The sequence below is a fragment of the Ceratotherium simum genome, chromosome 35, assembly GCF_057802395.1.
Source record: "Ceratotherium simum simum isolate JZ-2026a chromosome 35, ASM5780239v1, whole genome shotgun sequence".
Lineage (NCBI taxonomy): Eukaryota > Metazoa > Chordata > Mammalia > Perissodactyla > Rhinocerotidae > Ceratotherium > Ceratotherium simum.
Window position 1 is genome coordinate 26622532 of NC_141934.1, and position 140769 is coordinate 26763300.

At 53.4% G+C, this 140769-nt stretch overlaps 1 protein-coding gene across 4 annotated transcripts; it reads left to right on the top strand.

Annotated features, from left to right (window-relative positions):
• Positions 1-809: 809 nt before the first annotated feature.
• AACS (acetoacetyl-CoA synthetase) lies at positions 810-65018 on the top strand. Of its 4 annotated transcripts, XM_004430073.3 has the most exons (18): positions 810-1035; positions 8749-8852; positions 10569-10689; positions 17082-17195; positions 23288-23385; positions 30237-30351; positions 30564-30645; positions 33818-33965; positions 39233-39313; positions 42934-43058; positions 47957-48021; positions 48155-48277; positions 51300-51413; positions 53277-53402; positions 59524-59593; positions 60125-60183; positions 60969-61171; positions 63737-65018. In XM_004430073.3, exons 1-18 carry the CDS (start codon positions 903-905, stop codon positions 63872-63874), a joined length of 2019 nt encoding a protein of 672 aa, XP_004430130.2. In that variant the 5' UTR covers positions 810-902; the 3' UTR covers positions 63875-65018. The 4 variants fall into 4 exon arrangements, with proteins under 4 accessions (XP_004430130.2, XP_087279585.1, XP_087279584.1 ...); XM_087423459.1 differs by lacking the exon at positions 60969-61171; XM_087423458.1 differs by lacking the exons at positions 59524-59593; positions 60125-60183; positions 60969-61171.
• The last annotated feature ends 75751 nt before the right edge of the window (positions 65019-140769 follow it).

The window sequence follows — 140769 nt, forward strand, 5'->3', positions numbered from 1 at the left end:
TTTTTCTCTGAAAGCCCCAGTAGACAGTTGTATGTCATAGTTGCACATCCTTCTAGTTGCTGTATGTGGGGCGCGGCCTCAGCATGGCTGGAGAAGCAGTGCGTTGGTGCACGCCTGGGATCCGAACCCGGGTCGCCAGCAGCGGAGCGCGCACTTAACCGCTAAGCCACCCGCCGGCCCCTGACAATCCTGTTTAAACGGAAATACTCCTCCCATGTTTTCTACCCCTCCCTGCTTTCTTTCTTTCCATAGTACTTAATACGTTTTATCATACGAATAATATTATACGTATCATTCTAAGCACATTAGGATACTCACTGGTACACTGTGTCTATTACCGTGTGCATTCCACTACGTATGACATATACGATGTATCTATTTGTTAATTGTCTGCTCTCCTCCCCACACCTGTCCGCCACCCTTATCGCCCGTTGCTAGAAGGGCAGGAATGTTGCCTTGTTCACTGCTGTACCCGCAAAGCCCCGCACGGTGCCGGGTCCCCAGCAGGCGCTCAGCAAACACCCGCAGGAAGAACAATCGATAACGACTGCAGGAGCGCCCGACCCAGCCGGCGCTGCTTTAACCCCTCCGCGCCCCACCGCGCCTGCGCAGCCCCACCCGCCCCTCGCGCGCGGGTTCGAGTCCTGGGCGGCGGGGCGCGGCGGCGAGCACTCCTTTGCGAGGCCGGCGCCCGCGGAGGGTTACACGCGGAGGGGGCGGGGCCTGCGAGGGGCGGGGCCCTGGTGGGCGGGGCTTCCCCCGGGCGTCCCGCGCGGGCAGCCGCGCCGGCTTCATTCGCGCCGCCCGCTCCCGGCCGACAGCCCGCGTCTCGCTGCCGCCGCCTCCGCCCGCCGCCCGGCGTCCTGCTCCCCGCCGCCCGCGCAGCCCCGGACCCCGCAGCCATGTCCAAGGAGCCGCGGCCCGGCCGGGGGGAGATCCTGGAGAGCCAGGTGGTGTGGGAGCCGGACAGCAAGAAGGACACGCAGATGGACCGCTTCCGGGCGGCCGTGGGCGCCGCCTGCGGCCTGGCGCTCGGTGAGTGTGGGCGCAGCCCCCCCGGGGGCTCCGGCCGCCGCCCGGGCCAGCGGCCCTGAAATCGGGCTCCCCTCGGGTCCGAGAGACCGCCTGGCAGAGGGGCCCTCCTCCTGGGGGCCGGGGTGCCCCTCTTCCCGGGCGCTGCCGTCAGGGCCCCTCCTGGTTGTTGGAACGGTCTTCTGGTCCGCTTTCCCTCTTCTGGGAGGCAAACTGGACGTGGGGGCCCCAATCCAGGGGGTGGGGCACCTTCTTACTGGGGGCTTTTGCCCCTTCTCTGTGCGGGGTGTCACCTCTGAGTTCAGGCTGCGGGCATCCTTACTGCAGCATGTCTCCCTGGGAGAGTTCCCCTCTTCCTGGGAGGGTCCCCCCTCTGGCCTTGGAGCTCCTGTGGACTGGGAGGTCCCTTGCTAGGCGTTCCTCCTTGTGAGGTGAGGTGCTCCCTGGGGTCTTGCTCTCCAGCCTGGGGAGCTTCCTCACGGTAGGGCCTCTCTGATTTTCAGCTCTTCCTCTCTGTGGGGGTCACTTGCCAGGCAATAGTGCCTTGTTCTGGCGGCCCCGGCTGACCCTGCTAGAAGGCCAGCACGGAATTCCCGGCACCCAGGAGGAGGATGGTCAGGGAGGAGCCTTCCTTTGGGATTGGGGCGGAACTCCTTCCCCTCATGTCAAGACTGCCAGCCCCAAACAGAACCTAGTCTAGGGCCCTCCTGCCAGCCACCGCCTGGCCCTCAGGAGCCCTCTGGCTGGCGTGGGCTGGGCAGAGCAGGCCCCTTTTCTGGGTGAGAAGCTCTTCCCATGCTTTCCCCCACCTCTAACTGGCTTGTCCACTACCTGCTGGAGCATCCCCCTCAGGGCTCTTCAACCCATTGTGGCCTTTTCCTCCCCTCCACACCCCCTCAGCTGGCTTTGGGGACTCCTGTATTTCTCTTGTTGACATCACCGTCCTCAGTCAGCCTCACGGAAATGGAGCGCCGGGTCACCTGCCTTGCAGGGACGTCCACCTCGCAGCACTGCCTTCTTCTGTCTCCCTCTTCCACCCCAGGGCCAGCACTCCTCCTGGCCCTCCTTCCTCTTCCCTGAACACTGGTTGGTTTTCCTGCTTCCTGCTTTTCCTCCGTCCCCTGTCGAGTGCATCCTGCTTGGTTTGCCAGAGCAAACTTGAAGCAGTCTGACTTTGTCACTCCTTGGCTCTCAGTGGCTCCTTGTTGACTCTGGAATTGCAAACGGTGCCATCTGGCAGCTTCCAGGCCTCCACAGCCTTCCACTGAGCTGCTTCCCTTGACTAACCCAGCTCTATCCTTCTCCCTCCCTCCTGCTCACTCAGAGTGGGCACCTTGGAGACAGGTGCGGTCTTATTACTCTCGGGGCCTGTCAGGTAGTAGTTGGTCAGTTAATGTGTGTTGGATTGGGAGAGAACAGACTTGATCCCCAAGAAGAGCCCCAAGGAACATTCTTCTGTTACCTTGCCACGATTCTGTCTCTTTCCTCTGCCAGCAGTAATGGTGCTTGTCCAGTCCTGATGCCTTATGTAATGCTCTCACATACGGGCAGCCCTGTAAGGGGGCTGACACTGATCTGTAATCTGACTCCCTGGATTTTAAACTGGCTCCCTCACCTCCTAGCTGTGTGATCAGGAAGAATTCCCTGGGGCTCTGCAGCCTCAGTTTGCTCATCTGGAGAATGGGCTTGTATCATCGAGAAGATCATTGTATCATAATGAGAGGACTTGGATCATGGGTGGGTGTGAGGGTGACAGGAGATGATCATGCCCAGCACTCACCTATACCCGGCCTGTGGGGGTTGCTGAGTAAACACCACTGAGCACTGGTAGCTCGCCGTCTGCCTGCTGACCTCTGCGTCTTTCGAGGCATGTGGACTGGTGGGCCCATGGGCCGGATGGCACCTGCAGACTTAGTTCAGCGGCTCACACACTGGGAGACTGCGTAGAACAAGCAAGATTTCCAACTTCTTTTGAAAACCCAAAGGCCTCTGATGCTGGGTCTGTGTTTCCACGTGACAGCAGTCGGCTGAGCTGAGCGGGGTTCCTCTCTTGGTCTGGGGGTCGTATAGAGCTTGGGTCTTGCCTTTTCCTCCTCTTGCACTCCTGATGGGTGACCCCACCTGCTCTCTCCTTTCCTTAGGCCCGGCCCTAGAGGTTTGAGGCTTTGCTTTAAGACCCAGCTCACACGCTGCCTTCTCTTTGGTTAGTCTCTTGGACAGTTTTCTCCTTCCGTCCACTCTCCAAGTGCATGTAACTTGGATTTTCATCTTGCCTTGCCTTTTCATTTATTTCTGGGCATTCTTATTGCCTAAAGACAATGCCCTGGAACTTGGATCCTCTGCGCCCCCAACAGTGGCTTGCGTGCGGCTGGTATACAGTATGGAGTGATGCTGTTGACTGGATGCACAGAGGGAAGGCACACATCCTCCAGGCCCCCTCAGCTTGGCTCCAGCTCTGAGGATGGATGGATGGATGGGGGGCGTTCCCCAGCCTGGCTGCCTCTCCGCAAGCCAGACCAACGTCCAAGGTCAGCGTGAGGTTTCTATGCCTGTGACTCAGCAAGGGCAGGGCCTCAGTGGAGTCACACATCCTCTTTCCACTCTCAGGGCCATGGGTTGGCTGGTTCTTGTCACTGCTCTGGCAGAGGTCACCTGAGGACTCCCTGCACACCCACAGAGACCTTGGGGTCCTCTGGACACAGCCCTCCTTGGGAGCAGCCTGTGGCTCCTGCCCAGCCTACGCGCCTGTGATGTGAGGCCTCTTGCGCAGGGCCCTGGGGGACGTGCTGTGTGTACCAGCCTGTGTAGTTAGGGGAGTGACCCCAGCTTTCACACGTGCTCTCTTGGAGGTCTGTGCTAGGGGTCTTTCTGTAGGCCACGAGCCCAGATCCCCTCTGTGTCCAGCACCTGGGATAGAGTTTGCCAGCAAATAGAGGGCTTGGTCTCCGCTCTCCAAGGGCTTGAGTGTAGTTGGGGGAGAAAGCTCCTGGAAAGATAGCGCTTCAGTTGAGTCGGTGCTGGGCACCCAGCGTAGGGCAGCGTGCTGTCGGCCCTCTGAGCACTGCGCTGTGCTGGCTCTGTCAGAGAAGGCGGTTTAAAGGGGCCGGCCACATCTTGAGCTGAGATTCGAAGGTGGAGGCTGGTCACAGTTCTCATAGGTGGAGAGGAGAGGCTGAAGTGGGAAGCAGGCTTGTGAACTCAGACGCCTACAGGGACCAGACAGGTGACAGAGATGTTGATAACAGTTATGACTTAGTGAGTTCTTTCCACATGCTGGCCCCACTTGGGCACTTTCCATGTATTAACTAACTTAATCCTTAGTAATTTGCCAAGTCGATGCTGCTTTTATCCCATTGCCCAGCTGAGAAAACGGAAGCTCAAAGTCTTGGTTGAGATCTCACCGCTGTAGGTGGTGGAGGCGTAGTCCGTTTCCAGAATCATCGCTCTTAACTACTGTGTTATGTTGCCTCTCACGTGTGGGCGAAGAGCCGGGCGGGGCAGCCGTTACCAGCGCTAGCTGATTGTCGCTGTGTGGTGTGACAGTGCGTTAGTTATCTGTTGCTGCGTTACAAATTACCCCAGGACTCAGCGACGTCAGACAACGATAAACATGCAGTATCGCTCAGTTTCTGGGGGTCAGGCGTGTGGGAGGGGCTTAGCCGGTGGTTCTGGCTCGGGGCCTCATGAGGCTGGCTACAGTCCAGTTGTCAGCTGGGACGGCATCATCTGAAGGTGTGACAGGGGCTGGAGGAGCCTTTCCAGGTGACGGGCTCACGTGGCAGCGAGTCAGTGCTGGTTGTGGGCGGGAGGCCTGTTTAGTGTCCTCAGGGCCTGGCCCCTGGCTTCTCGCAGAGCGAGTGATCCGAGGGAGCAGCGTGCAGAGGGAGTATCTCCTATGAACCCAGCCTCGCGAGTCATACTCAGTCATTCCCATGACATCCTGTTGGTTACACAGATCCGCCCTGCGAGGTATGGGGAGGGACAACACGGGGACGTGAATGCCAGGAGGTGAGAATCATTGGCTGGCTCCCACAGCCAGGTGCTCTCTTTCCTCAGGAGAAACCAGAAGTCTTGAATTGCCTTTGAAAATTGTGGTTTTAAGATGTTGGCAGCTAGTTCGGTTGAGTCTTTATGAACTCTGTGCAGACTGAACCAAACATGCCTGTGGTCGGTCGTCTTCTTTTCTGGATTGCAGCCTGTGAGCAGAAGCCTGAAGGGGGCTCTGCGCATCTGAAGAACCATATTCGCTGACTTGGCCGAGCTGGTGGCGGCGGCGGGGGCGGGGGGTAGTTTCTGCACAAAGCCCACCCATTGTCCGAGTCGTCTGGGGTCCCTGTGCTGTTGTGACTGCTCATTCCCCAGCTGGGCAGGCGGTTACATCTTCCTCTCTCGAGGATGCTGTTGGTCACGGACTTGGTGAGGGGCTTTCGGGGTCTCCAGCAGAGGCCAGGATTTCGGGCCTCTGCTCCGTCTCGTATCAGCTTGGAGGAGTTTTTGGTGCTGGAACTCCGCGATTTGTGAGGAGCGAGGTGAGTAAAGAAGGAGAAACAGGCTGTGGGAGAGAGGAGCCGAGGGGCCTGTTCGTCTAGTCCTGCTCCCCACAGGTGCATCGGAGCGCCTCTCCCAGAAACCGCCCGGGCCGGCGCCGCCCTCCTTCTGGACTCTGGACTGAGGACACAGCGTCTCCTGCTTCCTGGCACTGTCCAGTCCTGCATCCCTGTCTCGATGTCTTAGCGCCTCCTGCACCGTCAGGTGGCCAGTGTGTGTCCCACTCCTGCCCAACGTGAGGAGTGGGGAGAGTGGCTGACACATTCGGGCACTTTCCCCCTGCCATGCGCCGTTCTTCGTGCTTTCAGTGTTTCGCCTTGTTCAGTCCGCACAGTGACTCTGTGACAAGGACTGTTATCTTCCTTATGGAGAGAGAGACTGAGGCCCAGAGAAGAGGCCTTCCTCGTCTGAGGTCTTGCAGTTAGAGAGGCGGGATCTGAACCCGGCCAGGCGAGCTCGGAGCCTGTGCTCTTTCCGCACGTGCTCGATGGGTCCTCACCACAGCTGCTGCGTTTTTGTTTAATTGTGGTAACATTGGTTTATGACATTGTATAAATTTCAGGTGTACATCATTATGCTTCTATTTCTGCATAGATTACATCATGTTCACCACCCAAAGACTAATTACCATTCATCACCACGCACACGTGCCTAATCATCCCTTTCGCCCTCCTCCCTCCCCCCTTCCCCTCTGGTAACCACCAATCCAGTCTCTGTCCCTATGTGTTTGTTTATTGTTGTTATTATCTACTACTTAATGAAGGAAATCATACGGTATTTGACCTTCTCCCTCTGACTTATTTCACTTTGCATTATACCCGAAATGTCCATCCATGTTGTCACAAATGGCTGGATGTCATCGTTTCTTATGGCTGAGTAGTATTCCATTGTGTGTATATACCACATCTTCTTCATCCATTCGTCCCCTGATGGGCACGTAGGTTGCTCCCAAGTCTTGGCTGTTGTGAATAACGCTGCAGTGAACACAGGGGTGCATGTATCTTTACGCATTTGGTCAGCACAGCTTCTTAAAGGAGCAGCTGTTGTTATCCCCATTTGACAGATGACAATGCTGAGGCTGAGAGGTGAAGCAGCTTGCCCAAGGTCCTCGTCTAGAAAGTGGCAGAGCTGAGATTCTAATGCAGGTCATCCATCCTGGCCCTGGAGGCAGGGTTAGCTCTCCACTGTCACAGGAGGATCCAGGGCCAACAGTTTCCAGGTGACACACAAGGGAAACTGAGTCCTAGAGAGGCAAAGTGGCCTGTCTGAGGTCCCCAAGCTTGGTCTCTAGAGTCAGCGCTGGCCCCAGCTTTCCAGACACAGTGTCCCTGCATGCTTGGTTGACTTGGCCTGTGGCCCCTGGCTTGAGTATATGGGGTGGGGCGGGGGGGAGTGCTGGCATCACTGTTATGATTCAGATTCCCTTTCTTTGTTTCTTTCTTTCTTTTTGTGAGGAAGATCAGCCCTGAGCTAACATCCATGCTAATCCTCCTCTTTTTGCTGAGGAAGACCGGCACTGAGCTAACATCGATTGCCAATCCTCCTCCTTTTTTTTTTTTTCCCCCAAAGCCCCAGTAGATAGTTGTATGTCATAGTTGCACACCCTTCTAGTTGCTGTATGTGGGACGCGGCCTCAGCATGGCCGGAGAAGCCGTGCGTTGGTGCACGCCCGGATCCGGACCCGGGCTGCCAGTAGCGGAGCATGCGCACTTAACCACTAAGCCACGGGGCCGGCCCCTGGATTCCCTTTCTTTCTTAAGCCTGGAGCCCTAAGCTGCCATCTGTCTCCTCATCAAGGCTGTGCGACCTCTGGGCCAACTCTCCCCACTTCATCCGGGTTGATCGTTCTCCATCTCTGCCGTGCACCCGCTCACTCCAGCTCTCTTTACTTGGGCTCTGGGCTTCCTCCCATGTCCTAACCCTGCCCTCGCTGCCCGGGCCGGCCCCCTCCTTCCTCGGCCCACCTTGCTGCCTGGCTCCCAGCGATCACTCTCCTCTGGCTCCTGAGGCCAGCTTACCTGAGGACGACTATTGGATGCCACAGCGAGAAGAGACACAGCTAAAGGGCAGGGATCATTGTGTCTCTTCCTCTGTGTACCCTTCAGGGCTGGGAACAGCGAGGACAGTGAGAGAATTGAGCTCAGCCATTGAATTATGCCATTTTTTTCTGTGCTGTTGGTCGTCGTCCGGCTGTGATCCTGCTGTGACCTGGCTGTGATCGTATCCCTGGAGCCCAGCATGTGACTGTATAACCTGCTGACAATGTATTGTGATTAAAAAGGCCCAAAGAGGAGACAGGACTCTCCCAAGGTCCCAGGATTAGAACCTGGTGTGAAGAGCATGCTTCCGTTTGTGTGAAAGTCGGAGAGAGGAATGTATTTACTCACACATAAAATCTCTGGAAAGACACAAAGAAATCTCTTTAACTGGTTACCTCTGGGCAAGGAAAGTTAGATGGTTGTGGGGTAAGAGAGGGGGACTTTTTACTATATAACCTTTTATACTTCTGTAATTTTGAATCATGTGAATGCATTGCTTACTGAAAAATCAAAATAGATAATCCAAAAAACCCCTCACAACATTGTACTGGCAGGAGAAGTCCTCAACAGGCTTCCAGTTTTGAACTTCTGGGTTTTCAAATCTATCCAATGTAGGTTTCCTGAGTTTGGATGGTATAATAATAGCGAACTCTTACTATAGTTCTGATTATGTCCCAGGCCCTGTTCTAAGCGTTTTATACACGTGCTCATGTAAGTCCTCACAGTAGCCCTATGAAGGGGGGGTGCTATCAATTCTCTGCATTTTACAGATGGGGAAACTGAGACAGCATGCTTAAGTAGCCTGCCTGAGGTCGTGCGGCTAATAAATGGCCAAGCCAGGATTTGAACTGAGGCCCCTGGCTCCAGAGTCCCTGTTCTTTGGCATGCTGGTTAAGATACAGAATCACGCCTCGTCGCTCTTGTTCCTTTTGGGGCCTAGCAGTGCTGTGTTTGCTTCAGTAAAAATTCAGATACCGTGCCCCCACTGCCAAGACCATTTCTCCTCAGATGCCTTCGAACCCCTTTGTTACACCTGTAATTCCTTAGGTGTGTCCATTTTATTATTGAACTGCCGTGACTTTCCTTCCCAGTTTTATCTGAGCTATGTGCCATTTTATTTTATTTTTAGAAAATTATGATGACTTATACCACTGGTCAGTTGAGTCATATTCAGACTTCTGGGCAGAGTTCTGGAAATTCAGTGGAATTGTCTTCTCACGCATGTACGAAGAGGTAAGCAGAGATTTTGTTATTTGATTATCTTTTTATGGTTATGTTTCAAGGTGAAGTGTTAATTTTTGGGAATACTGAATCATATCTTTTAAAACCTCACATCAATGAGAAAAAGTCATTGCCCTAGAGAGTTGGCAGAGAATTGTGTTGGGGTCACGAACCCCATGGAGACTGCCACCTCTAGGCTCTCTGATGGGTGTGGACCCCAGGCCACATCCTGGGAACCTGAGCGATCCTAAGTAGTGGGGTATTGTTTTATATTTTTTAAATTGTGGTAAGATACTCGTAGCATGAAAATTACCATCATAACTACTTTAAAGTGTACAGGTCAGTGATATTATGTATGTTCACATTGCTTTTTTTTTTTTTTTTTTTGGTGAGGAAGATTGGCCCTGAGCTAACATCTGTGCCCATCTTCCTCTATTTTGTATGTGGGACGCCGCAACAGCATGGCTTGATGAGAAGTGTGTAGGTCCATGCCCGGGATCCAATCCTGCAATCCCCGGGCCACCAAAGCAGAGTGCACGAACTTAACCACTGTGCCCCCAGGGCCGGCCCCTCATATTGCTGTTTTTTAAACTATCAATAGTTTCATCATTTTTTTAACCTGGATTTTAGAGATTTTTTTCAACTCCTTACTCTGTAAATCAGTCAATATCTGAAGAAAGAGAGTCCTGTTATTCAGAATATAATTATTGTGTTTTGGTTTGATTATGGGGTGAACCATTCTGAAAGGTGCGTCTGTAGGCACTTGAAGAAGAGAGCCAAGGTTCCCGCCCCTGAGGGAAGAGGTGAGGGGGTCACACTCCCGGAACATTGTGTGTGGGGGCCAGTGGGCCCTGTAGCTGATCTCCTGGTTTTTAGCGTGTCTGGTCAGAGCCTGGGCGATGGGCAGGTGCCACAGCCCTCTTGTTTACTTTCTGTCTCCCGCATCTCTTGTAAGTAGGTGCTTAATAAATATTTGTTGAAAGAGTAAATTAGGGGGGACAGTGTTTCCCTTTGGTGTTAATTTCTTTTTTTTTTGCCTCTATTGAGGAATAATTGACAAATATAATTATATATATTTCAAGTGTACAATGTGGTGATGTGATGTACATACACTGTGGAATTAGCACAATCCATCACCTCACGTAATTAACTCTTTTTTTTTTTTTGTGGTGCGAATTTTTTTTCTTTCTTTTTTTTTTTTTTGTGAGGAAGATCAGCCCTGAGCTAACATCCATGCCAGTCCTCCTCTTTTTGCTGAGGAAGACCGGCCCTGAGCTAACATCTGTTGCCAATCCTCCTCCTTTTTTTTTCCCAAAGCCCCAGTAGATAGTTGTATGTCATAGTTGCACATCCTTCTAGTTGCCGTATGTGGGACGCGGCCTCAGCATGGCCGGAGAAGTGGTGCGTTGGTGCGCGCCCGGGATCCGAACCGGGGCCGCCGGTAGTGGAGCACACGCACTTAACCGATAAGCCACCGGGCCGGCCCCATGTGGTACGAATGTTTAAGATGCACTCTCAGCAGCTTTCAAGTACACGATACCATATTAGTGACTGTAGGGCATTCATTTCTATTTTCAGTTTCAAGCCTTAGGCTGGTTCAGACTAACGTCTGTGAAACGATTTAATGATGCTTTGGTCCAGTGAGTTAGCTGGCTTCTGGGAAGCGGAATCGCTGTCGTTTATTCATGCTGTCATGTGTGTGTCCTGGTTTGCTGTCATTCTCTACAGGTCGTGGACACATCGAAAGGGATAGCGGACGTCCCCGAGTGGTTCAAAGGCAGTCGTCTCAACTACGCAGAAAACCTTCTGCGGCACAGGGAGAACGACCGAGTTGCCCTTTATGTCGCAAGTGAGTCTGATAACTTGTCGGATTTTCCTCGGTCACTGTCCTAGATGCCACTTAGACGTGGGACCACGAGTTTGAACAGGCTCCGAAGCGTTCAGAAACTGCGCTCTATGATTTTCAAAGAATATCTTGGCACCTTTCTTCTTTTTTTTTTTCATTGTGGTAAAAAACACATAACATTAAATTTACCATCTTAACCATTTTTAAGTGTACAGTTCAGTAGTGTTAGGTTATTCACCTTGTTGTGCAGCAGATCTCTAGAACTTGCTCACCTTCCAACACCAAAATGCTGTGTCCACTAAACACTAATTTCCCCTTCTCCCCCCAGCCCTTGGTAACCGCCTTCTACTTTCTGCCTCTGGAATTGTGACTACTTTAGATACTGCATATGAGTGGATCATACAGTATTTGTCTTTTTGTGACTGGCCTGTTTCACTCAGCATAATGTCCTCAGGGTTCATCCATGTTGTAGCAGGTGACAGGATTTCCTCCTTCTTTAAGGCTACATAATATTACATTGTGTGGAGAGACCACATTTTGTTTATCCCTTCATCCGTCAGTGGACACTTGGGTTGCTTCCACCTCTTGGTTATTGTGAATAATGCTGCAAGGAACACAGGTGTGCAAATATCTCTTGGAGGTCCTGCTTTGAATTATTTCAGATATATACCCATTAGTGGGATTGCTAGATCATATGATACTTCTCTGTTTAATTTTTTGAGGACCCTCCATACTGTTCTGCAGTGGCTGCTCTTGGTGCCTTTCCACTGTAATTAAGATGTCTGTTGACTTGTTATTATCACTGGGAAGGGGAGGGGACAGTCGTGTGATCTTGTTTTATGGAGAAATTGAGACACCTGATATTAAGTAACTAGCCCGGAGTCACTGGGACAGTTAGTGATAGAACCACAGCTGGAATCTCCTCCCACGGGCTTCTCCTTTTAAAATAAAGTTTAAAGAGTTCCAATTTATGTACTAAGCAGCTTCCAGAAGAGTTGGTATAAAATGTTTTAAATACACTAGGAGTTTTCTTAGTAAGGAGATACTTGGGCTAGCCCCCTAATTAAATTAGGTTTTTGTAAAAGTAGCATTGAATTTATCTGGTGTTGGCAGGGTTTGAGGTATTCATATAAGTAAATTTTCCAGGTGACTGCTTTTCCCTGTGAGTATGAAGCTTTATTTGCCCATTTTAGACACAACTGTGGGGAAATAGGCTTAAATAGAGGAACCTTTTGTCTTCATGACTCAAGGTGTCCAGTGTTTGGACGCTGCCAGAATCAAATGCTCTCAGGAGCTAGTGAGGTATGTGGGATCGTTTGCCGCATCCTTTAGAAAAGGACCCAGGTTGCTGTGCTCTCTGCTGTCCTCTGCCTGGGTTTTGTCATGTTCCTGTCCCCTCCCTGGCTGCCTGCTCTCTCCTGGCAGGTGCCACCATCCTCGCCTCTAGCAACCCTGGTCTTCACCACAGTCGCTATTTTTAGTAGAAGTGGTGTGGGAAGTGAGATACTCATGCTTGTCCAAGTGGTGCCTGAACTAGGAGTAAATGGGGTCAGAGAGGATTTGAGAGTTTGAGTCCCAGTTCCACCCTCAGTAGCTGTGTGACCTTGGGCAAGTCACTTAACCTCTCTGGGTCTGTTTCTGCCTCTGTAAAGTGGAGAGGAGGATAATACCTACTTCAGGATTATTGTAGGGATTAAAGGAATGAATCTCTCTCTGTGTCTCTGTCTCTCTGTCTCTCTCACAGCTGTCCTCGGCGCAGAGGACATGTACTTAGTTCTCAGTCGAGGTTATACCTCGGAAATCCCTGTGCAGCTTTTAAAATCCTGGCTGTTCTGTTCCCAGTGTGAGAGCACATCTTCCAGGGGTGGGACCTAGGCTTGTGTATGTTTTTGAAGTGCAGAATTGCTTCTGATGCGCCTCCTGGTTGAGAAGAACAGAGCCCCATCTTTATGGAGGGTGTGGCTGCTCAGTGTTGTTTTGCCCCCTTCCTGGCTCCTAGCCCCGATGCAGTGTAGGCTGGGTGGACAGGTCGCGTCGGGAGGTGGCAGCAGTGCTGCGTCTCTCCTTGCCCTTTGAGGAGGTGTTTGCGCATCCACCCATCCATCCCTTCTTCCACTTGCTGCTCAGATCTGTCTCCAACGCCTCCCTGTGGTGGAGGTGCTGGGAACACAGCCTTGAACAGGACGGATGAGGTCCCTGCTCTCATGGGGCTGACCTAGCCGGGGAGACAATAAATAAGAAAACACATGTAATAAGATTCCGGGTGGCTCCAAACGCTTGGAAGAACAGCTAAAGCACCCTGATGGGAAGGAGATGATCGGGTGGGCTGCCGAGCTCTTTTAGACGGGGCTGCCGGGGAAGGCCTGTTTGGAGGAGGTGAGATTTAAGCAGAACTTGGGTAAGAAGGGGGAGTCATGCAGAGGTGGGGGAGAACACTGCAGGCAGAGGAAGCAGCAAGAGGGAAGGCCCTGAGCAGGAGTGAGCGCTGGGTGTGTGGGGACGTGAGAGAGGCCCTGTGGCCGGGAGAAGGGCAGGAGGTGGGGTCAGGGAGGCCTGCGGGGGCCAGGGCATGGAGGGCCTCGAGGGCCATGCCAGGAGTTCCGGGCTGTGTGGGAGGCAATGGGCCGCCCTCAGAGGATTTTGAGCAAAAAGGAGCCCTGTGATCCCATGGTGACCCCGGCTGCTGGGTGGAGAATGGGATAGATCGCATCCTGGGAAAGCAGAGTGTCTAATGTAGGAGTTTGCTCAGCACTCCATCTCTGGGTCCAGAGACTGTTTCTCTGACCTGTGGCAGTGATGGCTCCGATATAAAATTCTGGGGCTTGTGGAGGTGTCCTCAAGCTGTACCATGCTTTAGCAGAACCGTTAGATTGAGTCCTGGATTTATAAAAATAGATGAATGAGGGTTTCTTTAAATTCTTTAGGTATAATAAGACTTGGCTTACACCAGTATTTCAATAATGTGCCAGTTGTGTAAAGTGAGGTGTGCCCACAAGGTGGCACAGGTCACGGGTGGGACAGTGTAGGGGACTTGCAGGAGGTCGAGGTGGTGCAGTCTCTGGGAGGGGGAGAGCCGAAGGGGTTAGGAGATCTGTCTGTCTTCAATTGGGATATAATTCATGTAACGTAAAATCCACCCTTTTAAAGTGTACAATTCAGTGATTTCTAGCATACTCACAAGGTTGTGCAACGACCGTTTCTATCTAGTTCCAGAACATCTCTGTCACCCCAAAAGGAAACCCCATACCCTTTAGCAGCCACTCCCCATTCCTCCCTTAGCCCCTGGCAACCAGCAGTCTGCTTTCCTTCTCTATGGATTTGGCTGTTCTGGACGTTTCGTAGAAATGGAATCGTACAATATGTGGCCTTTTGTGTCTGGCTTCTTTCACTCAGCATCATGTTTTCCAGGTTCATCCATGGTGTAGCAGGTGTCAGTGCTTCATTCCTTTGTATGTCTGAGTAATACTGCACTGTGTGGATGGAACACATTTTGTTTCTCCATAACAGACTCTTAAAGGGCTGTCCTGCCCCCAGCACGGCCATGCCCTTGTAAACCTCCCTGGGCAGCGGCCTTCTTGGCATCTTCTGTCCTCCTGAAGGACTGGAATGCTGGCTCTCCTGTCTCTTTCCTTTTCCTGATCCTTTAGATGTGTGTGCGCGCTTTTACCGAGTCTGAGGCGCTGCGAGAGGTCCTGGTTTCTCCTACAGGAAACTGAGAAAGGTCAGATGAGAATCTTCTTTAAAAAACAAAACAAACCAAACTTAAAAACCAGTAATATTTCTGATTGCTTGTGGTGAAACCACTGGTCAAAGTGGCCACGAAAACCCTGTGAATAGCGGGGGAGCGTTGTCTGATACGGTGCCTGATGGGGAGAGGATGGCGCAGAAAGACTGGGGAGGGTTCTGCTCTGCACCAGGAGTCAGAATCGACTCTGCAGTGCTAACAACAAGGTTGGTAAAACCAGCCAGTCTTCCGGGTGGCTGGGTTTGGACTGAATTGGCTACGCACCTTCTTTCTCTCTCATAGGTGTGTATTGGCTAAACCTGGCCCCTTTTGCCTTAAGCCCAGCTCTGTCTCGAGCGTGGGTTGGGAGGTATGGTTATACTGCCGGGTCTGCTGTGTCCATTTCATCTTCTCTCTCCTGTCCTCTCTCCTCCCCACCCCCGCCATCCCCTCCGTTTTAAATATTGGAGCCCCTTGTTTTAATGAGCTCTCCCCTTGTATTTGCAGTGGGAATAGTGCCCTCAAGCCAAGGATCGAATTTAGTTTACAAACTGGATGTCTTTCTTAAGCCGCGTCCTAAATTGGCTCATTATTGGCTTGGGGACTCTAAAATAATTGTGTTCCATTTTCTGTGTGCTTTTCTGGTTTGTTCCTTCCTCCCCAGCTGTGTACAGGTGCTCATGGGGCTCTGCTTCGTGCTCACTCAGGCCTTCTTAGCCGAGCTCGTCCTTCCTACATTTAATTCCGGATTAGGTCACAAGGTGCCCACTAAAAAGAGAGTATGTGCATGTCGCCTTCATGCTCCAGTGAGTGAGGCAAAAACACTGGGCATTAGCGTCATCAGTGTTTAAGTTGTTAGAACAACCACCTGTATAGCACATTGGTCTTTGAACAGTGAGTTTCAGGTTACTGAGTATTTTTATAGGATGGAAAGTTATCTGGGTGGGAATATGGGAGAGGTAATGAAAAGGCTGCCCACCCAGGGAGGTGAGAAAAGAACCCTGGGTGGGCACATCTTCCTTTAAGTAAGTAGGAAGAGCCAGATTTATACCAGAGGGAAATCAGGGTGTTTATTCACTTTGGAAAACAGATACTTCATATTGTAGAGTTGAAAAACAGTTAGCAATCAGGAATAAAATATTTGTATCAAAGGTAGTGGTCAGAGGATTAATATCTTTCCTCTAGGGAGTACATTCAAACACTTTCTACACCTTCGCAGCATGGAGTCTTAGTTTTCTATTGCGTAACAGGTTGCAGAACCGTGGTTTAAAGCGGTAAACGCTTACAGTCTCATGGTTTCTGTGGGTGGCACGTTCAGAAGCAGCTTAGCTGGGTGGATCTGGCTTGGGGTCTCTCCTGAAGCTGCAGTGAGGACGTTGGCGGGGGCTGCATCCTCTGAAGGCTTGACGGAGGCTGGCGGATCCACGTCTGACACGGCGCACTCCCACGGCTGTTGGCAGGAGGCCTCAGTTTCTCACTGCACAGGCCTCTCCCTGGGTGCTTGAGCGTCCTCAAAACATGGCCCTGGTTCCCCCAGAGCGAGCCAGGTGGAAGCTGCAGTGTCTTTTGTGACCGAGACTCAGAGGTCACTGTCAGTTCTACGATAGCCTGTTGGTTTCCCAAGTCAGGCCCCTTCGTTGTGGGAGGACCCACGTGAGAACGTGAATACCAGGGCCAGGGGTCATTGGGGGCGTCATGGAGGCTGGCTAACCACACCGTCTTTTCCATTCTTACCAGTCCATTTAGGTGAAAGTCAGTTTTAACGTACATTTCTTTGATAGTTGGTGAGGTTGATCATTTTATTTTCTTACTCATATGTGTTTTTTTGCAATATCAAGGTTTTCTACAGTGAGCTTGCGTTGCCTTTATAATCTGGGGAAAAAAAGCATTATAAAACCGAGCCAAAGGTGGACTACTACTCAGCAATAAAAAGGAGTGAATTACTGATGTTGTGTGCACCGACTTGGATGACTCTTAGGGGCGTTGCATTGAGTGGAAAAAGCCAATCTCAAGGGCTATCTGCTATGTAATTCCATTTATGTAACGTTCTTGAAGTGAGATTATAGAGATGGAGAACAGATTAGTGATGCCGGGGATAGGGGTGATGGCGGCAGAGTGACTATAGAAGGTAGCAGGAGGGAGATGGTGGTGATGGAAATACCTGGATCCTGACCATGGTGGTGGTTACGGGAAATGCTGTGACATGACGGAGAACCACGCACACACATTGTGTCTGTGGCAGTCTCCTGGCTGTGACTTTGTACTGGAGTTATGCAAGATGGAACCAGTGGGGGAAACTGGGCGAAGGGTACGCGGGACTATCTTTGCAACTTCCTGGGAATCTATAATTATTTCAAAATGAAGTTAAAAAAATACCACAACCCCAATCAAAGGATTTTTTACTTAATAAAGGCATTCCTGATAGTAAAACAATCTTTAAATGGCAAATTCTGTGAGGGTATTTCAGAGGCTCACTTGCACATGGCCTTTCTTTTCCATGAAGTTGAGTCAACTTGTGTCTTGGTTTGCACTCTCTGCGTCTGTGTCATGTCTCCCGGGCACGTATTTCTAACCTGCATTTAAACAGGTGCGAGCTTTCGTCTGTGTCTGTGACTCGGAACCTTTCATTTTAGGATAAACCACGTACGGTCTGTCCTTTTTCTCTTCCCAGGGGAAGGCAGAGAGGAAATTGCGAAGGTGACTTTCGAAGAGTTGCGGCAACAAGTGGCTTTGTTTGCAGCCGCGTTGAGGAAAATGGGTGTGAAGAAAGGAGACCGGGTCGTCGGTGAGTATTTTTGGTGCTTGTCATGGTTTGGGGAGGAGACTCGGAAGGTTGGGACGACTTTTGAGTAAGTGGAGTTGTGTCGTGTTACTCAGAGCCTCGTAGGACTTCAGCTGTACGTGCGGGCCGAGAAAGAGACGAGGGAGGTCACTGCCAGTGCGGCCTGGTCCCCGGTCCCCCTGCCCCAGGGGCCTGTGAGCACTTCCTCCTGCCTAGTGGGAGCCCAGTGTTTACAGACATGTGGTTTTTTTTATCACACATGATCCTTAAACGCAAGCCAGAGAGTTCATCAGGTGCTTGATTCACCAGACAGCCACCCCTTCCAACCAGGGAGAAACTGGCTGCTGCGTTTTCTGGGAGGTGATCCATCTGCCTTCAGCGTGACACTTTCCTGAGGAATTTCCAAGGGTAATTTCACCCTCGGATTTTCGCCATTTGTGCTGACGTGGTTGTAGACTGATTCCCAGTCCCCAAAACCCGGCAGTGGGAGTGTCGTTAGTGGAGACACTCCTTTGGCTGATGTCCTCTTGTGCGCAGACCCCGGGGTTAGAGCCGTGAGGAGCATCAAAGGCCACCAGCCCCTCCCCCGAATTTCCCACATGGGAAACCGAGGCCCAGAGGAGAGAAGTAAACTAACCAGTTAATTTTTTTCATTTGAAAAGGATTTCATTTAAAATGGGTGTTGAGGGCCGGCCCCGTGGCTTAGCGGTTAGGTGCGTGCGCTCCGCTGCTGGTGGCCCGGGTTCGGATCCCAGACGCGCCGCTTCTCCGGCCATGCTGAGGCTGCGTCCCACATACAGCAACTAGAAGGATGTGCAACTATGACATACAACTATCTACTGGGGCTTTGGGGGGAAAATAAATAAATAAAATTATTAAAATGGGTGTTGAGTTAAATAATATGGACAATTTCAATATGAAAATTGTTAACTGAAAATTCACACGTGGAAATACTCAGCCTCTGAAAATAATAAATAAAAAATGTTACTTCATAGCAAGGCATGAAATTTCATAGCCAGAACACTTCATCAAAAATTTGTTAAACAAATGGGTTATAATTATTCAGTGCCAGGACATAGCTGATGGCATTTTGAAAGCCATTGGCCACTGGCCCGGATTTCCTGGCGTGGCTGGTCGCTTCTCTGCCACGTTGCCTCTCGGGGTCACCACCTGGACCCTCTCACGAGCAGTATCTCCCGCTCAGTCCTTCCCGACATGAGTTTGTTTCTTGGCGTCTGAGGGCGCCAGGCTCCCTGGAGTCGTGAGAGCTCATTTCAGTGCCTGGGCCGCTGACTGGCTGTGCGTTCAGACAAGGAGCATCATCTCCCTGGGCCTTGAGTCTCTTCATCTTTAAAAGGGGTGGCTGAGAGCTGGACGGGCTGGCCACTCCGTCTTCTGAACACTAGTGTTAGGCATCACTCTCCCTTCTTGTCTCCCCCAGCTCCTGGCCCCACTGTAGGTTTGTCTGTTCTGGACGTTTCCTAAAAATGGAATCATACAATGAATGTGTGGCCTTTTCTGTCGGCTTCTTTCTTAATGTTTTAAAGTTTGTTCGGTTGTTAGGTGTCAGTACGTCACTTCTTATGGCCCAGTGACACTCCATCGCGTGGATAGACCACGTTGGATTGTCCATTGTCAGTGGGTGGGCACTGGGTTGAGCTGCGTGTGGACGTGCTGAGTTGTGCTGCTGTGAGTGCCCTAGGGGCAGCTGAGAGGTCAGGGCTGGGCCTGGAGATGGGAGGCTCTCTTGGGCTCGTCTGGGGATGGTGGAAGCAGTGGTTGGGGCGTGTTTGTGAGGCCTTGTTCCCCCTGGCCACGGGGTCCCAGGGCTGCCCTCAGGGCTGTGGTCCTGTGGGGAGGCGGTCAGCTGAGCAGCCCTCTTCACCCCTGTGATGTGGGGTCCGCCCCAGAACTCAAGCCCACAGGAGGGACACCAGATCCTCGGACGGTTTCCAGGCTGGGGCTGGGAAACTGGTCTCCTAATTGGTGTCCCTTCTTCCCCGTCCCCAGCTGGGAGCCAGTGGTCCACGTGGCTCCTGCTAAGAACCCTGTCCTTAGCCCACTCAGAGCTCCCCTCGCGGGCCTGTCCCCTCCTCCCTGTGGTCCCGCCCCCCGGCCCCCCCTCACTCCCATCCTCCTCCCTGGGCTTTCTTTCTTTTTTTTTTTTGTGAGAAGGACTAGCCCTGAGCTAACGTCCGATGCCAGTCTTCCCCTTTTTTCTTGAGGAAGACTGGCCCTGGGCTAACATCCGTGCTCATCCTCCTCCACTTTATATGGGACGCCGCCACAGCATGGCTTAGTAAGCGGTGTGTCCGTTCACGCCCGGGATCCCAACCCGTGAACCCCGGGCCGAGAGTGCGTGCACTTAACCGCTGCGCCCCCGGGCCGGCCCTGGGTTTTCTTTGTAACCTGTTTCGTCGCCTGACCTGGTCTTATTTTCTCATTCTTTTTTTCAAAATTATTTTGTTGAGTCACATTGGTTTATAACATGGCATAAATTTCAGGTGTACATTATCATGTATCAATTTCTGTGTAGACTGCATCGCATTCACCACCAATAGTCTAGTTTTTATCTGTCACCATACATGTGTGCCCCTTTACCCTTCTGTCCTTCCCCCACCCCCTTCTCTTCTGCTAATCACCAGTCTGTTCTCCTTATCTGTGTGTTTGTGTATCTTCCACATATGGGTGAAATCATATGGTGGTTGTCTTTCTCTGTCTGACTTATTTCCGCTCAGCATAATACCCTCAGAGTCCATCCATGTTGTCGCAATGGCTGGATTTCATTGTTTCTTATGGCTGAGTAGTATTCCACTGTGTATATATACCACGCCTCCTCTATCCATTCGTTCCTTGATGGGCACCTAGGTTGCTTCCAAGTTTTGGCTATTATGAATAATGCTGCAGTGAACACAGGGGTGCACGTATCTTTACGCATTTGTATTTTCACGTTCTTTGATAAACACCCAGCAGTGGAATAGCTGGATCATATGGTAGTTCTATTGTTAATTTTTTGAGAAATCTCCATACTGTTTTCCACAGTGGTTGCACCAGTTTACATACCCATCAGCAGTGTATGCGAGTTCCCTTTTCTCCACATCCTTTTGTTTGCCTTTCTCTGACTACTACAGTGTGAGCTCTGTGAAAGCAGGAGAGGGAAGGGCAGTTCAGGCAGCAGAAACAACCTGTGCAAAGGCCCAGAGGCTGGTGAGAGCAGGGCATCTGCAGGGGGAACAGGACCTCCATGGGGCCCCGTGGGGCCGGGGCTGCGTGTGGAGTACAGAGGGTGAGGCTGTTTGGGGACCGTTGTTCCGGAAGGAGCCAGTGTGTGTTGGAGCCTTCTGACGCTGAACGAGGTGAATGCGAGGCCCAGCTCCTCCCCCTCCCTGAGCCCGGCCCTTCCTTTGGGGTGTCAGGTAGCGAGTCATGATTTCCTACCAAGAGCAACTCAGGTGCTTTTTTGATGATTTGTTTTTTCCTTCACTCTGGGAAGGGTTAAAGGGCTAAAGACCCGTATATGGACCTACTCTCTGCCCGGAGGCACTGTAGTTAATGTGGATGTGGGTGGATGTGTACGCAGGCGTGAGCAGGGGGAGATGAGATGGCGTGTCTTCCGTGCAGGCCTGGTGGTCAGGGCGCTGGAGCGGCCTCCCCGCCCCTGTGGTAACGGGAGCCGGGCCCCAGGACAGGCCTTGGGACCTCGGTGGTGGGCGTGGGCGCGCCTCCCCCCGGGGCGGGGGAGCGAGTGAGTGTCAGCTTGTTTGCACATAGGGCCGCGCAGGGCCGGGGAGCTGGCGGCCTCACTGTCTATAGACCAGGTCACCGGGCCCCCGTGTCTCCTTGGCAGATGAGGGAGCTGGGCGCGGAGTTGCCGCTCGCCGTGTGTTAGCTGACCGGAAAGGAAGCCGGTAGGAAGGGCCGTGCACCAAGTTTCCTCCCGTCTCAGTGCTCGATGGAAGGTTCTCCTGCGTCTCCCCGGGTTCACCCTGGGTCATCAAGGGCTCTGCTCAGAGGCCATCCCTGCCCGTCCTATGGAAAAACCCATCACCTCTCTCCCTGCCCCCTGCTTTATTTTCCATTGTCGTCCTTATCTCCCTCTTGAAGTCACAGGATTATTTGTGTGTGTGAGTGTGCACGTCTGTCTGTCTGTCCGCTAGTACTAGAGGACAGGGCATCGGTCTCTGCTCCCCACACATCTCAGTCTGCGGGGCCCCTGGCTCGTAGGTGTGTTGGGAATGTGTATGGGATGAGTGGAGGAGAGTGCCGGGCCGGTGATCAGAGCAGGCCTTTTTGTAGTTGAAACCTCACTTTTCTTGGATTCTACTTGGTCCAATTTAATCTGTAACCTTTTGAGGTCTAGAAAAGGAATTCAGAAGATTCTTCTACCCTCCAATTTTCTTCTTCCCTCAGTTTTTTAGAATCTCCTTTGGAAGCACACGTGTCTGAGAGGAGGGGAAATGGAGGACGGGGTGTCGGGGCTGATGGTCGGGACCCTCTCGGCTGTGCTTTCTCGGGGACACCTGGCCTTGGTGCCCTCGGCTCTTCACCATCAGCCTGGTGCTTGGTGACCTGCCCTCTCTAGCGTCTCAGTTTGACCGTAGTCACTGGGCCTGTGTGTTTCCCAGAGGGAGTGCTCGGGGGTGACTCCAGAGGAGGGTCCATGGGGTATGCTTGAAGGGAGCTGTTCACGGCTCGGGTGTCTGTGAAGTGGTCCCCGAGGCCAGCATCTCTTGGCTGCTCGTCACTCCCACCCTGCCCTGGGGCAGTGACGCTGCTGAGACACTTCACAGTCTTATCTCTGCAGCAAACTCAGCAGACGGGCCTGCCACCTGCCAGGTGCTCGGTGGAGCCCCGGGGGCTGAGTGAGCCATGCAGACCCCTGCCGCTCGGGACGCTTGTGGCCCAGCAGGAGAGACACAGTGAACCCAAAGAAATGGAAGTACCAACTGCTGTGGTCAGGTTGGCAGTGCAGAGCTGTGGGAGGGGCACGGAGAGAGCTGTCAGGGCGCCCTGGGTGCGGGGGGGGGGCCGGAGGGCTTTTGTGGCCACCTGGGGAGCCGTGCTCAGGGGAGGCATTTGGCCCTCCGCTTCTGCGCCCTGCTGCCTTGTGCACAAATGCTTTCCTCTGGAACATTTAGGACCATCTGTTTAGTTGATCATAGTCTCTCTGGCCATAAAGATTCTCTGCCGCTATTGTCATAAAAGGCCAGCCTCCGACTAGATGCAGGGCCTGAGCCCCTCCCTGCTCCCTTGCAGGCTTGTATGTCTCTTGACCCCCCTGCTCATCGTCTTCATTCCCCCTCCTGCCTTTCCCTCCCTCCCTCTTTCGGTCCATCCATCTGTCCATCCATCCATCTTGCCAGCCAGCAGGCCTGTATCTGAGGGCAGTGATATGCAGGGCATGTGAAAGGCATTTGGTAAATCAGGAATAAGACAGGCAGAGTCCCTGCCCTCACATGAGCACCAGATATTAAATAGCCAGTTACACAGGTGATGATTCACTCGCAGCTATGGCAAGTTTGGTGAAGGAGAAAGTTTGGTGCTTTGTGGGGGACTGGCCGGGGACCTGGGTTCATCAGGTGGCCTTGGAGAAGGCTTCTCTAAGAAAGTTGCACTTGTGTTAAGAGCTGAAGGGTGAGTCTGCACTGAATAGAGAAGACTGATGTGTGGAAAAGTGTTCAGGCAGAGCAGACAGCTTGTGCAAAGGCCCTGGGGCAGGAGTAGATTAGAACAACTGAAGAACTGAAAGAAAACTGCTGTGGCCGAGCCTAGAGGGAGGCAGAGCAGAGGGAGAAGGGGTCGGGGCGGGATCATGCTGGGCTGCGGGATCACTGATTAGATCGTGGAGATTGGGTTGGAGCAGTTGACCATGGGAAGTAGATGGGCTGGCAGTAGGCGATGGGCCGTCCAAAGAGAGATGTCGAGGCAGCTGGGGTGTGGTGGGGAGGGAAGGGGTGGGGTTGCCGGGCTTCTTGGGCACCTCACAGCCAGCTCTCTCCCGCCACTCCTGCCTGGGCTCTCGGTGGTTGCTTTTGGAAGTCCACTGCATCCTGTGGGCCCTGGACCCAAGGCTTTCCCCCGTGCCCCTCTTACAGGTTACCTGCCCAACAGCGCGCATGCCGTGGAGGCCATGCTGGCTGCGGCGAGCATCGGCGCCATCTGGAGCTCCACGTCCCCGGACTTCGGTGTGAACGTGAGTCGGGGTCCCTGCTGGAGGGGGCGCCTCTGCGCCCCGAGACTGCCGTGGAGGTGTGGCCGCTGCGGGGGAAACATTCCCGTGTGACTTCCGCAGGGAGGGGCTCTGCCCAGCTGACGTCTTGGGGAGGCGGCTTGCGGGGTGGAATTCCCAGGGGAGCTGTGCACCAGGGCCGGCAAGGCTGGAAGGAAGTGATGTCATGATGAGCCCCCCCCCGCCCGGTCTCCCCAGCCGATGACACGAGAATAACGGGGAAGAAGGAGCTGAACCTTGTTTTTAAATCTAAAAGCAGACGATTCTTCCCTCCTTTCTGGTCTTCCTACTGTCCCATCAGTGTGCATTGCCACGTTAGCGTGTCATACGTGACAGGCAGTGTCGTGGACCTAGCTGCAGATGCCCGGCCCCCACTCCCCACCAGGGACCTTCCTGGTCGCAGAGCCTTGGGGGTGAGGGTGCCTCAGGAGCCACAAGGACAGACCCCTGTTAGAGGACATGGCGAGTGTCCTCGTCCCTGACTGCTCTCGCAGGCGCCAGGCCGCTTCTGCTCTCAGCATGGCCCCTGCTCTGGGCACCGGTCACTGCAGCCCAGTGGCTAGAGGTGGCCTGACTTTGCTGGCCGTGAGCCGCTGGAGGAGTTATTTATCCTCGTGTGCAGGAGGGGCAGCGGGAAGAGAGAGGCTCGTGAAGGCGTGTAGAGGCAGGCGCCTCCTGCCGGGCTCCAGTCGCACTCTGCCACTCCCTGGCTCCGTGTCCTCGGTGCCCAGTGGAGGGAGCTTGTGGGGACCACGGGGTTAATACTCGTGCAGGGTTGGGGACAGCGCTGACCCACCCACCCAGCCACCCGCCCACGGAGGTCAGTCATGTTTTAGCTGCTGTCATGAGTTGGGAGGTGGGTGCTTTTTGAGTTAAATTGGAACTTGTAGCTTTTTGTAAGCCGGTCGTGAGGATGTTGGGAGAGCTGTGTGCGGCGTGGGGAGTGGGCGTGGGCTCCCGGGGCTGGAACGCAGCCCCCGCCTGACGACTCAGCAGAGGGCCGAGCTCCCAGGTTGGAGTTGGGTGGTGTGTCTGAGCCGCTGGGTGCGGCGTTGGGGGATTAGGGGAAGGCCAGTGTCCCGCCGCCTCCTGCTCGGCTGTAGCGTCAGCAGCCTTCGCCTGTTCTCACGGGTCCTGTGCAAAATGTGACCAGCGGGCCGGCCAGCCGACTCTGGTCCCCAGGTTCTGCTCATGGAGAGGACACAGCCAGGGGATGGCTCTGTAGCAGACGCCTCTGGGGACATTCGTGTCCTGGCTCCAGGGTTTTCTGGAATCTGGCTGTTGTTGGAGCGCTGCTCTGGTGCGGGCCTCGCTCGCCTCGCCGGCGTGCGCACTAGGTGGCAGCACGGCCCTGCGCTCCCCACGGTGCAGTCTTCAGCAGGCTGGGTTCCGGGAAGAGACGCTGTGCGGGCTCCGTGGCCTGAGAACCCGGGTTCAGTCAGAAGGGACGGGGCCTGGTGCCTCCCTGCCAGGAGGCTGCCCTCTGCCCCGAGTTCTGGGCGTCGGTGCTCGCTGTGCTGGTGTCGTGGTGCAGAGCCCTCTCCGCCCTGCTGGAGACGGGTGGGCGTGTGCGCGAGTGACGGCGTTACTCTTCTTCGCCGAGCGGCGGGCAGGTAGTGTCAGCACCTGGGACCTCATGGTGCCTCCGCCCCCAGCTGCTCACACTGCCGTCGGCTCCCAGGGTGAGCCTTCGGGCCGGGAAGCCCCGGTCGAGGTACCGAGACACCATGCTTGCTCACCTGGGCACCAGGACCTGTGTGCTTGAGTGAGGCCCTGGGACGAAGCCGTGGCGCTGGAGCCGCAAGTGTCGGCCGTTGGACTCTGCTCGCCCCTTGGGTTTCGGGCAGGAAGTGTTCCTGGAGTTGATGACATGGTGGGGCCTGGGACTGGACAGAGCGGGGACTGCAGGCTCTGGACGGTTCTCGTCAGTGGATGCACGTCTCTGCTTAACAGTCCCCTGTTCTCTTTTCTGACATCACCATTTTAAACTTCAGTAGAGGGGACTTGTCTGAAATCTGCAGTGACACCGAGTGTCTTTCCTACTGTGCACCACGTTTCCTCTTGCAAGTCACTGAAAATCCCTATTATAAAGGGGAAATTGCCCTTCTGTAGGTCCTGCTTTTAATTATGTGGTTTTGTTACAACAGGGCCAGGTTGTTATGGACTCCGAAGTGAGCGCTAGTGCCATGGCACACGTGGGGCTTATTGCCGCGGCACACGTGGGGGCTTATTGCCGCGGCACACGGGGGGGCTTATTGCCATGGCACACGTGGGGGCTTATTGCCGCGGCACACGGGGGGGCTTATTGCCGGCACACGTGGGGGCTTATTGCCGCGGCACACGGGGGGGCTTATTGCCATGGCACACGTGGGGGCTTATTGCCGCGGCACACGGCGGGGCTTATTGCTGGCACACGTGGGGGCTTATTGCCGCGGCAGGCTTGTGGGATTGTTACTGTGACACGTGTGTGGATTATTACCATGGCGTGTGTGTGTGTGGGATTATTACCGTGACACACGCGTGTGGATTATTGCCGTGGCACACACACGTGGGATTATTACCGTGGCACATGTGTGTGGGATTATTACTGTGACACGTGTGGCATTATTAACATGGCATGTGTGTGTGGGATTATTACCGTGACACACACGTGTGGATTATTACCGTGGCGCACGCGTGTGATTATTACTGTGGCACATGCATGTGACATTACTCTCAGGCAGTTTACAAGTGTAGGGGGTCTCCATCCATTTGGATTCACCTGCCCACAAATGTCGTAGTGACCTTTCCTCGCCAGGCTGGGCTGGAAACGCAGGACCCGTCTCTGTTGCCATGCTGTGTACTGGTCCGCGGCGGGCTGTTCAGGCAGGTGTGGGGACACCGTCTGTCCCCGAGGATGCTGGGGGACGTGTTTCTCACCTCCGCACCGCCCCTTTGCCCTGCGTGCTGCCTGCCCCGGCCTCTCTTCTCACCTTGTGCCCCTCCCTCCACCGTCTGCACTTCTCCCGCCCTCTCAGCTTGGGTACCTGACGCTGTTGGGCCTGGGGAGGGGGCATCGCCGGGTGGGAGGGGTGCGTGGTTCTTCGGGTGCCCCCTTTGCCAGCCTCACCGAGACCTCAGTCCTGCATTGTTCGCCACTTTGGTTTTGTGTTTGTTTCACTGTGTATCTTTGAGTGGGTGGCTTTTTCAAAGATGTTGGGGGGTCCGACCGCTGGTATCCACACATCTAGGAGCTCACAAAGCATTTTCAGGTCGCTGTGGGTGGGTGTGCGTGTGTAACTAGGACAGCCGTTCTCCTCGCTCTGGGTGGCTGTGCGCGTGATTCAGCACTGGCTGGTGGCCTCAGCGCTCAGTCGGTTGCTAAGCACCGTATCCAGGTCAGCGCACGATCACAGGTGTGTTTGTTTTGTTGCAACATGAAAGCAATTCTCGACAGCAGCTTTCTCCTGGACCAGAACAGGCCCAGATGCTCAGAGATCTTGAGCAGCCTGGAAACTTACACGACGCATGGGACCTCTGAGTCTTCCCATGGTGCCAGGGCCCAGACCTCTGATTCTGAACACTTGTCGTCTTTGCTGTCTGTTCGCTCTCACTGTCCCTGAGGGTCACCTCTGTGACCTCTGAGCCCTGGGTCACTGGTAGGCTGGGTCCTTTCACCTTGAATTTGTTGCCACCTTGCGCGTGGGGTAGTCTGCAGGAGAGATTCTGGATTTCACGTGGACATCGCCGCCGCCTTCCAGGGCTCCCCCCGTCTGGCTCCGTGCAGCTCCGTCCTGACCTCAGGCTCTCAGGCAGGCTCTTGCCCTCCCCGGCCCAGCTCCGCCTGCCGGCTTTGCTCTGGTGCCTTCTGCTGCAGGCCTCTCCCCTCCCGCCCGGCTTGACGCCTGGGGAGAGGCGCTGCCTGGACCTTGCTGGTGCTTTCCTCCTCCTGATTCGTCTCTGCCGAGTCACTCAGCCCCCGCTCCTCTTCTGCTGCCCTTTGGTTTCCTGTGCTGTGGGTCAGTCTTGTCTTAGAGGGGACAGCACCGTGGTTAAGTGCACCAGCCTGCAACCCCCGCTCTGCCACTGGCTAGTTGTGAAGCTTTGGGCAAATTACTGAGCCTGGCTGTGCCTCATCAAGGATGTGGAGCTAATAGTGTTGCCCTCTCCTGGGGGTGCTGGTCGAGGGTGTGAGTGCCTGTTGTTGCAGTAGAGGGGTGCCTGGCACGTGGTCAGCACTCACAATTACTAGGGATTTTTATTGGCAGAAATTTTCTTCCAGCTAAACCCAGGACTCTCAGCCCGTCTTGGAGTCCTGGGGTTGGAGAACACCGTCTATTTTGCTGCACTGCCCTTGTCTGTGGCCACCTTACCTAACCGTGATTAGTCTTACGGTTTTCCTGGCGATTCTCGTGGATTTTCTACGTAGCCATTCCCATCGTCTGCGTGGGCAGGCTGGTGGCTTCCTTCCAGCCCGGTCTTGACACCTCTCATTTCCCTGCAGTGTTGACAGCTGGTCCCAGGAGCTGGCGTCTTGTCTTTCCGGAACGTTCTTGTCTTTTACCGTCATTTCTGCTACATTCCTTTTGTCAGTGAGGAAGTTTCCCTCAGCGTCCAGCTTATTAAAGCTTTTTGTGAGGACAGCATGTTGCATTTTATCGAAAGCTCTTAAGATAGTCCTGTGACTTTTCCCCTCTAGTTTGTTAGTGTGGGAGACTGCGTTGGTCTGTGATCTGCTTTTCTGTGTGTGTGTTCTCCGTCTCTTCCTGGTTTGTGTAAGAGGAGTATTCTAGTCCGTGCAGGTGTGCTGGCGCTTGCCTGCCGCTCTGCCCACCCTGGTGTCTGTGCTGAGAGGTGGGCCTTCACCTGCTTCTCCTCCCCTGGTTATTGTCTCTTCAGCTCTTCTGCCACTTCTGGAGTCAATTTTGATAGTTTATATTTTCTTGGGAAATCATCCATTCCATCTGGATTTTAAAATTTATTAACGAAATTAAGCATCGTGTTTTCTCATTTCTTAATTTTTATTTCTTAGTAAAGTGTGATTTCTAATTTTGTGTGACTCTGTGCCTCAGTTTATTCATCTGTAATATGGGGACAGTAATTCTACCTGTGTCAGAGGTTGCTCTGAGCATTACACGAGTGGATATTGCCATGTGCTTAGGACAGTGCCTGAGACAGAATAAGTAGTATGTAAGTGCTAGCTGGAAATATCTTTTTTCTTCATCATATTTGTCAAGAGGTTTATTTCATTTATGTTTTGGAAAAAAAGATTTTGGTTTTATTGATCAAGTCCACCATTAGTTTGTCCTGATGGCATTGGTTCCTTCGCTCCTTCCTTCTTTTCTTTTCCTTGGCTACTTAAATCTTGAGTGTAGTTCTCTGAAAACAGTTGGAAATTGAAAACAATAACATTTATAATTGTTTCCCTGTTTTTTTCCTGATAGTGTCTGTCTGGTTCCCTGGCTTGGTGCCTGGCACATCATAGATGGAATAAGCAAATGCTTTCTCCCCCCAACTCTTCTCTGTTAATTCAGCCTCTGGTCATGCAAATTGGGCAGCATTGAAAGTAGAATCTCAGTCCTTGAACCTTTAGCCCAGAGAGTCTCAAATTTTATTGTGCATCAGAATCACTCGGAGGGCTTGTGAAAACACAGGTTGCCGGGCGCCCCCAGAGTTTCTGATTCAGCAGGTCTAGGGCCCCAGATGGATGCCGTCACTGCTGGGGCCCCTCTGAGGGGCTCTCTACTTACTGTCTTAGATGTGTGCTCTGCTGGCTCCTCCCTGGGGCGCTCTGAGAACCAGTGCCTGGCCCCCGCCAGACCAGTTAATTAGTTATCCCAGTGAGCTTAGTTAATGGTCCCGCCACATGAGGCTCTAACACACAGCAGGGTGGAGGCCTCTGCCCGCTAAGACCTTCCACAGAGGTTCTGGCTTCACTGCTGTGCCCTTGGAGTCCCCCGGGCGCTGGACTTGGACCGCTGCACTGGGCTGACGGGCGAGGGGACGGAAGAGCCATTCTGGGAGCTGCCTTCCCAGCTGCCGTTTTTGTGCTGAAAAGGCCCCAGCATGTTCTGAACTTGAAGGCTGGGAGGGAAGCTGAGAAGACCTGTCTGAGAGAGCTTTAACCTGTCCCCTCCGGATCACACTCTGGTCGTATCGAGTGTGTCGTGAGCTGCAGCTGTCAGTTCACGTCAGTTCCAGGAGCAAGTTCCACAGCCTGCATGGGAGGCCTGCCTTCTTGAGGGAGAGAGGTGTGCTTGGCGGACAGCGGGTTCCGTGTGTGGTGTAGACGGGCTCCTGGGTGTGGTGAGCCTGCTTTTTAAAGTGGGGCTGGTTTACTAGTAAACACATCTATAGGTTCATGCATTAGGTTGGCAAAAAGTACCCCTCGGGGGATCCAGGTACCCTTAATTGAAGGTTAAAGAGAACTGCAGTGCGGGACCACTCCGCGTGCTATAGTTGCCTCTTCGCAGGTGACCCTTCTGTTATACGTGCAGGAGGGGCCTTTCTGCAAAGTGGGGAGTTTTTTTGGTGCAAATACGCACTCTGTAATTTTCCCATCTTACAGATTGGATTTCGCTATTTCACTGTATGTCTTTAAGTCCTTTTGGAATTTCTTCGTATCGATGCTTTCCTTGAAGTGACGCTCGTTTCTCGGGTGCGCGTGGTGTTTTGCTTGGCTTTCTGTATTGGCCGCTGGGGACGGGGACGCAGGAACGTGGCGAATGCGCTGAGAGTGCTGCTTGTGCTTTCCCTTGAAATGCAGTGGTCCCCTTGGCTGCTGAGAGTGTTTGCTCTCTGCATGACCAATGACGACTCCTCCCTCCCACTTCCAGGGTGTGCTGGACCGCTTCTCTCAAATTCAGCCGAAGCTCCTCTTGTCCGTGGAGGCCGTCGTCTACAACCGCAAAGAGCACGGCCACATGGACAAGCTGCAGCAGGTCGTTAAAGGTGTGTGGCTCTTCCGGGTCAGGGCTGGCAGGGCGGGGGGCGGGGTGCAGAGATAGCAGCCCCCCAGGAGTCACAAAGACCCCTGGAAGCTATAAGCTGCAGAGACCGGCTAGTCTCTTCCCTAGATTGTGTTACATTTTGGGGAAAAAAAACCCAGCAGCTAGGTGCCCGTGTCCTGTAAGCTTACTACACCTTCTCCTCTCCCCCTTCAGGACTACCGGACTTGAAAAAAGTGGTGGTGATTCCCTACGTCACCTCCAGAGAGAAGATAGACATTTCGAAGATTCCAAATAGGTAAGCCGGCCACGTGCTGGTCACTGGCTCCGTGCGGAGCCCACTCGAGGTCCTGCTGGGCGGTCGGTTCTGTGAACCCTGCCACTTGGAGTCGTAGCCTTGTAGAGGTGCAGGAGGTTTTAGCTAAAGCCATTGTTTTGTAGATGGGCACCTGAGGGCCCCAGAGTGAATCCCCCGAGGCCACCTAGCGAATTAGTGCAGAAGAGAGAAGGTCCCAGGAATCCTCATGCTTCCTGTCTGGTGTCCCTTTGAAGTGGTGGGGCCTGGCTCCTTGGATTGGCCACAGCAGTTCTGAGTGGTAATTAATGCGTGTATGCATGTGCACATGTGTATGTGCACACACGTGTGTGCATATGCGTGCACGCACACAGTGTATACACGTGCATGGCATACACACATGTACACGTGTCTGTATATGTGTGTATATGTATGTATGTGTGTATGTGTGTGTGTATTTCCCTTTTAGAACCTCATTTTTGTCCCCTTTGCTAACGGTATCTTCCTTTGCTTTTCTGACGTTTGTAAGCTTATACACCACATGCTTTGAGTACCACATAGAATAGTGAGCATCTTAATTTTGAATAGAAATTAAGGAAATGGATTACTGTTTGGTCAAAGTTGAATTCTTCCCAAAGATCTTGGAGTTACACCCCTTCCTTCTTTCTCGAATCAGTCGTGGGGGAGAGTCGCGAGATCAGGTGTGTTTACCTTCGCAGGTAAACCTTTCTCTTTCGCCTGTGTCTGGGCCGCGGGCAGGAGCCTCGTGAGCGGGCGGCCCCTCCAGGTCCTGGGGGAGGCGGTTGCACAGGTGCAGCAGGGGTCCTGTGTCTGCTGCGGGAGGAGAGGGCAGAGATCGCAGAGGCCTTTTTAGTCAGGCATCAGCTGACGCCTGGCTTAGTCGTCTCCTGCAGGCGCTCACTGGGGGCTGAGAGGGGGAAAGCCTGAGGGCTGTCCTCCGGGGGCTGCGCAAGTGGGCAGTACGCGACACCTGCAGGCAGTAGATACAGCATGCTTGCTGAGGGGGGCGGGCAGGAAGTGCCCAGGAGTTGAGAGAAGGGCCTGGTTGTTGATCTATGGGGTCTGGAGAGGTGGCACCTGAGGTGACCTTGAGCAGGGTGTGGGGACAGAGGCCGCAGGGTGCTGCAAGCCAAGAGACTGTTCCTGAGGGCTGTGGTCTCAGGCCAGACTGCTCAGGTTCAGTTCTCAGCTGTGTGACCCTGTGCAAGTGGTTAACCTCTCTGGGCCTTGGTTTCCCCATCTGTAAAATGGGGACAATAACAGTACGTTCCTCACCGGCTGGCTGTGAGGATTAAGGAAACGAATGCTGAGCAAAGTGCACATAGTAGCTCTCAGTAATATTGTCTGTCCTATGAGTAGGTGACAGCCGCAGGCTGGAGTGGGCTCTGTCTCCTGGAGCGCCCGGGTCAGTATGTGAGGGTCCTTACAGGCAGGCCCAGGGGCTGGGACTGGTCCCCTAGACTGCGGGAACTCTGGTAAATTACACCCAGATGACGGAGCCGTGGTCTTAGTTCATGCAGCAAATACAGCTCCCTGGGCTTTATTGGTGGGGCCACGACACAGAGAGGCCGGGAGGAAAACCAGACTGTTTGCTGGCCTCACAGTGGACGCCTTGTATTTTTCTGAGTGTCTTTATCAGTAATTGATATAAAATGAGAGCATCCAGTAGCATTGTGTTAGCCACTTCATTTAGCTTTATACAATGCAAAGCTCCCTCGTTAAACCCTGGGCATTAGACCCCCATTGCTGTTCATCTTTTGATTGCTAGATGCCAGAGATAAACTAAAGACACGTTGGTGCCCATGGGCGGAGACCTGGAGGGGGACCACCCCTCGGGCTTTTCATTTTTAGAAGAGCAACAGAAGTGATCGCTGTTAACCATGATTTATAGACTGTTGGAAAGAAAAGGTTTTTCTCTGTGTGAAGTATCCGATTAGATTGGGCACTTGGTATAAATGGGATTCATATGGGAGGTGGAGGTGGGATGGGGCTTTCATTGGCTGGAAAGTTCCACAGTGAATAATTTTCCTGACGCTTGGGAGCAGAAGGCTGTTTGTTTACCGCTCAGAGTCGAATTATTCTGGATGCCCTTTTTAAACCACTGCGCCTCCCCCAGGAGATATCCTCTTTAACGACGCCCTCCCGTGGGAGGTGGTGCAGTTCTTCATTTCAGTACCCGTGCGTGTGTATTTCGGGGTAAGTACCCTGAGCAAGTTGCTGCAGGCTGAGGGTAACTGGTTTCTCCCCCTTCCTTCAAAGAGAGAAAGACCCATTTGTCAAAACAGTATGTTTTTTTCTTTCTTTCTTTTCCCTTTAAACCAGTGGAGGGATAGGGCTGGTGTTTTGGGATCGATGTTCTGCTGATCTCAAAATAGAGAAACCACCTCTCCCCAGATGGCCTTGCGGCTTCCACGGACCTGTTTCTGCTCAGAAAACACATCTGTTCGTGTAGCCCCTTTGGTGATTCTGGGCCACAGGCACTGACCTGCCCGTCAGCTGTGGGGGCGCGGCCGGGCAGATTCCGTAGGTGGTGGTCGGTAGCCGGGCTGCGTTTTACTTGTTCCTGGACGATACTTGTGCCTAGCTGTTGGACACCTCCCGATGTAGTGAATCAGTGGTGACACAGGATGGTTGCCTCGCAGCTATTCTGTCATAGAAACTGTGGGTTTCGGATCTCGGCCCCACCTTCTTGCTGTGACATTCACGTGTTGGAAAAGCTCGGGACTGCAGCACCTCCTTCCCTCCCTTCCCGTGGGGAAGGCAGTAATTCAGACCCGCTCCGCTGGCCTTCCCTTAGGGCGATTGTCGGAAACAAGCAGAGTTTGCACACAAACAGCAGACGTGTTAATTGTAAGTGATCTTTCTCCACAGTTTATTAAAGCTCCTCAAAGAGTCTCTGAAGAGACAGCCCTTGGCCCTGTCAGCAGCTCATAAAGCAACTTGGGGTTTTCTCTCCTTCACTTGGTGTGAATTTGTGAGATTCGACTTCCCCTCCCTCGAGTAAAGCTTCCAAGCAGGGTTAGTTTCCTGGAAACCCAGGCTCTCGGGAGGTTGCAGTGGAGGGCGTGAGTGGCTAGTCTGGCCAGGAGGACTCGGCAGAGCCGTCCGGTGTTCTGAACATTCATTGTTTGTTTCCCGTGTGTTCTGCCCACAGTGTGTTTCTGGATGATTTTCTTGCAAGCGGAAGGGATGAGCAGGCCCCACAGCTGGAGTTCGAGCAGCTGCCCTTCAGCCACCCGCTCTTCATCATGTTTTCCTCGGGCACGACCGGAGCGCCCAAGTGCATGGTGCATTCCGCTGGGGTAGGTCTCCGCGTCCGTTTGTCTGCTCTCTCGGGGGCTCCCCGCTGCTGCAGGCAGGCGTCCGAGTCGTCAGGCTGCGCCCATCCCCGAGGTTCCAGTGTGTGGCCCTCTCGTCTAGTGGGGAGCTTCGTGGAGATCTGGACTGGAGCCTGGGCGGTGGGGCGCTGCTGTGTGCCTGTCACCACTGTGATGGGTGGGAGGCTCCATGGCGCGACCGTGGCAAGGCATGCAGTGGGTCAGCCAGTGTCTTTCACATTGTAGGGTCATGACCCCTTAGGGGATTGTGAACTCAGTGGACGGGCCCTGCCCACATTTTAAAAAGAATGAAACAGAATAGATGAGAAGAGAAAATACAGCGCATCACCAGTTACACGAGGTGTTGGTGGTGTTCTGTGAAAGTGTCAATATATAAGTGCACTTGTGGATATGTGTGTGTGCTGGGTGGCATCGTAGAACTTATATCTGACTGTGGGTTGTGGTCAAAAAATTTGAAAGCCACTAGGTTATGTTATAAAATGAAGCTAACTGAGGAAGAGCTTACCATGCCGTGTTAGTCTGCTCTGGCTGCCATAACAAAATACCACAGCTGGGCGGCTTGAACAACAGGAATAAATTTCCTCATAGTTCTGGAGGCTGGAAGTCCAAGACAAGGGTATGAGCAGGGTTGGTTTCTCCTGAGCCTCTCTCCTTGGCTTACAGATGGCTGCCTTCTCTCTGTGTCCTCACGTGGTCTTTACTCTGCACACATCCATGGTGTCTGTTTGGTGTCTAAATTTCCTCTTTTTATAAGGACATCAGGCAAACTGGATTATCGCCCACCCTGATGGTCTTGTTTTAACTTACCTCTTGAAAGGCCCCATCTCCAGATACAGTCACATTATGAGGTGCTAGGCATTACGGCTTCAACATGAACTTTGGGGGAACGTGATTTGCCCACAACACATACTTTCCATTTTTCTATTTATTTAATCAAAAGCCCATCTTTATTAAAGCACCTGAAATAGTACATATCTACTAAGCATTAGATTTTATGCATATAGATTAGTGACTGTAGCCTTTTATTTTTGGAAAGATTTCAAGCCTGTGGAGGAGCTCCGAGGACAGCACGATGAGCTCCACGGGGCACTTCAGCCAGACGCCTCTGTTGTTAACATGCTCGTTTTCACATTTTCTTAAAACCTCTTCTGCTTCACATCTCTCTCTGTACGTGCACATATTATCACTGTCATTTTGCGTTTTGCTGGCCCTTTGCGAGGAAAGCTGAGACGTCCTGACCCCGCACCCTGAATACTTCATCGTGCGTCTGCCAAGAACAGGAACATTCTCGTGCAGAACTGTCGTGCGGTCGTCACCGCCAGGAAAGTCACGTTGGTGCGACACCGTCAGCTAACATCAGCCGTGCGCCGTCCTGCAGCGGTGTTGGCTGCGCGGCGCTCGGCTGTCACCCACCGTGTCCTTGGCCAGGGCTGCCCCTCAGCCTCCCTTTGTCTTCCTCGACATTGACGTTTTGAGGAGTCCGGGCTCCTTGTCTTGCACAGCGGCTCTCTTTGGGTTTGTCTGATGTTCCTCAGGATTGGGTCCGGATCGCGCCTTTGGGGCAGGCGTCCCGTGGGAGTGAGCTGTGTCCGTCTCAGTGTGTCACGGCAGGAGGCGCCTGGCCGGTGTGTTTCATTGTCGTCGTTGACTGGGTCGCTCTTCAGAGGTGCACTTCCTGGGTGAATCTGCTGCTTTTCTGATAGCTGCGATCGCGTCTTACCTCCTCCAGTCCTACTCTGCTTCCGTCTGGCTCGGGCCCAGACCTCCCCGGGGCTGGTGTGGGGAGCCGGCCCCCTCGCAGCCCCGTGTGCCGGGCACTCCCCCTCCAGTCGCCTGGGCCTTCCTGCCGGGCCAGCTTTGTGGCTCCCTCCACATCCAGTTTCCCGGTCTCTCCGGCGGTTGGCTTGGCCTGAAGGGAGGAGAAAGATCTGCAGTGTCTTGGTCAAACCTTGTCATATCCTTCTTTTCCCCCTCCTCAGAAGAGGAGAATGAGCCAAGTGGGAAGCCTCATGTCCTCACACTGCTTTCTCGCTGTTGCTTAATAAGATGTTGGTGTTTGAAAGTGAAGTAGGAAATTTCTGTTATTCTAGCTCATTTACCTTTTACAGGTAAATGTATAGGTACAGGTCTGCTTATACCTAGAAGCAGTTTGAATCCCTTCCATAAAAAGGAACCATTTACATTTGAATCATTTTAAAGCTTTATACAGCTTTTTACAGTGTTTTCATCAGACAGGGAAAGGAGTTAACACAGCTTCCTTATTACCGGGATCTGGATGCGCGGAAGGTCCGATGGCAGGTCATGAGATGTTACAGATGCACAAGAGCCTGTTCACGCACAGCCGGTGACTTCCCCGGAGACCACGGGCACGGGGCACGGGGACATCGGGGGCCAGAGGCTTTATTTCTGGAAGTGACACTGGCCACACTGACCTGCCTTTTCTTAGGAGGGAAACCGTCCTATTTTATTAAATCAAGTCGGGGGCAGGCAGAGTCTCAGATGCCGCTCACTATGGTTGCTGGGATCGCGTTGTCCCTGGAGAGGGGAGCCCGGTCCGCCTGGTCAAGGCGTGTTACGGTGAGCCGGAGCGCGGAGTGTTTTTACAAACCTTGCAGACAAGGGCAGGGTGCGTGGGCAAAAGAACGGACATTTTAGGAGAAACTGAAATGTCTCACTGTACTTTTATTTTTAGTGCTTTTTGCATAGTGAATGTCACTTTTTTAGGAGAGGAACATAAAAATATATTAGATATAATGTAGCGTATTCATAAAGTCCTCGTGTCTGGTATATTTAGAGTATGGAAAAATTAGGAAAAATTATACTTATTCTGTCTTCACTGGGCTCTTGCATCTCCAGAGAAGTGACTAAGCATCTTGCCCATTTTCAAGAGTTGTCCTGACAAGAAACTTGAGAACAGCGAGGTGAAAGGCCGCAGCAGTGGGACCATTGGCAGTTCCTCTGGTTTACTGGGGAGGGTGTCTTCCTGGTTGGCTGTTTGCTGGTTTGTGTTTTCTAAGTCCATAGAAGGTCTCAGAAAGCAGCTTTCCTTTTCCTTTTAAATTAAATTACTCTTCTTGCTTAAGGCCCAGGAAACCATGCTGCTCCTAGTTCCTTACCCTGAGATTCGGCCATAAATATTTAATTACGGGAAAAACCAATGTGAATTGTTAAGGTTCATACAGAGAGATTCTTGAGGGAGCAGCAAAGCCTGGCTTGTTTCTGCCCCCGAGAGGATGAGGATAATGGACAGATGAACAGATGTCGGTTATAAGTAGGCCACGCTGCAGCAGTTCGTGTAGGTGAAGGTACAGATTGAAATTAAATGCCGATTTTAAGTAAAAAAGACAATGGGGGGATGTTCCTGGGGCTGGCCTGGTGGCGCAAGTGGTTAAGTGCTCCACTTTCGCAGCCTGGAGTTTGCAGGGTCGGATCCCGGGTGCGCACCAATGCACTGCTTGGCAAGCCATGCTGTGGCAGCTTCCCATATAAAGTGGAGGAAGATGGGCATGGATGTTAGCCCAGGGCCAATCTTCCTCACACGCAAGAAAATGTTAAAAAAAAAAAAAAAAGTGTTCCTGAAATGTTGTTGTCCCCAAATCATTGCCTACCCACCCCGAGTGAGAACAGCGTGTGTCATGGAACTTTCCAGAGGAGCCCGTGCCTGCCCTGGCTGAGGAGGCCGTCCCTCACCCCCGTGATGCACTCTCGATAAACCCACTGGAGACTCGGCTCCTAGAGGCTGCAGGCAGCCTCGGGGAGTCCTCAGAAAGGACCTGTCCCTCCCCGCAGTCTTCCTCCTGGCTTTACAGGACCCACGCTCGGCCGGTCACAAGGGCGGCCCTCCCTGCCTGGTGATGGGTGCCATCTGGGACAGACTGTGGAACAGGAGATCCGGCTCTTGAATTAGAGAATTTGTTGGGTGGGATTGTTTCTGCTGAGCTTTTAAAGGGGTTGTCTCCTCCTCTTGGCTTGTTGTTCTATTTCTCTTGGGTACCGTGAGGGTCGTCAAGGCTGGTTTTAATACGTGGGTCCTTGCTTCAGCCCCAATCGTTCCTACACAAACAGGGCCACCCTTGGCATCGGCCAGGTGCTGGCATCTGCGGAGCAGACTGAGTGCAGTGGTCTGGCCCTGTCAGGGGCCTCGGAAGGGCAGCGTCCCCTGTCTAGCCTCAGCATCGTGTGTGAGATCCATTGTAAACTGGGGAAACTGAGGCCGAGAGTGATTACGTGGCTCTAGAGCCCCTTGCTCTGCTCTCTGGCTTGTGCTTGTGATGGGAACCTTCCGGTTCTCCCTGTCACCCTGTCACCTGCAGACAGACACGGAGTTGTTTGCAACGAGTGGGTCTGGGCAGCAGAATACTATATAGCTGTAAAAAAAAACCCATCTGTGTCCTGATAAAGAGCTCTGGGATATGTTAAGTGGAAACAGCCAAGTGCAGGACAGTGCGTCCCAATGAAAACCGGCAGGAATCAGGAGATGCTGACAGGCAAGGACTCTCCCTGGAAATAGCACGGGAAACCCGTTCACCGGCAGCTGCGGGAGAACCGGGTGCGGGGCAGGAGAGAGGGCAGGCTTCTCACGGTGTGTGCTTTCGAGTTGTGGACCACGCGAATAGACTGCCCGTTAAACATTAAAATAAAAAAATAAAGACTGGGCGTGGGGGTGGGAGGGTGGGGGTCTGACTAGATGAGCTGAAAGCAGGGTCTCGTGCTGCCCCTCGGCCAAGGCGTCCCTGAGCTCTGACCTGGGGCCGCAGGGAGCTGCAGACACAGCCCTGGCTGTGAGTTCCCGCGACAGTCTTGCTCTGCCCTCCGCCTTCCCTGTCCGCCGCGAGGGGCAGGGCGGGCCAGCGCCCTGTTCTGGATGCTGTGTTGTTGCCCGGAACCCCTGATCTTCGCTCTTGTCTTTAACTGTGACCCCCACTCTACGGCCTTCACTCCCCTCCGCCTGAGTTGGGGGTCCCCTGATGCTCCCCAGCACTCTGGTGCCCAGAGCTCGAGGGCTGGCAGGAGCTGTCAGAGGCTTCCCCTCGGGTCCTCAGCAACTCTTGGGGCAGGTGGCAGGAGCGTCACTCATCAAGGTGAGGATGCTCAAAAGTCTGCCTCCTCTGGAAAGAAAACGGAGATTTACTTCTCCTCCCCTGGGGCAGCGCGTCTGTGACCTTCTCGCCCTGCATGGGGCGCCGGCAGAGGACGCGGCCCGGGTCACCGAGTCTCTCGTCTCTCCCCAGGGCACCCTCATCCAGCACCTGAAGGAGCATGTTCTTCACGGCGACATGACCAGCAGCGACATCATCCTGTATTACACCACGGTGAGTGGGCTCTGCAGGCGTGGAGGCAGGGGGTGTGCTAGGTGGGTGCCCCCCCCCCGCCGCGTCCCTCCGAGGACTCGCTTTGCTTCCTTCAGCGTAGCCAGGCTGCGGGCTCCCTTTGCGTCTGTCTTTCCTTGTCTTCCCGCCTCTCCCCGGTCGCATGTAACAAGAGCAGGAGCACACGAGAGCGGCTCCTGGAGCGGCTTCTGCTGGACGCTCTGTCCCCTGGTGTCCGCAGCTCTCCCTCTGGCCCTGCCTTCCCCCTCCATCCTGCTGCCCACTGGGGTCTCGGCACCGCCTCGTCTCCTGAACTTGGCCTGTGCTCCCCCGTTGACCCTGGTTGCCTCTGGTTGCCTCTGGAAGACCTAGTGCGCTGGGGAACCCTAGAGAAACTGAGGGGACTGACTGCCGATTGGGTCCCCTGAGCCCCTGGAGGTGCGGGCTGTCTCATGACTGGGATCTGCAGTTCGGCCAGCGGGACAGGAGCCGGCTGAAGGCGGCGTGAGGATGTCAGTTCTTAATTGCCCAGTAGATCGTGACTCTGACCCATTCAGGCAGAAAAGTGTTTTGCTGGAAGGCTCTTGGGTGGTGTAAAGGCAGAATAACGGCCCCCAAAGATGTCACCGTTCTAATCCCCAGAAGCTGTGAGTGTGTGGCCTTATGTGGCCCGCAGGTGTGATTCAGTTAAGGATCTTGAGATGAGGAGATCGTCCTGCGTTATCCAGGTGGCCCGGTGTGACCCGGGTCCTTACGAGAGGGAGGCAGGAGGCCCGAGTCAGAGAAGCTGTGACGACAGAAGCAGAGATGGGAGTGACGTGGGGCCCCGAGACGAGGAAAGCAGGCGGCCTCTGGAGGCTGGAAAAGGCAACCAGCTTCTCCCCAGGAGCCTCCAGGGGGATGCAGCCCTGCCGACACCTTGATGGAGGACTTCTGACCTCCAGGACTTTCAGATAATAAGTTTGTGTTGTTTTAAGCCACGAAGTTCGTGGCCGTTTGTCATGACAGCAGTGACGGGAGAGGCATGAGGTGGCTCAGTGACTGCGGCAGCTGGGGATCCAGGCGAGGAGACCCGGCGGGGCCTGAGGGGGGCTACCCAGCGAGACCAGAGCCACCCCCACACGGAGGGCCCGAGGTGCGCTGTCCTTGCTCCAGGAGATGTGCCCCTTCTGCCCAGCCCCCGAGAAGCTGCAGGCAGAGGTCTGGCCCCTCAGCTTCCCCCCGAGGGGTTTGCCCCAGACCCTGCAAAGGCTGCAGCATTCCCCCCATGAGGAAGGGGGTGCAGGCGGCCGCAAAAGCCGACGTCCGCGAGTGCCTGCTCTGCGTCAGCCGTCGCCGGGACCGATGGTGGAGATGCGTGGGTGGGGCTCTGCCCTCGGTTTACAGGGTTTAGTGGGGACTGTGCGTCCTCAGACCGACACTTGGGTTCAGGAGTTGGAGAGATGCCTGACCTTGACGTGGAAAGGTAAAAGCTTAGGACAAGTTGAAGGAAGGGGGATTTCATCCCAAGGGGGGGATCTCAGAATCGGCTTTTTCCAAGACCACAAGTGTCAAGAGGTTCCATTTCCTGCATGACAATTCTGCACTGAGTTTTTAAGGAAACTGAACACTGGAGGCATGTCCCTATCCTGTGAGGTTGGTGCCCGGACCCTGGCTGTGGCCCTGGGGACAGACCCCTGAGACCCAAGCAAACACAAGAAGGGGAGCCTGGGAGCACTCTGGCTGTGTGACCGGGGGTAGGTCGCCACATCTCTCTGTGAGCCCAGCTGTCAACCAGGGGGCTTGGGCAATGACCTGGCTTTCCTTCAGGGAGAGCCCTGCTCTCTTTCTGCCCGCGTGGGGGGCAGCGGTGCCGGGCACCACCAGCCTCTGGGCCCTTTGCCTGCAGGAACCACAGCCCGCAGCGTTCCTGGAGTGTCGTTTTGAATTGCAGAAAGCGCCGGCAGCTGCACTGATGCCTGACTCAGCTGCCTCTCGGGACATGGCCAGTTAAAGTGACAGGGTGTGGCTTGGTGGTTAAGTGCGCGCGCTGCAATGCTGGTGGCCCGGGTTCGGATCCCGGGTGCGCATCGAGGCACCACTTCTCCGTCCATCCTGAGGCCGAGTCCCACATACAGCAACTGGAAGGATGTGCAGCTATGACATACAACTATCTGCTGGGGCTTTGGAGGGAAAAAATAAAATAAATAAAATCTTTAAAAAAAAAAAAAAAAAAAAAAAAAAAAAATAAAGTGACAGGGTTCACGTTGAGGGGGCGGACACAATGGGAGGTCTCAGAACTGAGCAGTGTCCTCACAGGCATTGCACTTTTCCGGGAAGCGTCCTGCCCGTGAGGGAGTGGGCAGTTGGATTTGTCCGTGGAGCAAGCCTGGTGCCAACAGCAGCCTCGGGTGGCGGTTGGTGTGGGGGCCTCGCCCTGCCTGAGTCAGGCCTGTGAGGTGTCGGGCGCGGCGACGCTGGGTTCCTCTCTTGAGAATGCTTCCTAAATAAAAGAGACTCAACGTGGGATGTTAAAACCTGTTAACAAAGCAGCCCAGCTCACTGGAGATTTTCGTGTGGCCCCTGTTCCCTCCGTGGTGTGGTTTGCCGCCACACTTACTGGTTGTGTCCTAAGTGCTCTTGCCTGTGGGTTCTTAACTGGGGCTGACCTCAGGGCCGCAGGTACCGCCCTGGCGGGATTCTGACCTGGGGGCGTGGGGCAAGCCCGGGACACGCAGCGGCGTCAGCCCCGGTCTTGCTGCAGGGCCCGCTCGCCTCCTTGCGGAGGGCGCGGAGGGGGTTGTCCCTTTGCCCTCCGGGCCGAGATCCCTCTGGAGCTTCCCTGCTGCTCCCTTGCTCTGTCGTGGTATTTGTTCAGCTCAGGGACCGCCCACACGTTCTCCCTGTGTGGATGGGACCCTTGTCACTGGGGCTGTGAGCCCCTTTTGGCCTTTAAAAATTTTTTTGAAAAGCTGTGCTTGCCTTCACGCAGCGCACGTGGGTACGCGGTGAGAGGTTGGCGTCTTCCGGGCCCAGGGGCGGCCACTTCAGTCCCTCTCGTGTGTGTTCTGTGTATTCTTGCGGGACGTGTCGATGGCTTTACCGGTCTCGGGGTGTGTGTGTGTGTGTACACATCTGCCCTTTTCTGTGTACAAGTGGGGCTGGGCTGCACCCCTCCGCTGGGCTTGTTTTGCCCCTAAGTTTGTCTTCGAGAATGTTCCACATCCACCTAGACCTCATTCTTCTCACGGCTGCATAGTGGCTGCCTCCCGAACGCTCGCTGGGAGCCAGGTGCTGTTCTAAACCTTTGATGGAGTCCACTGACGCGGTGTCTGGTGTTCCAGACCACCTGGCACCATCCTGCGTCGATGGGCGTCTCCGTTGCTTTCAGTCTCTCGCTGTCACCAGCGAGGCCGCAGTGAACAGTCTTGGCCACATCTTAGTGCACATGTGTGAGCCTGTCTGTACCGTACACTCTTGACGTAGAACTGCTGGGCCAAAGCGTCGTGCATTGGGCATGGGCGGTTCTCACCAACTTTTGGCTCAGTTTTAGGTGGCTTTCTGGGGATGCGAGAGGCTGAGTGACAGCTGACAGGGAGCTGGCCCAGCGCTCGGCTGACACCTGCTCCTTCTGTCTGTTCTAGGTCGGCTGGATGATGTGGAACTGGATGGTGTCTGCTCTTGCCACGGGGGCGGCCTTGGTCTTGTACGACGGCTCCCCCCTGGTGCCGACGCCCAACGTGCTCTGGGACCTGGTGGACAGGATCGGGTAGGTTCCCAAGGCACGCGCTCAGCCCCAGAGCTGCGCTGCCGTCCCCTGGTGTATGAGTCTGTGCCGTCTCTGGAATGCTTTGCTATTCTGGATGTCTCCCTCTCGGGGGTGCTGTGGGAGGTGTCAGAAATAGTTGAAGTTGTCAAGGAGGGGCAGGAAGGGGTGGGCGCCCCTGACAGGGACAAACCAAGGAGATGGGGACTCTTCCGTGTAGAGGAGGCCCCACCCACCCCGCCCCAGGGCCTGGGAGTGAGCTCTCAAACATCAGGGCTTCGGGAGCAGGAATGTGACCTTATTTCCATAACTCGAATCTAAGAACTTCCGGAGAGGCTCAGAGGAAGCTGAGGGCCAGTGAGAGCGCTGTTTCACCTGGGGCTCCTCCCCTCAAGGGTAAGACAGAGTGTGACAGGCCGAGTGTGCAGATCTGGCCCGGGGACATGTGGACAGACTCACGAATGGTCCGTGCAAAGTCTGTTACTGGGGCGTTCGCAGCCTGCCTTTCTCCTGAGCCCGACAGTGAGGAGGAGAGCCCTGCTTGTCACTAGCTATCCCTCAGTGCTGGCCAGCTGCCTCCTGGAGTCTCCTCGAACCCATCACAAGTATGCACCAAGATGCTTTTCCAGTGCTGCAGAGGGCGTCTCTGCCTCCTGCAGTCCTGTCGACAGCCTGGTCCTTCGTTGGGTGGCAGGTGGGGTCCTAACGAGCAGAGGGAGAAGCCAGTTACAGTGGAGCATCCACACCCCTCCTGGGGTGAGAGTTGTGACAGTGGGAAGGATGAAGGGCCCCATTTCTCCCCCATCCCCTCCTCCTTGGCGTTGTTAGAAACTGTCAGAAGACCCTGCTCATCACGCTCTCTTTGCTGATGAATTAATCATGACTGGTTGATGCATAACCGGTCTTGCCATTATGGTTCGTGGTCACTGTTGGCCTGATGATGGTGTTTCCAGGAAGGAGAAGACAGAAGCCAGCAGAGCTCCGGGGGCCCGCAGTCAGCCACGCTCGGAAACATTCTCATTACTTTAAGTTTGAATTCGTTCGCGGTGGGGAAACAGAAGAAGCCACTAATGTTTTTAAATCCTTGGCCATTAACATTTTAAATATAACTTTGCCTGGCCTGGGTAATATTTAAATCCTGACATTTGGCTCACAATATTGGTGAGGAAGGTTATTTCCTAATGAGATTGTTTCCAGTGAAAGGTTAATGGGATCCCTGGGAACCTGGATGGCTTCCAGATCTTTACCCGTGTGTGTGTGTGTGTGTGTGTGTGTGTGTGTGAGAGAGAGAGAGAGAGACAGACAGACAGACAGACAAGAAGAGGAATGGAGAGGAAAATATACATCATTGGGGCTTAGAGCTAATGAAGGTGAAGGATGAAGGACCCCCCGGAAACCCAGTGTGTGAGTGTGTGTGCGTGTGTGTGTATGCATGGGTGAGAGTATGTGTGTACATGAGTATGTGTGCAGAGGTGTATGTGAAAATGTGTGATTATGTGGGGATGTGAGCAAGTGTGAGCATATGTGCATGTGAGGGAAAGTGAGTGAGTGTGTATGCATGTGCATGGTTGTAATGGGTATATGAGAGTGTGTGCACACGCGGGTGGTGAGCATGTTTGTGTATGAGCGCCTGTGTGTGATTGTGTGAGTATGTGTGTGTACGTGCCTGTGTGAGTGTGTTCACAGCTTGTGCCCTGGGTCTGCATCTGCCTTCCATCGACTGGGTCGGCCTGTGCCCCGGACGCTGACTGAGACGTGGCCTTGGCGTCCGCAGGCCCCCTGCCCGGCCCTCCCCGGGCTGGGAGAGCTTACCTGCCGGCCTCAGCGAGGTGGTGCACCTTCGCAGCCTGGGCGGGGCCGGGTGAGGGTGCTTGGGAGGACCGTGGGCCTCCGTGTCTGCTCCGACCGCCAGCGGCAGTTACAGGAGTGGCCAGGTGGAGGGGAGGACGCCTTCAGCTCAGCCTTGTTCACATGCTGAAAACCAAATAAATGTGGGCGCAGAAAACCCTACTGGTTTGTGGCAAGGGGAGCACTCCTCAGAACCGCAGGGCGGGCAGAGTCGGCCAGTGCTGTTTCAGTGCCTCCGACTTGCATAACAGTGTCGATAAATTTAGGAAGGAAATCTTCCTTGACTGTTACTATGTCGGCTCACAGACATATTAACAGGTTGGATAACTGAGTGTCTGTTTTGGAGGCACGAACAAGAGTCTTTTAATTTTTTATTTATTTATTTATTTTCCCAAAGCCCCAGTAGATAGTTATGTCATAACTGCACATCCTTCTAGTTGCTGTGTGTGGGACGTGGCCTCAGCATGGCCGGAGAAGCGGTGCGTCGGTGTGCGCCCGGGATCCGAACCTGGGAAGCCAGCAGCGGAGCATGTGCACTCAACTGCTAAGCCATAGGGCTGGCCCCCAAGAGTCTTTTAAAAGACTAGTTTTCTGCTTCATTTGGGGCGTATTTCTGGGCTCTGGGAGTCTAGCCGGGGGAACATTCTGGTTGGGGTCAGGGCACAGGTCTGGGATCTTTTGTCCAGGATTTCCTGGTAACTGGGCAAGCGATGAAGTCCCGAATTGCCCGTGTCCCGTCTCCTGGCGGGCGTACTGTAAGATGGTTCTCGATGGGGCATCGTGATGGGTGAGCAAGCTCATCTTTCAAGTGACCTCGTTGGCAACCATTTGCCGGTACCATGTGCACACCCTCCACGTGTTTGGGTGTCTGCTCTGTGCCAAGCACCCTGCTGGTCCCTGAGTGCACACAGCAGGACGGAGGTGGAGCAGGTGGCTGTCCCCATGGGGCTGGCTCCCGAATGGGGGAGGTAAGGAGAGGAGAAAGAGGGTGACTTCAGGCTGCAGTGAGCGCTGTCGTGGACCTGGGGTCAGGAGGCCCCTCAGAGGTGACGGCGTTGGGGCGGGGGCCTGGACGTTTACGACTGGGGGACGTGTGTTCCAGGCAGAGGGCAGAGCAAGGGCCGGGGGCCCTGAGGGGGGCCCGAGATTGGTGTGTTGGGGAAGCTGGAAGGAGACCCTTGTGGCCCAAGTATAAAGAGTCGTGGGCCGGGGAGGGAGGCCAGTAGAACCGGGTGGGGGTGTGGGGGCAGATCCCCCAGGGTGTCCAGGCTGTGCGCAGGGTGGGTTTGTTCTGCATGAAATAGGATTCCTCCGGAACGTTGGAGGCAGGGGAGCTCCCCGATTTGGTCCGTGTTTTAAAACTCAGCCTCGCTCCCACACGGAGGAGGAGTTGTGGGGCTGAGGGCAGGTGCAGGGAGCCGGGTCTTAGGCTGATGGAGACCCCCAGGGGCGGACAGGAGGAGCTGTCTATGCACGGCCCCTCGCAGGCGCTGGCGAGGGGCATGGGTCCCGACACAGAGCCGGGCAGCCGCCTCATTCTCCCCGTGGTGGTCCCGACGGTACTGCCACGATCCGCAGCCCCGGGCGCCCACACAGGCTTCCACATGGCGGGAACTAAGTGTTTTTTTTAAACCATCTTGTGCAAGCCCGGGAGGCAGACGGGGAGACCTTGCCAGTCCTTCAGACGCAGGCGGGGCCCAGGCCCGGGACCTTCTCGGTCTTTGTACGTCGTCAAGGTCAGGGTTACACGTGTGACTCAGGTGCTCTTGAGAACCTCAGAGAGCCCTCCATTTTGGGGAGGGGGCTGGGGGCGAGTAGAATAAAACCCACGTGTTATGTTGACGTGGTTGGTGATTGGAGGTTCTGCTGTCAGGGCCGAGCGTTCCACCATGAGAGGGAGACGGGCTCCCTGGTTTTCTGTTAAAACATAGATATTCCCTAGGGGCGACACCCTAATCCTCAGAGGTGATTTTGAATTAGTTAATCAGACTGTCTGAGTTTATGAACTATCCATGGGGGGGTGTGGTGGGAGGAGTGGGTACATTTCCTGCTTCCCACAACCTCCCCCTCCGGAAGCAGCCCTCTCTAGGGCACAGCGACCCGGGAGGTGCCTGAGGTTTTCGTGGCAGCAGGTGGGCCTGGTGAAGTAAAGAGGATAAGGGGGCAGGAGGTACAAAGGCAGTAGCTTTGGGGGGGCCCCACCCTGCTGTTGGCCGCTCCCAGCCCAGCAGGCCCTGAATCACTGAATGTCCTGTGTCTCTGCCTGTCAGCATCAGACAGCGTGTGGCGGTCTCCCCAGAATGGATGAGGTCTCACTGCCCAGAGGGACGAGGAAGGCTCTTGATGTTATAGTCTCCTTTGGGCCCCACGAGAAAACGTTCTTTAGTTAGGAGAGTTTACACGTGAAGGGCTGCCTTGCTGGAAGAACAGCCAAGTAAGGAAATGGAATATTAACCAGCGCTCTCCCCTTGAAAACACGCTGATTTATACCCAACATAATGTGTTGTCCTCCGAGTGCGAACGTGGGGATCAAGGACTGTAGGTTCTGAGTGTTGGAAAAGAGAAGAGCTGTGATTTTCTAAGTTTCGTAAAAATATGAGCTTGTTTAAGAAAAGGCGATGGGTTGAGAATTCCAAGTGTGGCACTTGTTCTAACGAAAGACCCTGGAAGATGAACATGTGAGATTAGAATTGAGGGGTCCGATTTTGGGGCCTCCTTAGGCTTCCAGAGAAAATATGCGGTTGGGAAGACCATGGGTTTATGTGCAAACGGTTGTTTTAAATAGAACCAAATGTTAGAGGGGGCTGGGGCACTCTGCACGTTGGAGTCGGTGTGCAGACCTGTCACTGCTGTCACCTGTCACCGAGTAAACACAGGTGTTGGGACTTGCTTTCAACTAAATGTGAAGTATTAATTCAACCCAGAAAAATGATGTGTCTTGGATTTTGCAAACTTGTCAGAAACGAGTCACTAATTTTAGAAAGCTTTGGTGCATGGAATAAGCAAGAGCCTTGAAGAGTTTCTGGTGTGTTCTTTCCCTCCTGCACCCTTAGCATCACCATCCTTGGGACGGGTGCCAAGTGGCTGTCTGTGCTGGAAGAGAACGACTTGAAGCCGGGTGAGTGGGCCTCGCAGAGCCTGTCCCCCGCGTCCAGCCGGGAACGCAGATCCGCTGTGTTACCTGTTCCTGCGCGCGGGGCAGGCCCAGGGGGTCGGGCGGAGTTCTCATCTCCCGTGATTCTCCGCCCTAGCGGAAACCCACAGTCTGCAGACGCTGCACACCATCCTGTCCACCGGCTCCCCGCTGAAAGCCCAGAGCTACGACTACGTCTACAGGTGCGTCAAGAGCAGAGTCCTCCTCGGCTCCATCTCAGGTACGGCGCCTCCCTGTCTGCCTGCGCCGTGGAGGGGGTTCTGGGTGAGTGAGAGGAAGTGGGGTCACGGCCAGGCTGGCCCCCTAGGTGTGCACACCCTCTGACCCAGCGAGTCCCCTGGCCTGAATTTATCCCACGTAAACAATCAGCGGGATGTGCAAATACATACCATTGATGTTCCTTGTTTGCGGGAGGTGTGCTTATTCAAGTTGTGTGAGCACTGAGTTAGCGAATACTGAACCATTCCTCCCGGGGAGATATATATGAATACACACAGACACGTCACGTCGATTATCATCTTTAATCCTAAAAACAGCTCATCCTGGCAGATTCTGTTTTCTTTATTTTACAAAAGAGAAAATGGGGTTCGGAAGCGTTAAGTGACACAGCCTGAGGCTGCCCCACTACCTGGGTACAGAGTCCAGCAGGCCCCAGAGCCTGAGCGTCCTGCCCTGCCCCAGCCGTCTCCGTCTGCTGCTCTTCTCTGTGTGAGAGCTGAGACCAGAGGGCAGGGGCACTGCCTGGTTGGGCCCCAGCTGGGAACATGCCCGTCAGGTGGTTCGAGTTTTTCACCACTCTGCACATGTCCTCCAGCGACTTTGACAGCGCTCAAGTGTTGATTTTGAGGTTACAAATAAATTTTATCAAGCAGCCAAATTCACAAATACAGAATCTGTAAATAGTAAAGATTGACTGTATATAATGACAATTATTGTGACATTGTTTATATTAGTTAAAAACTGGAAATCATCTGTATGCCTAGTAGAAGGGAATTAATTGAATAATTTATAGTGCATCCTTCATTTCTGCAGCCATTAAAAGTGGCATGATGAAAGTATTTATTTAGACGGAAATGTATTTGTTGACATTGACAGATGGCCATGGATATGCTGAGTGAGGAAAGCAGATTGCAGAATTACAAAGGGTGGTCATTTTTGTAGATTGAAAAAAGGAATATGGGGTGTATATCTATATGCACACTCATATGGGTTTATACATATATGTATATGGGTGTTAGGACCTCGAGTGACTTTCCAGGTGGCTGGTGGTGTATCTGCTCGACGGGATCCGTGATGCCTGCAAAGCAAGAGCAGTGTGTCTGAGATGCTGCTATTTGTACGACGAGACGTTGGTCTCTGTGCAGAGTCCCTCTGGCCACGGAGGGGCCAGGTGTCAGGGAGACGCGGTTCACTCTATCCTCCTGAAACTTCTGAGTTTTGTTCTCTGTGTCAGCCGGGGACTAGGGTGCTGGGAGAAAGCAGGGAGGACGGCGCATTTCGATTCTCTGCCTGAGGGAAGAAATAGACCCGTCTTAGAGTTGAGGCCAGAATTAAACCCTGCTGGTTGTTGGAAGCATCGAGTCATTTTGTGTGGATCTGGAGCCCCCCTGACCCCTAGTTCGTGTCCACAGAGTGTGATTAAGGAGAAAGCATGTTTTTAAATTAAGAAGATATCTTTCCAGGTATGCAGACAAGTATAAAGAGGAGCAGAGACTCCAGTGTCCAACCCGCTGAGTTTAGGAAAGGGACCTGTGTGTCTGTGCATGTCTGTGTGTGGTGTGCGTGTCTGTGTCGGTGTGTGTGTGTGTGGTGTGCGTGTCTGTGTGTGGTGTGTGTGTCTGTGTAGTGTTGTGTCTCTGTGTGGTGTGCGTCTGTGTATGTGTGCATCTGTGTAGTGTGTGTGTCTGTGTGTCTGTGTGCGTCTGTGTAGTGTGCATGTCTGTGTGGTGTGCGTCTGTGTGTATATGTGCGTCTGTGTATGTGTGCGTCTGTAGTGTGTGTGTGCGTCTGTATGCGTGTGTGTGGTGTGTGTGCGCGTCTGTGTAGTGTGTGTGGTGTGCGTCTGTGTGTGGTGTGCGTGTCTTGTGTGTGGTGTGCGTGTCTGTGTGTGTGTGCGTGTCTGTGTGGTGTGCGTGTCTGTGTGTGTGCGTGTCTGTGTGTGGTGTGCGTGTCTGTGTGTGTGTGCGTCTGTGTGTGGTGTGCGTCTGTGTGCGTGCGTCTGTGTGTGCATGTCTTTGTGTGTGCGTCTGTGTGCTGTGCGTGTTTGTGTGTGGTGTGTGTGTCTGTGTGTGTGTGCGTCTGTGTGTGGTGTGCGTGTCTGTGTGTGCGTGCGTCTGTGTGTGCATGTCTTTGTGTGTGCGTCTGTGTGCTGTGCGTGTCTGTGTGTGGTGTGTGTGTCTGTGTGTGTGCGTCTGTGTGTGGTGTGCGTGTCTGTGTGTGCGTGCGTCTGTGTGTGCATGTCTTTGTGTGTGCGTCTGTGTGCTGTGCGTGTCTGTGTGTGGTGTGCGTGTCTGTGTGTGGTGTGCGTCTGTGTGTGGTGTGCGTGTCTGTGTGTGTGCGTCGGTGTGGTGTGCGTGTCTGTGTGTGGTGTGTGAGTCTGTGCTTGTTACACCCTGCAGGGTGGTAACACAGGTCCCTACCCACCCAGGGGCTCGCGTGAGGGACAGTTTTTAGGCAGCGGTGGGTCTAGGCTGGGGGGTTAACGCCACTTCCTCGCGGTGGACTCGCGGTCTGGCTCCCTCTCGACTCCTTCCTGAAGTAGGAATGTTTCCATCCAGCACGTTCTGCCTTGCGTAGACTCACAGTCCGTGGAGCGTGGGCTTCAGCTTTTCCGACGATTGAGTGAGTGTGAACCGCAGCAGCGAGCCTCTGGCCGTGGCCGCTCTGCCGAGGCCCTGCCCGCAGAGGAGAGCTACCAGGGCAGCGTCCTCCCGTTTCCCGTGAGGCAGCGGCTTGAGTTCCAGCGTGACCGGAAGAGGCCGTTTATCTAGTCTCTCCTCCAGCAGGAAGGCTCGGTCAAACAGTAAATCACCCAGACACGGGGGGTTTGCTGCCGTTTCTAAACCGCCTCTCCCCTTTCTCCCTGCAGAGGAGCTCCTGCCGTCGGGGTCTGTGGTGTTTACTGGAGAAACAGCGGTCGGCGTCTGCCCTTGGGGCCTGTCTCTGTTGTTGCTCCCTGGCAGGAGCACGAGCGGTCTGTCTCAGTCTTCTGAACCTTGAATCTCCTTTGCTGCGGCTTGCAGGTGGCACGGACATCATCTCCTGCTTCATGGGGCAGAACTCCTCTATCCCTGTGTACAGAGGGGAGATCCAGGCCCGGAACCTGGGCATGGCCGTGGAGGCGTGGAGCGAGGAAGGTGACAGCTTCACTCACGTCCTTCTCTCTGTGCCTGCTGTGAGGGTGACCTGGAAGTGCTCGGCTGCGTAACGTGGGTGCTGGTTCTCCACAGCCGCCCTGTGTGAGGGGGGCGGCCCCTCTTGCTTGCAGGCTGATGTCCCTCTGGCCTGGTTAACACCCGCTGGCTCCCCAGCCCCTTCAGCCTGCGCACCTGGGAAGTGGGTGTTGGGCTGGAGCACAAATGCAGAGCTGTGCTCGGGAACGGCAGGCGGGCAGTCGTTCCCCCAGCACCCGAGCGTTGGAGATGCTGCGGAGGCAGCCCGCTCCCTCGCTAGCCTGGTGCCCTGGCCTTGACGAGGACCCAGACGGGGAGCTGGGGGTTGGCCTCTGTCTTGGTCTCAGGACAAGCTTTTGCTTCGTAGCCTCTAGCGGCCACTGTCTATAAATCAGCCTGTGTGTGTCCCCAGCACCAAACAGGGCCTGGCGTGTGGTGTGTGCACTGTGCAAGTTCATGGACTTACACTGTTGGCACTGCAGCCACTGTTATTTTAACCTGACGGAGGGGATGGGGAGGTTATGCCCCCCGCCCCTGCCCCGAGGAAGAGGGAAAGACCACAACAGTGGTGGCCATGCCGTGTTAGGGGCCGGAAGCCTGGGGAGAGCAGAAAGGGTCTCTCCCGCCTCCGGTTCATGGCACTGTTGCCAGCGACCTTTCTGAAAATCAGTTCTTGGTTTGAGAAGAGGGCGTCTCCCTTTTGCCACCCAGAGTGATCTGCTCATACAAGGTCTCTGCTCCATTTGTCTGTGTTCTTCCCGGCTGGGTGAACCGTCTCTCTTGGGCCTGGCCGCTGCTGCATTCTGTGGCCTGCCCAGGAGGGAGCGGCTCCTGGCAGAGAGAGCCAGACGCGGGCTGTCTCTCCAGTTTGCAGATGCACGTCAAATCATCTGTCCGTCTTCTGTCTCAAGGGTGTCGTGGGATGAAATGAGCTAGTGAGGTGAAAGAAATCTGAAAAGTCAGGAGCCTCCACAGACTTCTCTAATACAAACCCTACCATGCTCTGCCCGTGGAAGGTGCCGGATAAACAGGCACCAGCCGGCTGACCGCTTCTGCGAGCCGAGTCGTCAGAAGAGATGTCCTCCTATCCTCTCTTGTTGGCCTCTGCGGCTGAGCTGTGCACAGGGCTAGAAACGGGCCACCCTGGAGGGAGCAAGTGTGACTCGGGAAAACTCCTTCAGCAAACCATCTGGGGACAGTGAGTGAGGGTGGGGACGTGTAGGTGCCCCGGGATCTGGGAATCCTGCCCCGGGGAGGAGTACTGCAGATACGAACAAGGTGGCCTGTACAAGAAGGTTCCCAGCAGCAGGGGTCGTAATAGGAAACACGATCGGGAATGACACAAGCCTACGTCTCAGGGAGGATAAACTGCTGTGGTCCCCACGGAGAGTTACGGGCAGCGAGGGCGAGTGACGAGGTGCTGTATGGTTGTGAGCGAGTCACCGGCTGCGACGCTGCGAGAGCAGAGCACGGCGCTGGACAGCTGCAGGGTGGCACCATGTGTGCGGAGCTCAGACACACGCAGAGAGACGTGTGTTCAGAGATGCGTGTAGACGTGGTGGAAGTGTTACCGTGCCTGGGAACGAGAAAACATTATGGTCAAGAGAGGGGTTTGGGGGAGGGCGTCAGAGGAAGGTCATTGGGGAGGAATCAGCTCGGCCTTCATGGCGCCGATGTGCTGGGCAGTGGTGTGGATCAGCTCTGCACTGTGTGTGTGTCCGAAATACTGCATAATAAGTAAGAGCTTGAAAAAGAGAGAGAGCGAGCGAGCCGGGGTGTGTGGCTGTGGTGTGTGCTCTGTTAATTTTTTAATTCCTCCCCAACCAGGAAAGGCTGTGTGGGGAGAGAGCGGAGAGCTGGTGTGCACCAAGCCGCTTCCCTGCCAGCCCACGCACTTCTGGAATGACGAGAACGGGAGCAAGTACAGGAAGGCCTATTTCTGCAAGTTCCCAGGTAGGTGGGGGTGCAGGCAGAGCCGCCCAGGCTGGCCCTGGGCTGGGCCTCCTGCGTGCAGTTCCAGATGCTCCCCCACCCCCTCCGGAGCCTGGGAAGCTGCTCACACCTCATTCCGCCAGTGGGTGATGATGAATTTTTGAGCAGTATCTTGTCATTTCAGCTTGAAGCCGTCATATGGCACTGTAATCTGGGTTTAGTGTAATCCTAACCACCCCGTGCCCAGAGCCCTTTGGCCCCAAGCCCTGCTGCCGGGCGCTGCACGAGCCACCGGTGTGTGGAGGGAGGGCGGAGGGCCCACCGTGTCTGCCTGTTGAGAGAGGAATGGCGTGTGCACGTGGTGTCTGGCCGGGTCTCCTCCTTTCTGTCCCCCACACCATCACCCGGTCCTCGCGGAGAGGTTGGGGGAGGAGCACTCGTGCGCTGGGGTGGTTTACAGCCGGGCCTGTCGCTTGCACGCACAGTGACACCCTCGGGCCTCCTCTTCTGAGGGGCGCCATGCTCCGGGGCGGGCATGCTGTTGATTTAAAGCTCTGACTCCTGCTCTGACTCCTGCCTCCCTCTTACCTTATTGCATAAGCAACCCCGAGTTACTGCTGCTGTATAATTCATAGTTTAGTGAGCCTTCTGTTCCAGAGTTACTTATGTGAGGTACTTGCTTTCTGTGGTCTCTGGAAGGTAATCAGATGTTCCATAAACCACGTGTGGAGCATCAGAAAGCAGCAGGTGACCCTTGGTGCTGGAGTTGATCACGGATCTCTCCGTTTCTCTGCTCGGCCTCGCGTGTTTGCGCATCCTATGTAAAAGCCTGTGTACTTGGCATAGCCCCCCCCCCATATGGGCGTTGCAGGAGCACCCCCAGATGTGGCTCGGCCTCCACTGGATAGGTACCTGCACGCCTTGGGTCCTGCCGGTGTGCAGCTGTCCAGACAGACTAAGGCAGGACAGAGAGAGCACAGAGAGAGAAATGTTCCTCAGATGACCCTGCAGAAGAGGGCAGGGGCTCCTGTCTTAGGAAGGGAGGCCAAAAGCATTGGAACCTCAGCTTGAGGGTCTGTGTGAGAAATGACATCTCTTCATCTTCTGCCACACTGTCTGTGAAAACCATCTTTTCTGTCACTTTTTGTTATGTATACAAGAGTTCACGTGATATTGTCTTTCAGGACTAATTTCAGGATAAGTCTTCCATTGTTTTGAAGCTCTGATATTTCTTCTTAGAGAAGACAAATACTTTTATGTTTGACCTGTTAAATATAAATGTGACCTGTTATATTTCCATTTTTGCCTTGGCTACCAGGAAACTCAGAGCTGAAATCATTGCTTTGTTGTAGGAGTCCTCTTACTTTCAGTGCAGGGTTTCTGATTTTTCTTTAAATAATCCCGTCACATAGTCAGTTTTACAGGTAGCTTCCTCGAGTTCTTCCTGGGAGTTATGAATAAGTGTGGAAAGACAGAGGCAGATGAGACAACAGGATCTGAAGTTGTTGGTCATGGACAGGGTGACGCAGGTTGAACTTAGACTGTTTCTCCAAGCCCCAGCACTGAGAGATTTTGGGACTGAGTAGGAAATGGGTTGATGATAAAAGAAAACAAAAAAGCCAGGTCTGTCTTTCTGCAGTGGGCAGTCACTTACAGACGTCATTACCCTGAAAAATTAGGCTGGGTGAAAATGTCAACAGGCAATGATATCCAAGAAATTAGGTGAAAAACAAGAGTTCAGAACAGAGGGCATAGTGTCCTTTTTGTGTAAATTTTAGAAAGGAAATAGATGTGTGTGAGTGTGTGAATAAATGCACAATAAGGGGTTATCCGAGCGGTGGGATTTGGAACCATTTTGATTTTCTTTATGACTTTTCATTATTTTAAAAACATGAAAAAACGTAAAAAGAATTTAAAAGCAGACGTAAGAAAGATTTAGATGGTTCTGATTCTTCAAAACAGTGATTTTAGCTCTGAGTTTCCTGGCAGCCAAGGCAAAAAGGGAAATATAATAAGTACAGATGGTTGCAGATGACAAATTCCGAACAAGAGACCAGGCCTGCCCAGGAGCTGTCAAGGTTTTGAGCCTGATGACATGGAGGCAGCCAAAGCTTCCCTCGGCCCTCGTCAGCGAAAGAGGTTGAAGTGGAAGGTGGCCCGAGTCGTAACTCCTGGGGTCATAGGCCCTTCAGTAAGAGAAGCGTGTGTGTGTTGATTCGTGTTTGTAAATAATGGTCCGTTTATGGACGTGGAAAGCTGTGGCATCATCTTTTTTAACGTACAAAAACGCATGCTCACTGTAAGAAGAGCTCAGGCAGTCGGCCTCCAGGAGTTAGAGATGAGAGAGAGGCTGAGCCGGCCCGTGCGTCCCGCGTGTCTGTTCACCGTCCGTCACTGAAATGAGAGAGCAGGACCAGCAGGGAAGCAAAGCCGTCGGCTGGGGAAACAGTTTGACCTGCAGGTGGGGGGCTTGGAAACCTGGAAGGAGACCCTCCGTTTCTTTGACGTGACAGCCTGGCACCAAGCCCCCAGCCCTTGTGGAGTCATCGTCTCAGCTTGGTTCTGCAGGGGACCGAGGCATCTCATTTCATGTTCACAGACGAACGTGTCTTCAGGGTGGGTCTGCCTCTTCCTCTTTCTCGGCGTTCCCAGGCCCTCAGTGACGATCAGACTCGCGGGAGGCCCAACTCCACACGAGCCAGACTGTGTGGATCCTGGCACGCACGTTCCGCGACGAAGAGGCTTCCCGGGCGGCGGGCGGGCCGGGCTCTGCTGCTGTGTCTGCAGCTCCCTGCCTCCTGGGACTCCGTTTATGAAGCCGCTTTTCTGAGTGGCATCGTGATGTGCTTCTGCAAAAACCTGCCACGTCGTTTGCAAGCCTAGGAATGATGTTTCTTCCTGTTTGTGTGGGTGAATCTTTTAAAAGTCCAGTTGGAAAGGAAAGCTTTCATTCCTTTGCCTGGGAGGAGGGAGGAAGGTCCTGGGGCCTGCAGTCCTCTTGTGCGTCAGGATACACGTGTTTATGAGTCCTTTGTTCTCAAACTGCCTCCCGAGGACCCTGCTCCCTGCAAACAGGCGTCCTGGCTTCCTCTCCACAGAGCCTCAGTCGTGGCCGCGGCAGCGCCTGCGTCAGGACGCTGACCTGGAGGGACCGGGATCAGCGGACTACGTTGTCGGGGGAGGGGCAGCGCCTCGTGAGTGGAGAGCACACTGGGCGAGCACTTCAAGTCGGGAGGTGTCTCAAGAATTGGGAAGGAAGAGATGCTCCCAGTGAAGACGGGGGAGCAGTTGTATTTAGTATTTTCCCTTTCCGGAAAGGGAAGTGTGCAGTGTTACTGCACAAATGGGGTTCTCCTACCTGGTGGGCATAAAAAAAGCCAATTATTACGGCATCAGCTTTGGGACAAGAAATGTAGCTTTATTTTGCGAGATTGATCTCCAAGGAGACGGGCCTGTGCTCTCAGATCTGTCTCCCCAATCCAGAGCTTGGGGCACAATTTATGGGATGAAGGGCAGGGCGGACGGAAGTGTGGCAATGTTACCACACAGAATTGGAGTTCTCTTGCCCAGTGTACATAAACAAGCCAATTAATTACGGCATCAGCTTTTGGGAAAAGAAATCAGCTTTATTCTGCGAGATCAGTCTGCAGGGAGACAGGGTATGTGCCGTCAGATCTGTCTCCTCGATTCAGGATTTGGGGTGAAATTTAAGAGGTTAGGGAGAACAGGCTGGCACGCGGAAACGCAGCACAGGTTTTCATTCGTGCGCTTCAAGCATTTATGGTAGAGTTCTCAACATTTGTGGTGAGGTGGAGAGGGATTTTAACACGGGATCTTCCTGAATGAGGGAGCCCTCGCTGCTGATGAGAGTCCGACTTTCAAGTTCTGGTCACGTCCTGGTCCTCGGGATCCGTGGGGAGGAGAGTCTTTGGTTCCGCAGTCATCTCAGGTCACGGTTTCTTCTGCGTGTGCTCTGGCTACGTGACTTGGCACATTTTGTGAAAGGCAATTCTTTTTTTTTTTAAATTTTTTGTTTATTGCAGTAATATTGGTTTATAACATAAAAATTTCAGGTGTACGTCATTATACTTCTATTTCTGCATAGATTACATCATGTTCACCACCCAAATACTAATTATAACCCATCACCACACACATGTGCCGAATTATCCCTTTTGCCCTCCTCCCTCCCCCCTTCCCCTCTGGTAACCACCAATCCAGTCTCTGTCCCTATGTGTTTGCTTACTGTTGTTATTATCTACTACTTAATGAAGGAAATCATACGGTATTTGACCTTCTCCCTCTGACTTATTTCACTTTGCATTATACCCTCAATGTTCATCCATGTTGTCACAAATGGCTGGATTTCATCGTTTCTTATGGCTGAGTAGTATTCCATTGTGTATATATACCACATCTTCTTTATCCATTCGTCCCCTGATGGGCACGTAGGTTGCTTCCAAGTCTTGGCTATTGTGAATAATACTGCAGTGAACACAGGGGTGCATGTACCTTTACAAATTGGTGTTTTCAAGTTCTTTGGATAAATACCCAGCAGTGGAATAGCTGGATCATATGGTAGTTCTATCCTTGATTTTTTGAGGAATCTCCCTACTGTTTTCCATAGTGGCTACACCAGTTTGCACTCCCACCAGCAGTGTATGAGAGTTCCCTTCTCTCCACATCCTCTCCAACACATGTTGTTTCCTGTCTTGTTAATTATAGCCATTCCAACGGGCGTGAGGTGATATCTCATTGTAGTTTTGATTTGCATTTCCCTGATAGTTAATGATTTTGAACATCTTTTCATGTGTCTGTTGGCCATCTGTATATCTTCTTTGGAGAAATGTCTGTTCAGGTTTTTTGCCCATTTTTAAATTGGGTTGGTAGTTTGTTGTTGAGATGCATGAGTTCTTTATATATTTTGGAGATGAACCCCTTATCAGATGTATGGTTTGCAAATATCTTCTCCCAATTGTTAGGTTGTCTTTTCGTTTTGTTGATGGTTTCCCTTGCTGTGCAGAATGAAAGGCAATTCTTACTCACTGTTGATAAGATGGGGTCATTGAACTGGTCCTGGGGGCCTGCGGTTACAGCAGGGACTCGGGGGCTCATTTCAGGAGGCCAGGCTGCTGTGGCCTGTGACTTCCAGGTCACTGTATAGCCAGCGGAGACGTGCTCTTGATTGTTCAGGCTCAGTTGGCCCCGTTTGTGTGGTGACCCAGGCCACTGCATTTGCAGTGGGAAGAGCCTCTCACCTGGAATTGCTCCCCTGACGGTTCCCTCGTGGGCGTGGCTTCTCTTTACTGTCCGATGTGGGCTGAGGGTGTGTCCGAAGCCAGGGGTTTGATCCCTTGGGTGTATTTGCTTTGCTGTGCCCCAGAACGAGGGCCTCTGCTGCACACGGCTGGCCCAGGACCCAGCCACACACTCTGGCCGTGTGGGGGTGGCTCAGTGTGGCTTGGTGTCGGTGTCACTGTCACCTCTGAGTCTTCCCCCTCCCCCCGTGTGCCCTGGGTTTCTCCTGCTAGTTAGCTCTCTGTTCAGAGAGCGCTCTGTCCCCGTGGCTGGTGCTGAAGTTCAGGCTTGCATTTCTGGGACTGTCGCTGTAGCCTCCTGCCTGGTCGTGCGGCTTGTTTATTCCATTCCAAGATTGGCCCCCCCCCCAGACCAGCTCCCTCAGCCGCCCCAGACCACCCTCTTCCTAAGACATGGCCTGTACTTCCCACCCTCCATTCAGAGGGCCCTCCCCAGAGCCCCCATGGACCTCCCCCAGGGCCCGGTCTTCACATCCTCACAGCTGGGGTTGGTCTCACCCCCGTGAAGTCCCAAGGCCCTTGTCACCGCCTGCAGGAGTGGCATTTCTCAGATGCTGGCGTGAGTCAGAGCTGGGTGTACGGTGGCCACCGCTAGCAGGTGTGCTCCTTGGGGGCATGAACTGTCTGGTTCACTTCTACCCCCACCCCTGGGCCCCCAGCCCCTTTATCATACCTGTGTCTGGGCCTCGGCTGTGTCCGCTGACGAGAGTTACGTGCTGAGTTGACGAGCCCCCTGTTGCTGTCGTGCCTGCCGCGGTGTCTGTCCAGCCACTGGTCAGGGCCCCTTCTCCTCGGGGTGACTGGGCGCCTCTGTTTCCCTGCAGGGGTCTGGGCGCACGGCGACTACTGCAGGATCAACCCCAAGACCGGGGGCATCGTCATGCTGGGCCGGAGGTGAGGGGTCTGCGGAGCCGGCTTCCCTTTCTGAGGCATCTGGGGAGGGGGAGGGGAAATGCTTACTGTGTCCTGGGCCCCTCTGTCTGCTCGGTCTGCAGTGGGGGCCCTTCCCGTGTCAGAGTCCTGAGGGCCGGGTCTGGCCTGATCCACATTCTCCGCCCCAGAGTGGGGGGTTGGCGGCGTTGGGGTAGGAGGCCCGTAGCAAAGGTGCGGCGTATATCCATGCACAGTGATGATGGTCCTTCCGGGACAGGGGGTGTGTGGGTGTCAGGGTGCACACCACCCCTGGGAGTGGGGCACACGTGTACAGGTGGGAGGGGCAGTGAGGTGACAGATGCTTCCACGCAGAGGGGACTCTCTGGATGTCTGGCTGAGTTTAGAGAGAGGCAGAGGGGTGGCTGGTTGGGATAAGGAGCCTTCCTGACGGGCATGGTAGTGTCACGTGGAAAGGGGGTGACTGCCCCCTGGGCCCCCTCTGCGACATGCTCACTCAGGAGCTGCTGTGTGTTCACTACCTCATCTCTCCAGTGACGGCACCCTCAACCCCAACGGAGTGCGCTTCGGCAGCTCGGAGATCTATAACATTGGTATGCGTTTCCCTTTCTCCCTGATTATTCTCAAGTCAGCTGGGAAGGAGGGAGCCCCAGGGTCTGCTTCCCAAAGGTCCCACCTTTGGGATAACTCTGGCCCATTTGCCTCCACGTGTGAGAAGAGACATGATAAGCATGTCCTTCTTCCCAGAACGTACCTCATCCACATTGCTTGTAGCTCAGAAAACCTCAGAACGGGGCTCTTAAGGTCACATGGCCTATCCCCGTTCTATTACATTTCATCGTCATGGTGAGCTCTGTCAGGTTGGTTGACTGTGTCTACTCTTTATGGCTGAAGAAGGAGAAGCACAGAGAGGTTGCGTGATTGGTGAAGATCACACAGCACCATTCAGGACACCAGATCAAGACAGTGGGGCTCACGGCTGCATAGTATAGTCACCTGTGGGGCTTCAAAATCCCCCACCAGGGCCCTGAAATCAGCCGCCCTGGGAGGTGGCCCCATACAGATGTCGGAGTCCCAAAGTCGTGTCGAGGCTGTGCGGCCAGGGTGGTGATTCCAGCCTTTGTTCTTCCCCACAGTGGAGTCCCCACCACGGGCACTTGCTTCCTTTCTGTTTTTAAATTAATTTGTGACTAAGTACGTAAGGCCCATGTGTGCTCCCTGTCAGCTCCAGCTCGGCAAGCTCTGCCTCCCCAGGGTGGGGCTCCTCCCGGGAGGGCTGGGAGGACACACGGGCGGCCCCCGCCCAGCCCGGTGGCCCGAGAGGCGTCGCTGGGCGAGGCGGGACAGCGCGAGAGTGGCCCCTGCCCTGTGCCCGCAGTGGAAGCCTTCGAGGAGGTGCTGGATAGCCTGTGTGTCCCGCAGTACAGCAAGGACGGGGAGGAGAGGGTGCTGCTCTTCGTGAGGATGGCTGCCGGCCACGCCTTCCTGCCCGGCCTGGTGAAGAGCATCCGTGACGCCATCCGCGTCGGCCTGTCTGCCCGGCACGTGCCCAGCCTCGTCCTGGAGACCAAGGGCATCCCGGTACGGCCGCCGAGGGGCTCTGTCGCCTGCCCCCGGGCAGCAGCGACCCGAGCGCCATCATCCCCCGGGAGCCCGCACACCTGGGGACCCTCCTCTGGAAGCTGGCTCCTGCTCTGTGTCCAGTTTGTCCGCCTTGCCTGGCAACCCCGTCCTTGCTTTTCTCCGCCACTTCTGTTTTTTCACGCTTCCTAAATTGCATTCAAGGCAACTTCTGCTCAACACCGGTGTTCAGAGGGTAGGCAGGCCCCGCCTGCACGTCCAACGGGCTTTTCCCCAATGTGGTTTCAGTGGTTCTCAAAATTATTAATGAGAAAATTAATTTTCACTTTTTAAAGAGCCGCTGGGGTGCTGTTGCTTTCGCCTTTTAATTCTGAGTTCTGCCTGTGGAAAGAGGATTTGAATCTGTTTAGAGGCCGTCTCCAGAAAGCTGCTCCCCCGAGAGCTTCTTTTAGGTTCTGGTGGGGGAGGAGGTTCGCCCGGATGGACCACAGCTTTAACTTGCAACACGGACGCCTCTGTCTGCCAAGAGGAGAGACTGCCGTGTGCGTGAGCACACACGTGTGCACAGAGCAGTCTGCACACACAGACACGCAGCAGGCTGCGTCTCAAGGCTGCAGAGTGGCCGCTCAGGAGGAGGAGAGGAGCAGATACTAACGGGGCAACAGGGAGCCAAGTTCCAATGTCGCCCCAAGTAGACGGGGGTGTGAGGGGCAGTAGAGATGGGGTCTGCTAGGAAAGGCAGCTTTCTGGGAGATCCAGAAAGATGCAATGCCCTTGACTTTGAAACCCCCCGAGCAGACAGAGCCGTGCTGCCCCGATCACGGTCGGCTTACACGGTGACAGGTCTTCATGCGGGCACGGAGCCTTTCACATGTCATCTCCTTTGCTCTCTGCTCCGTGTCCCCTCCTCAGAGGCTCTCCCCGAGTCCTGTTCACGACCATGTCCCCTTGCCCCTGTCTTGACCCCCACTCCGCTGTCCTCTCTTGGTAGTTCCCCTCTGGGCCAGGGTGGGTTCTTGTTTACGGGCCGGGTCTTTTCTGTCTGGAGGGCAGGGACCCTGTTGGTTCACGCCCGTCTCCCCAGAGCGCAGCCTTCTGCTAGCAAACAGCAGGCACTCAGACGTGTCACACGTGAGCGAATGAGTGGTGTGTGGAGCTGGCCCTCCTGGCTTCCTGGGGAGGAGGGATGAGCTGGGCTCTTTCTCGTCTGCTCTACAGATGAGCAAACCCAGAGAAGGTGAGCGGTCCTGCCCAGGGAGGTGAGGATTGGTGGCCAGAATAAAGCCCCTGGGACTTGGGGCTGGTCACGGCCGAGGGGCGCAGGCTCGGGGCGTTTGAGGGTGGCCAGGCTGGCCGGGTGTCAGGCAACCCCGACTGCCCTGATCCTAGCAGATCTCTGTCCCCGGTCACAGTTAGGTCCCCTGGCCCATCCTGACAGGAGGCAGCGTGACTTTTATCTCTTGGGGGGGCCGGGGCAGGAGCCCAGGGAGTATCCTCCATCCCCCCCGCCCTCCTCACCAGAGGAAACTGGCAGGATTTCTTATAAGACGATGCCTTGTTTATTTTGTCAGCTAATGGAAGATACACGTTTCTAGTTCCCGTGAGCGTTCTTGGAGCTTTTGTGTAAAGCTAAGCAGCACAGAGAGCACGTGAGACGCTTGCATTTCAAGGCGAGAGGGCTGATGCCACCAAGTGACAGGCAGTCCCTGGGAAGCCAGTGTGTAGATCTTTAATTAGTTCACACGTTGACTGGGGTTTTCAAATGAATGAATTTTAATTACATCTCAGGTAAAAAAAAAAAACAGTGCCAGCAAGGGGAGAGATCAGGGCACTGGCAGCTTTATTAAAGGGCTCTGTTGTTCTGGAGGCTTCCTAGCCCCTAAAGACGCTAACGCTGCTGCCAGAATCCATTGGGACTAAAGATGAAACACACACGCTACAAATTTTAGAGGCAGCCTGAACGTTGGGGAAGAGTTGGACTACGAGAAGCAGCAGTGGGCCATCCCACTTGCGAGTGGGTCTGAGGAGAGATTTTGTGGAGTTTTGATGAGGTCCCTGGACGAGGCTCAGATTCTGTTCGCAGATGGGTGATGGAGTCGTAGGAAGCCAGCTCCCTCCTGAGACAATAGTGATAGTTGGTCTTTATAACACAGTAAAGTGTAACAAGATAAATATAGATCGTGAAATAGAACCAGTGTAAATAGTAAACGAGAGCAGCGAGGCACTGCAAGGGCTGTGAGTGTGTCACCTTGTCGAACCTGCCCCCAGCCTCTGGGCAGATGTGTCAGCCCCGTTCACAGCCAGGAGGCAGACTCTCGGGAAGGGACTTGCCCACAGTCACCCGGTGCAGTGGCACACGTCGCCTCTGCCCACCTGCATTGAAAGCCCCTCCGTCTGGGGCCCGTGTGGCCGCAGGGTCGCCGCGGGGCTGAGAGGCACGCGCTCAGTGCTCCGGGATGACGCTGGTCTTTTGGGTTGGCACGTGCCGGGTGTCAGAGCTGAGGGATTTTTCCCCTTCAGGTTTAAATGCTGCTTTTGTTGGTTTTCTCTGCTCTTCCCCGGCAGTATACCCTCAATGGCAAGAAAGTGGAGGTGGCCGTGAAGCAGATCATCGCTGGGAAAGCCGTGGAGCACCGCGGGGCCTTCTCAAACCCCGAGACCCTGGACTTGTACCGGAACATCCCTGAGCTGCAGGACTTCTGAGCCGCCCGGCCTGCGGCCTCTCGGCCACACGCGTCTGGACTGTGACTTGTATGTTCAAGAATTGCTTAGAAACCCCCGCTTTTCTGACAGAGGATTCGCACCCCGTGTCTGTAGCTGCGGAAGAACCGTCTCTCTGTTCCCAGCTCCGTCTGGTGGGTGCCTGAGGCTCCACACGCTGGAGCGGGGTCCTGACCTTCAGAGGCCGAGAGGGAGCAGCCGGGCTGCGTGTGGCAGTGCTTTAGTTTGTATGTCTTTGCACACGTGCTCCCACGTGCACTCCCAGAGGAGCCGGGGTCGTGTGTGCACACACGGTCACGCCGACGCCCTGTCGACTACAGGGTTGACCAGCATTCTGGCGACAAGCACACCCCTGAGGGGCGGCCTTGCCTTCCGCCTCGTACTTATGGTTCCCCTTCGCTCTGTCAAGGCGCAAATCTATTTCTTCCCTGTGCATTGGTCCCCAGGCTCTGGCCGTGTCCCTCAGGGCCCGTCGTCCCTCAGGGCCCGTCCATCTGCTGTTGCACGTTGACTGTGACCAGGCCAGTCCCCATGCGACTTGACAGCACCTTCTTTCAGCCGATGGCTAGCACTCGGCGGCCACGGCTCTCGCGTTGTCGGTGTGTGATGGATAGAATACACGCGGTTCCTGGTGGAACTGTGTGTCACCCCCCAACCAAACGGCGCTTCCCAGCGCACAGAAAGTTCCCTCTGGAGAACGAGTGGGTTTCAAGCTTTAATAGGATCTTTATTTTGTGGACATTGAATGGTTTAAAAATTTTTTTAATGTTACTTAAGTGCGGGGTGTGTGGGTGTTTGAAGAACCGGACGTCCTCCCTGGCGGGTGGTGTCGCCTTTGGGGGTCCGGCGAGCCCCAGCAGCGGGTCACTGTGGGTCCTGTGGAGACTGAGCTGCCCCCTCCTCCCGAGGGCTCCTTGGGCCCTCACGTGGAAATCGTGTGGACAGTGCTTATAAATCGAGTCGCAGGGTTGACAGCCGGGTGGTCTGTATGTAAAAAAGTGCAGCATGTTAACAGACTCCTGTAATCCTAGTGTTCATTTTTGTATTTTTTTTAAACTGAGCACAACGAAATACTTTTCTGAATCCTTTTTCCTCTGGATTATAAAAGTATGGCGGAAAAGTGCAATGAGGAGTTTGATGCAGTAAGCGTGTGCACACCCACACGTGCGCGGTCTGCCGCGTGTTCTCTCTGCAGGAGGGCACTGGGTCCCAGCGTGAAGCAGCTGTTGCTGATGCGCTGGCCGGAGGCTGTGCCCGGGGGACCTTTGTCCAGCTGGTGGGGGCCTTGCCCGGGTCCCGGGTACCATGCATCGGTCCCTGGTGACCAGATGGCCAGCGAGGACTTCTTGGTGTGCAGCCCCACGCAGAGGAGGGGAATGTCCTCGTGCTGGGCGCCCCCGGGCTCAGAGCCGGCCGGACTTCTGCACTGCAGGTCTTATCGTTGCAGGAGTCCTGTGTCACTTGGATTGTGTCTGGCTGCATGTTGCAGAATCCAGGCTCCGCACAGCGGGGCTGCTCTCTCTCCCGTCACAGGAGGTGGGAGGCAGGCCGTTTCCCTGGGGTTGATACAGTGACTGCGCAGTGAGCGGCATCCAGCCCCTCTGTTGTCCGTGCTCTGCCAGCATCAGTGTGTGGCTGCCCCACCTCCAGCCTCCGTCTGTGTTCCAGGCAGGAGAAGGGAAGTGATGGGGGCTGGTGAGAGGCAGAAGGCCCACCCCTCCTGAGTCCCCTTTTTATCACCAAAACAGTGGCCTTTCTGGAAGCCCACCACGTGCACATCTGCTTATGCTCAGGGGATAGAATTGGGCCACACGGCTATCCCTGGCTGCAAGGGAGTCTGGAGAACTGTGCATTTTTAAACAGAATCTATTACGTTTTTGTAGTAGTTTCTGGTTGCTGCTGTAATAAACACCACAAACTCCGTGGCTTAGAACAACACAAGTTTATGATAGCTCTGGAGGTCAGAAGTCTGACGCAGGTCTCCCTGGGCTGAAGTCAAGGTGTCGGCAGGCCGTGGTCCTTCTGGAGGCTCCTTGCCTTTTCCAGCTTCTAGAGGCGCCCACGTCCCTTGGGTGGTGGCTCATTCTTCCATCCTCAAAGCCTGCACTGCCTGGCACTCCCGCCTCCCTCTGCACATATGAGGACCCTGTGATGACATTGGCCCCACACGGATAGTGCAGGGTAATGCCCCTATTTCAACGTCTGCTGACTGGCAGGCTTAATTCCATCTGTGGCCTTAAATCCCCCTTGCCATGTAACGGAACATTTTCACAGGTGCTGGGGATTGGGATGTGGGCATCCTCGGGGGCCGTTATTCTGCCTCCCTCACTCTGCAAACACGCGGGGGTCCTGCTGGTGAGGAGGAAGCGGGGAGGGGTCCTCAGGAAGCTGTGAGCCCTGAGCTGGAAGAAGGAGCATTCGGGACCCCTGGTTGTGGACTGCCCCAGGCTGGGCTCGTCCTCCCCGTGTGACCGGCCTGCCAGCCTCCCTCCTGTGCCTCAGGTCAGGCCCGGGACCCCCAAGCCGTCTCCTCTGGCCGGGTGCTTGGAACTCACCTCACACTGACCGCGCCTCAGGAGTCATCAAGGCTCAATCGCCGTGCCCTTAGTTCCGGCAGGGTGGCACAGGCTGGCCGGGCCCACACGTCCTTACGAATAAGCCGCGCTGGACAACTTCATTAACAGAGACAGATGGTCTGGAACAGCAGCCCCAGACCCCGCGGCGCCGGCCCCCCGTGCTGTGCCTTGGCCCGAGCGTCGCTTCAGAAGCCACCACCTGCCGGCCAGCTGTCTTCCTTCTCTCGGCGATGGCCGAGGGCTGCACCACGCCTGTCATCTTCCTGCCAGCCCCTTTCCTTCCCCGCCCTGCACCTCCCCCAGCAGCTTCAGGAAGCACAGGGATCTCGCTGCGGGCTGCGGCCCGGCCGGGGCAGCCAGGATTCCGGCTCCTGCTCGTCTCCCGCAGCCCGCAGGCCTTCGAGCGCTGTTCCTCCTCGGGGCCTGCCTGCCCACCTCCAGGAACTTGCTCAAGGCTGGAGGCTCCTTCCCACTCGCACCGTGCCCACCCTCACCTCCTCGCCTGTGCGGACTCTCCTCGGGCCTGGAGCACCGTGTCAGGTCACTTGATCCTCGTCCCCCTCCGTCTGTGCTGGGCTCCTCTGCACTGGCTTCCCATCTCCCCACTCTCGCTGCGGGTCCCTGCCTGCTGGCCCCGTCCCTGCATGCTGGGCCCTGGAGGACCCCAGATGTGCTCACTCACCCGCATCCCGAGCCTCGAGCAGAGGCCTGAACCCACCAAGGCTGGGGACAGGCGTCTCCGTGACCTGCTAACCCACCTGTCGCTGTGGGTGGGGGTGGACAAGAGAGACCGTTCCCCCAGAGCTTCAAATGCCCACGATGAGGGCGTCACGGGGAATAAACCTTCTTCGAGGGCCCAGCCACATCCCCCAACCCCGGGCTCCAGCCTTCAGAGGGAAAGTCGTACACATTTACGGAGGATAAGTTGTAGTCAATAGGGTACAGGCTAGGCTGCTGTGATGAGCACCCCCCAAATCTGGCTCAGTCGGGAAGTTTTTTTCCTGTAACAGCCCAGACGTAAATGGGTGGACTGGGGGGGTGGGTGGCTTGGCTTTGCAAGGGCGCCCAAGGACCCAGGTTTCTCCCATCTGGTTGCTGCGCCATCCCTGGTGTGGCGGTCTCATCCGTGTGGCCACTGCTGGCTCACCGCACTCACCCCGCAGCCCTATCCCTTCTGCATACGTCCCATCAGCCACAGCTTTGTCACAACTGCACTCAGCTGCAGGGACGCTGGGCAGGGTGCTCCCTGGCTGGTCCTCCCTCGCTGAGTCCTGCTGACCTGTCGCTGGAGAGTCGACCTGGGCGGAGGGCGTGCATGCAAGGGCAATGTTTGTTTGCATCTGCGTCTCTACCTTTTGAAGGTAAACTGTAAGGTTTGTGAGACAAACTTGCTGGTTTTTATAACATTTTGGCCGTGTGTGTGTATGTGCACGTGTGTGAGTGCTTGTGTGTGAACGTTCATATACGTCTGTGCATGTGTATATGTGGGTAAAGATGTGTATTTGTGTGTGTATATGCTTATATTTGTGAATGTGGGTGTGCCTGTGAAGGTATTTGTATGTGTGAACCTGCATATATTTGTGAATGTGTGTGCATGTGTGTGTAAGGGTGTGCATTTGTGTGTGGATGTGTGTGAATGTGCATATATGTGTGAATGTGTGCATGTGTGTGCACGCCCACTGAGACTGCACACCTGTCCAAACCCAGAGGAGCAGAGCAGTGGACCCGTCGAATGTTGTTTCTGTTTTCAGCCCAGGGTAGTGACCGAGCCCAGCACCCACCCTGGGGCGGCCAGCAGTGCTGTTCCTCCTGCTCACGTTGCCCCGTCCCCTCGTAGCTGCTCACAGCTACACGGCCTCAGCCCAGGCCCCGAACAGTTTCCTGTTTGGGGACAACTTTGTGTCCCAATCAATGGCTTTTCCAGGGTGTTCTGCAGAGCGGGGGCCCAGGTACTAACTCATTTGTTCAACTGAGGTGCCCTGTGTTTGTCACTGGGGCCAATGTCACCAGGGCCGGTGAGCTCCTCGTGCCATGGAGTGTCCATCTTGGGGAGGGAGACAGATGGTCAGCAAGGAAACAAGAGAACGTCTGACGGAGAACGGTGGTCAGGGGCCTCCGAGGAGGTGACACTGAGGCACGGCCTGAGCAGGAAGAGGCCGCCGTGTAAGATGCGGGGAAAGCCAGCGGGAGAGGAGAGAGCGCGAGCAAAGTCCGGAGAAGGGAGTGGACTGACCTAGAGGGGAAAAAAAGGTGATTTTGAGAAAGCAGGGCTGGAGAGCCGAGGGGGAGAGGCAGGCCGGCCGCGGGGCGGATCTGGTGTGGACCGTGCTCCAGGGCAGCACAATCCGCGTGGATTTCGAGCCCTGTGGTGACATCGGCGGACGCGCATTTACAGGGTGGCGCCTGGCGGGGGGCGGGAGGGTCTGGATTGAGCACGGGGTGGGTGGGGGACGCCAGCGCACACGGCGGAGACGACCGGGAGCCCGCGGGGTTGGGCCGGGAGCCTGAGGCCCCGCGGTTCTCTCCGAGCCAGCTGGCCGCGCACAGGAGCGCAAACTCCTGCTGAAGGCCGCCTGCCCTTCTGTCCCCGCCTTCAGGGCCGTCATAAGCAGATCAGGAAAGGCCCGTGAAGGGGGTGTTGGAAATACAGGCCGAGCGAGGCGCTGGCCCGCCGTCACGGCCCATCAGCTGAGCGCGCTCCTGGCCGGCACAGCAGCACGCGGATGGTCCCCTGATTTCGTCAGACGACTTCGGGGGAGAAGCGGGTGTCAGTCAATGCATTACGCGTGGGACAGCTTCCAAACCTCCTCCTCTTGGGATGCCCTCCCTGTTCTTCCTCACGCTTCTTTCTTCCGATGATCAAATGGTGAAATCACGAGTCAGGCTGGGTTTGGGAGAGTGACAGGGACTGGTTGCCGAGTGGTCCCCCAGCTTGGACCCAGTTTTCGTTTTCCGGCCTCTGAGCCGTCTCGCCGTTCCTGCTTACCACTTACCTGCTGGCCGAGTTCAATGCTTTTTGGCGTCCACTTCCTTTTTGCCATCATGGCTCAGGATTTTGTTGGCTACAAGTAACAGAAACCCCAACCCAAACTGGCTCAAGCAAACAAGAGCATTATTGGCTCAGTGTTGAAAACTCCAGTGCTAGGACTAGCTTCAGGCATGGCTAGATCCAGGGGCTCCACGATGTCCCCAGGGTTCTCTGTCTCCGTATCGGCCCTGCCTTCCTGTCGACTACGTTCTCAGACGGCCTCTCCTCGCAAGACGGAGCCTTACAGCTCCAGGCTTACGTCCTCACGGCGCCGAGAGGGGAGACAGATGTTTCCCCTCCTAGGTCCAACGTGAGTCCCCAGTTGAAGCTGATTGGACTGTTTGGCTCACAGGCCCAAACCTGAGCCAATCACTGTGGCCAAGAGGAGAGACTATGCTGATTGGCCAGGCCCGGGTCCGGTGACCCTCCCCAGGTGTGGCGCCAGCTGCGCTGGGGGCTGGGGTGGGGGCGCCGGTCCCGGAGGAGCGCAGGCGCCAAGCGGCGCTCGTCTCTCCTCTGTCGCAGGTGCCGGCGCTTCTCCGCTCTCCTCGCTCCTTTCCCGGGAGGGTCTCGAACCTCTCGCGCTCCCGGCCCCTCCCGGCACGCCGGCTCTCAGGTTCCCGGAGAGCCGTGTCCTGCTGACTGTCAGCCGGATTTCCAGATTAGGGGAATGTGGGGGGGGGGTGAGGAGAAGTCGGCTCTGATTTTCCAAACACAAACTCTGGAAAGTAAAGCTCTGAAATCGCACGTTTGGCTTTAAAAAGGTCGTGAGACTGTGGATTGACATTTACCTGCCCCCCTCTGAGCCCTCTGCGCCCCGCTGGGCCGGCCCGGCTGGAGGAGGGGCCGTGTGGGCGGAGGGCTCGCCCTCCTGAGGGGGTGGCACAGGGCCCTGGGCCCTGCCTGGTCCCCCTCCCCCCTCCCCTCCCCCTCCCCCTCCTCCTCCTCCCTCCTCCCTCCCCTCCCGCTTCCTCCTCCCTCCCTCCTCCCTGCTCCCTCCCACCTTCCCCTCCCTCCTCCCCTCTCCTCCCTCTTCCCCTCCCCTCTCCCTCCCCTCCTGCTTCCTCCTTCCTCCCCTCCCCTCCCTCCCATCTTCCCTCCCTCTTCCCCCCTTCCCTCCCCTCCTCCCTTCCATCCTAGGTCCCTCCTCCTCCCCTCCTCTCCTCCCCCTTCTGTCTCCTCCCCACCCCCCTCTTCCCTCTTCCCTCCTCATCCCCTCCCACAACTTGACTTAAACCAGTCACTTCACCTCTCCGTGCCTCAGTTTCCCCCCTCAGGACATGGGATGGTAAGAAATAACCGCCTGCCACGGCCGGGAGGCTGCGGTGAGGCCGGAGCTGAGAGTCACTATGGCAAAGGTGCCAGAATTGCTCAGGTCAAACCCTGTCTCTCCTCCCTGAAGCTCTCACTCCCCAAACCAGGGCTCCTGCAGAGACAGGCCCACACCCCCCCTCCCGGGAAGCCTGTCCTGCTGCACCGACCTGGATTGACGTGTCCCCCTCTGGGGTGGACACACCCTACAGTGGCCCCATGATTCCCACCCTCAGCACCCACACTTCTGTGTTACCCCCTCCTCTTGAGTGTGGGTGGGCCCTGTGACCTGCTTCTAACCAATAAGCTATGGCAAAGGTGAAGGGATTTTGCAGATGCAATTAAGGACCCTAATGAGTTGACTTTGCACTAGTCAAAAGAAGACTATTCAGGTGGGCCTGACCTAATCAGATGAGTCCTTTAAAAGAAGCTCCAGGTCTTCCCTGAAGTCAGAGACTCCAAGTAGGAGAGGCTTCTGGCTCTGAAGAAGCAAGCCACCATGAAATCTACAGTCATAAGAAAATGAATTCGCCAACAGCCTGAGACAGCTTGTCAGGGATCCTGCCCTAGTCAGGCCTCCAGATGAGAACGCAGCCTGACCTCCACCTTGACTGAGCCTGTGTGGCCCTGAGCTGAGAACCACTAAGCAGTGCGTGGACTCCTGGCCCATGAAAACAGTGAGCTAATAAATGTGTGTCGTCTTCAACTGCTGTTTGTGGTAATTTATTGTGCAGCAATGGGAAACTGATACACCCTGTCAGTGGCCAGGTGAGCACGTCTCACGTAGCACCTTTCTGTGTGTGAGTCCTGTCTCCTCAGCCCTACTCAGGTCCTCGAGGACGGGAGCTTCGTCCTTTACCTCTTCTCGGTGTCCCCACACCTCAGTCCCAACCACAGGTCAGGCTTCCGTCAAGGGCTCATTTCAGTTGACAGTGGCGCTCTTTCAGATGCAAGTGACAGAAAGCCATCTCTTATCACTGGCTTCAGGCTCAGCGGGATCCAGGGGCTGGGACAATGTGATCAGGATTCAGCATCATGCTCTCATGGTGTCTTAAGGGCAGTAGGGTGTCATGGATAAGAACATGGGCTCCTAGGCTGCCAGCTGGAACACAGGATGCTCAGTTCAACTTGAATTTCAGATAAACAGTGAAGAGCTTTTTAGTGTATATGCCTCCAATATTGCAGAGGACATATTTATACCAAAACAGTATTCATTGTTTATCTGAAATTCAAACTGAACTGAGCGTCCTATAGTTTCACTAAATCTGGCAACCCTACTCTGGGACCAAGTGCCTGGATCTGAATTATGGCTCTTCCTCTGTCTGTGTGACCACAGAGAAGTGACTTACCCTCTCTGAGCCTCGTTTCCCCCATCTATAAAAGTGGGGATTAAAAAGACTATGCATCTCACAGTGTCGTGATGAGAGTGGAGTAACCACATTGCCTATAAATAGTGCCATGCATAACGTCGGTGCCCAATAAGCATTATCTACTGTTATCTTATAGTCCCTTGTCCCTACTTCCTTCTGTGGAGGCTTCCCTCTTTGACCTTTCGCCTAAGTTCCAATGAAAGGCCTGGGGGGGAATGTCAAGGGTCTGGCCGAGGTCGTGTGCCATCTGGGAACCAATCACTGTGTCAAGGGGAAGGGAAGGTTCTGATTGGCTGCACCTGGGTCACGTGACCACCCTGCGGCTGGCACGTGGGGCCGGCCCGCCCTGACGTTCGTGGGATGAGAGGAGGGGGTCCCTCCGAGGAGAGTCGGGGCGCTGATGCGGCGGGGCGGTGGGGGTGGGCTCCTGAGGCACAGCCCCCCCCGCACACTCGGGGGGCGTGAGTGCAGGGGCCGAGTCCTGGGTGGGGCAGAGGGCTGTGCTGCGTTTGCAGCTGAGGCGCCGCCTCGGTCTCGGTTGCCGGGCTGTGCCTTCCCGGTGGCTCCCCGAACAGGCGAGTGCACGTGAGCGTGCGAGGGGCGTGTCAGGAGGGGGGGAGGATTAAAGAATTGCCCGCATCTTGCCTGGAAGACTTCCCAAATAGAATTTTAAGGAAACACATTTGTTTTCTGGTTCTGCACGTCCCCGTGTAATGAACACAAATGAGGCTTCTGTGCCCGGACAGCAAACGCGAGAAGTGGGTGTTGAGGATCAGCCCGATTGAAACTGCAGTGGGCCGCCTCTTGGGGGGAAGCCACTCCGTCTGGGGTGAGTGCATCCCGTCAAGTTGTGGTACTCTCCAGGCTGGCATTTCCTCTGGAGAGAGGCCCCTCAGGAGTTGTGGCCGTTACAGGAAAATGGCACAACTCAGACGCTTCTCTTGGTCAGGGGGCGCGTCTATACCCCCTCCCCTTGCATTTGGGGGCGCTGGTGACTGGTTTGATCTATCGAGTGTGATGGGGTGATGCTCAGTGGGGTGACGCTCAGTGACTTACAGGCTGGGACAGGAAAGCCATGGAGCTCTCTGTGCTTGTCTTGGGGTCTCACTCTGGGGGACCCCCCCACCGTGGAAGAAGCCTGAGGTCACCATGCTGCAGACGCCACGTGGAGGCGCTCTGGTCCAAAGTTCCAGCAGAGTCCAGCCTTCCAGCCACCCCGCCAAGGCACCGGGCACGTGAGTGGAGCCATCTTTGAGCCTGCAGACCAGCCATCTGCCAGCTGAATATCGTTGAGTGACCTCAGGTGACACCACACAGAACAGAAGAATCACCCCGTCGAGCACTGCCTGAGTCCTGGCCCAGGGAATCCATGAAATATAATAAAATTAGCTTTGTTCTCTGCTACTAAGTTTCTGGGTAGTTATGCAGCACTAGTAATCAGAACAGGGCTCCTTTAAAGTAGGGCCAAGCTGGTGATGGAAATACAAGAGGGTTGGGCACAGCCCTAGGAGAGCTGGGGACGGCAGGAGCCTGCTCTGTCTCAAGGCGACAGCCATTAGTGCAAAGCATAGGTGTCAGAGGGCTGCTCTGGAGCCGACTGTTGGGTTCAAGTCCCGGCTTGACCAGCTGGGTCACCCTGGGTAAGTTTCTTAACCACTCAAGGGCCTCAACTTTCCCGCCTGTAAAATGGGCCTATTGTGACCTGCAAACTTGGTGGTGAGGAACAGACGTCTCAAACGAATGGCCACGTGTTCAAATCCAGCCTGCAGATGTATCTTGCTTGGCTCCCACAATTGTTGTTTTATTATTTGGATCCAGTTTAGAAAGTGGAGATTTCACAGCTTTTCTTGCAATGGCCTGGTCATCACGGCCAACACAGACTGACCGCTGAGCACAGGCTGGACACCGTTCTAAGGGCTTTGCTGGGACTGATTCATCTGACCTCAGGCAGCCCTATGAGGTCTGTACCGTCGTCATCCAGGCTCCGGCAGAGGTGGTCCAGGGAGGGCGGAAGCCACCTCAGCGGGTACCACTGCGGAGATGACGATGAGAAATGTTCCCTCCACCCCTGCTGTGGCAGGACACACCCCTGCCCGGATATAGGCACAACCCTGGGGAGAGGGGAGGCCCCACACGTGACTGGGATGAACTTCGAGTCCTTAGGAGAGTGGGGTTCAGGAAAGAAATTCATTCTGGTTATCACAAAATAAAGTCGATTTCTGCAAACTCAAGCCTGTGGGCTGAGTGCATAGCAGAAGCCACCAGGGGAGCAAACCCTCCTGGAGCCCTTAGGCTGATCCCAGCCGTTGAAACATCCGCCCATTTAGTCCTTGCAACTATCCCGCCAAGAAGATGCTTTTATGATCCTGTTTGCACAGAGTGGAAACTGAGGCACAGAGGTCAGCTGGCCTGAGGTCATACGGCTAATAGGTGATAGCACTGGCCTTAGCCCCAGGCAGCCTGGCTGCAGCCCCCCTGCAGTGTGTGACACTGCCTGTCCCCATCCGTAACCACTTTCCCAGCAGCATCTCCTGGGAGCCCAGGGGCGGGCCCTCTGCAGCCCCGTCAGTGGTCCCCATGTGGGAAGGAAGCCCCAGGTGGCCCGGAGAGGGTCCTCAGCCTGCAGGCGGGCTTAGGGACCACTGGTGGGAACCGGAAACTGAGGAGAGACGCTTGCAGGAGGGAGGCGGGTGGGTGCTCGTCTCCCACCAGGTGGGGCTGGAAGAAGGCGATGAATGTCACACTGCGTCAAGCAGGCTGTGGCCCCTGCGGTTTTGGGAATGACTGCCCGGGGCCCTTCTGTGCACTGACAGCTGAACCAGGTGCCAGTAGCCGAAGGCAACAAGCTTGTTTTCTGTCATTCTGGGCTGTTCTGGTGGCCGAGGGCCACAGGGTGGTCTGTTGAGCTGTCCTTCTATAATGAGCAGGGCTTAGGACCACGGGCTTCGGGGGCTGGAGCCGTCTGTCTGGACCTTGGCTGGCTGGTGCTAATACCAGCTAACGTCACTGTGGCACATATGAGGAGCGGGGCGCTGTTCCAAGGGCACAGTCCTGCCTACAAGCCTGGGAGGTGTGAGTCATCGTTATCCCCATTTTGCAGATGGGGAAGAAGGTGCTAAGTTCAAGGAACTTGTTCAAGGTCACAGGTGGGCCGGCTCCCGACTCGAGCCTTGACCTTCTTCCTGAGACTTGCGGGAAGAGCGCCCAAGAGAATGGAGAGAATCCCTCTTCTGATAAACCCCTTTTACAGTCCTTTTTGTGGGTAGTTCTTGAATGTCTAGATTGATTAAAAGAAATCATACCCCAGGGAGGAAGATGAATTGCCACGTACGGTTTCCCAGTCACTTTGACGCTGTCACAAACCCTCTCATGTGCTCCAGCCTCTAATTAGATTTGGAGGAGAATCAATTCATGTGTCATGAAATTTTAAAAGACAGCGTTCCATGAATGGTACTTCCCCTTATTCCAGCTTGATTGAAATTGTGGGTCTTTAAGAGGTTGCTATTTATACTCTTAAGACGATGGAGCTTTCAAAAGGATTCTGATTCTTAGGTCTTCATATGTGATTTCTAGGAAAGTGGAAATTTTCCAATTTTCATAATGATTGTGTTTTTGTGGCTTTCCTTCTTTTCTTTTTCTTTCTTCTTTTAAATAACCTGACTCAGTAGCATCTCTCTCTCCACGATGGGAACCTAGGTTCTTGCCAAAGTATGTATCACATAATTGCTCTCATGTTCAGACCCAGCGAGGGCAGGTTGTAAATGGCTGCGACACAGATGTGACAATTCTATTAGGCCTGGGTTCGTGCATGGTTGACCTTGCAAATTGAATTTAGGGAGGTCAGCCCTTCTGCCTGGCTGCTAAATTTCATGCTCGCAGTTTGGGGAGAGGCCTGGGAGGAGCGGGCTGGAATTTCCATGCCTGGGCGTGGCCAGCCAGGCAGCCACTCCAACTTGTCCCATCCTGCGTTCCCTGTGTCCTGGAGTCTTCCTTGGCTCCCCACACGGAAGGTGGCACCTGTGATCGATGGATTCCTGCCTGCTGTGACATTATTAGCCACTCTGTCAAGGTGACAATGTCATTTTTAATATTCCATCTTCAGACCTGAGGTTTATTTTTAGGAGTCAGCCAGCCTTCCCAGAGAGAGAACCACAGAGTCTCGGGCCTGGTTCTCGACGCTGGCAGCTGTGGAGGTTTTCAACAGTACCCGTGCCCAGAGGGTGCCCTCTGGGTGCAGGAAATGTTCTGTATCTTGATCCACGTGGTGGTTACTTGAGCTTATATATGTGTACAAAAAATTGAGCTTTGGTGACGATGTGGAAAAATCAGGACCCTTTTGCATTGCTAACGGGAATATATAACGGGGCAGCCGCTGTGGAAACAGTCTGGCAGTTCCTCAAAAACTTAAATGTAAAGTTACCATGTGACCCAGCAATTCCACTTCTAGGTATTTACCCAAAAGAATTGAAAGCAGGGACTCAAGCAAATACTTGCTCACGAATGTTCACAGCAGCACTATTCACAATAGCCAAAAGGTGGAAACAACCCAAATGTCCATCCACAGAGAGATGGATAAACAAAATGTGGTCCATCCACACAACGGAATATTACTCAGCCATAAAAGGGAATGAAATTCTGACACCTGCTACAACATGGATGAACGTTGAAAACATTATGCTCAGTGAAAGAAGCCAGACTTTGTAGGATTCCACTTATGTGAAATACCTAGAATAGGCAAGTTCATAGAGACAGAAGGTAGAATAGATGTTATTTGAGGGTTGGGGAGAGAGAGGAATGGGGAGTTATTATTTAATGGGTCAGAGTTTCTGTTTGGGATGATGAAAAAGTTCTGGAAATGGATTGCACAACATTGTGAATTGATGCCACTGAACTGTGCTTCTAAAAATGGTTAAAATGGTAAATTTTATGTTATGCATACTTTACTGCAATAAAAGAATAATTAAGGGGATGGCCCGGTGGTGTAGTGGCTAAGTTCGCACACTCTGCTTCGGCAGGCTGAGGGTCACAGGTTTGGATCCCAGATGTGGACCCACGCACCGCTTGTCAAGCCATGCTGTGGCAGCATCCTACATATAAAGTAGAGGAAAATGGGCACAGATGTTAGCCCAGGGCCAATCTTCCTCAGCAAAAAGAGGAGAACTGGCATTGGATGTTAACTCAGGGCTAATCTTCCTCACCAAGAAAAAAAAATGAGATGTCTGTCTGGGATGTGTGCACTGGGCTGTAAGCCTGTGACATATGCTGATTCCCAGGCCCTACACCTAGAGATTCTGATTTAATGATCTGGAGAAAAGCCCAGGTATTGATAGTTTTAGGAAAACTTACCACAAGGAATTAATGATCTGGGAAAAAGGGCAAAACTCAGGCATGGAAAACCCTCAAGAAAGGACAGAATTGTGGAATTGAGGTCGAGGCCATGTGGTCTGTAAGGCCAGTGTGTTAACAGCAGAAGTGACGTGTGCCGTTTCCAGGCCAGAATGTCTGATGCTGATGTGAGACCCTCCAAAGCTCTCTTTCCCCCTCAGCCTGATCCTGAGTGATCAGGATGGACAGAACCCCCACCCTCCACCTTGCAATGGACATGAGTGGGCATGAGAAACAAACCTTGGTGTGCGAAGCCCCTGACATGGCGGGCTTATTTGTCACTGCAGCAGAACACAGTCTGCACTGACTGATACAGGCTCCTAGCCTGGGCCTGAACCAGGCATGGGATTCCCGCAGGCAGAGGAGGGAGGGCTGTCAGGGGGTGGGAGCTGCTGAACCGAGCCTGGGCGTGGGACTGTGCAGGGTGTCAGACAGGAAGAGCTCGGTCAGGTAGGAATGGGGTCACCCGACAGGGAGGGAGAGGTGATGCTGGGCAGAGCGGAAACGACCTCAAGGCTTCGTGAACGACTGTTGGGTGGAGGGGTGATATTTGTCAGATTAAGTGACTTTTTTCTTCACTTATTTTGCTATCTTTCCTTGACCCTTCCCCCCACCAGGCAGCTGGGGTGCTCTGTGTGCATGGCATCAGGGAAGATTTATGACAGCAGAGGGGAGAGAGAGAGAGAGAGAGAGAGAGAGAGAGAGAGAGAGAGGGAGGGGAGTTATTTCATAGCTTTTACTTTTTAAAAATCTAGAACCAAAAGGACATGCAGCACAGACAAAAAATAGGGAAAAAAACAAGATGAAGAGCAAGTGTCCTCTGCCCCTCCCCCTCCTCAGCAGACCAGAAGAAGATTCTCTGGACTGGAGGAGAAGCCATGTGGGAGAAGACATTGATGGGTGTGAGCAGGGGCATCCTGGCTCCCTGGGCTGAGCCCTCTGGCAGCAGAGTCCCCAGATTCCTTATTGGGTCTAAGAGCAGAGGGGCCCTGGTTTCCTGAGATGAGGCCTGGGTAGGTAGCAAGTGCTTGGAGAGCTGGGAATGCTGTGGCTGCAAGTAACAGAATACCCAAATGGCAGGGATTTTACGAGTGCAGGCATTTAATGATCTCATGCAAGCTCACAAGTGCAGAACAATATCAGGCCTCTGGGCACCATCTTTGTGAGTTTCTTGGCCTTCTCCTCATGGTCACAAGATGGCTGCTGCAGCTTTGCCATCACACCCTCACACATCTGTGTTCAAGGCAGGATGTGGGATGTGGGGCAGCCAGTGCAGCAAGCAGTTGCTTTGTGGCCCTCTCTGATCTTGCCAGGGGGAAATGTTTCCCCCAGAGAGACCCCAGCAGCCTTTCCCTCCAGTTCATTGACCAGAGCTGTTTCTCACGGCCAACTTTAGCTACAAAGGAGGCTGGGAAGCAGGTATCCGGATTCTTTTTATTCATTCGTTTTTTGTTTTGACATAATTTCAGACTAAAATAAAAGTTGCAAGAATAGCACAAAAAATTCCCAGTATTCTTCACTCAGATTCCCCAAATGTTAACATTTTCTTTCTTTCTCTCTCTCTCTTCTTACATACATACACACACTCATGTGCATACACACATATGTATGTATGTTTTTCCTGAATTGTTGGAGTCAGTTGCAGACACAATGTCCCCCGATCCCTAAATACTTCATTGTGTGTTTCCGAAAAACAAAGACCTTCTCTTATATAACCTCAGCGCTGTGATCAAAACCAGGACGTTAACATGGAAACGACACTGTTACCCAGCCTCCCGACCTTCTTCAGATTTCACCAACTGTCCCAATAATGTACTTTATAGCAGAACACAACCCCAGACCACACGCTGCGCTCGGTTGTCGTGTCTCCTTGGTCTCCGTTAGTCAGAAGCACTTCACCTTCCATGACATCGATGTTTTGACGAGGACAGGCCGGTGACTCCGCAGCAGGCCCTTGTGTTGGGTTGCCTGATGGTTCCTTACGTTTAGATTCGGTGTGACCTTTTGGGACCACCCGGAGGTGATGCTGCATGCTTCCTGATGCAGCATATCTGGGAACACACGCTGTCGATTGGCCCCACTCCTGGCCCTGCTGATTTTGTTGACTTTGACCCCTTGGGGGAGGTGGGGTCTGCCAGGGTTCCCCACCACAGTCACGCATCGCTTAGACGGGGACACATTCTGAGAAATGTGTCGTTAGGCAATTTCGTCATTGTGCGAACATCACAGAGTACTTACACACACCTGGATGGCACAGCCACTACACACCTCGGCTCCATGGTGCTGATCTCGCGGGACCCCCGTCATATATGCGGTCCGTCGTTGACCGGCACGTCGTTATGCAGCACAGGAACGTATAAAGTTCCTCTTTAGGCACTGATTTCCACCATGAGAGAGGGAACGGCTGTCGGGCCACCAGCCCACAGAGACCACGACAGTCTCGAACATCCGAGTTTGTGACCTGCGGTGACTGTCCCCTCCCGTCATTGCTAGTCTTGAGTTGAGGGGGAGGACGTCCTGAGGAAGAAGCAGATCTGACCCTCTCTTTTCACCTCCACTTTCTAAGGGCCTACTGTGTGCCAGTCCCCTGGACAAGGCCCCACAGAACACAGACAGTAAGAGACGACATTGTCTACCTCATTGACCTGCCTGCCCAACGGGAGCCAAGGGACTGCTTGTGCACCTACTGTGTGCCGTGCCTGGGGTTAGGCCCTCACATCCACCATCTCATTCAACTTAACGTATCAGCTCGAGGAGGCCGTGCCGTTACCTGGATGACGATCTGGGGGACTTTGTTCATTTAGAACTACGGAAACCATTCACAGCCTTTTCTGATTTCTGTTTTTTTTGCGTGAGGAAGATCAGCCCTGAGCTAACATCCATGCTAATCCTCCTTTTTGCTGAGGAAGACCAGCTCTGAGCTAACATCTATTGCCAATCCTCCTCCTTTTTTTCCCTTTTTCTCCCCAAAGCCCCAGTAGATAGCTGCATGTCATAACTGCACATCCTTCTAGTTGCTGTATGTGGGACGGGGCCTCAGCATGGCTGGAGAAGCGGTGCGTCGGTGCGCGCCCAGGATGCGAACCTGGGCCGCCAGCAGCAGAGCACGTGCACTTAACCGCTAAGCCACGGGGCCGGCCCCCTCTCCGATTTCTGAATCTGCCTCCCCTCACTTGAGTACAGTTTTTTAAAAGCATCTGAAATATTTTCCATATCAAGTGTTTCAAGGACCTAATTATGAACTTCATTATAATTGTTCATTAGTTATATTTTGTTCAATTACTTTAACAAGTTGCCAAATGGAACACAAAGCCAGCAATTAGCATTATGTAATTGTAATGAGACACTCAAATTGCGCTACGGAATGTCGTCGTGGCTTGTGTGTTTTTCCCTCAGACGAAGACAAACTGAAGGTGGCGGCTGGCCCCCCGTCTGCTCACGGGGTCCGTCAAGTGGGGGGTGGGGAGCAGCCTCTTTGGTACAAAGGTCAAGTTCAGAAGAACAGAAATGTTTAAGGATGGCACTAAAAATGCTTTAGATGAGATGCTGATATGTAACACTCATTACGTGGCAGATGCTGTTCTAGGCACATTTACACACAACAACTCGTTTAATCTTCCTGTCAGGTCCCCGAGGTCAGTGCTACCATGTCCCCACTTTACAGGTGAAGAAATCGAGGCACGAGTCTGGGCGACTTGCCCAAGTTCACGCAGCTCAGAGGTGCTGGAGTGGGGCTCGACCCAGGCGGGCTGGCCCCAGCGCCCCTGCTCCTGACCAGGACTGTCTACTGGTCCCTGAGTCTCAGAGAAAAATGTTTACTGTAATTTGAAAAACATAATTACCCACTTTACCCAACAGGAAACCATCAACGAGAAAAAATGACACTGCATTTTAGCCACTTCATTGTTAATATCTGAATGCGTTTCAGAGGCAGGAAGATGAAGGCAACTTTCTAAAATGTGTCGTAGAAGCACGTCACAACACTGTCTCACGTGGCCGTCGTGGGCCCAATCGCTGTGGCCGAGGGGAGAGAACACCCTGACCGGACAGGCTAAGGTCCCCTCTCAGAGAGTTCGATCTGTGAAGATGTTTCTACAGGATTCCATTAACTAAAATATTCCCCTGTGGGACCTGAAGACGCCGGCTTGACTAAGAATGTCAGGTTCTTTGGAGTGCGACGACAGAAACCTCCACCTCTGGCTTAAGGAAAAGGAAAGACTTCATTGGTTAAGGCAACTGGAAAGTCCAAGCGTAGATTTCAAGCCTGGCTGGATCCAGGACCTCAAACAATGTCCTCAGTGCTCCCTCCATCTCAGCAAGGGCACTGCTGTCCTCTGCGTCGGAGTCACCACTGGGCCAGCTGTCCTCGCAAGGTGCCAGGAAGGCCACCCGCACTTCCCTGTGTCCCCACCATGAGGCCTCCTCTTCCAGGAAGTCTGCCATCAGCAGCGAGGAGTGCAGTAGGCTGACAGCTTCCCTCTGGGGCCCCTGCAGGGTCTGCCTCCGCCTTTGAGCCAAGGCCCCGCTGATCCCAGGCTTCTGCAGCCAACGGCCGAGAGCAGCGGTGGGACGAGGGCTCGGTCATCTCTGCTCAGTGCTTATGCCAAGGGGTGGCGTGGTCAGATCTGATGACGGTCTGAAGCTTCTGCCCAGGCCCGCTGCCTCCCCCCATCCGTCACAGGTGTCCCCCCAACGAGTCTCTTGCTCTCCTAACTTCATCTCAGTGTCTGCTTCCTGACCACCCAACTAACACACCAGCTCATTTTCTAAGAGGTTGGCCTTCCCAGGGGCAAAGAACAGGGCTTTCCCCAGAGTTCCAGCAAAACCCCCTGGCCCGACTCCCATTGGTTGAAATTGGGTCACATGCTTATCCTCAAGCCCTCCCTGTGAATCTGATTGGCCAGGCTTGGGTCACGTGGCCACTTGTGGGTGGGGTCTTGCAGACGAGAGAATTGTAGTTCCCCAAAGGAAATCTGCGTCCTCCTCACGGAGGAGAAGGGGCGTCGCTGTGGGTCAGGCACAAACAGCAGATCCGCCCTGGAAGGCTGTGAATGCAGAAGGCCCGGCCCTCAGCCAGCTTGTCACATCACCTCTTTTGGGACTCAGTGTCCACATCTAGGAAATGGGCATATGGCAAATGGCTCCCACTCTGTCTCTTTCTCTTTCTCACCCTGTCTCTCTGTCTGTCTCTGTCTCTCTGTCTCTGTCTCTCTCTCTGTTGCTCTTTCTCTCTCCCTCTCATCTGATCTCTGCTCACAGCTCTCCTAACAGCACCCATCTGGGCTCCGTGCGGGGGCCCTCCTCCAGATGGTGGGACATGGTGGGACGGATTTGAGTTGATGGCTTGTGTGCTAATGACACGGAGCTAATTCTTAATAATGATGAAATGCGATAAAAACCTCATCTGGGTCAGATCAAGTCTGAACCACACTCTCTGCTGCGGTCCTGGCCACTGTCACGAGGACAGGTGTGATTGTTCCAGAACCAGGGTCCATCTGCAGCCTCAGGGTTTGGAAAGCCAGGGTTGTCTGAAGCCAGGACCGGTGAGCGGCAAAGACCGAATCCCTCTCAGAGAGCTCGGGTCACAGGGAGCTCATTGCAAGGGCAGCTCGTGGCCGCAGGGGTCCGTTCAGGACCGCAGGTGTGCACGGCTCAGACAGCACCGTGTCGGTCAGGATGCCGGGATGTGGGCAACGGAGGCTGAGTCCAGCTGCTTCAAGCTGAGGAGGAGCGATCGAAATGATGCTGGGGGGGCTCACAGAGCCGTCGAGAAGCTGCAAAAATATCCTCCCGAAAGGGTGGAATGAGCACGTGCAGACAGAGAGAAGCGTGCCACAGAACTAGTGTGACGAGGCCATCGCTGCCACTGCTGCCGGACCCTGATGCCCCTGGACACTGGGCACTGCCCTGCCACCGGGAGAGCTTCTCCTGTCCCTGCTCCTTCAAGCCAGTAGCTCCCAATTCAAAGTCTGGTTGGCTGAGTTCCGTCGCACGCTCACGCCCTTGCTGGAGAGGAGGTGAGGCATTCAGCACGTGGGCTCTGGAGCCGGGCTGGGTGCGTTCCAATCCCGGCTCTGCCACTCATTATCTTTGTGACCTTGGGCAACATGCGTGCCTCGGTTTGCTCATCTGCAAAATGGGGATAATAACTGTGTCCACCACCAGGGGGATCTGTGAATTAAACGACAGAATATATGCCAAGCATGTCGGAGAAGTAACTGAGTAAGCATTCTAAGTTTTAGCTGTTCCTCTTATTCTTCTAAAATGGTCAGTTGGCATTTATTGTGTGAGGCAGCTGCTGTTTCTTATGAAGACTCATCGAGTGGGGAATTCCCCAAATGTGGAGGGGGGATTCACACGACAGGCGTCTCCCACAATAATTCCTTTTGCTTTTTCTACTACTCAAATTGATTTCTATTTTGAGCCCTGACTCCCCTGTGGCTTCTTGAAATCTCAGGCAATCTGGGGACACGCCTACCTGTTCCCCAGGATTGCTGCTTCTTCTGTTTTTTTTTTTTTTGTGAGGAAGATCAGCCCTGAGCTAACATCCATGCTAATCCTCCTCTTTTTGCTGAGGAAGACCGGCTCTGAGCAAACATCTATTGCCAATCCTCCTCCTTTTTTCCGTTTTTCTCCCCAAAGCCCCAGTAGATAGTTGTGTGTCATAGCTGCACATCCTTCTAGTTGCTGTATGTGGGACGCGGCCTCAGCATGGCCAGAGAAGCAGTGTGTCGGTGCGCGCCCGGGATCCGAACCCGGGCCGCCAGCAGCAGAGCACGTGTACTTAACCGCTAAGCCACGGGGCAGGCCCCAGTATTGCTTCTTAAAAATGAAGTCTGAAGGCCTTTAGGCAGAGCATGCATTCTCCAGTTTGCCACAGTCCACACCACTCCCTATTGCCCTCCACCTGCCCCATTTCACTCGTTTATGTTGCTTAGCTTGGTTCCTGTAGACATTTGAATTTATGAACCCAGAACCAAAGAGCTGGGGTTTCTGGGAGACAAAGGGTGAAACTTAAAGCTTTTGTATCTCCTATCATCCAAGTTACATCCCCACCCTGAGATAATAATAAGCATGGGTCCTATCATCTGCGAGATGGGGGAAGGATGGAACGAAGACACAATACTCTCCAGCCACGTGTGGATGTGGGGACTGCTCGTGGGGCCCCAGTGCAGGATGTGGTTGGCCTCCGGGGAGCTGGACAGTCACAGCAGCTGCTTCCTCTGCCCCTCCCTCTGGGGCTACTGGCGTCCTGCCTTGGCACTCTCCGTGCTCTGATTTTCCCTTCTCCTTGCAGTTACTTCTATGGGCACGAGCCCATTGCCACACTTCCTTTGTTGTGAAATGAGCTCCCAAGTAATACTCGAGCAGGCCTGCCATCCATTTCATTCCCAGGGACGCTGGCACACTTGGCCTCTGCCAGAGAGCCTTGCAGACCGAGGCACTCTGACCACTGGTATGTCCTGCTGCCCTTCGGGGGAGACGGGCTTGCTCTGTCTCTGGTGGCTGAGTGCTGCCGCTGGCCTGCTGCTCCGGGGTCCCACTCATTAAAATCCGGGAGCCCATCCCAATTGCGGTACCCCCTCACTGATGTATTTCTCAACACCTTAGTAAAGGAAGCGTCTTCTAGGCTTTCTCCGGGGATGGAGTTGGTGGGTGGGTGTGTGCAGGTCGTCGTGGTAAATCCTTTCTAACTTTCCAGTCCCCCTAAGCTTTGGGATTCCCTCCTGCACATCACGCCAGGGCAGCCCTGGCATCTCACCCCATTAAATGTCAGCCGCCACTGAGTCCTAAGTCCAGTCAACCAGCCAAATAAGCTTTTAGAGCCACCTCCGGTGACATAAGCTAACACACTATACCCAAAATCTCTAATTAGTGCAGCCGGATCAATGAGTTCAGCCAGATCTAGAGTTAACGTTCTGCCGGCCTCGGCCTGCCTGCCTTCACATGCCCCTCAGGTTTCTGTCGATATACGTCGCCAAGATCCTGCCGCTCTTTTGGTGTATAAGCTATTCCACCCTGGGCCTTAGTGCACCTGGCCCGCGGAGCATTCTGAGATTCTAGCTCTGGGCCGACAGGGAGCGGTTGTGGTGGGTCTGAAGGACGGTGGGCATCTCCTTGCGAGGCACCTGCCCCAGGTGAGTCCATCACACGTTTTGCAGGAAAAGGTCAGCTGGTCTCCTGAGACACAAGAGAGCCAGCTGCTTCCTTCGGCAAGGGAGGCTGAGTGACTTGGGGATTCGCAAGCCCTAGTTTCATCTGAATCCCTCCAGATGTGCCCGTGCCAAGTTCCGGCATCCCGTTCGTTCCCATTCAGTGTCCTGCTTCGGCGTGAGAGACCTGGCGAGGCTGTGAATCCGACTGACGGTGTAATTCCACAGGCCACAAATTAAACTGTGCTTTTGATTTCAGCAGCGTTAGCCCCCTGGCTACAGTGAAGGTGACTTTTCACTGAGGCCCTCGGAGCTCTCGCTCCTGTGGTTTGATATGAGTTAAGGGACCTGGGGTTTCCGCGTCCTTCCTGGAAGTGCTCCGGCGCGCACAGTGTCCATCCCACACCACAGCCCCGAGGCCACCACCATGGCCACGAAGGGCAAAGACGTCGGCCACCTGAGCTGCCACGGCAAGAGCCTCAGTTGTCACTTGGTCAGAACTGACCACAGCTGACAACCCGCCTGATTGACGAATGTGACATCACTGCGTGCCCTGGTCTCTGGCGTCCTAGTTCACACTGCCCGCATCTCAGCACTGCACTCAGTGGACGTGGCCAGGATCATCTCGAGACCCCATCTTTCGGGGCCTGTGTCCTGGAACCACTCCCATAGCTCGTCGTCCATCAGTCAAGGGCCAGTCAGGAGGCAGAACCCACGTCAGTAACTTGAACAGGGAACGTTCAACACAAAGAATCATTAACCAGTGAGAGGTGGTTACCTTGCTAAAAGGGTAAAGGAAGACTCTGAGGGGTCCAGAAGCAGCAGGTGCAAGAGTGCAGCTGGGGGAAGGAGGACGATGGCGGGACTTCAGGCCTAGAAGAGTCCTCCCTCCTCCCCAGGCTGAGACGCAGACTTCTTTGAGGAGGGCACGGCACGTGCCGTCTGCCGGAGTGAAGAGACGCGTCAGAAGGCGAAGGCTGCAGCTGGTCTGTCCGTCCAGTCCGCCGCTGCTGGGGGCGTGAGCGCCATGGCTGCTCTCCAGGAATGGCCCACCAGCTGGGACAGCGTGGTCCGAGAGCACGGCGCTGCCCGCTGGGTGGGGAGAGTGTGGCCTGAGGGTGCGCCCCGGCCCTGGTGGATGCGGGCCGGCAGAGGAGAGCAGGGCCTGCGAGAGCTGCTGGAGCGCTGGCTGGGCTTCGCTCTGAACATAAAGGAGGACTGGTACCTAGAATGGGAGCGTCTTCCTTCCCCCATAGCTGTGCCGTGTCCACCCATCGCCCTCTCTTGACAAAGCCTAACATTCTTCCAGCTGGCAAAGGAGGAACGTTCACAGGTCCTACTCCAGGATCCCAGAGCACAGCAAAGAGCGTGAGTTTGGGGCTGAGAGAGGATCAAGTGACACAGCCCCAGGGAGAAAGACGCAGGGGCCTGGGAGAGAAGATTTCAGGAGAGCGTGGGGGGATGACAGGAGGGATGGAGAGTGAGGGATGTGGATCAAGGAGGGAAGGAGAATTTTAAGCACTATTTCTGTGGACCATCTATCTCCTTTATGGTAAAAACAAGTGTAAATAAGGACCTTGAATTATTTTGGAATTCCTTTATGACTGATGGACACTGTTACTCTGACCACAGTACTATTTTGAGACTGGACCACTTGGGTCCTGGGTTTATAAATGGGTTACAACAGTTTTCTATTGGCCTAAACCCATAAAACAGAGGTTTACAATGAAGGTTTTCTTTTTAGAGACCCTCTTTTATATTAGGGGTTCTCATCTTTCCATGTGTTGCACTGGGAACTGGGAAGTCCAGGTTTTAGTTCTGAGTCTCAAGTTTCACTGCATAGCTGTGTGATGCTCGGCAAGTCACTTCTCCTCCCTGAGTCTCAGATTTTTCTTTTGGCGCATGGGGAAACTAAAGTCTGCTCATCCGAACTCTCAGGGGTGTTGCGATAGTGAGAGGAGTCCATGGATATGAAATTGCTTAGACAAAAGATGAAACTTTGCTATACATAACCATACAGCTGGCATATTGATAAATGATTTTTGCTTCCAGGTAACAGGAAACTTCACTACTGTGGCTTAATAAGGATTTCCTTTTCTCATGTATCAGGGGTTCTAGAGGTGTTTATCTGTGAGTGATGATACAGTTGCTCAGTGATGTGAGGGCCCCAAATGTCTGTGATTCTCTTGGCCTTTTCCTCATGGTCCCAAGACGACTGCTGCAGCTCCAGCCATCATGGCTACATTTAAAGCAGGAAGAAGGGCTAGAGCCTGGTCAGGCACCTCTGTCCCTATTTCTGGTAGGTAAATGTATTCCCAGACTATCTCTAGACCTCTTCCGTTTCATCTCACTGGACAGAGTAGGTCTGCAAGAGAGTTTGGGAAGATGAGCACTGCACTTTCCCGCCTCTTATAGAGTGAGGAGATGGGGGAGAGGGAAGCGGGGAATGGGCGTTGGATTAGATAGCTAACCGTGTTTGGAATAGCTGGCAAGTTCTAAATGGCAAACACTAAAATTGGTCTGGAATGGAGGGGAAACAGCCACTGAAGGAGTTTGATTTCCACCCCTGTGATGACTGCTACTGTTTACTCGGGCCCCTTCACGGGGCCTGGCTACGTCTGAATAGCGAACATTTTACTTTGGAGGTGGAATTATATTAAAAATCAGATGCTCGTCATTATGCAAATGGCTGTCTCGCTATAGCTTAGGATTTTCATTTTTCTATGAATTATTCCTTTTTCACTGCTTTTTTTTTCCCTCTTGGAAGAAACAAAAACAACCACTGACTGATCAGAGGAATTTTCCAATCATTCCGTTAATGGGTATTTATTGAGTGTCTTCCTCGTCCCAGGAGCTGTCCTAGGCTCTGGGAGACAGCAGAGCATGACGTGGTTTCTGCAGGATTGGAGCTTAGATTCCAGTGGAGGAGATAAGCAATGTGTAAACAAATGAAGTAATGTATGAGAATGAGGCATGCTGTGAGGAGAATAAAACATGGTGTGTAAATAGATTCGCAGGTGGGGCGGGCTTCTTTAGATGGGGTGGTCGGCAAAGGCCTCTGGGGAGGTGATATTTCAGGAGAAACTTGAAAGATAAGAAGAGCCAGGCATGTGATAATCTGGGGCAAAGATCTTCCAGGCAGAGGGAATAACAGGTGCAAAGGCCCTGGGGTGGGAACAAGCTTGGTGTGTTTGAGGAAGGGAAGGGAGGCCAGGGAGTTACAGGAGAGAGGAAGGGACCAGTAGGTGACAAGGTTGGAGAGGAGCAGGCCGCATCACACAGGGCTTTGGAGAGGCAATTTGGCTAAGGTTCCGCCTGTTGGGAGTTGGTTTGCTGGCATGGGCCTCGCTGGCTGGAAGAAGTGGGCCATGGAACCTTAGCCCTGGGTCCTGGCCCTGGGGGCCTCATCTTTCTGGGATCAGCATCACCTCCATCTGACCTTACCGTGTTTGTTTCCTTGGCCACTGTCTATATCCCTAATTTGAACACAAACCCCACTGGAGGGAACCTTATCTGTCTTGCCCATGACTGTGTCTCCAGCACCTGACTGGGACCGGGACATAGTGGGGACTCAAAAATATTTAACAAATGTGTCTTAGTTTTCTCCTGCTGCATAATAAGTTACCCCAAATGGAGCAGCTCAGAACGAGACCCGCATATTAGCTCCCACTCTGTGGGTCAGAGCCCAGGCGCCGGGGTCTCGGGTCCCGGGGGCTGACATCCAGGGGTGGGCGGGCTGTGCTCTCGTCCGGAGCTTGGGACCCTCTTCCAAGCCCGTGTGGTGTGTGCAGTTCAGTTCCCGGGTGGTAGAACCGAGGCCCTGTTCCTGGCTGACCAGTGGCTAGGGCCGTCTTGCTCCTCCAGACCACCCATCCCTTCTCGGGTGGCCCTGCCAGCTTCAAAGCCAGCGATGGAGAATCTCTCTGCTTCAAATATCTGACTTCGGGAAGAGTCCAGTCTTTTAAGGGGTTGCCTAAGATAATCTCCCTTTCTTAATGTCAACTGTGCCAATTAACATAACCTAATCAAGGGGTAAAATCCATCACATTCACAGGCCTGGGGATTATAAGGGCGGGAATCTTAGGCCATATTAGAATTCTGCCTGCATGGATGAGTCCTCTCTCGCCCATCCCCTCTTCTTCCCCATCAGAAACCATTTCCCTGCCCCTGGCAGCCCAACCACATTTGCTCGTTGGTAGCTACTGGTTTTGTTTTCTGGTTGCTGGGAGCTATCTTCTTCTGGCCATGGAGGCTGCAAAGCCCCTAGTCTGGGCTATGGGTCTCCTTTTGTGCCTTTTTAATAGTGGCACAGACCAACCCCAGGGCCTTTGCACTTCCTGTTCCCACTGCCTGAAAGCCTCCTCCTCAGCACCCGTGTGGCTCATTCTTTCACTCTTTTAAGTATTTCCTCAAATGTCACCTTTTCAGTGAGGCCTTTTCTGACTCCCTTCCCTTCCCTTCCACTCTAAAAATACTTTCTTTACTTGTTTTACTTCTCTTCTTTGCACTTACTTTTACCCGACCTGCTATCTATTTTACCTATTTATTCGGTTTGTGGTCTTCCTCCCACAGCAGCATGTCAGCTTCCCGTGAGCAGGGAATTTGGTCCGATTCTCTCATATCCCCAGTGCCTACAGCAGAGCCTGGTGTGTTCTCGGGGCTCCATAAATAACTGCCCAGAGAATGAACCAGTGAGGTTTAAGGAGGGCAGTTTTAACTTTCTTCCTCTGTTTTTCCTTTCTCTCTCTTTTTTTTGGAAAAACCTGAACAGGCACAGTCTGCCTTCCCCAGGCAGCCTGGTTATATAACCAGGGCCTTCGTTCTGCAGGAGCTGTCAGCACGGCTTTGAGCGGTTACACGGGTGTTTACAGCCTCTCCTGTTAGCTGCCTGCACTCTCTTGAAGGGCCCTGCACACTCGGCTCCGGCACAGTGCAAGGAGGCCCCGGGGGCGGAGGGGGCACTTGTGGGCGGCAGCGGCCAAGCAGCCCTGACCTCGGGGTCAGCCCATGGCCGGCGCCATGCTCAGAGCACCCACATCCAGGGGACGGCGGGTTTTGTTCTGTCAATCCCAGAGAGGAGAGGCCGAGGGCAGCAGCGGAAAGAGATGGACTGAGTTCAACTCTGGGCTCCGCCGCTTGCTCGCTGTGTGTCCTCGAGAGCCCCCGGGGATCCCAGTGTCTCGAGGACTCAGGCATCACCGCATCTCCAGCTCGGGGACTCGCTCATGTTCCTGAAACAGCAGCAGACGTCACAGAGGGCAGCCCCCCAAACAGCGTCCCCGGTCGTGGCGGGAGCTCGCACACCCCGTCTGGGGACCCAGCCAGTGAGGAGGGAAAGCCCTCGGCCTCTCCGAGACTCAGCCACCAGCACTCAAACCCTAAGGAGTCGTGTGTGCGAAGGCTCCTTCCACAGCCAGTTTATCTGAGGTCCACAAACCCAACCTTGTCTGTCTTATTTATTCATTTTTAATATACGCTCTCTGATGCAATTAATAAAAGATTTCCACTTCAGATTAGTTCATTATACATTATGAATTTGTAAATGTCAAGGAGATGATCGCAATGAAATTCAGATGCTGTGGCTCTGAGGATGGCTTCCCCAGGGGACTTTAGCCACTGCCTTTAATAAACTTGGTGGCGTCGCTGCCCCAGAACAGGTGCCGGGGCTGCCTGGGGGCCCCCGAGCTTTGGCGTCCTTAAGGCCCGTGAATGTTCGTGGCAGGGACCCTGAGTGTTTTGGTGGGTCCCTGCCTTCCCAGCCGGTCGGTTTCTGGACGTGAGGTTCCGGCCGCAGTCCTGACAGCTCAGGTGGTCATTCCTGTTCACGTTCAGTGAGGTGCGGCAGTCACAACCGCACGAGCCTGCTCTCGAGGCGGCTCGTCCAAGAGCCGCTCCCCAGTGGATGTGACCGAGAGGCAGTGCCTCACCCCTCTGGCAGCAGCTCAGCACCCGACGTCAGGAGCGGCTTTCTGCAGAGACGGAGCAAGAGGATGGGGGTGGCTCAGAGAGGGCTTTGGGGACAGCTAGGTCTTGGTTCGAACCCCAGCTCTGCCATGTTTTAATGACTTGGAGCAAATTGATTAAATCCCTGAGCCTCAGTTTCCTTATCTGTAAAATGGGGGTAATAATACCCCTCCAATTTTACTGGGGTGGTTAAATGGTCTGTCACGTTGAAAGGTCTTAACAGACGGTGAGACAAAGATGACCACGTTCAGTTGACCAGACGTTAGGGAGCGCCCGGAGCCGGACACCTGGGCTGTCGTGGTCGGGTGTCCTCCTCTAAGGCAGGAAGCGTATGCTGGGGCCAGGCCCCCCGGAGGGAGCCTGTGAGCGTATTGTTAATGATGCTCCGGTTTGCGCTTCTCTCTGGGTCTGCTGCTTGGATGTGTAATCGAGACCTCCTGCCTTACTAAGTGTCGACTGTGATAAACGGGGGTAGCCCAGCTCTAGGGTCCCAGTGCAGGACTTGTTCAGTGCGAACATGCTTAAGGAAATGCAACTGCATTTCAAACCCTTTTTTTACCTCCTTAGAGGCAGAAGCATCACCTTCACCCCTGTCTTCTGTCTGCTGAGTGAGCGTGTGCGGGACTGTCAGGGCGAGGAAGAGGCGCCCGCATCAACAGGGCAGCCTGCTTCCCGGGTCTGTTCTCACACCCAATCCACATGCATGGATGTCTGTTGTCCTGATGCTCTGTGTGCACACCTTCTGGAAACACCACCCTGATTCTCCTTGGGGACCCACACCCCCCCACCCTGAGGTTTGGGCGGGGGCTGATGTTCCTCCCAGCTCCAGGCTTGGATATGTGACTCAGGCCTGGCCAATCAGCATATCCTATCCCCTTGGGCACAGTGATTGGTCCAGGGATAGGCATGTGACCTCACTGTGGCCAATGATATGCCTTTCCTGCCATGCTTCTTCTGACATAGTATCCTGAGGACACTGGGCTCCTGGAACCAGCCAAGCCTGAAGCCGTGGACACTTTGATATGTGAGCCAACAAATCCCTTTCGACTTAGGTTTTTGTCATTATAAAATATAACACTGTTCTGAGCCCTGTGGTTCCAGACAAGAAGAAATCTCTCGGCCCTTTGTAGGCTAAACGCAGTGCTCTGACAAGCCAGTCAACTCCAATGTGGGTCCTCCACGAGAGGAACGTGCAGGGCTGCATCCACCACGCACTGGTCTCATCTCTCCATCGATGGTTCCATAATCCCGCCCCATCCTGTCCTGTGCTGAGTCATTTCCTGTCCCCGGGGAGCCTGCGTGCTTTGCAAACACTGAGAAGCTAATTAACGTCAATCCTGGTGTGGTACTAAATGCCCTCTAATTCTCCCACAGGAAGCTCCTCCAAACAAAGACTAAAGAATAAATATAATTTGCGAGAGAAATAAAAAAGTATTTAAAAGAGCACACAGGTGTATGTGGTCAAGAGAAAGAGCTAGGCAGACGGCATAGGCACCCATTTTCCTGACAACAGCACACCACCATCCCTCACACCCAGATTTTACCAAAGGGGAGTGGGTTAAAAAATTAGGATACTAAGTGATGATAAAAGTACAACTAGGGGGGCCGGCCCGGCGACATAGGGATTATGTTCTTGCGCTCTGCTTTGGTGGCCCAGGGTTCGAGGGTTTGGACCCTGGGCACGGACCTATGCACCGCTCATTAAGCCATGCTGTGGTGGCGTCCCATATACAAAATAGAGGCAGATTGGCACAGATGTTAGCTCGGGAACAATCTTCCTCACCAAAAAAAGAAAAAAAAAGTACAACTACCGATGATTTCACTAAATTTCTAAATTTCATTGCGACCATCTCCTTGATATTTACAAATTTGTAATGTATAATTGAATTATCCTGAAGGGGATATCTTTTATTAATTGCATCAACCAGAGAGTGTATATTACAAATGAATAAATAAGACAAACAAGTTCAAATTTGTAGACTTCAAATCAAGATTTGAGCAAGGAGGCCCTGCCATGTACCCACAGGAATTTGAATCAGTACAACTTTTCTGAGAAGCATTTGATGTGAAAATCCCTGAAACGCACGAACTTTTACTTGACAATCCTTTTTTAGGAATATGCTCAGAAGAACTAATCCTGTACGTGGTTATCGGTGCAGGAACAAGACTGTTGCTTTTCAAGAGTGAAAAATTGTAAATGACCTCGATTGTTCAGCAACATGGAAGTTGGTTAAATAAATTATGGCATTTCCAAAGATAGGATTGTACACATTAAAACTGTCATATAGAAAAATACTTAAATGGCATGGAAAGATGTTCATAATATATAATCAACTGCAAAGAGCAAGTTAAAACAATGTGTATCATGTGCTCCCATATTTAAGAAATTATATAGAGAGTATGCATGAGAAGGGACTGGAAAAAACATGAAAATATTAGAATTTGTTCTCTCTGAGGGGTGGGGGTTATGGTTTTTGAATATTAATATCTTTTTTGCCAGGAACACATAATTTGAAAAGACAATTTAACCCTCACAAAGTCACTATAAAGGAAATTTAATTTCCTGTGTTTTTTCTACCGTTTGACTTAAGTTATTTTGCTGAGTGGTAAATATGTATCACAGCCCATTTGGCGCTTTTCCTGTACTCGCCTTTATCAATTAGGCTGCTTTTGGCTTCAAGTAATGGCTGTCCAAATAGCTGTGATGCTTAAACAATCCGGTTCATCACCTCAGCAAGTGGGAAGTCTTGAGGCAGCACCACTGGGGCTGACACGGTGGCTCAAGGATGTTTTCAGGAGCACCCTGTCTTTCCATTCTGCCATCTGTAGTTGGTGGTGGGCACTGTGGTGCCTCAAGGGCCAAAGAGGCTGCCAGAGCCCTCCTATCACACCCTCACTCTACAAGATGCCAAGAAGAAGGAAGGGGGTGAAGGGCAAAAAGGGCCCTTTGCCTCTCCCATCTGATCAAAGAGAGCAGCCTTCCCACAAGTCCCCCTTACATCTCATTGGTCGGTACTGGGTCTCAGGCCTCCTCCAGAACAGTTCCTGGCAGGAGGGAATGTGATTGGCTGAGACCTATCAAGATCCCTCCCCTCACCCCCAGGGCTGGGCACGTTGCCGCTCAAAGCAACTGGGAGCCTGTTGGGAAGAAAGATAAGGCCGAGTGGAGATCCGGGGTCTTGGCTTCTGCCCAGGCCCTGGAGGGTGGAGGAGGCGTAACCCGTCCCTTAACAGATGCTGGGGGCAGACTGCCTGCCGTCAGATCCGATTCTGCTGCTGGCTGACTGGCAGGGTGACTGTGGGCAAATTGCTTCTCCGTGCCTCAGTTTCCTCAGTCATGAAACGCATGGAAGGTTGTGAGGATCAAATGAATTAAAACCTGTAAGCCCAAAAGAATTGAAAACAGATGTTCCAACAGAAATGCGTACACAAGTGATTCTAGCAGCACTATTCGTGATAGCAAAAAGGCGGAAATTGCCCAAATGTCCAATAACAGGAGAATGATAGCAAAAGCGCCACATCCCCACAGTGGAATCTGATTCACCATATAAAGGAATGAAGCACTGACACAGGCTACAACGTGGAAGGAACTGGAAACACCATAGTGAGTGCAAGAAGCCAGACACAGAAGACCACGTGTGGCATGAGCCCACTTACAGGAAATGTCCAGAACAGGCCAGTCCACAGAGACGGAAAGTAGTTTGGTGGTTGCCAGGGGCTGGGGGGAGGGGAGAATGGGGAGCAGCAGGGTCCGGGGTTTCTCTGGTGATGGAAAAGTTCTGGAACTGGATGTCGGTGTGGGTTGCACAGCATCGTGAATGTACTCAATGCCACTGAACTGTACACTTTAAAATGGTAAATTTTATGTCATGTGTATTTTACAGCAGTCAAAAAACAAACCCTGGAAAGCACTTAGAGCTGCGCCCGCCTGGCGAGTATGGACTGCCACGCCGTTACTCATTACTAGTCTTTGTTCTGAGCCGGCGCATTGAAAACCTGCTCCCAAATCCCGCCCTACGGTGCATGCACTCCAGGCTGCTTTCTCACTCCCCAACCTTCCTGCCCATCTTGGGCACCTAGGGATCCTTCTGTCACCCCCACCCCCACGCCCTGCTAGGAAGCTGGGGGTGGGGGTTATTTGGGGTGCTTTCTGCTTAAACACGCCAGGAAGCCATTCTTCCCTGGGTTCTCCCCACCCACTGGGGCTCTACCTGATGGTGGACTAGAGCCCCTTCTGTTCTCCGTTTTCACAGGCTTATTGGGGCTTGTGCCCCTCCCCAGGGCTTAGCCCTTCATCTACTGTCCTGTCATTCATTAATTTAACCACTGTTTATGGGATCTCTCCCGCCCAGCCCTGTTCTGGGCACCAGCTGTTTGGTGAACCCCCGGGGCTGGCCTTGAGTGGAGGAGACCAGCAGTAATGAGGTTTCTCTCCCTGTGTCTATGATGCCGAGTAGTAGCAACCGTTTTGCAGGAAAATAAAGTAGGGAAACGGAACAGAGAGAGATGGGAAACTTGAGGTCCTGGGTCCCCAGAATGGTTGCCAGACAGGCGCCCCCTTCCTTCCATCACTGGGCCGCACACCCAGGTGTGCCAGCAACTGGATCCTTCTTGATTTCCCATGCAAGTGGGCTCGGCTGCTATTCTGAGAGGCTCCCTCTCCCACCTTTCACCGGGTGGTGGAAACGCGATCGGAATCGATTCTCCTCCCTGGAGAGGAATGCCAGCGACCATTTCGCTAACCAGGAGTGTTTGCACTGGAAAACGGAGACAGTCCGTCTTTGCAAACAACATGTCAACTGGTGGGTCCCGACGGGGGTCGCCGCCTGCGTGCTGGGAATGTTGGCGGTGCAAAGGATACAGGGGTCTTTTAAAGGCTCTGCGACTTGGGGGAGGAGGGGACATCGCTCTGCGCAGTCCCGCCGGCCCCGCGCCCTGGCCGCGGTCTTCCCTCGGCTGCCCGGGCCGGGCCCGCAGTGCCAGCGACAGCCGCGAGATGGCAATGTTGCTCCACGCGTGCGGCCGGCGCGCGTGGGCTGAGCGCCCGCAGAGGTGGGTGGGGGCGGGGAGGCGCGAGAGGGCCCGCGGGGGGCGCGGCTGCCCGGTGGGCGGGGGTGGGCGGGGCCTGGGGGGGCCTAACGCGGAGGAGAGGGCGGTGGCCCGCGGCCCGAGGCTGGCTCCTGGTTGGATCTGCCTCCCCACACTCACAGAACCTGGGGCAGGACCTCTCCCGGCCCCGGTTTCCCCGTCTGTACGCAAGGGAGGAGTTCGGGCTGTGTAATTCTTATGATCCTGCCCTAGACTATGAGGCCAGCAGGCTGGGGGTGAGATTCTGGATTTGCTGGGTGGGGGGATGGGGTGGGAGTGAGAGGACGGCTCTGCCCAGCCCTGGGGTCTCCTAGGTCACTGCTGCCAGCCCCTCCCCCCTTCCCTGAGCTCTTCACGATCCTGGAAGGCCTTGTTCCTGCTCAGAATAACGCCAGAAATACCCCCATTCTATACAGACTCGGGGCCTGGTTAATATGCAGAAATCCTCACCCAACTACAGACAGGCTGAGGCAGGGCTGGCATTCGCATCCCTACTCACAGATGAGCTCAGAGAGGATTAGGGGCTTATCCAAAGTCACACAGCCAGCGCGTGGAGAAGGCACCCTCAAAACCAGATCCCGCTCCTCCACCGTCGGCATCGGTCAGTCTGGCCGAGGACCATGTCTGTCTGCCTCAGCTCCAAGTACAGCAGTACTTAGAACAACGGTGAACAGGGCTCGAGAGGGGGCGGGGGCTGGGGGGTCTACTTTAGATGGCGTGGTCTGGGAAGGCCTCTCTGAGGAGGTGACATTTGAGCTGAGAGCTGAAGGGAGGAGGAGCCAGCCTTGGGAAGACCCGGCAGGGCGCGCCAAGAGGCGGAAGCTGCAAGGGAGAGACGCGGGGGTGGGAACGCGGCGTGCCCGAGGGACAGACGCGAGGCCGGCGTGGCTGGAGCGCGCTGAGCTGGACAGATGGACGTGCCCACGCCCCAGCCCCAGCCTTGACCTCGAGGGGGCGGGGCGGCTCTGGGGGGTGTGACGGGGTGGTCCTGAGTCGGGAGGAGGGAGGCGGTGTCTGCCATCCCACCTAATACAGGATGACCCTTGGCTTGGGGACTCACTGGACCGTTTCACCCCTCCCCATGCACCTCTGCCAGAAAACGACTTCTCATCTTTGGTCACAGACCCCCAGCCCTCGCTGGCCCACTGCCTGGTCAAACCTGCCAGCACCTTGGCATAAACACCCCAGGTCGCTCCTGCTCTGCGCTCCTCTGCTGTCACGTTGCCCGGTGATTAGGTGTGTCTGCATTTCTCCCGGAGGGGCAGGCTCCCACACTCCATTCATCAGCCCACACAGGCCTGGCACACAGTAGGTGCTCAGCTCAGCACATACTTATGAAAGAGAAGCGGTGGCTGTGGCAGCAGGGCACGGAGGATTCCAAGAAAGGCCTGACAGCGTCTGGGGGATCATCCTCCCTGCTGGGGAAACAGTCACAGAGAGAGGACAGAGGGCCCTTTCCAAGGCCACCCCACACCCAAGGAGACCACCCATTGTCCAGCCTGTTGTGTGGCTCTCCATGCATGGCAGGCCTTGCCAGGGAGCCCAAAGGGGGCTCAGCCAGGGCGGGGGTTCCTTGGGAAGGAAGCTTATTAGTCGCAACCGGAAAATTCCTCTGTCTCAGAATTAACCTGTGCTGGAGCCTGGCCACCTGCCCCTAGCTCTTTCTTCCTGCTTTTATCTAAGAAGAGCCGAGAGCTGCCTCTGCTAATGAGCTTGTCTGTACTAATGAAGCAGGTGCCCTGTCTCCCGCCATCCCCCCTCGCCAGCTGGGGGGGGGGGGCGGAGTGCGGAGGATTGTTCTGATGTGAGCTCTGGGCCCACAGAGGAAAATCAGACACATAATAATAATGACCATAACGATGAGAATGATAATGTCGACAGTGGATCCCTTTAAATGAGCTCCGACTTCATAGGTCAGGGGCTTTACATGGGTTATCTGGGACACCAGGTGGACGCCGCATGGCTTCCATTTCTCAGATGGGTAAACTAAGGCTCCCGGGTTAGCCTGCCCAGGTCGCACAGCTAGAGAGTGGCAGAGCCGGGATTCTCAGCCCAGACTCCCTGCCTCTGAAGTCTTCCTCAAATCTGTCTTTGCATCACCCCACGCGGCCTTATTGACAGGTTCCAAAGAGTTTGACCCACTTTTTCGTGGAAAACGAGACACTGGAGCCAGTAGCTGGTATGACGGGGGCTGGAGCAGAGCAAGGGCTCCAACCCCGGCGCCACCTCCCCCGCCGGGCGGCCTGCTCTCCCACTGGGCGGGGCGACTTTCAAGGCGTCTGAGGACCGCTGGCGGCCCCCACGTGCGCCCAGCGTGATTCACCGTTTTCCCGCGCACCCGTTGCCTTGCCCGGGTGGCGGGTGGAGCGCCAGGGGGATCTAGGACTTCTGGATAATAGGTCTGGGACCCCCGCTGAGGCCCTGCCCCTGGCTGGAGGAATCCGACCACCCAGTCCCCATCCCCGCCTCCGCTACACCCCCGGCGGGCGCTGTCTGACCCCGCGCTGGGAACTCGCCCCTCGGACCGCGAGGACCGCTGCTCTGGCCCGCGCCCCTCCGCCTCCGCGCGCTCTTAGGGCCTGTGAGAAACAGGAAGGCGCGTCTTCTCGCTCTGGTAAATAATGGCCCGAGGGTCCCTGCCTGTCACCCCGGTAGACATCCCTAAGACGTCTTCAGTCTCTTTCAGGATCCCTGACGGCGCCCAACCAGGGCACCCCGCCCCCGGCCTAGTGCTCTGTGGAAACGCCCTAGGTATCCTCCAAGTCCCGCAGGCACCCCTGCCTTCCCCTCCCCCACAGGCACCCCCAAGCTGTGCCAGATTTATCTTGTCTGTCCTCAGCCTCGCAGTCCCTGTCCCCCGCGGACACCTCCCCTCGAGACGTCGCTGCCCCACTCCGAGGACCTTCTTCTGTCTCTCTCAGCCTGCGACCTTGGGAACTCCCACCAGTAAGCCCCGAACACGTCCCGATCTGTGTGCGCTTTGCCGCGCAGGTCACCCCTCCGGCCGCCCTGTCCCCGCCAAAGCCCCTGGCCACCCCTGCGGGTCTCCCCAGGCCTCTGCGGCCAGGCGCCCTCCCCCGGGGACGCCGGGGAGTGGCACGTCCCGCCGCCTGTCGCAGGGCAGCCGCCTGGTGCCCAGTCTCCCGGCGGCGGGGCCCCTCCCCCGGCCTCCCCGGCCCCTCCCTCCCGCCGCCTCCCTCCCTCCCTCCTCGCCGGCGCTCGCTCGCTCACTCTCTCGCTGGCTCGAGGGGCGGCCGGCAGCTGGCGCGGGCAGAGGCGGCGGCGGCGGCAGCGGCGCGACCGGGATGGGACGGGCGCTAGGGCGCAGGAGCCGCGGCGGCGGTGGCGGGGGCCGCGCAACTCGGGCCAAGTGCCGGGCCGCCGGCGAGGGCGCGGGGTGCTGAGCCCCCGCGGCCCCCGCTCCCCGGCCGCGCACGGCCGAGCCCGGGAGAGCGCGCAGAGGCGCAGCCGAGGAAGCGCCGCCAGCGCCGGCCGCCTGCGTCTGGGGAAGAGCGGCGCCCTGGGAACGAGCCATGCCCGGCGCCCGAGCGTAGCCGCCGGGGGCTGCTCCCGGGAGCCGCGGGCCGGGCCGGGCGCGCGACAGGAGCAGCCCCACGCCGCGCCCACCGCGCGCCGAGGACCATGCCGCCCCACGGCCGGGCGCCGCCGCTCGGGCTCCTGCTGGCGCTGACTGCGCTCCGGTGCCCAGGTAACGCGTCCCCGGACCCCATCCCTGACCCCCGCCGCCGCGCTCAAAGTTGTCTCCCGCACGGGGCGGCCACCTCCTTCTCAAGTCCCCAGTAGCTTGCATCTCCCGGACTTGGACAGATGTGGGGAGACCCTGGGAACCTAAGGGGTCCCCAGCACGTACCCCTTTGCTTGGCGCGAGAGCCCTCCTGCCTCCCTCCCCAAACCCCTAGCTCTCCTGAGGATCTTCAGGACGCACGGGGGCAACAGACGGGCTGCGCTCAGCCTATGGAGGCGGGTGGGGGCGCGCCTTCAGGAATCTAGCCCCCTCCCCGCCCCGCCTTGGGGCAACCCCCCCCAGTTCCCGCGGGGTTTTGCTGCGGCAGGGCGTCAGTGGACCCCTTCTCCTGGTTTCCTGATGGCCGCGGACGCACGGCCGTGCTTTCCCGGGACACATGCGGGGCCCCAGCCTTGAGGTCGTCTCGGTTGGAGCTGTCTGTCTTGTCCGCAGCCCCTCCCCACGCCCCGCCGCACCCTCCTACTTTTACGTTCTCCCCGAAGGTGCTCCCTCCCCAAGTGGCCTCTCCTTGGCCAAGGCGCAGCCGGATGCTCTCCTCCTGGAAACGCGGGCTGCCCCAGCGCCCTGACCCCAAGGCGGGCGCGCAGGGCCTCCTGGAACGTGGTGATGCTCAGAGCCGTCGCCTGGGTACCAGGAAGCCCGGCTCCCTGCTGACACCGGCGCAGCTGTCTCCAAAACCTAGCGAGTGGGGAAAGCAAAATAGTCAGATATTTTGCCTCCGCTGGAGTTTGGAAAGCTTCCTGTTACCTTGGTGTGGCTACATGTTGGTTCTAGAGGAAGCTTATCCCAAAATGCCACCTCCTCCCCTCCCCCCACCCCAAGCAGTGGAGAAAATCCTAAAGGCTCAGACGACGGGGAACAGTCAGGGGCAACAGTTGTGTGCATTGGAGGAGCTCAGTTCTCCCAGCCTTTTAAACCAGGGCCCATCATTTGCTTTAGAAAATTTCTTCTCCTTTCCTTAACAAACAAACCACACAGACACCCAGAATTCAGTAGAAAAATACAACTTTAACTTTTCAGCTTTAACTGTCTTGGGAAGGTTGCAGTTAGGAGCAAACCTTGTATGCCAACTTAATGTGTGATGTATTTGCACAGAAAAAGTAAATATTGTCTTCCTTCGAGATGCCCTTATGTGACCCAAAATATTTAATAAAACCTTCGACTTGGAGAAAACCTTCTGTTAGAGGTATCTGTCGGCATTCAGCTTTGGGCCGATCTAGACGGTGGCATTGGGCTTAACGTGGCCTTGTCTTGGATTGGCTTGGCTGATAAGCAGCTGTGGTGGTGGTTCTGCTCTGGGCATCCCTCTGTGGCACATAGAGGGGCTGTTGCCGTGGATGAGGCTGTTTCCTTTTAGCCGAAGCTCCGGGACCTCTTCCCCAAAGCGCACAGTCCCTCAGACTTGAAAATTGCAGTTTTGTCTCTATTTTGTTTCTCGTGGGGGTCAGCGTTCGCCTGGATGTGTTCATAAGCGGATATTGGAAGTCTCTCAGAGAAGCTGCCTGTCTGACGCTGTGTAAGAGAACGTGGGGCACCCCCCTCCCTTGCCCCTAGCAATTGAAGAGCCTTTGCTGGCTCTGGGGGGCCGGGGTCCGGGGAGGGAAGGTGTGCCACCCCTGAAACCTGCTGCTGGCCCATCTCCTGGCCCTGCTGCCCTGCTGCCCTCCAGGAGAGTCCCTGCTGGGTGGCTTGTTCTGCACGGGGCGCTGGGGCAGAGCCCCCGGTGCCATCGCTGGGTCCTTGGAAGCACATGTAAGTCTTTCACTGGTCCCCACCGGGGACATAAAGAGAGACAGTTTGATAACTCTATATTTAGCACCAGTTAGGAGAGCTGGGGAAAAAAACAAGGCTGAATTCCTGAAAGATACTTAGCTGCCTCCTGTTGGTTGAAAGGTTGGGAGGAATTAACTAGAGCTTCCTTCGGAGCTGGCTGGATTTTCTGGATAATTTCTGGCTTGGTTTACCCACCGCGTTTGGCCGAGGCTCTGGGAGATGGGTGGAAGTTCAGAGGCGAGGAAGGACGCGCTGGCTCTCCATCACAGCCGGGCTCTGGCTGCTGGTGCCCCCTCCCCCCTCCTGCGTGGGTAGCTGCCACGGCAGAGAGTGTGGTGGGTGTACTTCTTCCAGCCTTGGAAGCGCCGAAACATATGGAACTGTGCTTGGTAAGAGTCAGCACAAATCCCCCGGCTTAGCGACTGGGGGGCCCCATTATTCAAGCCACTTTTGTGCATGCTATGGCTTTGCAAATTAGCGGCGCTGTTACAGCCCCTGCTGGGGAAAATGGACGTGTCTTGCTTCATTGGCCCATTATGTTCGGGGTCTATAAAATCAGGGCGGGTGGAGAGCCCCCGACAGAGGGGCCTTGTGAGTGGCAGAGCCTGCTGTGGGCGGGAAGGGGGTTTGGCTTCAAGGCAGAGGTGCTCTTAGCCCTGCTTGGCACCTTGGCGTGGCATGCGGTGTATTTCTTGCTCATCACAAAAACTCATTTGGGAGGGGGTTGCCTGTTGTGGCATTGCTCTTCTGAGAGGTGGCACTGGGAGGTGACGGGGAGTGGTATGCAAATGCTGTCGTCTCCCCAAGTGATTTAATGGCAGTTTGGTGGAGGTTCCCAGAGTAAATCATTTCACTGCTCCCACCGGATGCGGGGAACTTGGGAGGCATGGGGCTTCTGCATGGGCTGCGATGCTCGGAGCAACAATGAGCATGGTGGTTGCCATGATTCAAGGAGCCAAAGAAACCGCTCGCCTGTTGGCGTGGAGTCTGGGAGGGTGGTCTTTGGGCCAGCAGAGCCCTTCAGGGGCCTTGTTCCCGGACGAGCCTCCGGGTTGTGTGCGGCTGGGTGGCTCCTTTCTTCCTTCCCGGGTCTGAGATTGAGTGGGGACGGAGAGGGTACCTTTCCCTTTGGAGGTATGGGGTTCAGCAGATGCATCGCTCCCATCACCATGGAGAGATAGTGGCACCCTGGCACCAGAGGCAGCATCACTGGGTGACAGTGGTGCCTCAAAAGTGGCCTTGTAGAGTAAGAAGTTGTCTTAGAGCATCTCCTCTGTCAGCCTCCTCTGCAGATGGAGAAAGGAGACTCAGGCGTGGGGACTGACTTGCTCAGGGCCTCACAGTGAACTGGTGTCAGATCTGGGTGCGTGGCTCGTGCACTTTCTCCCTTTTATAAAAACCCTCGCCCAGGACTTTCTCGCCCTCCACAGAGGCCTTTCAGGTGAAGGATTCTACGGTCCTTTAGGGACCCGGGCCTCCACATAAGGAGCGCAAGGTCGTGTGAATGACAGCCGCTGGATGTGGCCCAAACAGCAGATGCCAACTCAGAAAGACAGACGGCAAGTGGTCCCGATGATGGTGGTGATGGCGGGCGGCGATGGACGCAAGCGCCTCTGAAGTCGTCGCTGTGTTGCAGGCGCTGTCCCAGGCCTTTCCTTGTATGAACACGATGGGATACTCACCCCTCTGGCAGGCGGACGCTGTCACTATTCACAGTTCACAGGGGAGGATATTGAGGTCTAGAGACGCTAAGTAACTCACCTGAGGCCACACAGTGTCAGGAGTCGGGTCAGGCACTGGTCTGTGCACAGAATGGTGGACGGGCTTCCCGACAAGCCGGACTTATATTCCAATGTGTGTGTGGTTATTGAGCCCCCTCCATGTGCCGTCTTTGCTGAGGGCCTTCACTTCCTTTCTGCTCTCTCTCAATAAATCCGTTAACGCGAACTGAGGTTGACAGCCACAGATTGGAGTCAGCTCTGCAGGCAACTAGGAATCCTTTAAACTCTGTGCCTCGAGGGATTAGAGGGTTACGTTAAAGGGCGAGACTTTGGCAGACAGACTCCCCTCTGTTCCCTTTGGTCTCAGGAGGTTCTTCCTCTTCAGCGGACCTCAGGATCAGAAACAACACCATCACCACCCGAGCTACAGCTTAGTGTGTGTCTGAGCCCTTCGCACGCAGATTTCACTGCAGCGAGTCCTCAACAACCCCAATGGGGTGAGGACTTGCATTTGCCCCATTTTACAGATGAGGAAACTGAGGCCCAGAGAGGTGCAGTGACTCCTGCGAGGTCACACAGCCACAAAGGGATGGGCGTGTGAACCCACCGTGTGTCCGCCTCAGAGCCAGTGCTGTTAACCGCTACCTTCCCTGTGTTCGTGGGCGCTGAGTTTCATGGGATTTTGTGAGTTTATGGATTTTGAGACTAATTTGGGCCCAGGGCATTCAGGGATGTGTCTCGAGCTGAGGGAAGAGTTGGTCTTTTTTGAGAAAGCTGTTTTGGGGAATTTTTTTTTTTTTTTGGTGAGGAGATCAGCCCTGTGCTAACATCTGCCAATCCTGCTCTTTTTTTTTTTTTTTTTTTTTTTTTTGCTGAGGAAGACTGGCCCTGGGCTAACATCTGTGCCCATCTTCCTCCACTTTATATGGGATGCTGCCACAGCATGGCCTGACAAGCAGTGCGTTGGTGCACGCCCGGGATCCGAACCGGCGAACCCTGGGCCGCCGCAGCAGAGCGTGCACACTTAACTGCTTGCGCCACCGTGCCCACCAGTTTTGGGGACTTTTGGTCCCTCTAAAGTCAGCCCCCTCAGTCAAGAGCCCTGGGGCGCACCAGCAGCGAGGGGCTTGTGTTTTGGGAAATGGAGCCAGCGTGGAAGCCAGTGGAGGGCCGCTGGCTGCCTCTGGACCACGTCTGGCCCGCAGACTTCTCTTGTTAGTTGCCAGTATTTAAAAAGTGGGAGATGTCAATGTCATGATCCAGGTTTCTGGCTTCTCTCAAGAAACTGGGAGATCTGGTCTAGTCCCCTAACCTCTCTGAGACTCAGTTTCTCCTTCTGTAAAACAGGCCCTGTCTTAGTCCATTCAGACGTCTATAACAAAATACTACAGACTGAGTGAGTGGCTGATGAACCACAGGCATTTGTTTCTCACGGTTCTAGAGACTGGGCAGTCCGAGATCAAGGTGCCAGTGTGGTCGAGTTCTGGGGAGGGCCTGCTTCCTGGTTCCTAGCTGTCTGTCATCTTCTCCATGTGTCCTCTCTTGGCGGGAGGGGCGAGGTTGCGCTCTGGGGTCTCTTACAAGGGCCCTGTCCCATCATGAGGCTCCACCCTTGTGATCTCATCACCCCCAAAAGCACCCCCCCAACACCATCCCCTTGGGGGTTAGGCTTCAACATAGGAATTTTGAGGGACGCGGACATTCAGCCCAGGGCAGGCCCTGCACTCCCTCTGCTGATCTCGTATGAGGTCGGGGGGCACCGACAGTGTGGGGGGCCGTCCAGCGCGGCCTGCGGTTTCTCAGGCGGGAGGAGAGGCAGGAAGAGACGGACAATGGGCTCTTTGCTGCAGCAGCCACAGCTGTGAAGACAAGGATACTGGACCCTCGGCCGTCTACCCAGTGGTTTCTCACTTCGGGATTTCACTGATTCTTGGGAGACGGCCCAAGGAGAGGTTAGGGGCTCGGATGTGTCCCCAGATGGGGACACCCAGGCTCAGAGGATGCAGGGATCTGCTTAAGACATCACAGACCATGAGTGGCAGGGTGGGGCCTCCTCCCCAAAGCTCCCGACTCCTGTCTCTCCTGCCCCTAAGGTGCTTCCTTGTCCTGGAGTTTTGCCTCAGTTTCCCCACCCTCAGGCTTAGGTGCCTGTGACCTCAGGGGCCTGCATTCTAGGGCAGATTCAGTGTGACAGAGACAAGAGGCCTATAAATCTACAAATGGTAACATCCCAGAGAGTAACTTTCACTCCTCATATTCAGTACAAGGCTATACAATGGGGAGTGATGGGGCAACCCAGGAAGACTTCTTGGAGAAGGTGGCTTTTATTTGATCTGAGACCTAAATGATCCAAAATGATCCAACCCAGAGAAGGGTGTTCCAGGCAGACGGAATGCAAATCCATGCAAGGTTCTTTGCGCAGTGCCTGGCACGCAGCGAGTGCGAGAGAGATGCCACCTCGCTCACTCATTCATTCATTCATTCATTCAACAGACACATGTTAATCCGTGCTGAGCACTGGGACACAGCAGGGAACGCAAGAGGCGTATCCCCCACTCTGAGGAGCTGTCATTCAGTGGAGCAAGACAATAATAAAACAGTGGACAAACAAACGTGATTTAATGTCAGGCGGTAACACCGCCATGGGGAGAAATAAAGCGGGTCGCTTGGGGTCACTTTTGTTCTCCATCCTGGTGCCTGGTTTTGCATCTTCCACTCAGGATGGCATGGACCCCTGATGCTCACTCCCTGCCAAGGGAGGGAGAGAAAGAAGCCCAGGTTCTTTGGAGTTGAGTTCCAACGCCTCCTCTTGCCCACACCACCTGGGTCCACAGTCAGGGCTCCCCCAACTCCCTTCCCTGACACCTGACTCCTTACCTGATCAATACCCTCGCCTTACGCTGCTGCCCCAAATAGTTACATAAAAAATCAATAGAGTCCAATTTGATTTGCTGTATTTTATACCGAGGGTGATGGAGTGTCTGGAATCGCCTGGTGCTTCTGAGCCCAGCTGTTTTGCAGTGTTCACCTAAATTAACCTGTTGGGGGACCTAACTCATCGTGGCTGCACCTCGGCGTCCGGAGTTCAGTGCCTGGGAAGGTGACTCAGTGAATAACGCATCTGTAGTGTCTGCTTTGTGCTCGCAATGCCTCCCGCCAGGGCTCTTAATGCACCGGAGCAAATGGACGCGTGAAAATACTGCTGTGGCTGCAGCCGGCGCTCCCGGGGCTGACTCCACGGGCCTGTCGGAGAGTCCTGGCGTTCCTTCCAGGACTCAGGCGTGGCGGCTGGCCTTGCCCGGTCTCCCGGCTCTCGGAATGCGTGGCTGCCTTTGTTTGCCCCGTTCTCTCCGTCTTGTGTACTGTCGTGTTGTGTATTTATATCCTTGGCTTGGTGCTTTTCCTTTCTGTAGTTGTGCCATCTGCTGCTGCGGGCTGCTGGCTCTCCTGGGCGAGCCGAGGGGGCCAGGTGAGCTGGAAGGTGGGCACCTGGGCAGAAGGATGAGGGCCAGGTGGGAGATGCCGCCGGAGGGGGCGGCCAGGTGGGAGGGGACCATGTTCCCCCAGAGTCTGCTCCAAATGGAAAGACTGGGCAGGGGGAGTGGAAGAGGAGGGGCACAGTGTAGATGGAAAATGTTTTGCCAAAATAGTTGTTTCTGGGGTGGCGGTGAATCGGAGCTTTTCCAGGCCAGTGGAGAGCTGCGGGCAGCCTCTGGGCCGTATCTGGCCTGCAGACTTCTCTTGTTAGTTGCTGGCATTTAAAAAGTGGGAGACGTCAACGTCTAGGTTTCTGGCTGCTCTCAAGAAATTGGGAGATCTGGGGGGCCTGGTCTAGCTCTTTGACCTCTCTGAGACTCAGTTTCCCCATCTGTAAACAGGCCCTGAACTCGCCCTTGCTGATCTTCTTCCTTGAACCTCAACCAATCCGCCTCATTCCTTCATGCCTGCCTTTGCTCATTCTTCCCCGTTTTTATTGTGCGCCCGTGCTGTGACAGGCACTGTTATTGGAGCTGGTGATACAGCAGGGACAAGACAGGCAAAGGCCTGTGTCCTCATGGGGTTAGCATTACGGTGGAGAGAGACAGATTCTCAACAAAACACGTGACTAAAATACACTGTTTATCGAGTGCTGTAAAGTGCTGTGGAGAAACCTCAAGTGCAGGAGCAGAGAGGGCGCTCTGGGGAGGGAGGTTTTGCAATTTTAAGTAGCCGAGTCAGGAAGGTGACCTTTGAGCAAAGGCCTAAGAAGATGACGGGGTGAGCCAGGTGGCTGTCTTGGGGCAGAGCGTTCCAAGCAGAAAGAACAGCCAGTGCAAAGGCCCTGAGGTGGGAATGTGCTTGGCAGGTTCAAGACCAAAATGGAGGCTGAGCTGAGTGAGTGAAGGGGGAGGAGTAGATGAGGGGACGGGGACCAGAGCCTGGTAAGGACTGTGGCTTTTACTCTGACTCACAGGAGCAGACGCAGGGAGACCCACGAGGGGCTACTGCAATAGTCCAGGCGAGTCACGCTGGTGGCTTGGACCAGAGTGTAGCTGGAGAGGTGAGAAGTGGAGAGATTTGGGATGTAGTTTGAAAGTCGCGCTGCAGGATTTGCTGGATGATAGCTTCGTTCAGTAAATGTTGGTGCCAACTATATGCCCATCACTGTACTTGGAATTGGGGCCAAATCAATATTTGTTAGTGATGAAATTAACAAACAGAACTTACATCTGTGATTCGGGCTTTTGCCTTTTGTGTGGTCTTCCCGACAGCACTGGGGAGAAGATTGGGGTGAATGAGACTGAGTTTCTGCATCCGAGGCAGCCATAATAGTAGGTCATTAACTAGAGAAAGTTAAGAGGATCCAATGAGACGATAGATGCAAAATGCTTATTAGCACAGCGCCTGGCGCATCCTGAGTGCTCAGCTGCTCGGCAACTATTAATACTGTTGTTAGGACAGTGGGGGCAACCAGGGCTCCGTGGCACTGTTTGCCCCTGGAAACACAGCTGGTGGAGGTCGGATTTGAACTGGGATCTCGCAGACTCAGTTTGGTGTTCATTCTTCCCGTTGGAACCATTAATATTAAAAGAAAAAAAATTCTTCCTGTGCTCATGATGTGATTATTCTGGCACAGTTGACAGTCAGTGTGCCAGTACAGGTGTGCTTGCTTTATTAGCAGACGCGTCAAGTGAAAAGTTGTGTGTCAATCAAATGCTATTTTCTCCATCAACGTCTACAGCATCTTAGAGATGTGTAAATTCCATCTGACCCCGTGCCGGCCTTGGCTCCTGGTATGTTGCTTGTTATTTTCTGCACTCCTTAAACCAGCCATCATCAGGCTATGGCCCATGGACTCAATCCGGCCCTCCACCTGTTTGTGTTAATAAAGTTTTATTGGAACACAGCTACGCCTGTTTGTTTACATACTGTCTATGGCTGCTTTCTCACGACAATGGCGGAGTGGGGTGGTTGTGACAGAGCTCCCATAGCCTGCAAAGCGTGAATAGATTACCTGCTCTCTGGCCCTTTTAAAGACAAAGTTTGCCTTAAATGGTAAAGCAGGGAATGTTCTCTAAATGTGTGTTTATGGTACTTTGTGGTCAAGAACAAGTATCCCTTTTTAATGTCAAAAAAATTATCCAGCTTGTCTGAGTAAGAATTGTGGGTTTGGTATCTCTTGGTTGAAAAAGAAAAACATATTGATCGAAAGTTGCCATCAAATCAGTAATGCTTTTGAACGAGTGGGGTTTGGTAATTACAGTAGCATTTATGTAACATTTTAAAAATAGTAGCACATGTGTGTGCAAGATATTTTTACTCTGCAGGCAGAGCTCCATGGCTCACAGCTCAGAAGACCCCTTGTAGGGCTGCTGCTGGAGGGAACTAGTATTAAAGGAATCCACTGGTTAGTTACTTTATACTCAGAATGACTCCAGTCAATGGGTCTCTTTTATGACCTTGGGTTTTTTCTTTTTGGGTCATTTTAAAGATGAACATCGTCTTCTCTGTGTTTATCTGTGACACCCAAATCTGTGATATTTTACGTTTCTAATGCTAAGATTTTGGGTGCATTCATGGAGATGATGTGCCAAATGCAAGGGTATGTCACTGTATTAATCCGGATTCTCATAGTTGCAAGGGACAAAACTGGGAATTGACTGGTCTCTGGAATTGGGAAGTGTTCGAGGAGGAAACAGCTTCAGGCATGGCTGGATCCAGGGGCTTAACACTCTCCTAATGAGATCTTCTGCTCTCTCCCTTTGTCTCTTGGTTCTCTTTCCCCTGTATTCACCTAATTCTCAGACAAGTTTTCTCCATCTGATGGTGAAGCTGGCCGTAGCTTCAGGCTTTCCTCTGACCAGCAGAAGTTGAATGTCCCTTTCCTAATGGCCCCAGCAAAAACGCCAGGACTGAGTTTTACTGGACTAATTTGGGTCGTGTGCTGACCCCTCAACCAGGGACTGTGGCTGTGGGGATGGAATCCTGTATCTGATCGGCCACGCATAAGACAGAAGCTCATCTCTGGAGCTGGAGTTGGAAGAAGTTGCCGGAAAGAGAGGCAAGGATGATTCCCCACAGGGAAATCCTTGTGCTCCCACCAGAAGGGAGAGAAAGTTGCTTACGACAGCCTACCCAGTGAGGTGGGGAGAGAACCTCCCCCTTACCCTCAGGCCGGGAGAGCTCTCAGGGGAGCTGTGCCTCTGGTGCCCCTCCCCCAGGACCTGAGCCAGCACCCGCCCTGCCCACCTCTAGCGGGTGCTTTCCGGGCTGCTGGAACCCCCGCGGTTCTTGATTGTGCAGGTGACCTCTGGGACTCCAGCCCAGTGAGTTCACACATATTTTGGTTGCTTTGGTTGAAAATATGAAATATTTAGAATGTAATCTGCTAAAATCTGTAGAAAGAGAACCTGGTCTTTGACTCAGCAATGCCACTTCTGGAAAATCTATATTTTCTAGAAATAAAAGCACCACTATGCAAGGTTGTATGTTCAAGAACGTTTATAACAGTGTCTCCTTAGTGCTGAAAAGGGAACGAACCTGACTGTCCGTTGGTACAGTCCTTAGGTGAGTGGTGGTGTTTCCATGCGGTGGGCCACCGTGTCGCTTTAAGAACGGTTGGACCTGTATCTGTTGTCTTGGAGGGTGACCCTGGCTTATTGTCCAGTGAGGAAAGTGAGTTGCACGGTAACTTGCATTGTGCAATGCCGTTTTAATAAAAACAACCAACCGAAACCCCCCCGTGTATAAAATAGCTAATATTTACATAGTGCTTTCCATATGCCAGTCACAATTCTAAGTACTTTACGTATGTTAACTCATCTAACACTTACGACAAGCCTAGGAGGGGTGTGGGTGTTATTATACCCATTTAAAGAAGGAGAAATTGAGGCACCGAGAGGGTAAACAAGGTTACACAACTAATGAGCGGTGGCGCTGGGGTTTTAATCCGGGTAGTTTGATTCTTCACCGCCACTCTATGCTGCTTCTCAAACACGCTTTTATATTATTGTATTAGTGTGGAAAAAGGTGTGGATGAACTACTGACCTCAATGAAGGAAGGAAGCGGGTGGTGCGGTGGGGTTGTAGGAGAGGAGTTGGGGGGGGAGTGGAGGAAATCTGGAATATTTGAGACATTTTAGCCCCTGCAATGCTCATTTTTAAGTAGAGAGCCCAGCTCTTTCCCTGAGCGTTTCTGGGTCCGGGCTGGGGCTGGCAACAACGCTGCAGTGGGACCCTCTGAATCTGCTGCTGTGTTTGGCTGGAGTGGGGGCCGTGGTGCACGGGACTCAGTTGACCAGGGAGGGATGCTGCTTGATGGTTCACTGGGGGAAAGGAACCGGGATGTGGTGTGATGGGCACATCTGTTGAGAATGGGTTCATCAGTGAGTGACAGAGACTTAAAATAGTGGTGGCTTCACAAGTAGGAGTTTGTTTCTCTCCCAAGTCAGATTCTGGAGCTGTGCAGCCCAGGACTGTAGCTTGGCTCTGTTCCGTGAAGCCCTCATGGACTCCTGCTCCCTTCTGCCCTTTCAAGGTTGTGGTCTTTGTCCTCATGGTCCAAGATGGCAGCTACAGGTGCAGCCGTTTCATCTCCATTCCAGGCGCCAGGATGGGAGTGCAGACAAAGAAAGAGTAAAGGATGTGCATCAACTGTCTTTTACAAAAGAGTCCTAGAAGCAGCCCCGTGATGCTTCCACTTAGATCCCATTGGCTACGACTAAGTCACATGGCCACATCTAGCTGCAAGGGAATCTGGGAAATGCAGCCTTTACTTTAGGTTGCTAGAAATCAAGAGCTCTGTTACTGTGGAAGCAGGAGAGAATGGATACTGGGGGATAATTAGTCGCTGGTACCTTAGCAGGCACAGCACAGCATTTGCAGAGAAGATGTGAACCATCAGGATCTTTTATAATCACACTTGTCTTAATATGTGTGCACACGTGATTTTATTTTGCCTTCTAGGGTGGGGCCTGGCAACGTAGTTTTTCTGGGTGCCAGGAGGAAAAAGAAAGCAGTTTGGTGAATGCATAACACTATCTCTGTCAAAGATGTAAAAATGGTTTTAAAAAATGTCACAGATAAGTCTGAAGTCCCTTTTGAACAATTTCATATCCTTCCAAAAGGTAACGACTCTTATTAGTTTGCCATGTATTTTTCCCTGTAGGAAATATGTATAAGATAACATGGTTTTAAGTTTGTTTTAATATGTATACATCTTGTCTCTTCTCCAGTATCCATGTACACACAGAACTTTTTCAGTTTTTTGAATTGCTGCATAATATTCCATGGCATGGAAATATCAGGGTGTATTCAGTGATTTCTCACTGCCTCATAAGATGGGGGAGTCCCCAGACACAAAAGGGGGTTCAGAAGGATTTGACAGTGTCTGTCCCACCCACCAGGAGCACTGCACAGAGACCAGCACCCAGGCAGGATCTCCAACATTTGAGGAAAGCCAGGGTGTGACTGAGTGACAGCAGACGAAAGAGCTGACGCCTAAGGAAGTGGAGTTAGCAGAGACACGGGGGTGACGGGGGACGGGTTCTTAGGACCCAGGCCTCCTGCCAAGAGGCAGGGACCTGCTGAAGGTTCCCAAGGTTCTGTTCCCAGTGGTTCCAGCTGTGGATGATCCCCAGTGGACTGGGATGCCAGCCCATCTACTCCTGGCGTTTCTCCCGATTCTGGGAGCTTTGATCTCAGCAAAGGGCCATCCTCCCGTTCCCGTTCCCCCGTCTGTGCCTCTGCAGCACTTAACACAGGTCCATTTGTTTCTAATGCAAAAGGCTGTCTCCAAAGTACCATGAAGTCAGGATGAAATTTTTATTTCCTTGTGATATTTTTTTCTCCCTCCACCCACCACCCCCTACACCCGGCCCAGTTGAAGCGTTTTTGTCTGAAATGTACGGGCAGAGCTGTTAGAGGGTCTGCATGTTTCAGGAGAGGTACTGGGGAGGAGGTGTCCGCCCTCCTCTTACACCAGCCTCACGTCCACAGGCTCCCAAGTGGCCTCATTTTCCTACTCGATCAGTTTGCCTGTCATCTCGGATCATTTTGTAAGGCGACTACGTTCTGCTTCTCTCTCACTGTAGCGTAGAGGACAACGTGAGGGAGGAAGGTGCCGGAATTTCTTTCTCAATCTTTCCCATCCTTCAAGGTTCCCTCACTCCTCCAATTCCTCATTATTCTCTGTGAAAGTTTTTAATAAGTGTCGAGTGAGGGAATGAACTTCTGTAGCACTTACTGTCAGCTTGCTCTCTTTTGCTGCTTAATTATATACTGTTTGCTGCTCTCCCAGCTGCTCTCCTCTCGCTGTTTCAAGTACGTCATTAAAATTAAGGGCGTGAACTCAGACGGCAGACTGCCTGGGTTCGAATCCCAGCCCCGCCACTTGCTAGCTCTGTGACCTTGGGTGAGTTGCTTAGCCTCTCTGTGCCATAGCATTCTCATCTGTGAAATGGGAGAGCAGGAGCTCCTACTCCTTGGGGTGTTGTCGGGATTAAGGGAGGCGTTGTTTAAGGATTCAACACAGGGCTTGAATCTGCATGGGTCTTTAGTAGATGTTTGCACTGCATTAATCCTCTTCTCCATTTGTTGAGTGTTTAATTGAACAGCCACTATGTGCCTGGTGCTCATTTTTGTGGTTTTGCTCATCTCTGTTCACACACACTGCTTCATCTCCAAATCCTGTCGTATGATAGTGGTCATCTGCTATTTTTGCCTCCCTCTGAGAATAACACCCTGATTTTCTTTTGGGGACCACTGCTCCCCAGCTTTGAGGCCATTTGGTCTGGGTATTGCTGACTTTCTCCTCCTCCATGGGCGGGCTCATGACTGTGCCTGACCAATCAGAGCATCACATCTCCTAGGCCTCAAGGATTGGATCAGGTTGAGTACATGACCAAGCTGGGCCAATGAGAGGCAGCCCTGGGATATTTGTTGCAAGCGTTGGGGAGGAGCCCTCTTGTTGTAGTTGCTAAGCTGGTAGGATGTGAGCCTGGATATATCAGTTAGCACTGCTGTGTAACAAATTACCACCAACTAATGGCTCAACACAACACACATTTATTATGGGTCAGGATGTTAGCTGGACATGGGTTACCTTCTGCTTCTGGATCTCTCACAAGGCTGCAATCAAGGTGTTAGCCAGGGCTGGGGTCTCATCTGAAAGCTTGACTGGGGAAGGACCTGCTTCTACACTCACATGTTGTTGGCAGGATTCAGTTTTCATGGGCTCTTGGACCAACAGCCTCAGTTCCTTGCCATGCGGCCCTCTCCATATGGCAGGTTGTTTCATCAGAGCCAGTAAGTGACAATCTCTTGTAACCTGATCACAGAATTGATCTCTTTTCAACACTGAGGCATTATATCGGTCAGAAGGAATTTACTCAAGGGGAGAGGACCACACGATGCTGTGGATGCCATCAGGCAGGGAGTATTGGAGGTCATCTTAGAAGCTACCTGCCATTCTGGAACTGCGTGAGAATAAATCAACCTGGAGGAAAACAAAGCCAAGAGAGGGCGCAGGGGAGAACTTCCTGGTGACCACACTGGGGTACCCCGGAGGAGCTGTTTCTGATATGAGCTTGATCTTGAACCTCCCCAGTCCATGACCCAATCCATTTTTTCTCTTAAGCTACTTTGAGTTGGGCTTCTGTCACTTGCAACCACAAGAGTCCTGATGAAGTCCTGTGACAGCTTCTCAGGTCCCCTTGCCTGGCAGTCACTGTTCCTCCTTGGAAAGCCCTTGGCATTCTGTGCACTTGACTCAAATCTAGAAAATGTGCATGTGCCTCACCTCCCCCTGCTGACTGAGCTCATGGAGGGCAGAGTTGTGTGGATTTTTTATCCCCCCTCCTTGCTTCACTTGCAGTCCCTGGAATGCTGTCAGACACAGGAGCTGCCATCTGCCAGTAATTACTGGGATGAGAGGTTCTTCCTTGTCCCCCCTCCCCCCCGCCAATCAAAAATGTTTCAGAAATGATCTCAGTCTCCCGCACCTGGCTTGTGGCTGGGAGGCTGAATGTCAAAGATGAAAACATCGTTGATGCTACCCCCTAGAGGTGGCACACAGCTGCACATGGAAATCTCAGTGAAGGCGTGGATTTCACAGCCTTGGGCAGGTCATCCCCACAGAAACGATAGGTCACAAGCAACAGAACGGATCTGAGGGAGCACTTGGCTAATTCCCTTCACATTCTAGATTTTAATCAGTTACTTCTATGACACCCTGCCGTACACAAACACTTACCTATACCAACATATTTCTTGTTAGTGATAGGATTTTGTAATTTTTTCTAGGATTAGTAGAATTTTATCGTGTATCCAGAACTTATGATATTCTATCGGATGCCAATATATGAAAAATACATGTTTTCTCCACAGAGCCACTTTAAAGTGCTTTTCATGAATGCATTCAGTCCATAGCAGCCACCTAGCCTCGGAAGTCGCCTACGGTCACTTCCAGGGCATTTTATTCGTTAGAGGCCGACCCATAATCCGGGAAAGGGGAGTATGATTCCTCTTCTCGATCAGGGGCATGTCAAAGACTGTGCAGACATATTTTAAAGCCATCACAAGGGCTGTGGAGAGAGACTGCTGCAGGCAGGGGCCTTAGTGAGGTTAATCCACAGTCGCCTGAGGACTATCGTGAGTCTGACCAACAGGAGGGGCGGGGGTGGGGAGGGGGGCGCTTCTTGGCTCCTGGATCCGTCAGGAAGGCTATGAGTGGTGGGATGGAGAGTGGAACTGCCTGACCCCCCCAGCTGGGAGGCGGGGGTCCCATGGACTTGGTCCACTTTCCTCTTAGTTTTTCCTGCTGTCATAATGTCCCACTGGCCTTCCTCAGAGGCACCAGATGCCCCTGGTACTTTTCTGGTCACATGCCTTGGGGGTCTTGGATTTAAATGGGGCCCCCTCCCAGTCTCTGGCCTGACTCCGGGCAGCAGGCTTGATGTGGGGTCCTCCACCTTGGGGCCACCAGCCATGGCCTCGATGACCTCGCATCTTATCCTGGCGGTGGCTTTTACCCAGGTGTTGCTTCCCCAGAGCCACCTGCCTCCCCGCTCTTTATTCATGTGCTCCTTCACGCCTTTAAAAGGGATGCACGGCGAGTCGTGAGCACTCCAGGACAGCGGCGGCTGCCTGCACCACTGGGAGGAACTTGAATTAGAATGTTAGTTTCACCTGGGGCTCAGGCGCAGTGTTTCTGCGCCGAGCACACATTTAAAAGGGGGAAGGATGTAATTGGCTCCATCCTCCTCTGCTTGTTCCGGAGGCTCCTGGGGGAGTGGACGGAGGTTCCGTCTCAGTGACCTGCTTGTTTCTCTGTCGGGTTTTGTGAGCCCCTGCTCCTGATGCACATGTGGAAGGAACCTTTGCAGCCTCCTAATCCAGTGTTGTCAGCCAGCAGCTCACGGCCACATACAGCCCCGCGGCATGTCTGTTTGGCCAGCCCGGTGCTCTGATAATGTTTGATTATTGAATATTGAATATTAAATAATTCAATATTGAAGATCTGGAAGATTTAGTGTTAAAATCTGGATTTTTGGCTTCCCTTGAAGAGCAGCAGGCTGCTAGCCCTGGGTCCACGGTCCCAGAGAGCAACGATTGGCCACAGTGACACATTCTCCAATTCCTTCATCAGGTATTTAATTGAGCACGTACTGTGTGCCAGGCATAGGTGCTGGAGACATAGGCCCTGCTGTCAAGGAGCTTACCTTCCATCTAGAACGCGTCCCATTGCCTGTCTGAGCCCTCCAGACCAGCACTGCCTGATAGAACTTTCTAGAATTTTGGGAATGTTATCTCTCTGTGCTGTCCACTATGTGGCCACTAGCCACGTGTTGCTGTTGAGCACTTGAAATATGGCCAGTGCAACTAAGGAACTGAATTTGTAATTCCATTTCGTTTTAATTCACAGATATTTAAATTTAAGTTTAAACAGCACACGTGGCTGCCGGCTAAAGTATTGGGCAGTGTGGCTCTGGACATTTGAATATGCATCTCCCACTGGTCTGCTAATCTGACTCCTTCATCTGACAGTTGGGGAAACTGAGGTAGGTGGATCGTGCAGAGTCGGGATTGGAACTCAGATCTCCTCGATAGCTCACCTGGGGTGTGCAGGGTCGCCAGTTTCAGTGAAGCAGTGAAGGGCGGAGATGATGTCAGATGTGGCTGGAGAGGTGGCCAGGGCTCAGGTTAGGCAGGGCCCTGTAGACTAAGGGAAAAAATCTGTATCAAAAAAGTAATTTATTGAGGTGAGATTCACGTAACAAATTAACCATTTACAGGGAACAATTCAGTGACATTTAGTCCATTCACAATGTTGTGCGACCACCACCTCTATGTAGTTCCAGAGCATTCTCACCCCAAAGGAAACCCGGGACCCATCAGCAGTCACTCCCCATGCTTTCCTCCCCCAGCCCCTGGCAGCCGCTGATCTACCTCCTGTCTCTATGGATTTGCCTGTTCTGGACATTTCATATCAATGGAATCAGACACTAGGTGGCCTTTTGTGTCTGGCTTCTCTTACTCAGCATCATGTTTTCAAGGTTCATCCACGTTGTCGTGTGTGTCGGTGCTCCGTTGCTGTTTGTGGCTGACTCACATTCCCCTGTGTGCATAAGGAATTTGGATTTTATCTAAGAGCAGTGGGGAGCCATGCAGGGTCTTGGGCAGGGGCTGTTTCTTTCTGAGCGTTGCTGGAAGGAAGGCCCCTTCTGCAGCCCAGTGGTAAACAGTTTCCTCCCCTGGGTTTGGAGAAGCCCATTTTCAGCTTTGCTTCTGGGCTCCACGGCTCAGGGCTGTCCCAGCTGCCACACCAGGTCCTCACGTGCCCCTTCATTCCATCATCGTGAGCACCCTCCTAGGACCCCCTCTGAATTAGTTCGGGGCACAGGTCAGCAATTTACACGAGGCAGATTATGTTTGGAAAATCGATTTGACTTGGAAAGGAAGCTCCCTCACTGAGGAGAAGGGTTTGTGCTCCGAGGGGCCCTCGCCTGGGAAGTGGGGGCCAGTGGGTGGTGTGAGAGATTTGGGGATTGAAGAGGAAAAAAGGCAAGTGAGGCCCTCCATCTGTGCAGCCCGAATAAGCATGAGGGCGTCCCTCTCCAGCTGAGTGCAGGGCCTGTGGACCCTGGCCAGCCCAGCGCGGCCCGCCCTCTCTAAGTGGGCACAGGCTCGTGGACTGACTGTCCCGGGGGTGGTCCAGTGACCAGCTGGACTCCTTTGTCCCGGCCTCGGAGAGCAGGTGCTGGCATGACAGAAGAGTGGCTGGTCACTGGGACAGCGCTGGCCTGGGAGCAGGGGACCCCTGGTTCCTGCCCCCCTCCCCGTCGCCCGTGCTGAGGGGGGTCTGCTCAGTTTGCTCTGTTCTGGGGTCTGACAGCAGGGCCAGGAGCGAGGACCACCCGTCTGCTCTCCTGGCCACCGCGGTGCTGCTCACGCCTGGGAGCGTGGAGACACTTGTCCCTTGTTCCCCAGACCCTGCCGGTCATTGGCCTGGACCACTTGGCAGAGCTCACAGTCTCAGCGACGCAGACAGGCTGCTCTTTTATGTGGTGGCTCTTCTTTGCTCCACGAGTTCTCTTTTCTCTTTCATACTACAGAATGCAACTGCTATTGATTTTATTTAAAAAAATGTAATGATACAAGTTGTATGTATATATTCTCTCTTAGTAGAAAATGAAAACATTCCTTAATCCTGAATTCTCTCCTTCCCCGGAGGTGACTCCTCTCAGAATCGCGTGAGTCTTTCCAGACTTTCTTCTGCGGGTCTCACCTGAGCCCACTTGCTTGTTTGGTCATTCAGTCATTCAACAGATATCAATTTATTGATCATCTACTCTCTGTGTCAGGCACCGGTCTGGACCCTGGGGCCGCATCAGTGAACAAGGCAGACAGAAATGCCAGCTCTCTGGTGGGGTGGAGACTCTAGTGGGGGAGTGAGTGCTGTGGAGCAGCATAAGGCAGGGAGGGGCCTGGGGAGTCCCGGGTTGGGGCGTTGCCATTGTCCAGGGGCTGGTCGCGGTCAGAGGAGAGCTGGCTGAGGTCCCGGGAACATGAAGGAGCAAATTGTGTGTCTTTCTGGGCGAACGGTGCTCCAGGCTGCAGGGGCAGCTGTGCAAAGGCCCTGAGTTGGGGGCTGCAGGTGTGTTACTGGAACAGCAGAGAGCTGGTGTGGCCAGAGGGTCCACTGGGCAGACGAGATGGGACTGGTGAAGAGGCCAGCTCACGGAGGGCTCGCTGGGCCATTCCAGCCCTTTCGACTTCTACCCCTAGTAGAATGGGGACCCACTGGAGGGCTAGAGCAGCCAAGTGACCTGGACCACGTCCCGTTTTAAAAGCGTCACTCCGCCGTGGTGTAGAAGATGGACTGATGTGGGGTGGGGTAGGGTCAGGGGTCAGGGGGGAAGGTGGGAGACCAGGGAGGAGGCCACAGCAAGGATGGGGGCTTGGACCGGGGTGGCAGTGGGGGTGGGGAGAAGGGAGGGGTCGGGGTTCTGGCCCGAGCTCCTGGGAGAACTGATTTGCACCAGCTCGGCCGGGGCGGTCTGAGGATGGCAGCGGTCCGGGGCGTGTCTGCTTTGCGATGGCTGCTCCAAGCGGAGGTGTCAGGCGCACAGCTGGATTTATGGGTCTGGCGTTGAGAATTTAAACTGCCTCCTGCCCCAAATATCTGCCCCCCAAAGCTCTCCACCGCATCGTCTTCCTCTGCCCTGCCCCTCCCTCGAGTCAGCCTCAAACCCTGCAGACTCCCCTGAGCACAGCCCCTGGGGTGAGGCTGCTCCCTGCGGCCCAGCTGCCTCTGTCTGGGCTGCTGAGCCGGCTCCAGGGCAGCACGTGGGTCCAGTGCCGGGAGGCTGAGTCCTGGCGGGAGAGCTCAGTGAGGGTCAGGATGCCACGCCAGAGGATCCAAAAAATAGGAGGGGGGCGGCAGGCGCATCCCGGCAGCCCCCACCCCGCCGTTTGCCCTCCCTTCCAACCGCGTCACACGGTTCACCTTCTGAGCACTCAGGCCTGGCCTCCTCTGTCACCAAGAATGACAAATGTCTTCTTGTCCCGGCTTCTTGCTGGCGGGGATGGGTGAAGGCTGCCCTCTGCCTCTGCTGTGCGGCCGCCCCTGACCCTTCGTTTCACCACCTCCCCGGGGAGTCTGAGCAGCCGGGCTGCAGCCAGCAGAGCGAGCCCCGGGGGTGTGGACACCTCTGTGAAGCGCGGCTGCTCCATCCACTGACGGGCGCTAACGGGCTGTAATGAAGACACAGACGAACCCGCAGATCGCTTGTTTCTTTCAACCGGAAACAGGATCCATGGATTCGGTACCTTTCTTCTCCCTTTAGGGATTTTAGCTCCCCCTCGCCCCCCCAGGTGGTTCTTAATCTGACTCGACAATCGACAATCGTGGGCTGACTGCTCTAGCCTTGGGCTGGATTTTTGGGTGGCTGTGTTTGTTTTGGATGGCGGGGGTTACAGTCCTAGCCCAGGGCTGCTCTGCTGCCCCTTAGAACCACCTGGAGGGAGGGCGGGCTTTCCCCCCGGGCCTCAATCTCCATGGTTGTGCACTGGCCGCTTTTCCTTCTCCTGTTCTCTCACATATTTAGAATTCTGTTTAATGCTTCAGTATTTTATGTGTGAGCTAAAGTATAAATGTAAAATAAACGATTATGGAACTTACTGGCAACAGGTTCTAACTAGCTGGCTCCACTATTTTTCTTAAAATTGAGGTGAAATGCACATAATGTAAAATTAACAATTTTAAAGTGTACAATTCAGTGGTTTTTAGTCCATTCACAATGTTGTGGAACCATCGCCTCTATCTAGTTCCAAAACATTCTCATCACCCCGAAAGGAAACCCCGTGCCCATTAAGCAGTCACTCCCCATTTCCTCCTCCTTCCAGCCTCTGGCAACGACTAATCTGCTTCCTGTCTGTGGATTTGCCTGTTCTGGACATTTCCTATCAATGGAATCCTATAATATGTGGCCTTCTGTGTCTGGCTCCTTTCCTTTAGCGTGATGTTTTTGAGGTGCATCCACATTATACCACGTATCATGCCTCCAATCCTGTTTATGGCTGAATCGTATTCATATGATTCATATGGATGGACCACATTTTGTTTATCCATCATCTGTCAATGGACATTTGGGTTGTTTCCACCTTTTGGCTCTTGTGAATAGTGCTGCTGTGAACATTCATGTGCACATATTTGTTCGAGCACCTGTTTTCAATTCTTTAGGGTATATCTGGGTACTTTTTTTTTAAAGGTGACATATCCACTTGAGGGTTGAACCTTTTTTTTTTTGAGGAAGATTGGCTCTGAGCTAACATCTGTTGCCAGTCTTCCTCTTTTTTTCTTTCCTCTCCCCAAAGCCCCAGTACATAGTTGTGTGTCCTAGTTGTAGGTCCTTCTAGTTCTTCTGTGTTGGACATCCCCTCAGCATGGCTTGATGAGTGGTGAGTAGGTCCGCACCCAGAATCCGAACCCGTGAACCCTGGGCTGCCGAAGTGGAGCATGCGAACTTAACTGCTATGCCACTGGGCCAGCCCCTACCTGGGTAGGTTTTTTTTTTTTTTTTTGTGAGGAAGATCAGCCCTGAGCTAACATCTATTGCCAATCCTCCTCCTTTTTTTTCCCTTTTTCTCCCCAAAGCCCCAGTAGATAGTTGTATGTCATAGTTGCACATCCTTCTAGTTGCTGTATGTGGGACGCGGCCTCAGCATGGCCGGAGAAGCGGTGCGTCAGTGCGCGCCTGGGATCCGAACCCGGGCCACCAGTAGTGGAGCGCGGGCACTTAACCGCTAAGCCGCAGGGCGGGCCTACCTGGGTAGTTTTTAAAGCTCCATACGTGATTCTAATGGGCAACCTACTTGCAAACCATGGGAACCACCTTTGACCTTTGAGGGTGAGTGGGGGGAGGGGGCGAGAGAGTGGTGGGAGCTGGAATTCAGAGCCTGCCAAAAGACTCTTTATTTTTAGTCAAGTGGCCTCTAGCTGGTCACTCTGTAGCGTCTTGTCCAGTGGTCCTTCTCTGGCCCGGGCACTCTCTATAAATAACCACCCTGTTTGGTTTTCCTGTGCAGCGTTTATCAGCGTCTGAATGAATCTCCCTTTGTTGCCTCCATGGAGCGTCTCCTTGTATATGATCTGAATTCCCTCACTCGAGACCAGGATGTGATCTCCAGGAGAAGAGAGACCAGAATTACCTTGTTCACCCCTGTTTTCTTGGCACCTAGAGGGGTTCTTGGTGGACAGTGCCAGGCTAGAATCTACTTTCTGAAAATGTCAGAGGCTGGGCTGCTGCCAAATCTGCCTTTAGGATAACTCATGCATCCATCCATCCATCCATTTAGTCACTTGACAAATATTTATTGATGCTCACTCTGTGGCTGGCAGTGTCCTTCAGTCCTGGGGATAGAAAGACAACACCCCTTTCATCAATGAATCCTCAGTCTATTGGGGAGACAGTTAGGTAGACAATCCGAATACAGTGCACAGAGTGTTACTGTGGAGGTGCGAATGGGCAGCAGGAGCCATTAGGGTTAGCTTCAGGAAGAGGTGTTTTGGGATTATTTCAGTTGCAAGTGACAGAAACCAAAGTCAAACTGGCATAACTAAAAGAGAATTTTTTATTTTATTTATGTAACTGGAAAGTCTTGCACAGGCTTCAGGTATGTCTTGATCCAGCCCTCAACTAATGCCAGCAGGACTCAGTCTCTCTCTCTCTGTCTCTCAGCACTAGTTTTTCCTTTGGTGGCTCCATTCTTAGGCAGGCTTTTCTCGAAGATGGCTGCTGTGTAGGTCTCTCATCCCACCAGCTTAGCAACTGCAGCAGGGAAATGAACATCTCTTTCCTGATGGTTTCAGCAAAAATCCCGGTTCTGACTCTCACTGGCTAGGATTGGGTCATGTGACAATCCTCGAACCAACCGCTGTGACTGATTGGCCAGGCCTGGGTCCTGTGCCTTCTCCTGGAGCCAGGGAGGGGGTGGAATCACTCTGCCTGTGCTACTTGGGCAGAGAGCCGAGTGGAGTCCTGCAAAGGAACACAGGGGCAAGGTCACCAGGGAAGGCGCAGTGGTTGCTGCTCAGGCCAAAACCGTAGGTGCCCACTCTAGGAATCAGACTTAAAAGAGCTAAAGAGAGCTTACTGTCCTTTTTTTGTGTGAGGAGGATCAGCCCTGAGCTAACATCCACGCTAATCCTCCTCTTTTTGCTGAGGAAGACTGGTTCTGAGCTAACATCTATTGCCAATCCTCCTCCTTTTTTTCTTCCCCAAAGCCCCAGTAGATAGTTGTATGTCATAGCTGCACATCCTTCTAGTTGCTGTATGTGGGACGCGGCCTCAGCATGGCCGGAGAAGCGGTGCGTCGGTGCGCGCCCGGGATCTGAACCCAGGCTGCCAGTAGCAGAGCGCGCGCACTTAACCTCCACGCCACGGGGCCGGCCCGAGAGCTTATTGTCCTTAAAAGAGGATGTGCTGGCTGTTTCTCAGTTGCTCTCCACCCGGACCCATTCTGCACCCTTCTTTGCCCTCCCCTGCCTGGGAAGCTGGCCCCCCAGAGCTGCATCACCTGCACCTCTTTATTCTTCAACTTCCGGTTTGATTTGGCCAAGAAGAGATGAGCCTGGAGATGCGAGGGTCGGGAAGGAGAGAGACTGGAGGTGTCTCTTCCCTGCTCCTCTTGCTGTGTCCCCACACGTGTGCCTGGCGCTTCATCTCCTTCTGTTCCTGGGGGAGCCTCGCCTCCCAGATGTGGCTCCCACTGGGCTCATGACCCTTCTCTCTCCTTGTCCCTTGAGCCTCAGGGAAGTAACAGCCTCCCACCCCCGCCAGTCTCTCAGTGTCTCACACCCCTGCCGTCCCCCATCCTCCTACACTCTGCAGACAGACCCTTCATTGAAGTCTCTCTGTTCAAACCATCCTGGAGGGCGAATTCTCTTTCCTACCAGGACCCTTATGGACGCGGAGGAGACCTTTGCCACTGTGTTGGTTTCCTATTGCCACTCAACTAGTTAGCACAAACGAAGTGGCTTAGAACACCAGGAATTTATTTTCTTACAGTTCTGGAGGTTGGAAACCCACAAGGGGCTGATGTCAAGGTGTGGGCAGGGCTGTGTTCCTTCCAGAGGCTCCAGGGGAATCTCTTGGGGAGCCCCCTCCCCACCCGCTTCCTTCCTTTTCCGCCTCTGGTGGACGCCTGCATTCCTGGGCTCCGGGCTCTTTCCTCCATCCTCAAAGCCAGCCGCAGGGCGTGTTCTTTCTTCTCTGACCTCTGCTTCAATCCTCACATCTTCTCTCTCTGACTCTGGCCCTCCCTCTGGAATGACCCTTGTGATCACTGTCTGGATAATGCAGAATTTCCCCATCTCAAGATCCTGAACTTAATCACAGCTGCAAGTCCCCTTGGCCACATTGGGTCACAGTCAAAGGTTCCAGGGATTAGGACGTGGACATCTTTGGGGGGAGGCCATTATTCTGCCTCCCACAGCCACCTTTGTCCATTTCTTCTTAAGAACCTCTCTTTGACCTCTGACCTCTTTGACCTCTGACCTTGGGCTTCCCTGGAAGGCCTGATGCCATCTGCCTGCTGTCTTAGTCAGCTCGGGGTCCATAACAAGATGCCACAGATGGGGGGTTTAAACAACAGACATTTATTTTCTCACAGTTCTGGAGGCCGCAAGTCTGGGATCAAGATTTGGTTTCCGGTGAGGACTCCCTTCCTGGCTTGCAGAGGGCCGCCTTCCCTCTGGTCCTCAGGTGGGGGAGGGGGAGAACAAGCCTTCACGTCTCTTCTTATAAGGACACCAGTCCCATCGTATCCAGCCCCACTCTTATGACCTCATTTAACCTTAGTCACCTCCATAAAGGGCTGTCTCCAAATACAGGCCCATTGGGGGTTGGGGCTTCAGCATATGAATTTTGGGGCGACACAAACATTCCGTTCTTACACCTCCCCTCCCCCAAGCTTCCTTCGCTAACCCTCAGCCTGAAGGCCCCCTTTGTGTCTTGCTGAGAAAACAAGAGCCGAGATCCCTTTTGGGTCTCGCCTCACTGTTGAAATTACTCTGTTGTCTCGGCCAGACGCCCTGCTCTGTGAGTGTGGGCAAATTGACAGGATGCTAAAGGATGTTCCAGAAAAGGTCACTGCTAACAGGCCTCTGATTAGTTTCTGAGACAAGAAGTCAGTGATTCCCTTTCTGGGCTGGAATGGGGGTGCAGCCCGGCTGCACAGATGGCTGGACAGGAGGAGCCCGGCCGGGGCGCCCCCAGGCCGGGAGCTTGCAGGAGGCATCGCCCGCCCCTCCGTCGTCCTCCCGGCCCTGCGCGATGCTGTGGCCGCTGGCTGCGATTGCGGCGTTTCACAGGCTGGAGCCGTTGGCCCCTGAGCCGCTGAGCCATGCAGATGCCTTCCCCGTACGCTCCGGTTTGTAATTAAAACACGGCTTGCCACGCTGATTAGATTGAGTGGTTAAGTTCATCTGGAAGCGTTTTTCATCTGCATTGTGTAATTAGCAACATATGATGCTTGTATTAGCTCAATTAAAAGTTATGGTGATTAATACGGGTATCAAAGCAGAACCATAAATCAACAGATTCGAGACACTTGGAGTTCACGGGCTGGAAGGCAGAGCGCCAGCCACGGCCCACCTGGGGGAGTAGCACTTGGATGCAGCCTGGCGGGGCGCTGGGAGGTGAATAGAGTGCAGGCTGGGGGCGGGGTGCCTGGCTGGGTTACTCACTGACATCTCTGAACCTCAGTTTCCCCATCCTGAAGATGGGGGTACCAGCACTTCTCTCTCAGACTGCTCTGAGTTTCAGAGCCCGGGATATATTGTACATATAATCTCCTCTCCCCACAGACTCTCACCTCCTTCCCTTAATTCTAAAACGCGCTGACGGTCATTACCTATCAAAATTAAAACCATCCAGACGTTCGATCCAGCGCTCCCGAGCTGAGGTATTTACCACTCGGATGCACTTGCATGTGTGCAAAATGTGCACGTTGTCGTAATAGTGATTGCAGTGATTGTCCGTAAGTGGAGAGATTTGGGAAGACCCTAAACTGATTAAATAAATTATGATATATCCCATATCCCATATATCCCATAAGGAAATATTTTGCAGCTGTTAAAAAAAGAGGCAGGTCCATTTATAATGCTATGAGACTGAGCGTAGGCGGTGCTGTTAGTGGATGAAGCACGATGAGAACGGTGGGGAGAGACTTGCTGTGTGTGGACAAAAGAAAAACACTTACGGATATGTGTGCAGGTGTGTGGAGTGTGTGTGGAGGAGACCCTTAAGGACCCCCAGGAGACCGCGGCTCCTCCTGGGAGGGTGAGGGGTTGGCCGGAGGACGGGATGGGAGGTGACCGTTACTCATTTGTACCTTTTCAGTTCTGCGCCGTGTGCATTTATTATTTATTTAAATAAATTAATTTAAAAATATTTTAAAAGAAAAATAAAAAAGGCAACCCCCCAAATGAGATGAAAAGCCCTAGTCTGGTATTTTGCACAAATTCTCTGATTTGGTCCCTGACCCAGAGGGCTTTCAGAGCAACTTTTCTGTGCTGCGGAATTGTGATGCTTTGTATCTGGCTTCTAGATTTGTAGCACAGAAATGAAATCTAAAAGTCTCCAACACCCATGCCGTGGCATCCAGGGTGGGAGAGAAGAAACCCTTGCCCTGACCAGATTCCTCCTGGTCAGCTGTGACCCGGGTTTGGGCGTGGACCAAGACTGTGACTACAGAAGTGTCATCGTGAGCTCTTCCCATCAGCCCCTCCCGCTGGGCCGCCCAGGACCCCACAAGAAGCTTGATGGCCCCATATGTTCCCTGATCTTCGAGAGAGAAATGCTTAGGGGAATCATATAATTCCTGTTGAAGATGTTTTTTTTTGTAATTAGAGTTAGCCAGCAATTTCACTCCTAGGTTTAGACCCAAAAGAATTGAAAACAGGTGCTCAAACAAAAACTTGTCCATGAACATTCATAGCAGCCTTGTTTATAATGGCCAAAGGCCACACAAAGGAATCAAGCACTGACACCTGCTACGCAGTGGATGAACCTGGAAAACGTGATGCTGAGTGAGAGGAGCCAGACACGAAAGTCCACATATGGTAGGATTCCATTGATATGAAACGTCCAGAACAGGCAAATCCATGGAGACAGAGCAGACTGCTGGTTGCCAGGGGCTGGGGGAGGGGACTGGGGGGAGACTGCTTAATGGGTGTGGGGTTTCCTTTCGGGTGATGAAAACGTCCTGGAACTAGACAGAGGTGGTGATTACACAACATTGTGAATGTACTCAATGCCACTAAATTGTTCACTTAAAAATGGTTAATTTCATGTTAGGTGAATTTCATATTAAAAAAAATTAGAGCCGTCTGTAGAGAGAGGTCCTGACTATTTAGATTATTCGTTCATTGCTCAAGAGATCAACATCTGGAAGGTTGTGATAAATTGAACTCTTTTTTTTGGTATGTAGCCTGGATGGTGAGGTTTCTAGCAGTGTCTCGGCCTCGTGGCAGAGATGCAGAAATGCATTACCAGACTTGGGCCAAATCTTCCGGATGACACTGACAGCACATTATATAATCTTTGCTCTCTGTCATGTTAGATAGAGGAGCTTGTTTCTCCTGTGTCCTTCCAGACTTTCTTTATGAACGTCCAAGCAACTACTAATATGTATTTTCATTTTCTCTACTTTTCTTAGAGGAGAAGGAGCCTACTTTATGCATTTCCCTGTGGCATGCCTAGCCATACATCTTGGCAAATGGAGGTATTTTCATCAAGGCTTGGGCAGGGGCCTCCTTCCTTCCTCAGACCGCCTCTTCTCTGAATGGAGGCTGTTCCTGCCCTGACCTGCACCCGTGTGAGAACCAGGGGCCGCCTAGCCGCCCTGCCGGGAGATCCGTAAAGAAGTCTGTGGGATCTTGTTGGGCTGCAAACCTTTCCCAAGCCTGCAAGATGGTGCCACCTCACGGAGGCCTAGCCCTGCTTCCACAAGTGCAGATTAAATCCCTGTGTTTTGGGTATTGATTTGATCTGGGCGTCCTGCCAGTCTTGGAGAAAGCCAGGATGTTGATGCAAGCCCTGCTCTCTTGGCATCTCCAAGAGGTCTGGGATGGCAAAGCTGGCTGGGCTTGTGTTTTCTGAGAGTGGGTGGGGGTACCATTAGGCTCCTGGCTTGGACATTTTCTTGGCTGGGCAGGCCATCAGCAGGTCCTGGAGGCTGTGGTAGCCTCCTAATGGGCCTCCCTGCCTATTCTCCTGTCCTCCTGTCTATTTTTCAGATCGTAGCCAGAGTGAGCCTTTTAAGATGTTAAATCGGTTCATGTCCCTCCTCTGCTCCAAATCCTCCATGGCTCCCAGGTCACTCTGTAAAAGTCCAAAGTCCTGAGCATGGCCCACAAGGCCCCTTCCCCTTACAGTGCTTGCTCTTCACCAGCCACTGGCCTCCTGATGGGCTCTGAGAGGCCAAGCACACACCTACCCCAGGGCCTTTGCACACACTGTTCCGTCTGTCTGAGATGCCCTTCCATGATATTTGCATGGCTCACTTCCTCAGGTCAACATGATTCTAGTCATGTATCATCACACCAGAGGGGCATTTTTTGACCATCCTGCCTACAATAGCACCTAACACTCTTTCTCCTTTTTCTTTGTTTTTCTTCATGGAATTTGTAGCCACCTGATGTAGAACATGATTATGAGATTATCTGTGTTTTGCATGAGAATTTCAGCTTCGTGAGAGCAGCGACCTCCTTTGTCTAGTTCATGGGTGTCTCCCTAGGACCTAGGACAGTGCCTGGCACACAGTAGGTGCTCATTAAATACAAGTCGAATAAATGTTTAATGAGCATGTACTCTGTCCTGTACTTGGCATATGAGGATTCAAAGAGCGTAAGACACACCCTTCAGGAAACTTCATCTCTAGTTAGAGAGATGAATGGGATCATTTTATCCATTGGTTTTGCAGGCACAGTGCCTAGGGCTCATGAGTATATCTGGGATTGTTCCTCAATGAAGCTGGAAAAAACTGCAAAGTAGTGACAATCATCAAGTATGTATTTAAATCTTATGCTTGGTATACATATTACTTTGTAATCTACCTCATTGATTTTAATGAATCAGTGGACATTAAGGTTGTTTTTAACTTTTTGCTATTCTGTACACAGAGCTAGAAATAATTGATTGGAAATGTTATAAGTAAAAACGAAAAAAAAGAAAAAAGTTTGAGACTTGAAAAAGTTATTGGTTCCAAAATGTGTAAAGAAAATGGTAATACTCAAACTCGTGTTCAGACAACCACAAAACTTAATAAAAAGTTGGCCAGCCAACCTCAATGCTTTTTTTTGGTTGCTGAGCAAGACTGGTCCTGAGCTAACAGCTGTGCCAGTCTTCGTCTATTTTGTTTGTAGGTCATCGCCACAGCATGGCCACTGACGAGTGGGGTAGGTCTGCGCCCAGGAACTGAACCCGGGCCGCTGAAGCAGAGCGTGCCAAACTTAACCACTAGGCTGGGCCCTCAACGTCAACTCTTATAAAATAATTTTATGTAATGTGAGTTGCAGGAGCATTTCGATGTGTTTAGTACAGTGTCGAAAAGGAGGAATGCCCAGGGCCTGGAAAGGTCTTAAAATTGTGTTGGAGATGACCGTCCTGCCTGAAACAAAGAAATTAGATAGAGGGTGTACAGAGACAGTAGAAATTCAGAGGGGAAGGGAGAGCCAGGGGCAGTTCTGGGAAGGCTTCCTGGAGGAGGTGAGACTTGAGTTGGGCCTTGAAGGTCTGGTGAAATTTGAAGAACTTGTGGGAGGGGAGATTGCAAGGAGGAGTGGGTTTCCTGTATTCATGGGCTGAGCCTGATTTTGGTGGCTGGGGCAATCCAGCCAGGTCAGGAGGACAGCGCCCCCTCATGGAGGGGTCGTCGTGGCCAAAGGCTGTGGTTCAGACTTCTGGGCCTACTGCAGTCTTTTGAGGTGAGTGAAGCCGTCTTGATGTGGACCCCGTAAAACCTTCCCTCTGAACATCTGCATAAGAAAAACTGGAGTGCTGCCAAGGCCTCATGCTTTATTCTGCAACTAGGCACGTGCTATTTCAGGAAGAGGGGGAGAAAACAGCCCCACACGGCCTTTACTGGGTGGGAGGGGGTGGAGGGAGCGATGGGTGGTCGTGATTCCGAGGGGTGATATGTTCTCTGCCCCTTTTGGCTCTATGGGTTGAGCTGCATGCTTTGTTATTGCTTGTTGATCCCTGCTCCCTGCTTACCTCCATCACGGACTCCAGGCAGCATGGAGAAATGAATTGATATAGTGAGATTAAAACAATTGGGGCAAAAGGAAAATAAGGGAGACTTGAGTAGTTAGTGTAATGCTGGGGTGGGTCAGTATCAGAAACGTGTGCCAAGAGATTGACTGTAAATTTGGCATGGGCATCCTCGCAGCCAGGGCGACTAAGGAAACAATCGCAGGCTTTCTGTACATACAGGGACCTGATATAGCAATGTGGGGATTCCTGACCGTGGCAATATTTATTATTGGAATTACTGCAGTTATGTGCTTGCCTGGGGATTCAAAATTGCCATAACGTGAAGTACTTTCCAATGAACTGACCACTTATAAATTTAGTTCCAACTCAGCTTCCTTCTAGGGCAGGGTTTCTCAGCCTTGACACTACTGGCATTTTGGGCTGGATAATTCTTTGTGGTGGGGGTCTGTCTGTGCATTGTAGGAGGTTTAGCAGCATCCTTGGCCTCCACCCACTAGAGGCCAGTATCAGTCCCCCCCTTCCAAGTTGTGACAACCAAAACTGTCTCCCGACAATGACAAACGTCCCATGGGAGGCAAAACTGTCCCCATTTGAGAACCACTGCTCTGAGGTGAAAGGTCATGTCTACCCCCACCCATCCCATTATATCAATATCTTTGTTTGAAGGTTCGGGCAGGAACTGTAGATTCAATAAATTATAATGAACTGTGACTTCAGTGCACATCATAAAGTGAAATTGCAAGTCTTGCAAGAAATGCAGGATTTCAGGAAGTCGATTCGAGTGATGTTGGCAAATTGCCGGGGCCACAGCAAGACCATGGACCAATGAGGAGCTCCCAGAGTTAGAGCCGTTAGCACTTGAGGAAGAGGAAATCGACCAAACTGCTAATTTAACGGATGCTTCAAAATAGAGTGATTTGAATATCAAAGGATGAAGAGATGACCTTGGGGACATCGATGGTGCCCTGAAATATTCTGGTGAAAACGCGTGTCTTTATGATCATGTTACAGAAGTCAAATGAGAAGGGAAGGACGTGGCATCATGCTCTTGATGATTTCGTTGGATGAATTAAATGATTACTCTCAGCATTTTGTACATGCGTTAGTCTAAAGATTGCAGTTATAATTTACGTTTTGTAAAACGTAAGAAAACAGTCTTATTTGCAAAATTTTTCTTTGACTTTTCTAGATAAAGTCCTAGTTATGCCCCCTTGTTTTTTGGTGGTAAAATTCACATAACCTAAAATTCACCACATAAACCATTTTAAAGTGTACTATTCAGCGTCATTTAGTATATTTACAATGTTGTGCAACCATCGCCACTATCTAGTTCCAGAACATTCTCATCACCTCAAAGTAAAACCACACCCATTAACGGTCACTCCCCATTCCCCCTGCCCCCAGCCCTTGGCCACCACTGATCTGCTCTCTGTCTCTATGGATTTGCCTGTTCTGGACATTTCAAGTAGTTGGAGTCACACAATATGTGGTCTTTCGTCTCTGCCCTCTTTCACTTAGGATAACGTCTTCAACGTCCGTCCATGGTGTGGCAGGTGTCAGTGCTTCACTCTTCTGATGGCTGAATCATATTCCATCGTATGGAGGGACCACATTTGTTGATCCATTGCTCCATTAATGGACATGTGGGTTGTTTCCACTTTTGGGCTGTTGTGATTAATGCTGCTCTGAAGACTCAGGTACAAGGTTTTGTTTGAACACCTACTTTCATTTCTCCTGGGTGTATACCTAGGAGCGGCATTGCTGGGTCACATGGTCATTCTATGTTAATATAATGTGGTAAGTCTATGGTAATTCTAAGTCATGCCTTTTTCTGATTGTGAAATTCCAGTCTTTCTGTTAAGTGGGTCCACTTTAAGTGGACTTTCCAGGGCACCAGCTCTTCTCTGATATGAAGGACTTTCCCCGACCACTGAGTTATGTTGAAGCACGAGTCCCATTTGCTTAGATGGGTGACTGTCTAGTCAGAGACAGGACCCCTGGTGCTCCCTGAGGGACTGGAGACCCCCAGGCAGACCCCCTTCCCTGCCTGGATTGGGGCAGCTCTGCAGAGCACTCCTCCCAGGGATGGTTTTAAGAGGAGGACCAGGACAACAACCAACTATCTGACGTGATTTCTTTTAGAAATGTTCCCACATCTTTCTGGACCTTTTCTGGCCGCTTAAAAAATTGAAAAAAAAAACAAAACACCTGTTTTCTTGAATTGAAAGCAGGTTGATGGTATAACTATGCCAACAGTATAAAAGAGGTATTTGCCAAAAAGTAGCTTCTTTCTCCCATCTCTGACCCCCAGCTCCCCAGTGCCTTCTGGCTGTGCTATGCCTGTTGTACATTTTGGCTTTCTATCATGTTTCTGGAAGAACTTACTCTACAAGGGTGGGCTGACTGCCCCACATCTCTGCAGCTTAGTCCGGTGGAAGTTTATTTCTCTCCCACCAAACAGTTCAATCATGGTGCGAAGCAGGCTTTCCCTGGGGTGATTCAGGGACCCAGGATTCTTCAGTCTTCTGGCTTATTTAGCCCCCCGGGACTCGAATCCCCTGCGGAGGCTGCAGCACTGAAGAGAGAGCCAGCCGTGAGGATCACGTGGGTGTTTTTATAGGCCAGGCCTGGAAGTAGCGCCTCCCTTCTACTCACATTCCATTGGCTGGAATTCAGTCACATGGCCACTCCTAGCTGCAAGGGAGGCTGGGAAATGTAGTCCAGCTGTGGGCCCAGCACAAACAATGAATGGATTGGGAAACAGCTAGCTTATCTGTAGCAAAATTATATTAGCAACATGCACTTCTTTTTCAGGGAATGCCTACAAATACTGGGCCCCCTGGGTTTTAAACCAAACTCAAGGTGATTATGGCCAAATCCCCACCCCAGGGGAGAAAAGAGACCCAGGGTCTAGGATTTCCAGGACAATATTTCTGCTCTTAGCTTGCTATCAGGCCAAAGATCCCATTTCACCCTGTGATGGACATTTGGGCTGTTTCCAATGTTTGTCTTCTATGAAAAAATGAAGCAGTATGTGTCCTTGTGTGTACGTCTCTGTGCGCAAGTGCAAATATACATGTGGGGTTTTCTGTTTAGTGCCGCAGGACCAACCCCCCATCCATTCAGTAGCTTGCTCCCAGCAGAGGGTGTCAAAGTTGCATGTGACCGAGTCCCCCAGAGTTGTGTCAGGCCAAATAAAGGGGCCAAGCCTGGGAGTCAGCACCCCGGCTTCCAGACCCAGCTCCACCTTGGACCAGCTGCTTCGCCTCTCTGACTTGAATGGGGTTGATGGTAATGTTAGCTGGCATTTCTTGAGTGCTTGCTCTGCGCCAGGCACTGTTCTAAGCTCTGTACACGTACTGATACATAGTGATACACTGATACACATATCCATACGACAGCCTTCTGAGGAGGGTACTGTTGCCCGTCCCATTTTGCAGACGAGGAACTGAGGCACCGAAGAGTTTAGCAGATTGCCTAAGATTACACAGCCGGGAAATGTGCTCCCGCCTGGTAGGGCGACTGGGAAGGTCCAATAAGAAGGCCGTGTGGGCGCGGTGGAAAGAGGCCAGCTTTAGAATCAGGTCTGCCCCTCCCTGCTCTCACTTTTCTCCTCTGTAAAATGGGAGTAAGATCTACCCCTCAGGGTTTATTGGATCGGTCAGTCCTCCATTTATTCATTCCGCCAGCACTGCGCCAGCACTGCAGGGGGACGGAGAATCATCTGACCAGGTCCTGCTCTCACCGAGCCCCAGATCTAAAGGGAAAGTTCTCTAGGATTAGAGTGAATGCACGTTTAATTCCTGACTGTGCCCAGTGCTCTGTAGGCCCTTGGGGACTGGTAGTTACAGAAATGGATAATCACATGCATTGTAAACTGTTAAGTGCTGTACCACCATTAGGCAGAAATGATATTGAAAATCTATTCATCCTCTTAGAGGGTGTTTTTGTGGAGCAGTGATGAGAAAGGTATGGGGCGACCCAGGTTCCTTGGGACTTCATATTAGCTGCATTTGGCAGGGCTGGCTTTGTGTCAGGTATGGAAGGACTTGACACATATTAACTCATTGAATCCTCACAAAATCCCCACGAGGAAGGACTGTCAGTATCCCCACTTTACAGATGAAGAAGCCGAGGCGCTTAAGGTTGAGTCACTCACTCAGGGCCACACAGCTGCTGAGTGGGGGAGCTGGGAGTCAGACCCAGGCAGTCTGGCTCTAAAGCCTGTGATTGTAATCACTTTGCTCTGTGGGGTCCTGTGCGGGTCTGGGGTACTGGGGGAGGGTCAGAGATGCCTGCCAGGCAGCAGAGGGCAGACTCCTTCCAAGTCAGTGCTGGTGGGTTGCTGGTGCTGTAGGGACCCATCCCAGTGGTTTCCTCTTGACCCCGGGCAGTCCCTCTGCAGGATCATGCAGAACCAGCAGCTCAGAGCCCGGGGCAGATCTGGCAAGTGTAGAGGATGCTCTCGTGCCCGCCCTCTCTCCTCGCCCGCCCTCTCTCCTCGCCGTTCCCCTGCTGGTCCAACATCCCACCGCTGACACCCGAGGGATTCTTCTGGCCATGAGAGCCGCTGTGCTTGTGTGCGGGGCTGAACAAGAAAGCTGGGAACTCAGGAAGTCCGGGAGCCCAGCTCTGCGGGGCGGGACAGCTCGGTTTTCCTGCGCTGTCCCCCAGGGGTGCCCGGCAGGGCGGGGCCCAGGCGCACAGTGGTCTGTGCGGTGGCAGTGCCCAGGCTTGATAACACGCCTCTTATCTGTCTCACCTCTCCACTGCCCGCCCGATGTTTCCTGGGGTCACCTCCCAAATCAACCGCCTGCACCCTAATTCTCGTCTCCGACCTGCTTCTGGGGTCCCCAAAGGAAGACAGCAAGGGCAGCTGGGGTCTGCCCCCCATCATCTGGAACCAGTGGCACGGGAAGCCCGCCCCTCCCTGCCCCTGGGTTCTGAGCCTCACGCCACGGCCGTGAAGCTTCTCTGAGGCTGGCCTGGCCGGGATTTGCGTGGCCTCTCCATCCCCTTCATTAGCACCTCGGGGGCTCCCGGGACCAGAACACGTGTGTGGACAGCTGCAGACGGTCGGCGCGGGGGCAGCGACTTGGCAGCCGGATCTTGATTAATGGAGCGTCGTGGAGGTTGGCACCTCTGGGGTGGGAAGGCAGCAGCAACCCCTCGTCTGCTGACCCTGAAAGGTTTGGGGCAACAGTCGAACAGTCCGGGCCTCGATGCTCTCCCGACCTCAGCATTGCTGCCAGGCCCCCGTGCCCACGAGGACCGACTGGAACTCACAGGGACAAGGAAACACAGGGGCTCTGGCAACAGGGCAAGCGGTCAGGGCCGAGCCTTCTCACCTTGGAAGGACCGCTTCTGTGGCTGGAAATCTGCGGTGGGTCCGTGGGGCCGGGAGGGATGGAGAGAACGTTCTCTCCAGCAGACACCACTGGTTGCCCACCCGACAGCCACTGCCCCTTCTTGGCTAGAATAGTATTTATTCTGGAGACGATGGGCCAGCTCCAGAGCTGATCCTGATTGGTCCCAGCCGGTGTGCCAATCAGCTCCCTCTTTGCCAGTGATTGGTGTAGAGGTGGCCATGTGACCGGGGTCTAGCCAATGAGCTAGAAGAGCAGGTGTGCAGGGGGGTCTTTGAAAGGGCTGCTCCCCAGTAAGAGGAGTGTAGGAGGAGGAAATCTTGGGACGCCCCTTCTTTCCCGCCTGGGACGCCGTCGCGTGAGCCCTTGATGCCTAGCTGCGGCGCCACGGCGCGTGGGAGGAGAGCTGCCAGCGCGCCCGGACGGGGGAGCAGACAGCTGGAGAGACGCGCGTCCCCGGTGACGCGGGGGGGCCTCTGCAGCCGTCCTGCCGCCGCCCACCTCTGAATGTCTGGTTAAGGAAATAACACGTGTTCTCATGACTTAAGCTATTTTAGTTGCCTTTTCTGTTATTTTCGTCAAGTGCATCCTGATGGATAAGGTCACTATTTTCGAGAAGTCTTTCTGGGGAATGTTTTAATAGTTTAACACTTGACCCAGAACGTGCTTTTGAACTCTTAGCAGTTTACTGAATTAGAACTTACTTACATTTTGCTCCTGTGATGTGAGTGCACTGAATCCTGGCAGAAGAGAGTCTTGATGTCCTTTGGTCCATCAGTCCCTTGGTCCTCAGGTCCCTGCCTCCTAGAAGAGAGTATTGAGGTCTGTATTGGTGAGGAATCCTGTGGCTGCCATTAAGAGAAACTCAACTCAAACTGGCTAAATAAATTATCTATCTATCCATCTATGGAAAGAATTTATTGGCTCTGCAATGGAGGAATCAAGGTACAGATTTTCTAGTGTTGCAGCTTCAGGTACAGCTGCATCCAGGGGCTCAAACACGGCTTTGCTGTCCTCTCTTGGCCATGTTTCTGGGCAGGTTCTCCTCATGAGGTGTTGGAATAGCTGCTGAGGCTCCCAGATTCGTAGGCTCCCATCCTCCCAGCTTGGCAATCCTAGTGGAAAGAGAACTGCTCTTTCTCAATAGTTTCATCATTCCTCCCCGAATTTCATCTAAAGGGCCCAGCTAGGGCCCAACCCAGAACCAATCACTCTGCTCGGTTGGCTTGGGTCACGTGCTGGGTGGCGTCAATCTCCCTGAACTGCACGGGCTAGGCATGGGGGAAGGATGGCTCCCCAAAGGAAAGCTGGGAGAGATGAACAGAAGGAGGAGGCCTGGCGCCCGGGCAGGCAAAAACAACAGATGTCTCCTACACAGGCCAAGGTGTTTTGGGAGGAGAGGAGACACAGCAGATGTCCTCTAGTTTCTTTTTTTAATTGCTAGTTGTAGCACCTTTTGTTTAAAACAAACAAAAAAAAAACCACCTTACACGTGAGGCCAACATGTAAAGGAGAAGGAAATGGTGCTTCTCAGGTTGAGCTTCTGGGAGGGGTGAGTGGATTCGCATCTGTTTGTGCTTCTTGAAGTGTGGGCCCTGGACTCTTCAGCACCTGGAAACCTGTGAGGAATGCAGATTCTTGGGCCCCCACCCAGGCAACCAGAAATTCTGCAGGCGGGGCCCAGGAATCTGCGTTTTCACAAGCTCTCCAGGTGAGTCTGAGCACGCTGATGCCTGAGAGCTGCAGCAGAGAACGTAGAGGTGGAAGCCTCTCTTGGTTTGGTTGTTGGTTCGTGGCCCGTCCACACCGCTGTTTTCCCGTTCTCTCTCTTTTGTGAGTTGTGTTGGCTTCCTAGGGATGCCACAACAAATTACACAAACCTGGGGGCTTTAAAACAGTTCTGGAGGTGAGAAATCAAGGTGTGGGCAGGGCCGTGCTCCCTCCGAGGGCTCTAGGATGCTTCCTGCCTCTTCCAGCTCCTGGTGTGGCTGGCCATCGTGTTCCTCGGCTTGTAGAGGTGTCTGTCCAGTCTCTGCCTCTCTTGTCACGTGGCCTTCTCCCTGTGCGCATCTCCGTGTCTCTCCTCTTCTTGTAAGGACACAGTCATTGGGTTCAGGGCCCACCCTAATCCAGTGTGACCTCATCTTAACTAATTACATCTGCCAAGAACATGTATCCAAATAAAGTCACATCCTGAGGTTCCAGGTGGATATGAATTTTGAGGGGGGGGCACTGTTCAACTCACTCACGTGGATAAACCTCAGCGATTCCAGAAATGTAGATTTTTCTCTGGCATCAATTCCTGAGAGTTCAATAACCAGAGCCTGACTTTAAGTCCGTGCAGGAAAACTTGGGCACATTTTTCTCAATAAAAATGGTATAAATAACTTTACACATTTACATTGCCCTTGTCCCAGTGGTTTTGGAAATGTATTTTTTAGTGGTGGAACTCTTTTATCCCTGCAGGAAATACCGTGCAGGCGCATGGGCTGTGGACACAGCTGCTCTGGCGGGAACCTCCTGGAGCCCCGCCCACCGCTTGCCTGGACGTATTTGTTAAATTCTAGGATTCCAGAGGGCAGCGTTTGAAAGCCATTGCTTATACGTTTTTTTTTTTCCTCAAGAAAGTGAAATGAAAAAAAGCTTATAACTCTCCTACCAATCCCTATGAATACTTACAAAAAATGCACGTGCCTGGTAAAAACTGTTCAAATAGGACATAAAGTTACAAATGAAACTTCTTTTGGGTTCCCTCCACCTAAACTCAGTCTTTCATTCTAAAGATAACACCTATCTATCATTCCAGAAGAATCTTATATGTACGTACCAGTCTGTGTGTGCGTGCGTGTGTGTGTGTGCACATCTGTGCTTTTTATGTATGTGAAGGAAGGCGTAGTACACACACTTCTTTGCACTTTGATTTGAAAAAAACTAGTAATTAATATTCTAAAGTTCTTCCTACAAATGCACGTGTAGATCCACCTTACCCTTTTTAATAGCCATGTAATATTCCACCGTCTGCATATATTACAATTTATTTAAAAAATCTCCCTGTCGACAGGTATTTATGTTGTTTCCAGTTATTTTTTCCATTATAAACAATGCTGACGTGAACATCTTTGCCTCTCTCGTCCATTGTCATTCTTCACGGTCCCTTGGCTAGATCCTGTCTTAATTCTTTTGACAGCTTCTCCATTAGATTGTTTCCCATTTGAAGGAGATGGAAGTTTGGACACGAGGAGGTAGCCCCATGTTACAGGCACACAGTGTCTTAAATTTCCTCTTGCAAGAATTTCTTCTTGGAAAAAAATCAACTTGCTTTTCTAACTTTTAACCTACGTTTTTTCCAGACAAATGCCTGCAATAGACAACCCCCGATCATGGAATTTTTCTGTTGAATTCCCAGCCAATAAACATCTCCTGATTAGTTGAATTATAAATTGGCTTTAGGAGAGAGTTTTAGGCATAAATATAGAATTGACACCTGCTTGCCAAGACAGACAGGAATGTGCTGTACATATTGGGACAAGGTTAAATGCGCATAGTCACATTATGCGTTTTCCCCTCTCATAAATATATTAATAGCTCCCGTGTTGTTCCTGAGGACCCAAGCTTGACTTCTTTGGGCAATTAATTAATTGAGGTCTTCAGTGAAATTGTTTTGTTGTTCTTTTCTGTTTTTAGATCTTGCAAAGGTATTATTATGGACTCCTCTAGTTAATAAGCAGATCTTTCTGATGAAAGTTACTTTAGTATAAAAAGTTCTAGCCTGGAGAAGTTGGGAAAATCTTTTTTCTTCTGAGGGTCTCAACTTCCTCATCTGTCAAATGGGTTGCTTGGATCAGAAAGTCTACAGGACTTTTCCCGTTCAGCTGTTTCCTAGCTATTTGAGGGTTATACTGGCTTGTGTATATGTCTGTGATATCACTGGCTTTGGGGATTTTTGCCTTAAGTGGGTCAATATGTTACTCTTGGGAAAGAAGATTTATCCAGGCCAGGAATAGGATTAACTAACCCGTGTCTGGTAAAAGTAGTTAGTAGGCCCTCAGCAGTCACCTAGGATTCGGTTTGGCTATATAGAGCAGAGAAAACCAAACTAATAAGGGCTTAAGCAAGATGGAAGTTAATTTTCATCTCTCACCACTGGTGTGGTGACTCCACGCATCAAAAAATCTCCGGCTCCTTCTACTTTCTGCTTTGGCGTCCTCGGCTTGTGACTTTTGTGACTTCCATCCTCATGGTCACCTCATGATCCAAGAGGGCTCCCAGAGTTCCAGCTATCACCTCCACCTTCCAGGCAGCAGCGAGAGGAAGCAGGTACCCCTGCTAGCTGTTTCAGCTCTCCTTGAGCAGCCTTCTCAGAAGTCCCACACTGAGCTGACAAAGTTTTATGCTAAGCACCTTCTTCATGGAGACATAAGCTCCCTACAGGATCTGGCAGTGCTGGCCCATGGCAGCCACTTAGTAAGCACTTGTGGTTTGATAATTGAATTTTCTGCTAATTTCATAGTGGATAGGAATCTCTTTTACTGGTATTATGATAGGGAGTGTAGGAGGGTCTGTGTCTTGCGCTAGAGACTATAGGATCTCTGTCGTCGGGGACGTGGACACTCTCCC

Coding starts and splice junctions, on each gene's coding strand:
- AACS (XM_004430073.3), top strand. CDS start 903: ATGTCCAAGGAGCCGCGGCCCGGCCGGGGGGAGATCCTGGAGAGCCAG. Junction 51,414..53,276: donor GGAGGCGTGGAGCGAGGAAG/GTGACAGCTTCA, acceptor CTCCCCAACCAG/GAAAGGCTGTGTGGGGAGAG. Junction 59,594..60,124: donor ATCGTCATGCTGGGCCGGAG/GTGAGGGGTCTG, acceptor TCATCTCTCCAG/TGACGGCACCCTCAACCCCA.